We start from the raw sequence: 144,179 nt of genomic DNA on the forward strand, positions 1-144,179 counted from the left end.
GGAGACAATTGTGTCCAAGTTTTCAGAATGTGCATATGCGTCAACAAAGGCATCATTTCATTTTAAGTTAAATGAATTAAAAAGTGAGGGAGGAGAAATTGTGAGTGTTTTCTTAATAAGTTTACCATATGAAAATTGGAGTGATGCATATTTTGCGAGGAAATGTTATGGTGAGATGTATTCAAATGTTGCCGAGTCATTCAATTCATAGATACGAGAAGCTCGGCACTTGCCAATAACAAATTTGGTGGACATGATACGGTTGCAAATCATGAATATGAGGTCTGATAGGAGGCTGCTCTCTAGTAAATGGTATAAAGTTCTGTGTCCTCGTATGGATAGTGTATTGGAGAAGTCTTTTTTGGATGGGAGGACATGGAATGTGAGTTTATCATTTGATAATATCTTTGAAGTGCATTGTTTTCCTTTGGTTATGGTTGATCCTGGGTTGAGAACTTGTTCATGTCGAAAATGGGAAATAAATGGGTATCTATGTCAACATGCTATTGCTGCAATTTTTTGGAGTTGAAAGAATTTGAATTCATTTGTTGAACCATTTTTTCATGCTGATATGTATCGTCAAGCATACTCGTTTTCGATTGGCCCAGTTCAACTGTTGAAAAACCTCTGTGTAGCATTGAATATGCTATGATTTTACCTCCATTGAGCAAAAGACCAGTTGGGAGGCCGAAGAAGAACAAAATTGCTTCTACTGAAGAGTTTAAAAGAGTGATTAAGTGTAGTCGTTATGAGAGTATTGGTCACCATAATAAGAGGACATGCAAGGAACCTTTGTTAAATAGTTGAGGATTATACATTTTATTGATTGAATAATACATTTGATGATTACTTTGTGTATTTTGTTTTGTGAAATGTATTTTTTAGACAGTGTATATAATAATATCAATCAAATTCATCCAGCGAAATTTTCCAATATCAGTTAAAGTGTGCATTGTGTTTGTTGATATATACTATAGGCAGTGGGTTTGTAATACCTGTCAAATTCATCCAGAGAAATTTTCCCATGACAGAGAAAATTCTCTGTGTATTGTGTTTTGAAGCTTCAAATTCATCCACATAAATTTGACAATGGCAGAGAAAAGTACTGTGTGGATTGTGTTTTTTGAATTTGATAATTGTTTTGTACTAACATAGTGCATTAGAAATTGCATGATCAAATAGGCACCTTCTTTGGCACGATACGAGTTAAATTTCTTTGTGAATTTCTGGTAACTTCATATCAGTCATTTCAAGAAATATGCACACCAGACAGAGCATACACAAAATTATTGCACTGAGTACAACCAAGAAACAAAATTAAGCTCTTTTGAAATTTCTCTGAGTTGAGAATTTCTCTGGACTAGGGAAGAATTTATCTAGAATTACTTCAACTCAGAAATTTTTCTCAAAGCTAGAGAAATTTTCCTCACCAACCTAGAGAAATTCCTCCTCTCCAAATCACTTAACCCAGAGAAATTCACAACTCAGAAATTCCATTTTCTGTCACCATTCGAATCCGTCAATTTCATCAAGAGAAATTTTCTACTATCAGAGAAAACTATCTGGGCATTGTGTTTTGAAATTTCAAATTCATCCAGTGAAATTTTTCAGTAATAGATAAAATTACTGTGTGCTTTGTGTTTTGTTGAGTTTGATGATTGTTTTGTACCAACACAAAGCATTACAGATTACACGATCATATAGGCATCCCCTTGGGACGATACAAGTGAAATTTCTCTATGAATTTCTAGTAATATCATACCAGATAAATTTCTGCAGACAATTTTTTCTGTGTGGATTGTGTTGACAATCACAATAAAAATATATATATATATATATATATTTAACCATCGATAGGTATGAAATTTACATTAGTCGAAATAAATTAAAAAAAAATGAAATTTACATTAGTCAAGAAAGGATATATACATATATGTCAAGCATCATCATTCCTTCAATGTATCAACAAAAAACAGAATGGTTAATACTGTATGGATATATACATATATGTGAGACAATTTTCTCTGTGTGGATATGTACATTGTCTTCCTTTCACTAGTTTCACTATTATATTTTTTGTTATTCTTCTGGAAGTATTTCAATTGGTTCAGTCCATGACTGGCCAACTTTAGTCACAAATCTCTCTATGAGTTCTGCCCTCATCAACCTTATATCTAGTATGGACAATTTGGAGCTTATAGGTTCATGCTTGCTATATTGTTTCATTATATAGTAGACAAAGAGGCCACAATCCAGATTGCATACAAATTATAGGTATGGTTAGTTTTAAGAAACATGCAAATCAGATTATCTTATTTATAGATGTATGAAACTTACGAATTACTTTCTTGTTGTGGAGCATTGTTGACATACTCAAAGTCGTAACTTGTGTTTTGTGAGTTTATCAATTTGAAAGAGGGTTATGATTGAGCCTCTCTTTCAAGGCAAGCTTTCAAAAAATTCTCTACATAATCTTGCTGCAAAAAAAAAAAAATTAAATAACAGAGAAATTTACAGACAAATCAATGGGATTCTATGAAAATTATCATCACATAAAGATTATGATGGATTAGGGAAATTTGCACTCGTTACCAATTGTTTTGCATCTTTGACATATTTGTTTTCTGCATCATCCCTCCTTGGCCTCAGTGAGTTGTAGAACCTCCATAAATTGTCTTGTTTGTCCAGGACAAGCAAGGTCCAGTGATTTCCATGTGTGGACTTCTCATTACCTCCAGTATTTATTGGGAAATGGAGGAACTGCAGGTTCCTCCATGCTGTTTCAATATGCTTGTCAAATAAGGACACTCGAAAAGCTTGATTTTCTGTCATCTTGATGAAATTCTGTGGTCAGAGAAAATCAAAAAATGATTATGTTATCAGAAAGTTGAAATAGCAGGAATTTAAGAAATATACACAGAGAAATTTTAAATGCACGCAACTAGCCAGAGAAAATTAGACTAGTCACACAACTGGCTTCAAAAAGTATCTTAAGAAGAGAAAGTAATAAGTAAATTCCATAAAAAATCAAATAAAATAGTAGTAACATACTAACCTCGTGGGTATGGAAAAAAAATGAAGTTGATTGTTGTCTTTCTCTCATTTGGTCATCCAAAAGGATCTCTCCATAACCATCAACCTGAAAAATATGATTTATAATTGTAATATTGGTTTATAAAGGCTGATGGAACATTACAGAGAAATTTTGATGAAAGATTTACATTGTTAATAATTTCTTTTTGCTTTATTAGGTTTCCAATGTCTTCGAAGGTAATGAGATTCAACTCACTTGTCCAAATTAAAGCCCTACAAGATGACAAAAAAGGGATTTAATTGTTGTTAATGCAATAAAAGTTTGTAATTTGTTGTTTGTTATCTTCTATTTTGTTTGTTGTACTTACTCAAGTCCAGACACATTTGATATGTGCTGCAAGATGTCTTTTACACGATCTTTTATCAATCTTGAAATCGGAAGAGTTTGTGGAAAGACCTAAGATTTTCTGATGTTTATAGGTTGAGGCAATACGTACGCATCAGCATCAAGCATTTCTTTGTCCTTCGTGGTTTGCTCAGCTTGTTTTGAAGCTCTAGTCACTTTCGCAACTTTGGGATATTGAAATTTTGAATCGTGCTGCTTTTCCTTCCTTTTTTTTGCCTTTAAATTTTTTATCATTGACTTCGGATCTTTTTTGACTGTAGACAGTGAAAATATTAGTAAAAGTAAAATTTTTCTGAAGTAACAGATGATATTTCAATATGTAAATTTATTTGATTCAATATTTTACAGTTATCATAGACTCTTTTCTTTTGTTTCGGTTGTTCTTTGTGTGCTATTTGCTCTTGCTGGGTTGTTGGTTGTTGTTCCACTTGCATTCCAACTATACACAGTGAAAATCAAATAAGCCGAAAAAATCGAATAAGAAAATTGACAGAGAAAATGAAATGAGCAGTAGAAATCAATAGAAATAAGCGGCAGAAACTAATGTGTTCAGAGAAATATAACTCCAAAGAAAATTACTAATGATAGAGGAAATTATAATAAATAGAAATTTCTCTGAGTTATGTTGAAGAATAAGATGAAAACACAGAAAATTAATTTTTTCAAAATAAACATGCCAGAGAAAATTGAAAGAAGAAACATACATCAAGCAAAAATCAGAGAAATTCAAATGCCAGAGAAATTTACAGATAAAATTACACAAACATGTTCAAGATTAAGTTCAAAACACACAGAAATAACTTTTTTCAAGTTCAGGTAGCTTTTTATTACGAAATTGAAACCCTAATTTATGGAAGGTTAATATAAAATGCAATTAACTGTTTCCAGAGAAAATATGGCTGTATTGCATAAAAACTTACCAGAGTTGGGATGAAACTTGAATGACGAGCTGATATGGCCTGAGATGAAGATGAAACGTAATGAAGATGAACTGAGATGACGATGAACGATGAACAGTGAAAACGGGGTCAGAGAAATTTGTGAGAAAGGAATGGGAATGATTTTTGCAGAAGATAATGAAACTCTAATGTCGATGGTGAAGAAGAAATTGAAACCCTAGTTCTGAAGTTCTCTTGTTCGTGAAGATGGTCGATGCTTGGAATGGAACTCAGACGTCGGAATGAGTTTCGTTTCTGTGTTGATTTTGGAAAGGGTATTTTGGTCCACAAAATAATTAAAAACGCGCGCTAAGTTGTTCAGGGACCTGATGCATCACTATTTTTTTTTTGTCCTTTATCCTCTAAATTATTATTATTAGGGACCTTAAAAAAATTCCCCTAAAAATTAATTTAATGAAATAAACACACAAAAATCACATATATTTTTGAAATTCTCAAAAACAATCTTCATTCAAAAAAAATCATATGAAAATAATTTTTTTAAAAGGAAATAAAAAACACACAAATCCTATTTGTGCATAGGTGCAAATCAAATAGAGAGGAGTTTTAGAAAGATGGTTAAAACCTTTTTTTTTTTGACTTTTTTTAAAAAACGTGTAAAAAATGTGAGAAATGTATTTATACTTCAAATAGAGTTATAATTTTTAAATTTGATGTAGATTTCAAATTATATATTTCTTTTTTGACAATGGAATATACAGCTTGGATGTTTAATTATTAAGTTTCCATAAACCATGCAGTGGTGTCTTACTATTGGTCACTGGGGAAATATAGTTCCTTGCTCGTGGTATTTCCTTTGAAGTATAGCTTTCTTTACAAAAGTAATTCATACATAATTACTTTTCTTTTTTTTCTCCATTTTTTAGGTACCCCTGCTTGGTAGGGCATTTTGTGCATGCACGTGGAATTTCTTTTATAACTCTGAGGCTTTTGAGGTAGGAAGACTTGATTTTCATTTTTAAGACTTACGGTTACTGGATTATGTTGGAACATGTTTTACAATTATAATTGGGATAGATTGCTCAAAGATGGTAGGATGGGGGGAAGGATCATCATTGTCAAGTTAGTATTCGATGATTAGAAAAAGTGGCAAATTAAAGAGAGGAAATAAAAAGAATGGTAGGTGATTAGGAATAAAGTGATAAAATGGTGACTGGGATGATGAGGAGGGAGAGTGGAGAGATAGAAGTTTAGATCCTCTCTTGCCATTATCTCCAACTCTTTATCCTCTCTTGCCATTCTTTTCAGTCCTTCCTTCGGGGGACAGATTAGATTAGACCACATCATTTCACAAAAAAATCTGCAACTCAGGTTAGTTTAAAAAAAAAAAAAAACGAAATTCTTGTTGACATTCTCTGTCTGCCACGTCCTACCACTCTCTCTCTCTCCTAATAAAAATTTTTAAAAAATATTTCAATCTTTTTCATCTTATTTTCATAATATATATAATTTTAATATAAAATTTTAATTTTATAAAATTAATATTGTACGGGGAGCAAATATTCCGCAGAGCCTGTACTCCTTTCCACCAAGCTCCTTATCTGTCCGATCGACCTGCGAACACAACAACGGTGAGTTACCCGGCGGTGTGTGGCCGGAAAACCCCTCTGACGGTCAAGTTAGCACACACTCAGGGATCTAGAGAGAGAGAAGAGAGTTGAGTGTTTAGGTTGTTCTCACCAAATTATGTTCCATCCCAGCATGGGGGGCGCAGACTCGTTTATATACTTTCTGCGCCCAAATCTGCTCCCATTAGTCTATTGACACGTGGTGCTGCTCTCCCATCTGTCAGCACAAATCCTGCAATCACCACCTAACCAAACCGTCAGGCTATGCTAGAAGAGCCCGGCAGACCGGCGGAACCACTTCGGCCTTTCATGACCGCGCTGCGCAGTGTACCCGAGTGCTCCATTCGCCGAACTCCATACAGCCGAGCTCGGTAGCATTCCAGCATAGCCGAGCTAATCGTGCTCCCACAAAACCTGGGTATCAGAAGCTTGTCTCGGCAAAGGTGGACCTCAGGGATGGGCCTCGACCGAGCAAGTTCCAATCTGGGGAAGCTCGGTCCAAAACATAAGACCGTCCACAGGCCCTGACCACGACTGAGCGAGATCAGCCCCGGGTAAGCCCAAGTTAGCTAGGCCCAAACTTGCTCGGCCCCATCATATATGGCTTCTTCCACGACCCAAAGCCAGACTATAAATCTCCCTCTCAATTACCCCTTAATTCCGTCTGTAAAAGCGTGACTGGTATTACATGATCCGACCGGGGTAGATTTTTCCTCGGTCCTTAACTTGCAAAGATTCAACCGTGCTAAATCTTGATCTTGGTTTATTAGTTTGCTCCGGCTAATGCCTTGACTCACCTTCCTGTCTCTTTAATTTTGACGCCGCCGTCGATTGGGACACGCGTCAATCATTTACTAGCCCTCGAGCAGCCAACCCAACTGTCCCTTCATATTCAAATTTGGGCGGCCTTTTCACTCCTATAAACATGCCAACCCTGCCTTCACTTTGTTCTCACTGACTCTCCTTCATTCCAGACGCCTTTGAGCTACAGTGCTTAACCTCCATTCTTGTTCTTCTTTTTCGTTCGTGCTTGAAGAGGTAGCCTCTGCCTCCAAACTGGTAAGTTCTTCGAATCCTCTTTGTTGCTCTCTTTTTTATTTGGTATGTCACATTCTAGGGCATAAAGTCTTAGGATATCCCCCCCCCAAAGACCCTTTCCAGCCCCATGTTCTTTAATTCTAGTGATGAACACAAGAAGATCTGGAGTGAACCGGGCTCCAAGTCTTCTTTTGATCCCAAAAAAATCAAAACTACGCAAATTGCAAGTTCGCAAAAACCCCTGCAGAAACCGAGGTAGGCAAAGGACTTGACCGCTCGATCGGGCTAACATCTGGTCTGCTTGAGCGCCCAAGCTCCTATGTTTACCTTCGTGACCGAGGTGGTCTGGCACTCTACCTGACCGAGTCAAAGTCAAGCTCGTTTTGCGCGATCGCGCTCCCACTTACACTTACCCTCCTTTTCCTGCAGAGTTTAAGGAAACCACACACCAACACCGAGGCTCTCAAAGACCGAGCAGCCACCAAACCAGAGTTTGTGCCAAACCACCTCAGCCGCGCTAAAACTAGCCGGCCACACATGGGGCGCTACCGCTTCCTGGTCGACACGCCGGTCGCTTTAGCCGCGTTCCGGGAAGAATATGGTATCCCGGACGACATTCACCTAGAGCTCGGTGCCGAGGACACGACCCCATGGGGCAGATTAGACCAGTGCCCCTTCACCGTGCTTTCCATCATGGAGGGTGGCCTCTGCTTCCCAGTTAATCCGTTGATCTGCGAATTCTTGCGGCGCACCGGGCTAGCTCCAACCCAGGTCTCAACCACCACCTACCGCATAATTAATGGGATCCACGAGCTGAACAATCGACTAGGAACCAACTTAGGAATAGCCGAGATACTTCGCCAGTATACCCTTGGACATACAGGCGATGGTCTTGCCTATTACTTAAAGATAAGACCGGGCAAGGAGAAAGTAGTGACCGGTACCCCAAACAAGGACATACATGACGATGACTTTTTCTGGGTGTCCGGTAATTATGAAACAGCCGACGTGCCGGGCTGGTTTATCAGCAAGAATTTCAGTGAAACATGTAAGCCGTGCTAACTGCTCGGTTAGATTACTTTCCTTAACCATTTTGTACTATTGTGCTTTGTTCCTTTCCTCTTTGCAGCGATCGAAGCTTTGCAAGCCAACTACCATTATCCTAGCGAAGCAACCATTAGAACTGTGTTTCGCTATCGCAACCAGGATTGCCACGAACTCCTCAGTTACGAGCCAGCCTACAGGTACTCAGCCCCACGCCGGAGTAAGGTTACATACTTCCTCCGCGCACCATCTCCTCCTCCCGATCCCACATTGCCGGACGTGCCACTTATCCAGTTGACCGAGGCAGAAGAGATGGCCAAAAGAAGTCGTATCAAAAACCTCCTCACTGCTACCTCCACCGAGCTACCGATCATCCCACATCGCACAGTCGCTGCCGATCAATCGAGCGGGACCATAGTTGTACTGGCATCTCCTGCCGCCGGGCAGGCAAGTAAAGAAAGCCGTCAGGTCGGGAAAAGGCCACGTACTGACCCCTCTGTCGAGCTAGTTGTGGAGTTGAACACCGAGCAACCAGCAGTGACAACTGACCCAACACCGCCATGGAAGCCATAGTTCAAGCACCGGGGTAAAGAGATCCCGGCGACTGCCTCGATCAAAGGTGACAAAGAGCATCTACTCGCCTCTGATCTTACCAAAGCCTTGCTGTTACCGAGCAACGTGGTAGGCAGGGACCACGTATTGGACACCTAGCTGGTGAAGTCCTCGGTCAAGTCCATGACTCGGGTAAGGACTCTACGTACTTTGGTCAAATTTTTCCAAGTGTTTGCTCAGTTGTCTTCCTCTGATTAAGTTTTCTTCTTGTAGGCCATCCAGAAACAACACTTGGTGCTGGAGAGGATCCACCGACTCTGGCAGAAGGCAACCGACGCTGCCAGCCAGGTTGAACACCTTTAAGCCGAGCTTGGATGATCCAAGGCTTCGCTGGAGATAGCGAATTCTAACAACTCCAGGTTGCTCGACCAGCTTGGTGTCGCCGAGCAAAAAAGGGACGCCATCCAGACCGAGCTGGAGGCGTTAAAGCAATCAAGGAAGGAGGAGCTGGAGGACGCCAACAACGCCTATTTCAAGGAGGTCGAGGAGAACTACATAAAGCAAGTCCATGCCATCCAAGACATCTTCTTCAAGGCAGGCTGGAAGGCTGTTTGTGAACAACTCGATTGAGGATCTGGGACCAACGTGTTTGCCTCTCCCCTAACTGCCTTCCTGCCGATGTATCTCGTGCCATATGCCAACGACATCTTCAGCACGTTGTAGGCTGAGGCTGAGGAAGAAGATGCTGAAAACGCCGAGGAAAATGCCGAGGGTGACAACTGCCCAAAGCAGGCCGGCCAGAAACAGACCAGTGTCCAGGAGACCATAAACACGGTCGACCTGGAGGCGACCGCGATCGGGGATGAATTCACAGATATTTCCCCCTTAGTTTAGTTGTCTTTGTCTTCTTTCTTTTTTCGCTTGAAAATGTAACCGGGCTAGTACCCCACATTTTGTAATGCTATTCCTCATCAATGAAAAGTTCTATTTTCGTTAAGTGTTTGCACTGTGTTCAAGCTAAACAACTTCAGCCGGGCAAACGACCTCAACTAGACAAACCATCGACTCGCCCTTAACCAAATTACCAACTTATTCAACCGGAATAAAATATCTCGGTTGCAATCACAAAGTTGCAATCATAGTTGTAAAACATCAACTTTTTCAACCGGAGTAAAACATCTCGGTTGAAATCTCGAAGTTGAGTAGAACATCAACTTATTCAACCGGAGTAAAAACATCTCGGTTAGAATCTGAAAGTTGAGTATATCATCAACTCGACCAACCGGACTAGAACATCTCGGTTAGAATCTAAAAGTTGAGTAAATCATCAACTCAACCAATCGGAGTAAAACATCTCGGTTTCAATATCAAGTTGAGCAAGTCATCAACTCAATCCACCGGAATAAAACATCTCGGTTGGAATCTAAAAAAGTTGAGTATATCATCAACTCGACCAACCGGACTAGAACATCTTGGTAAGAATCTAAAAGTTGAGTAAATCATCAACTTAACCAACCAGAGTAAATCATCTCGGTTGGAATCTAAAAAAGTTGAGTATATCATCAACACGACTAACCGGAGTATAATATCTCGGTTAGAATCTAAAAGTTGAGTAAATCATCAACTCAACCAATCGAAGTAAATCATCTCGGTTAAAATCACGAAATAAGCATCGAAAACAACAGATTGCTTCAACAAAGGTAAGTCACTTTTATTATATTGACAAAAATAGTATTACATTCTGAAATGTAAAGCAAACAAGTCATTGCTCAAAAGAATAACATAAAAACTATGAAGACTAAAAATAGTACAGTTTGAGGTTGGCTGCATTACATAGTCGGGGTATGCCTTTGCCGTCCAAATCTTCCAAGTGGTATGCCCCCTTGCCTGCCAGACCGATTATCCTGTAGGGTCCTTCCCAGTTTGCCTCTAGCTTGCCTTCGCCTGGCACCAGGGTGTTGCCCATGACCTTTCTTAAAACCTAGTCGCCAACTCTAAACGATTTGGGGTGTACGATTTTGTTGTACTTTCTAGACAATTCTTGTTGGTATGCAGCCATGTGAATCAGAGCTTTTTTGCGGCGCTCTTCAGCAAGGTCCAATTCTAGGGCAACTGCTTCAGAATTCAGCTCGGGCTCAAAATTTTCACCGCGGATGGTGGGCATGCCAATTTCCAATGGGATGACCGCCTCCATGCTGTATGCCAGGGCAAAAGGAGTTTCTCTGGTAGATCGCCTCGGGGTCGTCCGGTATGCCCAGAGGACACTTGGTAATTCCTCGGCCCATTTTTCTTTGGCCTTCTCAAGTCATTTTTTCAATCTGTCAAGAATGGTCTTATTTGATGCTTCGGCATAGCCGTTGGACTGCGGGTAAGTTGGGGTGGAATTGTAGATTTCAATCTTCAATTCTTCACAAAATCCTCTGAATAAGCGGCCATTAAATTGGGTGCCATTATTAGAGATCAGAATCTTGTGGGTGCCAAACCGCGTTTCGCATTCTGCCAGACAAACCGTTTGACGTCCTTTTCCTTAATAGTTGCTAGGGGCTCAGCTTCAACCCACTTGGTGAAGTAGTCCGTAGCGGTAATGAAGAACTCCCGGTTGCCCGGTGCCGTTGGGAGTGGTCCCACAATGTCTAGTCCCCACATCGCAAAAAGCCAAGGGCTTCTGAGGGGAAGGAGTTCTCTGGCCGGTTAGTGAATTTGGTGGGCGAACTTCTGGCACTTCTCATATTTGCGAACATATTTTTGAGCGTCCGCTTGCATGCACAGCCACTAATATTCCTGTGAGATAGCGCGGTAGGCCAAAGATCTGCCCCCTATGTGACTGCCGCATATGCCTTCGTGAATTTCGTACAGGAAAGCTTCCACGCAGCTTGGGTGTACACACTTGAGATAAGGACCGATAAAAGACTTATTGTATAAAGCGCCAGATGAAGAGAGCCAAAACTGCTCTGACTTCACCTAGACTTTATGCGCTTCCTTTTTATCAGCCGGAAGTATCCGCTCTTTCAAGAAGAGGACAATAGGGTCCATCCAAAAAGGACCAAGCTCGGTGCAGAGTACTTTTGTCTACTTTGGTTCGTCTATACTAGGCCTTGGAAGAAACTCAATCAAGAGAGGACTGGGAGAGGTTCAGTCGACCATGGAAGCCAGACCGGCCAGCTCATCCGCGCGGTCGTTGTCTTCCCGTCCAATTTGTTGGACCCTAATCGCCTAGAATCGCTTGGTATGGTCCCTTACCAGGGCTTGGTACTTCGTCATTCTATCATCTTTAGCTTCGTAAAACCCAGATACTTGGTAGACAACCAGTTGGGAATCGCTATAGACCATCAGCTTGGACGCGCGCACTTAGAGCACGCTCTTAAGTCCGGCCAGTAGCGCCTCGTACTCGGCCTCGTTGTTTGATGCAGGGAATTCGAGGGTGATAGAATGCTCAATGGTCAGACCATCTGGCGAGACCAAGACTATGCTTAGCCCAACACCGTGACGATTCGAGGCCCCATCTACAAAAAGTTTCCACATTTCGCCAACAAAGAGCTTCCAACATTCTGAGGGATCCTGAGAGGCTTGAAGGTTGATGGGATCACGGTCGCTCGGCTGTTCGGCTTCAGGTTCAATGTTGATCGGTTCCACTTCCTCCCCCATCGGCAACGCGACACCGAACCTAACAGGTTGGTCTGTTATACCCAAGTCTGTCGTTGCATCGCCGGGCTGCGGTGACATGCTGGCTGGAGGTTCTATGGTGGGACGAGCAAGTTTCGCGTCGCCAACACCGCCCTGCTGTACAATTTCGGTGGATTCTTCGTTGGCCTCCTCGGCGACCGTGGTGAGATCCACCGGATATACTTGGTGAATCCCTGGCGAGAACTCGGCAACAAAATCTGCCAATACTTGAGCTTTTATGGCCGTTCAGGGTTGAAACTTAACGTCGAATTGTCCCAACTCGACTGCCCACTTTAGAATTCGATCGGAGAAGTCCGTCCGTTCGAACAAGGCTTTGAGGGGAAACTCGATCAAAACGATGATTGTGTGGGTGTGAAAATAGTGTGCCAATTTTCTGGGGGCCATCATCAATGCTAAGACAAGTTTTTCCAGCGGCAAGTATCTCGACTCTGTCAGTAGCAAGGTTTTGCTCACGTAGAAGATGGGTAAATGCTGGATACCTGCTGACCGGACAAGCACTGCGCTAAGTGCATGTTGGAATACGGCCAAATAAAGGTAGAGTTCTTCGCCGGGCTTGGGTGTTACCAATAGTGGTGCAGAAGACAAATACTCTTTGAGTTCGGCCAGAGCTCGGTCACACTCCTCGTCCCATGAAAACTTGGATTTCATGGCTCAAAAGAAAGCGCGGCAGCGATCTGATGATCGGCTTATGAATCGGTTAAGCGCGGCGGCCATCCCGGCCAGATGCTGCACGTCCTTAGCCGAGTTAGGCTGCTTCAATTCTTGCACGGCTCTGATCTGTGTGGGGTCTGCCTCGATGCCTCGGTTTGTGACTAGGAAACCCAAGAATTTTCCGAATCCCATGCCAAAGGCACATTTAGACGCATTCAGGCGTAGCTTGTGCTGTTTGAGGATGGCAAACATCTCGGCTAGGTCGGACGAGTGGTCTGTTTGATACCGGCTTTTAACCACCATGTCATCGATATAAGCGTCCATCGTTCGGCCTAGCAGATGAGTAAACATTTTGGTCACCATCATTTGAAAAGTTGCCTCGGCTTTCTTCAAACCAAAAGACATGACTCGGTAGCAGAAGAGTCTCCGTGGAGTAGTGAAAAGGGTGATCCACGGTCGGGGGCTATGCATGACAATCTGATGATAGCCGCGGTAGACATCCAAGAAACTGAGCCTGTTATGTCCGGCCGTTAGATCCACTAATTGGTCTATTCTGGGCAGGGAAAAGCTGTCTTTAGGGCATGCTCGGTTGACGGTCTTGTAGTCGACGCAAACTTGCCACTTCTCATTCTTCATGGGCACTACGATCGTGTTTGAAATCCACCGAGGGTAGTGCACTTCCTGAATAGCCCGAGTTTCAAGCAAGTTCTTTACCTCCTCTGCGATTACCTCGGCGTGGTGCAGCGCTGATCTCCTGGTTCTCTAAATGACCGGCCTTGCACCTGGGAAAACATTGAGATGATGACAAATAAAGCTCCGGTCGATACCGGGCATGTCGTAGGGCGACCATGCAAAGATTTCGATATTTGCCATCAAGAGAATTCTACCATCTTGGTCTTTTCTTGGGCGATAAGGCTTGAGCCGAGCAAGAAGAACTTGTTCGGGCTTTCGGTGTCAATCCGCACTTCTACCAACTCCTCAACAACTTTGTTCTCAGCCTTGGCGCCCACATCTTCAAGGACTCCGCGGTCTTCCGATCGTTCAATCATTTGGGCGAAACCTTTGGCAGCTCCGCTCTCGTTCACTGCCACGAAGCATTGTTTCGACATGACTTTATCACCCCAAACTTCCTCAATTTCCCCTATAGCCGAGGGGAATCTCATAACTTGGTGGTAGGTCAACGCCATAGCCTGCATAGCGTGAAGCCATCCCATATCGAGGATCAGATTGTATGTAGACGGGACCTGCAATACCCAGAACTCCACCTGCTTCACCACGGATCCGGCTTTGACCGGTAAAATTATCTTTCCCAAATGCCACTTCGGTTGCGAGTTGAAACCAACTTGTAGAGAAGTTGCCGGAGCCAAGTCTGTATCTCGGAGTTTGAGTTGTTTGAACGCGTCGTAGTACATGATCTCGACCGAGCTTCCTTGGTCGATCAGGATGCGCTTGACATCAAATTCTTTGACGTGGAGTGTGACCACTAAGACATCGCTGTGTGGCGTTTGAATGCGCTTTAGGTCCCTTGTGGAGAAGCTAATCACGTCTTTTTCCTCGGTCTTTTCCCTTTTGATCGCGGGTTGGACTGATAGAATTTCCCTCATGTGTTCCGTCTTTTTGATCATTCCTCGGAGCTCGCATACACGCGCCGGCTCCACTATGTTGTGGATCACATTAACCACTCCCTGAAGGGGTGCCTCCAAGTTATCCGGTCCATGCTGATCAGCCGGGGTGGGATGTGCGGCCTTAACACCCCCGTCAATGTAAAGATCCAAGTGTTCGGCGGCGACTAACTCCTCCAGGTGCTGCTTCAGAGGCAAACAGTCCTCTGTCCGGTGTCCTCGCTCCCGGTGATATGTGCAGCAGTACCGCCGATTGAAACCCTTTTGTGCGTCGCCTAACTTAGCAGGAAATCGGATGTAATCTTTGTTACGGATTTCACTAAGTATGCGATAGATTGGAATCTTAAAGGCCGTGGTGATGCCTATCCGAGCTTTCAACCTTCTGTTGGCATCAGCTACATCATCACGGGGGTAGTCATCTCAGTCATAACGACGACCCCTTCCCCGGTTTCGACGATTTGAGCCTCGGTCAGAGTCCTCCGCACGATCATTTGGACGGTTAGTCTCCTGTCCGACCGCGTGTACCTTGCCAGCCGACCTCTTGTCTGTTGCCAACGAAGTTGTCTTCGCGGTGGAAGCTGCTACATCATCCTCTACCCGGATGTGCTTGTTGATGCACTGCATTAGTTGGCCCATGGATGTCGGCTGACTCATAGTAAGCGAGTCCCGCAATCTATGTCCGACCGGAAGACTGCGCTTATATTGAGTGATTGCCAGGTTGATCGGGCAATCTAAAATCTCATTGAAGGTTTCCCAATATCTGGAGTTGTATGCCTTGAGTGTGTCATTCGACTCCATTTTGACACTGAGAAGGTGGTCCACTTCCTTCGGCGTTTTAGTGTTTGTCTTGAAACGAGTTACAAAGGCTTCCGCCAACTGCTGCCACCTTTCGATACTTCCTTCCGGCAGCTTCTCAAACCATTTCAAGCCCAGCTCGCCAAAACTCAACGGAAAGATTAGGCAGATAAGAGCATCATTCCGCCTATGTCCGGCCATGACCTGTTGGAAGTGGCTTACATACATGTATGGATCGGTCTTCCCGTCGTAGAGCGTAAACTTGGGCTGGTGAAAGCCCGCGGGGAGCGGCGTTGTTTCTATCTCCAGGGAAAAGGAAGTGGCACTCAGTCTCGCCAAATCTGTGTCTAGAAGGTGGGGCACAGCTGGGCGGGGTGGTGGCATTACGACTTCTTCACTGGCATGACCCCTGTAAGATAGTTGCTGGAGCGCCAGCACCCGCTGAGTCTCTCGCCGGCGAGCCCGCTCCTTTAAGATTGCCCGCAAGTCCTCTGAGCAAGCGGAATAGGAATATCTCGACATCGTCGTCGGACGTGAAGGCTGATAAGTACTGTCTTGTGCGCTAGACCTATTTTCAGTCACATTGGACTCTTCAACCCTGTAGCTTCTGGTGATAGAAAGGGAGGGAGTGTGCCGCTGGCTCTGACTGCTTGAATGGCGTGGTTGGGTGCGCTCACTGTGGTCTCCCACTCCAGCAACACCCTTCCCTTTGACGTGCCGTTTGAGATCTTCCATCTCCGTCGCCATTCTTCGGATGACGGCGTCTTGGTCCCTTAACTTGTGCTCCAGACGTCTGGCGTGTGATTCTCTTTGCCGCCGGTGTCCATCTGGGCTCCGAGAGTGACCAAAACTCCTTTAAAATGAGACTAATATTAAATATATTTAATAAAAAATAAAAATAAACAAAAAGTAATTATTATGTTTAGCTATGTTTTAAAATTATTATTTTTTAAATATAAAAATTAATTTAATAAAATAAATACACAAAAATATATATATTTAAAATTCTCAAAAACAATCTTCATTAAAAAAAAAATTATATGAAAATAAAAAATATAATCACAACAATCATATCCCATTTATATGATATATACGAGGAAAAATAACATAATTCAACGAAAGATAACTAATGGGCTAAGAAATAAACTACGAGTTTAATGGTTAAAATAACCTCTCTCCCCCGAATCAGGATCCTCTCCTTGCAGCCTCCATCCTTGCGCCCGTCCTTGCAGGCCTTCGGGTCTACTTTTAGACCCAATTTTGATAATCTGAACCGTTCATGTTTTATGATTTATTCAGTATATCATACTTGTAAAAAATCAAGTTGATCGGATATAAGAAAGTATGTGTTCGAAAAATTGAACTAAAAACTATTTTTTAAATAATTTAATAAACAGTTTTCCAAACACATACTTTCTGATATCCGATCAACTTGATTTTTTACAGGTATGATATACTGAATAAATCATAAAATATGAACGGTTCGGATTATTAAAATTGGGCCTAAAAGTAGACCCGAAGGCCTGCAAGGACGGGCGCAAGTACCAGGCTGCAAGGAGAGAACCTTGGCTCCTCTCCCCCTCCCTAAAAAAAAAACAGATAATTGAAGTTAAAAATAAATTTAAATCTTAAGTTTTAAATTAAAAAATAAAAAATATATTTATTTTGTTTTAAAGATCAAACCGTATATTTTGTTGTTGTTGTAAATTCCCTTAAATATTTTATTTTTAATTATATATAAACTAAAATTAACAAAATTTTAAAAGCAAAAAACTCAAAAAATCAAAAAGTTATTTTTAAAAACTCATAACCAAGCAGATTTATTTGGGAATGATTTAAATAGAAACACTTATTTTTTTATTTTTTTTGTCACAGGAAAATCCTCCCACTCTCCCGCAGGTCCAAGGCAGCGCCCCCTTGAGGAGATCACCAGGGTGTCCTGTTGTCCGTTCCGAATAAGAGACTATAACTTGAAAGCTTGTCCTGACCTTCCAAGGCAAGCTCCGCTTAAGTCAGGACTCACACAGCGGAAGAGAATTAAACCCACACCAAGTAGCTAATAAGGCATCATTGAGATCAACCTCCTAACCAACTGTACTACGCCAAATAGATTGGCCCAGAGGGGAGTTGAACCCAGGACCTAGGGGCTTAAACCCCAGGCCCTTACCAGGTTGCCACTCACCCCTGGGTTAAAACACTTATTTTAGTCATATTACATCTCTATTTTTTTTTTAAACATATTTTATCATAAATGTAAAAAAATACACAAAGTGCTATTTTGAGAAGATCGTTAAAAGTCATCTTGAAACATTTAGCCTCCGTTTGGGAAGTGGGTTAGCTTTTTAACTTTTTGATTTTTTAGCTATTTTAGCTGGGGGCTAAAAAGCCTGGTTTGGGAAGAGTTTTTTGACTTTTTGACTTTTTTTGTGAGAAAGGAGTGTAATGATTATGGGTTGGATTTGATGTTTTATTTTTTGTGGCTAAAATAGCCTATTTTATTTTTTGTAGCTATTTTAACAACTAATCCACCAAAACCAACTTCCCAAACTATGCCTTAACATATTTTGAATCATATTATCTTTTAACTTTTTTATATATATATTTTAAAAAATAAAAAAAAGTAAATTTTTAACTAATTTTTCAACAGCCCTGCTGGGGATCCCAATGGGGGTACCCCCAACACCCCCAACCCCACGTGAAGGCTGCGCAATACTTGAAAAAAATAACAACCGTGCTGGGGACCCCCAGTGGGGGGTGACCCCCAGCACCCCCCAGTCCACATGGGGCATTGTGATTGGCAGATAGGAAAAAAAAAAAAAAAAAAAATTTCCAGCCAATAAGAAAACACTGGGGGTCATGGGGGTTTGAAAAATTGGGGGTCCAAATCATTTTTGAAAAAATAAATATAAATAAATTTGACCAACCAGACCCTATTGGGAGTCACCCCCAATGGGGTTTGATGCATTTTCCATTTTCCAAAACAATCCTAAGTAAACAAACCTTAAACAGTCCTATTTGGGATGAAGGATAAGGGAAGGCTTGTTTTGGAAAATAGAAAATAAATTAACTTATTGACTTTAAAAAAAATAAAATAAAGAAATGATACAATTAAAATAAGGAGTTGTTTAGGATAAACTAAATAAGTACATTTTTAAAATTTTTATGAAATATGAGTTGAGTATGTGATGGATTTGAAGTGATGTTGTATAGATATGATGTGATTTAAATAAGATGATGTGACATAAATAAGGTAGTAACTTTTTAATTTTTTTTAATTAGAGTTTTGCTAGGTAGCTCGAATGTAGTTGCCCCGAATGGCTCGAGTAGGCAAAAACAACGTCGTTTTTGTTTTTGGTTTTTTTCTTCTTTTCTCTTCCTTCTCCCTTCGAGTTCAGATCCTCGGCCGCTCTTCCCAGCCGCGCTCCCAGTAGCGCTACAAAACGACGCCGTTTTGTAGCGAAAAAACGACGTCGTTTTGTTTAGTTGGTTTTTTTTTTTTTGTTCTGAAAAAATTCGAATTTCCCGCCTGATTGACTTCATCTTCGTCCCTACAGGCCTCTGTTTTGCCCTAACAAACAACAAACCACGCAGCTGGATAGACGCAGCTGGATAGAGAGAGAGAGAGAGAGAGAGAGAGAGAAGAGAGGCGCTGGTGCGAAGACGGAGAACGATGATGGTGGACGGAGGCGACGGTAATGGAGAGAGGTTGGCGGAGGGACGCGAGTCCGGCTGTGACGCGACGATGGCGGAGGGACGCGAGTCCGGCTGTGACGAGGTATATTTCAGTCTCTGTATTATGTATATATGTATATTTCAGTCTCTATATTTACATTTTGTTTGGATAATCAATGTATACATTACAAATATGTCAAAGATGAATGGAACAACTTTGTGGTTTAGGGTCATTTTTTATCATACTTTCTTTGCTGTTTTTGATTATTTGTGGTTTTGATTTAAGTTTTTATGGTTAATGGGTATCTTGGAGAATTGGGTTTTTTAAATTATCTTGTGTTAGATGGATGGAACAACTTTGCCCTCTCTCTCTCTGCTTGAAAACCAGGGCTTTTGGAGAACCTTGAATGTCAATGTAGGGTGAAAAAATTTTGGATGAATAATTAATTTACCAATGTACTACCTCTTGATCAAACATAATTAATTTTGGATGAAAATTTTGGATGAAAATTTTGGATGAATAATTAATTTTGCCCACTTTTTCATGCCTCTTGATCAAACATAGCTGTTTGGACTACCACTTTAGTGTTGAGAACTAATCAAAGTGTTGAGAGATTGAAAGACAGAGAAGATTCATAACCACAAGGAGTAATAAAGCCTATTATTTTAGCAATGTACTTCTCATTTTCATATTATTATAACCACAAGGAGTAATAATTAATTTTTGTCTATACATTTCTCTATGTTAATTTTTATATATAATTAAGGATTTATATATAATTAAGGATTTTGTGAATTCAGAAATTAGTAATTATAAAGAAGAGTGATTAGTAACTATGATTGATTTTTCAATATCATTTATAACTATGGTAGTTATATATGAAAGATATCATTTATAACTATGATCTGGTCCATCATTTCAAAGAGATTTACAAAATTATAAAATAAAACTACCTTAATAAACCACTCCCCATAACAAACAGAGAAGATTCATAACCACAAGGAGTAATAAAGCCTATTATTTTACCAATGTACTTCTCATTTTCATATTATTATAACCACAAGGAGTAATAATTAATTTTTGTCTGTACATTTCTCTATGTTAATTTTTATATATAATTAAGGATTTATATATAATTAAGGATTTTGTGAATTCAGAAATTAGTAATTATAAAGAAGAGTGATTAGTAACTATGATTGATTTTTCAATATCATTTATAACTATGGTAGTTATATATGAAAGATATCATTTATAACTATGATTTGGTCCATCATTTCAAAGAGATTTACAAAATTATAAAATAAAACTACCTTAATAAACCACTCCCCATAACAAAATAAGTTCAAATTTGATGTTGGCTAATTGATTCATTGAACCTATAAATTGATTCATTGAACCTATAAATCGAAGTAATATAAATTCATTCATTGATTCATTGAACCAATAGATTGAAGTAATATAAATTGATTCATTGAACCTATAAATCGAATTGCAGGTAATCGAAGAAAATAATGGTGTTAATGAGTTGGCTAATTGTGGTTGGAAGCCAAAATTGGGTATGTCATTTGATTCTGAACAAGCTGCATATGATTTTTATAATACCTATGGCGGAAAGGTGGGCTTTAGTATTAAGAAGCTATATGCACACAAGAACAAACATACTAAGGAAATAACTTCACGGACTTTTGTATGTTACAAAGAGGGAACTCGGGGTATTGACAAGCGAGATCCACTAGTAAAATTTCCGAGACAAGAGGTGAGGTGTGGTTGTCGTGCTCGATTTAGTATCAAGTTAGATAGAAATTTAGGAAAATATGTTGCCATTGATTTTGTTGAACATCATAATCATGATCTTGTGCCTCAAGAGTGCATTCATATGTTGCCATCCCAAAGAAAAATATCTACCACCCAAGCAATTGAAGTAGAATTGGCTGCAGAATCTGGAATTCCTCTTAGGTCTGCTTATGAGCTATTTGGTAGGGAATCTGGTGGAAGAGCATCACTTGGCTTCACCAAATTAGACCAAAAAAATTACTTGAGATCGAAGAGACAAAAAGATTTGGAATATGGAGAAGCGGGTAGTGTGTTGCAATACTTTCGTAAGAAAAGTTTAGAAAATCCATCCTTTTATTATGCAGTCCAATTAGATTGTGAAGAGCAAATAAGTAACATATTTTGGGCGGATGCACAAATGATAATGGACTATGCTCAATTTGGTGATGTAGTGACCTTTGACACTACTTACAAATTAAATAATGAACATAGACCTTTTGGAACCTTTGTTGGATTTAATCATCATCGAGAAACTGTTGTATTCGGTGCAGCGTTGATGTATGATGAGACTGCCGAATCATTCACATGGTTGTTTCAGATTTTTTTGGAGGCAATGTCAAACAAAGCTCCAAAAACAATTTTCACCGATCAAGATGCTGCGATGGCTAAGGCCATTCCAATTGTCATGCCTAGTACAAACCATCGACTTTGTACATGGCATTTGATGCAAAATGCCGTGAAGCATGTGAGTTCCCTCTTTCAAGATGTTGGGGTAAAGGGTGTCTTTTCAAAATTTATGCATCAAATTGATGATGAAGAAGAATTCAAAAGACAATGGGACCAAATGCTTCATAGGTATGATGCACACAGCAATCATTGGTTGGCGCAAACTTTTGGTGTGAAGGAGAAATGGGGATGGCCATATATTATGAATTCTTGGGCAGCTGGAATGAGTACTACTCAACTAAGTGAATCATTCAATGCATTTTTGAAGGATTATCTCAATTGTGATCATAACTTGATGGAATTTTTCAAGCATTTTGAGAGGGTGCTCTATGACAAAAGGTATAAAGAATTGGAAGCCGAGTATAATTTGTGTCAAAAATTGCCAAGGGTTGCCATTCCAACTGTGATGTTAAAGCAAATGGCAGATATTTACACCAAAACAATTTTTGAGGAATTCCAAAATGAGTACGTGCAGTCCATTGAAGCGTCCATTGTAGGCACTATGCATGATGGTGAGAGTACCATATTCACAATTCAGACGGATTTAGATGGAAAAAAAGATAGGAATGTGACAATGGATAGAGATGGTTTTTTGAGTTGTAGTTGCAAGAAGTTTGAAGTGAAGGGCATAGTGTGTCAACATTGTTTAAAGGTGCTTAGAGAGATAATCAATGCAAAGGACCTTCCTGCACAATACATACTCAAACGATGGACAAAAAAAGCAAGGGCTGAAACTGTGAAAGATAGGCGTGGGTATGATGTGAAGGCTGATGTCAAACTACATCAAAGCGACCGATATAGGTCATTGATGAATATGTTTAGAGCTATAGCAAGTAGAGCCGCCGAAAGTGAAGAAACTTATCATTTGTCACTTGCAAAAGGTGAAGAACTGAGTGTCATGGTTGAAGACAAATTAAGTGTGCACACTTTTGGTCAAGTGGAGATCACTGAATTCAGAAATTCCTCAGCTAACACATGCCCACAGAGTGATGAAGTAGATTGTCCAATCCAAGCCAAGGGACTGAAGAAAAGACAAGCAACTACTAAGGGAAGAAGGAGGATCAATGGCGGGATGGAAAAATGTATAGCGAAGAAGAAAAGAATGCAATCTAAGCAGGTAATTAATTGAAGTTATGTCTGATTGTTATGTGTTATCAATTTTGTGTTGTGTGTTACGACAATAATTTATTAAATAATTTGGTTGTTTGCAGGGTGATAGTTTTTGTACTCTTCAAGGTCAATATGAGCCTCCTATTGCCATGGGTAATATTTCTAGTCAGGTAATTTTTACTATTGTGTGCAACCTTGTATTAATTTGATGGATTGATTATTCTTGCAACTAGTAGCGTTATATTGATTATTTTTGGTCTTTTGTGATGCACGTAGGACGGTTCTTTTTCTACTTATCAAGGTCAATCTCAACCTTCTTCCGACATGGGTAATCATTCGATACAGGTAATATTTAATTTAGGGTGTTTACCTTTGACATGCATAGACGTTAGGAAATTGAACCTCATACGGAATTATGAACTTTGTCTTATTCTTTGCTTTATGTTGGTTTACGTTAGGGTGTTTACACTCCACAAGGTCAATCTCGACCTCCTATTGCCATGGGTAATATTTCTAGTCAGGTAATTTTTACTTTTGTGTGCAACCTTGTATTAATTTGATGGATTGATTATTCTTGCAACTAGTAGCGTTATATTGATTATTTTTGGTCTTGTGTGATGCACGTAGGACGGTTCTTTTTGTACTTATCAAGGTCAATCTCAACCTTCTTCCGACATGGGTAATCATTCGATACAGGTAATATTTAATTTAGGGTGTTTACCTTTGACATGCATAGACGTTAGGGAAATTGAACCTCATACGGAATTATGAACTTTGTCTTATTCTTTGCTTTATGTTGGTTTACTTTAGGGTGTTTACACTCCACAAAGTCAATCTCGACCTCCTTTTGCCATGGGTAGTAATTATGTTGGGGTAATATCACATCTTGTTTGTTTTTGAACATGAAAATGCATTATGAATTTTTTTTAAAATGCATTGTCTTATTCTTTGCTTTATGTTGGTTTACTTTAGGGTGTTTACACTCCACAAGGTCAATCTCGACCCCCTTCTGGCATGGGTCGTAGTAATTACGTTCAGGTAATATTTCATATTGTATGTTTTTTAAAATTAAAATACATTATTATTTTTTTTGATGGACATTCTTCTTTTATTTGTGTTGGTTTACTTTAGGGTCATGGTCGCGAATCTCAATCTCAACTTTCTTTTGCCATGTGTCATACTAATTATGCCGAGGTAATATTTCATATTGTATGTTTTCTAAAATGAAAATAATTTATTACTATTTTTCATTTCATACTTTATTTTTTAACGTTGGTTTACTTTAGGGTGATGGTCGTGCAACCTATATTTCTCAACCTCAATCCCAATCTCGACCTACATATGATGTGAGTTGTAATTGGTTACATACTTTACATTGAAAATGTAGTATAGATTCAAAAAAAAGTTTAATGCATGTATCACTATTGCAGGGAAATAACACGCCTCAGTCAATGCCGCCTGATTCAATGCCTTTACTGTATCCGACTCCGACATCGTTTCAGAAATTGCTTCGAGATACTACTGCAGTCCAACTGTCACAAGCCTCACATAGTCCTGCTGACAGTCGTGTGGATGGACATCCCTGGAAGGCTTGCACTGAACGATGATGTTATTATATTTGTGAATTTGGGTGTATTTTTTTTTTTGATCGGTGGGATTTGGATATTTTTTATGGACAATTTTTTGTATGTATTTGTAATGTTTTGTGGGATTTGTATAATTTTTATGGATATATTTTTTATGTATTTGTAATGTTTGGTGGGATTTGAATTTTTTTATGAACATTTTTTATTACACCCAAGAAGGGGTGAGAGTTTAGTATTAATGTATTCATGTTTGGTGGGGATTTGAATGTTTGCGTACATTTTTTGATTCATAGTTTACTTTGTTTTTCCATTCAATTTTTTGTATTGCTTGGACTGTCCACTTAATTGTGGTAATCTTCATGTTATGGTTTCCATTATAATTCTTCAATCGCCATTCTTCAATTCGAATTTTAAAATTTCCTGTTTTGATTACACCCTGTAATGTAATGGACAAGTTGAACTTATTTCCGGTTATTTACTATTTTGATTACACCCTGTAATGTAATGGACAGGTTTGATTTAATTTCCTGTTTTGATTACACCCTGTAATGGAGAAAATACACTTATTCCCTATTTTCATTACACCCTGTAACGGACAGGTTGAACATAATCATAACTATACAAAGTGCACAACATAACCATACAAACTGATTACACAGATTACACAGCTCTGCTGGACAAAATGAACAAAATAACCAAGTTCCATTACATAACCATATAACCATACAAAATTAACAAGTCCAGTTAACCATACAAAGATATAGTTTACCTAACCACATAACCATACAACCTGCCACTAGCTGCCATGGGTCGCAAAAATTACAAAAATATTACATTTTTATAACTAACACGATCCCAATTACAAGCAAGATACACAACCCATAAATACGACTCGAATTTTGATTTATGTCTATTTCCAACTTAAGCATCTTCGCCCTCATAAATTGCAGTTCTTCGCTTTGAAATCGAAGTTGTTCATTCATAAGTCGAAGTTGTTGTTCGGTGACAGTTGACATATTTTCCATTTGCACTACTCCTTCACGTCTACCTTGTGAATTTGTAGGCAAGCACCATCCCATAAAATCGCCGCAATTTTTACAACAATAAAATAATTTGTTTCTGTTTTGTTCCGTCTCCGAAATTTGAATAGTTGCTTTCTTATGACATTTAGGGCAATTTCTGTTGTTGAACGTCAACTGATCTGAGGTACCTCCGTTAACAGTTGAACTTGACATCTGCAAAATTATGCACACAATTCATAGTAAAATTATATACACATTCAACTTCAATCATATCATTCCTACACAATTCATAGGCTGCACTCTCGCGTTTCAGGAATTATTTAATTTAATACCTTTGATAAACACTTGAATGGTATAAATGGACTGATTGTTTTGTTTGGTGATCATACATAATATTGCCAAAGATGGCATATTTGAATTGAATTTTCCCTTTTGCAAAAAAATAAAATTAGTATCAATCTACTAGGGGCCATGTCTACTAGTATAGCCCAAAATTTGCTCGACTCGCATGAAGGGAATGCTTTAAATGAGTGAGGATTAGTTGGGATTATACCTAATTAAATATCCAATTATCAAAATAAATAAATAAATATATAATTTTTTGGCCCCATATCAAGTGTAAGTTCTTCACGTCCATAAAGTTTTTTTTTTTTATTTCATGATAGTTTGACTAATCTTTTGTTGTTGTTGTGTGAATAAAAATAAATAAAATAAAATTAGTGTTATTATAGTCTAAAAATTAGATTCATTATAAACTTAATGATGTTCTACTTATCTATTAGAATATTTAAAGCAACTCTTTCTCTCATACTACTTTATTTTCTAGTTATCTATTCTGTAATAGAAAGAAATGCGATGGGTGTGTATAATTTCTCTTGGTTGTGTTCTACTCTAAATATGACTAGAAGCATGCCCTTTGAACCAATTTTGAAACACAATTATATCCAAATTGTGTCCTATATTCCCTATTTTGCTTGAATTCCTGTAAAGATTGACCAATTTATCAGTCTCGATCATTTGCAGGCTATTTAGACTGTACTGATGTTTTTGTGCAGTTGTGTACCACCTCTTAAATAGTTTTGTTGAGATTTAAAAAAAGAGTAACTATATACTTATACACACACACACACGTTTGACTAGATTTTCTTAGCACTTCACAAAGTAATAAATATACGTGGGAGCCATTGTATTTAGATCTAATGATAACATTTTCCTTAAAATAGGTACAATGCCGGTTAATTTTCATTATTTATGGTCATTAATTCACAGACTGGGATTTGAAATTCAAAGATTAATTGGATGAGACATTAAACACATTAAGTTTTATTTTCCTTGCAACAAGGAAAAAAAAAATTTAAACAAAATACAAGAACCTTATAAAAGAAAAATAAATAAATGGAATCACACATGAAGAAACCTTATGAGACATTAAACACATTAAGTTTTATTTTCCTTGCAACAAGGAAAAAAAAAATTTAAACAAAATACAAGAACCTTATAAAAGAAAAATAAATAAATGGAATCACACATGAAGAAACCTTATGAGACATTAAACACATTAAGTTTTATTTTCCTTGCAACAAGGAAAAAAAAAAATTTAAACAAAATACAAGAACCTTATAAAAGAAAAATAAATAAATGGAATCACACATGAAGAAACCTTAACACAAAAATACAACTATAAAGATAGTTCATCTCACTAGAAACCCCCTTCAATCTCTTCCACAAAGATACAATGATAATTCTGCAAAATAATTTGTTGTCCTAAATCCTAATCGAGTCATTTGAAAGGAGGACACAAAATAAATAAATCGAGTCATATAAATAATTTGAGATGGTAAAGGGGACACATGCTATGCTTCTTGAATTTGTAGGTCATTTTATAATATGCATTCAGTGTTCAATCCAGCATCAGTCTTCAAGAACTTCAAGGAAATACAAGAACCTTATAAAAGAAATTTAAACAAAATACAACAAGGAAAAAAAAAAATTTAAACAAAATACAAGAACCTTATAAAAGAAAAATAAATAAATGGAATCACACATGAAGAAACCTTAACACAAAAATACAACTATAAAGATAGTTCATCTCACTAGAAACCCCCTTCAATCTCTTCCACAAAGATACAATGATAATTCTGCAAAATAATTTGTTGTCCTAAATCCTAATCGAGTCATTTGAGAGGAGGACACAAAATAAATAAATCGAGTCATATAAATAATTTGAGATGGTAAAGGGGACACATGCTATGCTTCTTGAATTTGTAGGTCATTTTATAATATGCATTCAGTGTTCAATCCAGCATCAGTCTTCAAGAACTTCAAGCTTTGTTAAATTGTTATCGAATATTGTTATCGAAAATCGAAATGGAAAAATCGAAAAGAATGGAAAGGGAGAGAAACGAACCTCGTTCTTCCAGATCTTCTCCTCTCCTTCGTGTCGTCCTGTATCGTCGCCTCACTCTTCCAGATCGTCCAGCTCTTCTCCTCTCCTTCGTGTCCTCTGTCTAGGGTTCAAAAATGGAAAGGGGAAAGGTGAATACGAAGAAAAGAAAGGAAAAAAAAAAAATATATATATATATATACATATACAAAACGGCCTCACCAGCTCTTCTTCTCCTCTCCTTCGTGTCTCCTTCGTCTCCTCTCCTCTGTCTAGGGTTCCAAGGAAAGGGGAAAGGTCAATAAGAAGAAAAGAAAGGAAAAAAAAAAAAAAAAAATTATATACAAAACGGCGTCGTTTTGTAGCGCTGTTGGGAGCGCGGCTGGGAAGAGCGGCCGAAGATCTGAACTCTCTTCCTTCCTTCTCTTTTCTGTCAAACATTTGAGAACCAATATCTAACCAACAGAAATGCTCCCAAAACCCGCATCTTCTTTCATATATACAAACAAACATTCAACAAATGGGTCTCATGAATCACAGAAATGAGATGAGTGGCATAAAAACCCATGTTTAAATCAAGCATACAAACAAATCTCTTAATCACAACAACATATCTCAAATCAAAACAAAATCAAAACCAAACCCACATAATCAAAACCAAGCTCTTCCCTCTCATGGCGTAACTCTCTCTCTCTCTCTCTCTCATGAACTCTTGTTTTGTAAATCTCAGGAGATTGGTGGAAGTTACATGATGGATTTTGGGGCTGTGGGTTTGGAGACCTTGGTGGGTCTAGACAATGGAGTCTCTTCTCAGGTTGTTTCTAAACTCTGATACCACAAAGTACCATAGTAATGGATTTGGGTTTCTCAAAATCTGATTTTTTCAAATTCTATCTTTCTTTTCTTTGATTTTTTATTTATTTATTTCTTTCTTCAATTTCTATCTTTGTTTTGGAGAGTTGTTGATTTATACATGGATTCTGTTCTGAAAAAATAGATCTGGAGGAAGAAGAGGAGGCCGAACGGTGGGTCTGCGAGAGAGATGGAGAGGAGATAGAAATTCGGGCAATTCGGGGCTCAAAAAATTCGAGCTACAAAGCTTTACTCTTTTAATTACACCAAACCAAGCCTAAATTAATAAGCGATCAAAGGAGGCCTAAATCGGTCCTGTTTGGGTTATTTGGGCTATTTTAGTTATATGAAATAAAATAAATTATTTTAGTTATATAAAACAAAATGTCATATCTAAATGATAATTATTTTATTTTTTCTTTAACAAAAGTCAAAAAAGTCAAAAAACTCAACACATATTCCAAACTAGAATAAATTATTTTAAAAACTTTTTGATTTTTTTTTAAAATATGTAAAAAAGTAAAAAAAATAATGTGACAACTTATAATCATATTTTAACTTTTTAATTAAAATATGTAATTGCCAAACGAAATTTAAAATAAAAAAAAATACTGGGTGGTTTGGAATGTTCTAAATAATTATATTTTTTGATTTTTTATTAAAAATATGTAAAAAAATAAAAAAGTAATTAAAAAAACAAGAAAGAGATATTAATAAATGTTAATTGATGTAATAAAAATAAGTGTATGTAAATAAAAAAATACACTTTTTTTTTTTTAATTTACCACAAACCCTACTAAAAAGTCAAAAAAAAAAAAAAAAAAAAAACCCAACTCAGAATATGAGGTCACGCCGTCTAACGAAGCGGGAAACGCAAAGAAAATTGGCGGGAAACTCCGAACACGTCTACTTGTAAATTTTCCACTCTCTCTCTCTCTCTTTCTTTCTCTCTAATTCTCGCACTTTCTCTCTCTAGGGTTAGCAGAAAGAAATGTTCGCGAGTCAGTTTGATGGCAACTCTGCCTTCAGTGGCGGTGGATTTACGTCTTCCCAGTCAACCCAGGCCACCGATATCGGCTCTTCTCCTGCCAAAGTAAACCCATAATTTCAATTATCTTCTTTCTAATTTTCCTACATTTTCTCAGCCGCCAAACGGTGGATTTCTGCGTTCCCCTTTTCCTAACATTTTCGTTTTTCGTTGTCTCGCAGAGTCGTAACGCTTACGGAGTAGTTCCGATTACAGTGAAGCAGATAAGCGAATCCGCTCACTCTGGCGACGAAAAATCCAATTACGTCGTTGATGGAGTCGACGTAGTCAATGTATAGAATCTAGCAAATATTCTTTCTAATTCTGAATCTGTTTTTTCCGGGATTTTTTTTCTCGAAAAACAATTCAGGTTTTTTTTGGATTTGTTGGTGTTTCAGGTTACACTGATTGGTATGGTGTCTAAAAAGACTGAAAGGGTTACTGATGTTGCTTTCACTCTCGACGATGGAACAGGGCGAATTGATTGTAACCGATGGTACCTATTTGGGTTTTGGTGTTTGAAATATATTTGTGTATTTTGCAATTTCTATAAGATCCAGAGTCCGATCCAAAAGGGTTGTAAAGAAAGCATACATTGATGAATGTTTATTTCTCATTAGGGTTAACGAAGCTTTTGATTCGAAGGAAATGGAAAACATACAGTAAGTTTCCAATCTTGTAGGTAATTGTGGAGATTATAATGAGTTGATGTCACACTGAGATTTGATCTTGACTGTTCTTGTCTATCTTTGGGCAGAGATGGAATATATGTTCGTGTCAATGGGCTCATAAAAAGTCTTCAAGGCAGAAGGCAATTAATTGCCTTTTCTGTTAGGTAAAATAATCCCATCTCTGATTGTCAAAGTATGGTTTTTATGCTTGTCATTTTTTCCTTTTTTTCCCTCCCCTTTTTTTATTGGATGCTGGATTAAGATAAATTAAGACATATGGACAGAAGAATATGGCTCAGGGGTTCCTCGTTTACAAGTTTTAACTTTATTTTTGATGTGTATACTTGTGATTATTACAAGTTATAACTTTATTTTTGATGTATTATTGATTTAATTTATATTTTCCATGCTTTAATGTGAGTATAAGTTTACAACTATAACCCACAAAAGTTTATTTATTCTGTGGTCGGTGTTGACAACTACTAGGTGTATAATTTCGTCATACTTTGTATAAAAGTTGATAGAAATGATTATCCTCAATGCCTGTGAGTCGGGCTTGTAAACTTGTTTTTTGCTTTAAGTACATATAGGCCATGTTTGATTCACAATACTAATAGTGAGGTATTAATAATCCTATCAAATTAGTGTAGTATTAACTATCCCACCCCTACCCCATTACTAATAATCCTACAAATTTGTTTGATTAATTATCCATTGGATTAATAGTCCTAAACAAAAATGTCAAAACAAATATAGTATGATTGGGCCCACGGATTAATAATCCTAATCCCATGCTTTAATCCTTCCAATCAAACATGTCCATAGATTATACAGGCATTGGCTAACCACTATTTGTTCAGTGTTAGATGTCCAGGGCAGCTGGCATAAATTGTCTGATCTTTCCATTTTCTGTGTATAATGACAAAAACTATAATTTTGAAATATTAGATATTTGACTGATTTATCCAATTGCCATTGAAGTCTGTAAAACTATAGCCTGTATAGTTCTGTGGATTTATTGATTGTTTCAGTGCTTTTCATTTTACATTGCAGATTTTATAGATGTTGACAACAAATATGACACTACTTGTGTTTGAACGTGTTATGTTTATCAAGTATATATTATTGGTTTATTTGTCATATTGCTGTATATTTATGTAGCGCATACCAGCAAGATATTATTGGCAGTGAACCTGAAATTTATTATTTTGACAATGCTAGTATTTTATGTGCAGACGAAGTTACCATAATAGATTGAATGGTTAATCATCTCATCTTTCTCTCACCCTCTCTCTTAATTTGTGCTTGGGTTGATGAAGTTTATGAATTTTTCTCCTTGTGGTAGAATTTGAATAACAATTGCCACATGAGAAAAAGAGTTGTATGCCTTGCAGTCAGTAATTACGTAAAATAGTGTTGGATTCTTATTATGTTGGCCTATGGTCTTACAGATTACAGTAGATTTTCACCATTAAGAGAGGGAGGTTCCAAGGTTATACTGCAAAAAACAAAAAGCTCGTACAACATATGAAATTATTCTGCTATGCTTATTTTCTCACTGGAAATGAATGCATTACATGTTTTCAGAACTACATTGATAGCAATTTCAGTGTCAATTAAGTGTAAACAGAATTATATTTCAAAATTATATATCATATTGTTAAGATAAATATGTTCAAGGGGTAAGATTACATGCTCAAATAACTAACTAGAAAAATGACAATATAAATTACAATAGGACAGCCAAAATTTTAATACATTTGGAATATTGAACATCCATTAATGCTCATACTTTTTATACCCAACAGATATTGAAAGTTGAAAGTATTATTTGAAAACAATGTAGATTGTATAGGAAGATTGTGATCAGCGTGAAGTAAACATTAATTATATATATATGCCCTTCATTTTTTCTGTTATTTTCCAAATTGAAAAAGTTTGAGATATTCTTATCTTTGGTTTGTTTGTTGGAGCCTCTTGGGGACAAGGTTAGGAGCACATATAACTTTCGTTTCTATGGTCTATGGTTTTCAAGTGCAGATTTGTTTCTGAATGTTCTTATGTATCTGACATACCACTTTGGCTGTCAACTATTTACCCAATTATCTTTTTGATTTCTTTTTTACTGAGCTTTCGTCTAGCAGTGTAGATGTAAAGCTGTTATTTATGATGGTTTTGATGGACAGGCAAATTGATAGAATAATATAGACAAGTATAATTCTGGAAAATGATATTCTAGAAATATATAGTTATTTCCATTTTTTTGTGTACTTTATCTTTTATTGTTACAAATCAGTAGTTTTAACAGCTATGCACTCATTTCAGGCCTGTGACAAATTTTGATGAGATTTCCTTCCACTTCATTGAGTGCATACATTTCCATTTGCAAAATTCCAAAACCAAGGTATCAATATTTGGTACTATTGTGTTCTTTGAGTTTTCTGAAAAAACCAAATGTGCACTATACTTGTGTTCAAATGCATCCTGCGGTCTTGTATAGCTGATTGGCTTTATTTTGCTTAAAGCTGCAAGGTAACACCACAACCCAGCCTCAGTCTGCAATCCCATCTGTGAAAACAGCTGCACAGGACGGATCAAATGGATATCAGACAACCCCAACAAATCTTGTATGGGATTCATATAGGAAAATTAATTTCATTTTATGACATTTTTGTTAATGTGCATACATGACACCAAAATATTCTGTTTATTTCCTCTCTAGTTCTCTGGGCAATGTAGTGTAGATGGACTCAAGGGCTTTGATCAGATGGTGCTTGATTACCTGCAGAAACCGTCAAACTTGTGAGTAGTTATTTTCTGTTAACTATCTGCATGTTTCATGATTACTGTGGCCAGTGTTACCAGTCTTAAACATCAATTTAAACATCTTTGTTTTTCTTGCATTCAACTATGACATTGATGGTGTTTGGGAAGTGAGTTTTTATGTAGATTTTATTAGATGTAGGTTTTTATGAGATAAAAAATTTTTGGTGTTTGGGAAGATAGTTGGGTTTTTATGTGGTTGGATGTGATGTTTGTGAGAGAAAAAGTGAAATGATTATGGGGTTAGATGTGATATTTTGTTTGGATGTGTTTTTTTTGGTTTTGCAAAACTTTTGTTTTTTAGTGGAAAAAATGTGAAAAAAATTTGGGAACTTGCTTCCCAAATAGAACCATGTTGTTACATTTTGGAATAATGTTTGGCTTTAATGTGACGATCTTAGTAGGAAATTCTCTGTAGATTCCTCTTCATATGCTTGATACATCCGTTCTTTATGCTGCCGGTTTTTCTAAGCCTTTGAAAACAATTCATGTTTGCAGTGGACTGGAAAAGGGAATACATAGGGATGAACTGTTCCAGAAGCTAAAAATTCCTATGGAGAAGATCATGTACCCCCCCCCCCCCCCCTCTCTCTCTCTCTCTCTTGTGCACATGGCCGATTGTGCACTCAATTAATGTTTTTTTATTGTTCTTTTGTCTTGCCAGGGAATCAATCAGAACTCTTGAAGAGGAAGGCTTGATATACTCCACTATTGATGAATTTCACTTCAAATCAACTACAAGTGGTTGATTATGTTAGAGAATTTTAACCCGGGAAAGTGCTGGTTTGAGGGTTCAGTATACAGCAAGCGTGTGCTGTATTTTCAACTTTTTGGTTACATATATTTTGAGCATTTTTAGTTGCTTATTTAGATGTAATATGTATATGTAAGGTCTTTGGTTGTGTGCTTTAGCTGTAGACTATCAGACTTCTACTGACTAAACTAAACCTTATTTTCAGATCTACCTATTTAAAGTTTGCATGTGGGCACTTAAAATTAAATATTGATGTTGAAAATGGTCCCAAGTGCAGGTTTTGTGGAAAATAGTAGACTTGTGAATGTGCCTTGTTTTGGCTGATTCCTGACTTGGCAACTTATTTATGCACCAAAATTTTCATTCAGTTTTTGGGGATGTGCAGTATTTTGTTGGAGGAAGATGCAAGTATTCTGTCCAACTACTTTATGCATGTCAGATTAACCGAACTTTTTCTCATTGATTATTGGTATAATTTAATTTTTGTAGTTATTTTAGTATTGTTAAGTTTTTGTAATTTGTAGATTTTTTATTTTTATTTTATAGAATTTCTAGCTTTGATTTTGGTTTATAGAAATGGTGAACTCTGGTAGGGTAAACTATTGAGTTTTTGACAAAAATCTTATGTGACAAAAATTGTATTTGTCAAATCTTTAGTTAAATTTAAAGGACAATTGTATAGAAATGGCAACAATAGAAAATAATTAAGTGATGAAAGTAAAAGGCTCTGTTTGGTAGAGTTTGGAAATTTTAGTTTCATTTTTTGGTTTGCACATGGTGTTTGTTTATAGTTTTTAAAAATTAATTTTACACTTAGGAAAATTTTGTCTAAGGTCGGAAAATTTGGGAGGACGTTTGGCTAGTTGATTAGAATAGTGCATTTTTTTAATATTTTTTTACAATTGTCACATGTTATTTTTTATGACATTTGGATAGAATTTTGAATTGTATGTTTAGTTAAAAATTGTAAGTTTTTGTATCAAATATCTTATGTTATATCAAAAATTTCTCATTCAATTCAAAATTCTTTTCAAAATTCATTTACCAAATAAATTTTTCACACTTAAATTATAATTTTAAAATTTATAAACTCAAAATAAAATTATATTTTTAAATTATATTTAGAAAATTTTACCAACCGTTATTAAGTGATGCAAGTAAAAGACTTTGGACTCTTTTGAGAAGTGGATTAAATGTCATTCTTCGACTTTTAATCTATTTTTGACTTACATCATTTCTTATAATTTTTATATATTTTTTCAAAAAAATTAAAAAAAAATCAAAAAGTTAACTTTAAACCATATTTCTAAAACAATCATTTTTTGCACAATTTAATGCATAAAATGTTTGTACATTTACCAATTTGTAATATATTTTTTATTATTAATGTCATTTTCTGCGATTGTCCCTTATAATCAATCTTTTTTTGTTTTGTATTTTTTTTTTAAATAGTTTTGTTGGTAAGAATTTTTTCATAGCATTTTCGTTTTACATGTAATTTTTTTGTAATATTAATTTAATTTTTTTTTATTTTTTCATGTTATCGTGTTGTGTTATTTTGATTTGTGTTGGTGGTGTTTGGTCTGGCTTAATTTGAACATATTATAGCTTCTGACTTCTAAAAAGCTACTATAGAGTGTTTGGTTAAATTTCAAGCTAACAACTTAAGCTTTTATAGATTTTTTCTTACATAAAAAAGTTGAAAATCAAAAGCAGCTTGGAGCAGCTTCCGCAACTGAATTATGAGGAGGGATGTCAAAATTACTTAAATGCCCTTCACTAATTTGAAGTATTACTAAATTGCCATTATATACACCACAAATCACCATTCATTTATGAGAGAGAGAGAGAGTGGCGATTTCCGACGAGGTAGGCGATTTTTCGGCATGTGAGAGAGGCGATTTTTGGCATTATGAACCAAATCTCTCTCTCTCTCTCTCTCTCTCCCTCTCTGACGTTGTTCTCTAGCTGTGCTATGAAACTCATCACGATCTGAAACCATCATGAGTAACGATGGATGGCGTGGCGATCGACGACGTGATGATGAAACCCTTATTCTCCTCCTCTCCGGCTTCGCGAATCTGAAACCCTTCTTCTCCTCTCCGGCGTCGTGATCGCCATCAACCGTAGCTGTCTCTCTCGTTATCTCCCCCCCTCTCTCTCTCTCTCTCTCTCTTTTCGCGATCAACCCTAACTTTCTCAGTGTTCACTCCAATTTTGCAGAAAGCTGCTGGAGTGTGGGATTAAGAGGAGGAGAAAAAGGGCGCGACCGGCGGTGGCTAGGGCTGCCGGCGGTAGGGTTTGGTATTTGTGTTGAATTATTAAATTAAAAAAAGTTAACAATTTTTGTATTATTAATTAATATTAATTGTAATGAATTAATAATAAATTAAAAAATTAACAATTTTTATATTATAATTTGTATTATAATAAAAAAAATAATCATAATGTTTAATTAATTGATATTGTGCATAATGAAAAATAAATCACAATTTTTATTTTAATTGGCATGTAATAAAAAAAATGAAGAAAATGAAATAGGTTAACAATTTTTATATCTAATAAGGGTAAAAAGGACATTACATAACAAAAAGCTATTTTACAGCTTATTAAACAAACACTACTCAGCAACTTAAATCTATAACCTAACAGTTATACCAAACAGGTTAACAGCTTTTGATTAAATCTATAATCTATAATCTATTAGGTATAATTCATTTTAACAGCTGCACCAAACGCCCCCATTAAAGTGTCAAATTAATTTTTTTTCCTTAGTTAAAAATTTTATAGATTTCTATGCACAAGTTAAATTGGGTGTAACTAGTTTATACGGCTGTAAATGAACCAAATTAAGGCCTCGTTTGGGAATAGGTTTTTTTAGTAATTTTTTAACTTTTTAGCTAAAATGTGATGTAAAAAAAACTAATATGTTTGGGATGACTTTTTATGAAAAGATGTGTAAAAAATAGAGAAAAAATGAACTATTTGACTTTTTAGTATGGGTTGTTGGTTTTTAAATTTTTTTTAGTAATTTTTTGACTTTTTAACTAAAACAGTCGCTTCTCAAACAAGGTCTAAGTTGAGAATTAGGTTCAACTAGAATTAAAAACTAAACGAGTTTTGAAAATATTTACGTTTAATTTGTTTACCTAACGAGTGAATTTCAAATCAATTTTTAATAAGTTGAATACTAGTTGATTTCGAATAACTTTTTGTTTTAACAGTTCTATTAATTATTAGATGAAATTATTTGTAAAAATATTTAATTTCAATTTAAATATATTTTTTGAATTAAAAAAATAAATATATTTTTTAATTTTTAAATTTATCTCTAAAAATAGCAGTAAATAAAAAAAATGATATTTATCACCAGCGTACAGAAATTGAAAACAGTGGAAATTAACCGTGATCTATTTGAAAAGTAAGTTAAAAATTAATTTTTTAATTTTTTTAATTTTAAAAAAATTAAAGGCAACAGGGAAATTTGAAATCCATTTGCATATACAGTGCGTGCGTCTCACGCACTATGTAAAAAAAAAAAAAATGGAAAAATCGGCACAAAACATCTCAAATCTGAAACAGAGGCTTCGAAGTCCATTTGCAGATCTCTCCTCCACCGTCAGGCGTCTTCTCCCTCCTCCACCGTCCGGCGTATTCTCTCTCCTCCGGCGACCGGCATCTTCGTTTCTCCCTCTCCGTCTTCCCTCTTTCGCTCTTCGTCGTTTGCAGATCTCTCCTCCGTCAGAAATCCCTCTTCTCAGGTAAACTCTCTCCCCCAACTCTGTAACATCTATCAGTTAGGATTTGCATTGTTGATGAAGAAACAGAGAAAAGGCAACTGTAGCACCAAAAATATCTTTTTTTTTTTAAAAAAAGTTTGATATAACCTAGATGAATATTTAGACTGTAATTGATTTAAACATTAACTGAGAACCTAGATTAATATTTCAAAGGTTCTAGCACAAAATGAGATCATAGGTGGCAATTTTACAATATTCATAGGTTGATGAATATTTAGACTGTAATATTGATGAATATTTTGATATTTAGAGCTAGCATAAAATGATATATAAATAAATTTATACTGTAATATGTCAATTGGTTAATATGATTTGCATAACTTAGACTGTAATTTTACTGTAATTGAATTAAAATCATTTGATTTCAGTTTCAATTTTGAATGAGCAGAAATGGAGATTGATTCAAAAAGTGGTGAGAATCCTTTATTAAATGAGAGTGAAGAAGTTGAGGAACCTAAGAGGGGTATGTGTTTTAGCTCAAAGCAAGAAGTGTACACATTTTATGCCAAATATGCTAAACATGTTGGATTTTCTATAGCTCATAAAACACAAGTTTTTGGCGATGATGGGGAATTAAGATACTTTGGGATTGAATGTTCTCGATCAGGAAAGAGAACTAAAAAATCAGAAGTAAACCCTCTAAAGCCATCTTTGTCTACAAAAATTGGTTGCAAAGCAAGGGTGCGAGCGAGTCTACAAAAGGATGGGAGATTTATGTTAACCACAGTTAACCTTGAGCATAATCATGACTTGATTCCCACCGACTCACGTTATTTTGCAATGAATAAGAAAATTCTTACTCCTGTGAAGAGAAAATTAGAAGTTAATGATCAAGTAGGGATTGGGGTGTCTAGGAATTATCACTCAATGGTTGTTGAAGCTGGGGGTTATGAGTCATTAACATTTGATGAGCGAGATGCAAGGAATTACATTGACAGAACTAGAAGATTGAGGCTTAAAGAAGGAGATTCCGATGCACTTCAAAAATATTTTATGAGGATGCAAGCACAAAATTCGAGTTTCTATTCTATGATTGACGTTGATACTGACTTTTGTATTAGAAACTTGTTTTGGGCAGATGCAATAAGTCGGGCAGCTTATAAAGAATTTGGAGATGTTGTTTCATTTGACACAACTTATCTCACTAACAAATATGATATGCCATTTGTTTTGTTTGTAGGAGTTAACCATCATGGACAGTCGATTTTGCTTGGTTGTGGGTTGTTATGTAGTGAAGACACTGATACATTTATTTGGCTATTCAAATCATTGTTAAATTGCATGTCAGATCATCCCCCAAAAGCTATAATAACTGATCAGTGCAAAGCTATGCAAAATGCTATAGAAATTGTTTTTCCAAATACTCGACATCGATGGTGTTTATGGCATATAATGAAGAAAATTCCAGAAAAATTGAAAGGATATTCCCAATATGAATCCATAAAGTTGGCTTTGCAAAATGCAGTGTATGACACTATCACAAAAGATGAATTTGAGACCAAATGGAAAGAGATGATTGCAGAATTCAATCTTTATGAGAATGAGTGGTTGGGGGTATTATATGATGAGCGACATCGATGGGTTCCTGTCTATGTGAAAGACATTTTTTGGGCTGGTATATCAACTACACAACGAAGTGAGAGCATGAATGCCTTTTTTGATGGATATGTCAACCCAAAGACTACATTAAAGCAATTTGTTGAACAATATGACAATGCCTTGAGAAGTAAAGTAGAGAAAGAGAAGAAAGCTGACTTTAAGTCTCGACACAAAGTGTTTGATTGCCTAACTGTGTATGGTTTTGAGAAGCAATTTCAGGATGCCTACACCAATGCAAAATTCAAAGAAGTTCAAGCAGAGATGAACAGATTAGTTTATTGTCAGCCGTTTCTTGTGAAAGACGAGGATTCAATTTGTATATATTTTGTCAAGGAAGCCATGGTAGTTTTTGGGAAGATGAAGCATGTGGACTTTGTTGTCTATTATAATTCGACTGAATTTGATGTTCAATGTATGTGTCGGTTGTTTCAATTTAGGGGCATTATGTGTGCTCACTCGCTCGTTGTGCTTATTGCAAGATGTATAAATGAGGTTCCAAATAAATACATTCTACCACGATGGAGAAAAGATTTAGATAGAGGGTACACATGCATCAAAACTACATACACTGGCTTTGGGGATGATTTTAATGCAAAGGTCTATGATAAGATGAACAGAAAATTTATTGGCATTGTACAAGTTGCTGGGAACTCTGAAGGCAAAATCAAAATTATCGACCGTGGGTTGGATGAAATCAAGGAAAGAGTGATGAAAGATGATGAAGGTGGTGGGAGTAATGTAGCACCTGCTACTAGTAATGTACCACCTATTACTAGTAATGCACCATCTTCCCCGATCGACAGCATTAATAAAAAAGCAATCAGTACTACCAAGATGAAGAGCCCATAAATACGACACCAACTTCAATTTATGTGTGTTTCCAATTTAAACAATTTCGCAATGTAAAATTGAAGTTGTTTGCTTTGAAATTGAAGTTGTTTGCTTATAAATCGAAATTGTTTGGTGATAGTTGGCATATTTTCATTTGCATTTCTCCTTCACCTCTACATTGTGAATTTGTAGGCAAACACTATCTAATAAAACCACCGCAATCATGACAACAATAAAATAATATGTTTTTGTTTTGCTCCGTCTTAGAAATTCGAATAATTGTTTTTTTATGACATTTAAGACAGTTTTTGTTGCAATATGTCAATTGATCTGAAAACTCGACAAGAAAACTCGATTCCTTTATTGGCATTGGTTAAATAAATCATGCCAAATAGAAAGCACTACCACCAATGATAATTTTAGCATCAACAAAAGGTTCGAGCAAGCATACCCAGTCACCCAATTAAGGTTATGAACAAGCCAACAAAGAAAAGTAAGCACCACAACATAACATGATCAAGCATTTGTATATCAGAAGAAGAAAAAATCCGTCAAGTAATTATCAACCTGTCAAGTGGGATTCAAACAAAACAGGGGCATACTAAAACCATACAAGTCTCATGAGTTACATAAATATAAAATTCCTGTAAAACCAGTTACAGAAGCAACAATCCAAGTTAATTTACTTACAACAATTGATTTTTTTTTTTAATATTAAAAAAATGATAGGGCTTCAAAACAGTAGAATACCAAACTTCATGTAACTAGCAGTATTGTTTTAATTTGTTCAAATTCAACCATAATTGTAAAAATAAAAAATGTGAACTGGGGTTGATTGAACAAAGTAGATTGTCCAGCATATTAATTAAGATTGATTGAAGCAAAAACATGGTTTAACCCAAATGAAATAGCAACAAATGATCCTTATCTTGTGCTCCAAACCAAAAGGAATAAATAACCCAGTTCAAATGCTCCTTATGTATATATAGACACTATATTAGAAGTCCTAAATCAATTTGTAAGTTATATATACACACACATACATATAAGCCCTAAATCAATTTGTAAATTATATATACACAGACTCTATATTACAATGCCTAAATCAATTTGTAAGTTATATTGTTATACATATGCAGATGCATACATACAAGCCCTAAATCAATTTGTAAGTTGTATACCTCTAGGTTGGAGTCACTGGTTCGGGTCGCTCGTCGGAACAAAGACTCGGTTGGCAAGAGAAGATAGAGAGTCGATCGGCTCGGTCAGAGAGAGTCTTTTCATCTAATAGAGAGTCGATCGTTGGGCCGGCGGGAATGAGGAGAAGCGAGAAGAGAGAGAGTCAATCGTCGGGAGTGAGGATGGAGGGAGACAGAGAGGCTTAGTCGGAGAAAGAGAGGGTCGGAGAGAGAGAGTCGATCATCAGGCCGGTGGGGTTGGAGAAGAGTTGCGATCGTCCGGGAGTGAGAGGTCGAAGAGAGAGAGAGAGAGAGAAGGTAAATAATTTTGAAATCAAATAGAATGAGAAAGAGAGAGAGGGGCGAGTAGAAAAAAGTTGTTGCCACGTCATTAGAGTCGTTGTAAAGCTCTTCCTCTAGAGCTCCGAAACATTTTCCTTTTTTTGTATTCTAAAACAGACACAGATAGGGATCTGAATCTGATCCCCCACCCACCCTCCATAATAATCACTTCACCTTTACAACTCTCTCTCTCTCTCTCTTCGCCGTTTGTACCCTTAAATCATTAGAAAATTAGAATTATTCGCCACCGTCACAGATGTAAGTACATTACTGTATACTTGAAGGGAAATTCTATATATATATATTTATATATCTACTGCTCAGTCCATGCTTTTGGTGGGTTCAAATATCTGATTTTGAATTGTTTTTATATTTTAAGTACTACAGATTTGTGTTTGTTTGACATTTACGATATTGCCACTAAAAGTCATTTTCCAAGCTTCCAATTATTCGAACCTTGCTGAACTTAACTATAATTTTATACATTTTAAACTGAAATTTGGTAGAGTGCACGAAACTTCACTTGATTATTGTCATTGATTCATAATTCCAATTTTTTGAAAGTTCTTTACCCAGAGTAATTTGATGGAAATCTCGACTTTCTTTGGAACAGGAACTAAAAGGGTTTGATTTGACAAAAAAGAAAAGAAAAGAAAAGAAGGGGGTGAGCTTGAAGAGATTCAGCAATCAGAAGTAATTCAGGAAAAACCCATTTCTTGGTTTTGTTGTTTGGTTGATTCTAGGCAGCTATATCAGGGAAGAATTAATTATAAACATAGAATATAGTACTTATCAGTAATTTAGGAAACAACCCATTTCTTGGTTTTGTTGCTTGGTTGATTCTTGGCAGCTATATCAGAGGGAAGATTCATCCATGTGTTTGGTGGAATCACTTTGAGAGAGATGGGGTCTTTCATAGGGCATATTCTACCAGGGACATTGTTTCTTCTAGTTGGGGTGTGGCACATATGGAGCTGTGTGGTCCGATACGTATCAAACCCCATGTCATTTAGGGTTAGGGTTTGGTGTCCTGTGCTGGGTTTTGGTGGTAGGCTTAAGTACTTGGAGTTATACCTTATAGTGATTGGCAGTTTTCTCGACTTGTGTGTAGAGCTTCTGATAGCAACCCGCCTCAAATTCTTTGTTCATGGTGTATTGAACTCCGTTTACATGAACAATTTTGAGCACTCTGGAATGCTTATCATGTTCTTCATCTTTGGTGTCATCAGTCTACTCTCAGAGAAAACCAGGTCAGTCTTTCTCTTCTTTGATATTCTAGCCTTTTCCTCGTGTAATTTTAAATGAAATCTTGTTAAATTTTCGTGGAATTGGAAAAGATTGTTTACTTGGTTATTTTCTTGAGGTTGCTAGAACTAAACTTTGACTTCTGATTTGCTAATGATACCATTACAGAACTATTTGTTTTGCATTCTTGCTATGTAGTGAAGTGGAAGACCAAGGAAAATTGAACAGGGAATGATAGGGTGTTGTGAATTGTCACTTTAATTGGATGAGAACTGGATATTTCCTTTCCCCTTTGTGAATTCTTTTTGGTTTGTTTGATGGGGGTTTTTTGGTAGTCTTCAATCCAGCTTACCATTGCAAAGAAACAGTGCATCTACTGGATTGCAGTGTAATACTTTATTATTCTAAAAATAATCGTAGTTGCCAAAAAGCACTAAAATCTGGAAATGGTGCTTTAAATTTCCTCTAGATGCTGCAATCCTATGGGGAGCAAATGGAACTTCATTTTAAATGATGATTTAATTTTGTTCCTATTGAGAATTGTATTATTTTGTAGTATCTCTGTCCTAGTATTAGTGGTAGTCATGACTAGAATCATGGTAATCTTACATATAAATTGTTGGATGAATTTGACGAAATGAAGTTCTGTAATATTTTAAGAAATCAATATTTTCCTTATAAACTATAGTTACAGAAGTCATAGACTAGGCTGTGACCCATAGGCAATCCAGATTTAAAAAGTTACACAACCGCACAGCATCAGGAACAATTTAATTGATCATAGGCCTTAGTACAAGTGATACCTACCGCCTGAGACCAAGAGGGATATGTAACTTTTTATCGGACTGACTAAAGATGCTTAAACACTCTATGATGGGCTATAGGTGTAACAGTTCCAACAGAGAACTTTTTCTAGGCAATTCTATGTGTTATTTTTCCTTAGCTTTCCTAGGGATTTAACATGTGGTCTTTAACACATTGGCATCTCCATGTTTGGTTTATAGGCAGAAACATTTATTTTCATGTCCAGTTTGAATGCAAAGCACTTCATAACAAGTCCTTGTATCAATGAATTTTTAAAAACCTGAGGGAATATTTATGTTTTCCCTCAATTTAAGATCATATAAAGCTCAGGAAAGTAACTTTCAAAACTAATAAATTTGAAATTTGAGTTTCTAAAAATTTGCTGTACCTTTTTCAGGTAGCAATGATTAGGCTTGAATCTTTCTTTTTGTGGTAGGGGCTTGAATCTTTCTACCATTCAGTAAATTGGGCTCTTTAAGTGCAAACCTATCTTTGACAACAATTTTTTCCCCCTCTTTTGAAGTTTAAGGACTAGAGGCATGGAAAGAACTTTCCATTCTTCAGTTTATTTTGGAACTGGAATATTGTATTATTTAGGAAAGAAAAGTGGAGAACAAATTATGGGCCATATGCTTGAGTCACTTTAGATATCTTTAAGATGACATCTATAGGACTTCTAACTTCTCCAAGTGTAAGTGCACACTGATGCAAGTGTTAAAGTAAGCACAAGCTATCTACTTCTCAATTTGGTGATTCCAATTTGGAAAATGCTAATGACCGCCCAATGTGTGGTCGTTAGTCTCGATGCACATGTAAAAAGTGTATAGAAAGAGAAGGTGTATGGGAACATGTGAAAAGTGCATTGGGATTCTAACAAATTTGGCATTATTTCTACCTTGACAGCCCAGTGGGCTGTTTTTTTCATTACCCTTTGGCATTTAGGCCTCAAAATATTAGAGTATCCAGAGTTAGGCTGTGCCTTGGGAGGTTTTTATGAGCCCTGAGGCATTGATTGTTAATATGAAGGTTTACTGTGCGTCGATGAAGTTACTTGTAGCAGAAAACTACATACAAATCATTATTACAAGGATAGTATATTCTGATACCATTAACCAACTACCAAATTTTGTTAAAAAGTTCAACCCGCTATGTTGAAAACCTATTATTGTCATGTGATTTAGCTTTTGACAGATGAAAACGTTATGTGATAATGTGTCTTTGTTTTCAAACGTGATGCTAACATAATACTATCTTTCTCTTGTCCAGCTTTCTTCCCTTGCCAGAAGGAGCTTTGTGCCTGATTGCTGCCACAGCTTTCTGTGCAGAGTATCTTCTATTCTACTTCCATTCAACTACCCACATGGGCCTTGAGGGATACTACCACCTCATCCTTGTCCTCCTAATATCACTATGCGTTTTATCAACTGTTGCTGGAGCGCTATTCCCAACCAGCTTCCCTGTTGATTTGTGTAGTGGAATTGCAATAACACTACAAGGCCTCTGGTTTTATCAGACTGCATTCACTCTCTATGGCCCAATGATGCCAACTGGTTGCCGACTCAAGGGGGATTTTATCTTATGTCATTTAATGAACCATCAAGTCCGAGGCGAGTTGCTTGCTAACTTCCAGCTATTTGCAAATGTGTTTGGCGTGCTCGTTGCAGTTGTTGCATCATATGGTTTTGCAGCTTCAAGATTTGGGCATCCTGATCTTAGAAGATTGCATGCAGCTGAGGATTGACTAGATCGGATTAAAGTAAGCATGTTTTTTTAATTTTCATTCCATTTATTTTAGAAGCTTTTATTCTCTTTCTTTCACTAGGGATTGTAGAGTCTTCCTCAGAATAACTGCAATTTCATTGGATCCAAACATTGATCATATGACAAAGCAACTCATTTCAAATGCCATGTACAATAGATGGTTGCAAGCTTGTTTTCTCAAAATTAATGCTCGGGGTCTTTTCTGAATAAGAATTAGATTATTGCTCAAGATCAAAATTTTTATGCACTCATTATATTGTGAAGTCATACCCAAATGAGTATGCAAAGTGGTTCCTTACTTTTGTAAGAAGAAAGACTAGGTCAAAGGCTGACATTGTACTTTTTGAAAAATAGCATCAGAACTTTTATGTATAATTTCTGAGGGATCACAATGATGAGCTTATGTTTTCTTTCCCCCCCTTTTCATTGACATTACCAGTTGATGTTTAGATTATGGAAGCATATATAATGGAATGTACAGTATTTTGCCTGTTTGGTTATGTTTTTGTTTTCTGTTTCATTTTCTAGAAAAAACATAGAAAATTTGTTTGGCAAACTGTTTCCGAAAACTATTTTTGATTTTTTGGATTTTCGACAAGACAACTATGTTCTCACAAAAATGATTACAATATGAAAGGATGAGTATTTTTAAACTTTTCATATGTCATTTTTTTTCCTTCTGAAAACATGAAAAACAAAAGCAAAAAACAAAAATGTAGAAAACAGAAAAACAACCAAATATGTTGAATTGTACTGAGCTTCGGTTTTCATCTTGGTCCACTTGCTGAGTTACAGGTTCTACTGCTTTATGGAATTAGAAATATTGTGCATGATGTTTTGTTTTACACATCGTTGTGACTAATTATATATATTTTTATTTGTTTTCCAGGTTTCATGCATGCGTAGGAAGATTGGTACTGAAATTGGCAGGAGGGGACTTGAAAAAGTCAGAGATAGTTATGGAAGTCCTCAGCTCAAGCGATAAGAAACATCTGGTGAAGGATGCATTCTCTTCTATGTAAATTTTGTGCAATGGATATTGAGTTTTCTGTTTGGTGCTACTCACTGGATCAATTGGTAGATAGCAAAAATGTTTAGATGAAAAACAGAGGATAACACAATTACCTCAATAATGTAAATTCTTTCCATGATGATGAGGGAGGTTTGAAGAAGGTCCTCCTTTTCTTTTTCCTCATTAATGTCCATTTTTCTTTTAATATGGCATTCCATTTACATTTACATGAGCTGATTGTGGCTTCTGTGTCTATGAGAACACTGCGGCTATAGGATTTATAACCTGCAAAATTAAATGTTCTTAATACACATGTGTATCTTCTTTTTCCTTGGCTAGAAGAAAAAAATACTATCATCATTTTTTGTTTGAAAATAATACATATATGCAGACTTAATATGTTCAGATTGTCTTCTTGTTCCTGAGAAAATAAGAATCTAAACATTGTTTGAAGTAATAGATTCTTGATTGGAAAATGATGCGTAGCTTCAAAGGCTTTGGCTCGAAACGGCTCGAAAGTATGAATTTCTCTCTCCTCTCTAATTTTTTCTTTTCCCTTTGCTTTGCTCTTCCCTCCTCCTCACCGCCTCTGTTCAATATATTCTCGAAACCAGAAAAAAGACTGCACTCTCACCTCTCAATCTCTCTCATCCCTTCTTTGTCTTTCACCCCCTTCTTTGTCTTTCAACAGGTTATTGTGTAAGATGTTAATTGAGCAGCTATGCCTTTTGTGAAACAGTGAAAAAACTTTTAATTTGCTTCATGACAATGACATCAGTTCACCATTTGATCTCCTCATAAACAAAATATAAGTTCTTAAACAAAATGAAACAATAAATAAATCCATTTTTTTTATAAAAAATAATAATAATAATAGTAGACCATGAATCTGAAAAAAATCCTCAACTAATATGGCAATGGAATGGAATAGCAGTCATGGCAATATTGAATCTGAAAAAAATCTTCAACTAAAATTAGACAATGAATCTAATTTTTTTGGGGTACCTCTTGTTTTCACAATCATTTTCCTTAACATTATGTTATTTTCACAATCATCTTAAGAATAATCTTATTATAGAGCAATGGAAGAGCAACCATGGCAGTCACAATCATCTTAACTAGCAGCCATGGCATCCACAATGACAGCAGATTACAGAGCAATGTTTGAAGGGGAAATACATTATCTACAACTCAAGCACAACTCCGATTGCTCTACGGCACACAAACTGCCGTCTCTTCCACTCCGATGAAACAGCAGTAGCGGCGGCACAAGCTAGGTTACGACCAGACCAGACGGTGCTCTGTTTCTTCCTTTTTTTTTTTTTTTTTGAAATGAAATGAAAGGTGGGTGTATCTACATAGCTACAGCACAACACCAAGTTGAGTAGAACTTACTTCCGAGCCGTTTCGAGCCAAAGACTTTCGAACTACGTAGCGGAATCGTTTTTGATTAGGATTATTACTCGATTCTCCAATGCTTAATTTTGAAAAATGATTTGTTAGGAAAATCTTTTTCAAATATTTTTGGAATTGTATTTTCAATATATAAATTTTTTCCTGATGCTTGCATTTGTAGTTGTGCATGATTTTTTTTTGTTTTAGAAGATTCTTTTTGTCTCACTAGGTCTTGGATTAACCATTGTCGAGGGACTTCTAAATCACTCCAATTCATTAGACGCAGTTGGATTACCGTGTCAAATGGTTTAGGTTCAAAGATTTCAACAATTTTATTATCGTTTGATCTTGTTTTTGTTTCAGGAAATTTGATTAATTCATGAATTATTTTCCAACGAATAGCCAGATCATGAGAATTTGATTTCTTTCATAATTCTTGTGTTTTAATTCTTATTCTAACTGTGTTTTCAAGATTAAGATCATTTGTGAAAATAAAAAAGTTTGGTCTAACATTAAACCAAACCACTCTATTAGTCAAATTAGATTGAATTTCTCCAATGATTGCTTTCATTTGGGTCGAAAAATCTTTTATCAAAAATTACTGTCAAAATAAGAGTATCTATCTCTTGACAGAATAAGACTGTTATAGTTACCTGTATTAATCCAATATGAATATACTGAATTTCAGGATATTTCTTTTTCCATCTTGCAACTTTTTTCTTTAAGTTATGTAAAAATTTTAAGGTGAACTCAGCTAGTTTTAGGGAAGAAATATGCAAAGATACAAGAAAAAGTTCTGATTGATTATTATTATTATTATTAAAAAACGCACGAGTGTAAGTGGATAGCAATGCATGTTGGAGCTAGAGAAGTATATTAATGTTTTGGATAGTTGAGAAATAACTAGGAATTACACCACACCGTTTGCAAGGGTGATTAGTGAATTTTGCCGCCTTCATTTAATGTCTCCTTAGTCCTTGCAATGTCTGCTATTTGCATCAATTGCTTCAAATTATGGTTTCTTTTTGCCTTGATCTTAAAATGTTGGGTGCCAATGTATCAAAAAAGAGAGAAAAAAAAGTCTTGATGTTTAGTGGTTTAGTAATTCACTGTAGCGGCAATAAGATTGTCTATGTTGAAATGATTGGTTGTTAGTGATGAGCACATTGACAATTCAATTGTTTAGAACTGAAATTCATGTGTATGTTTGCATCTCTGTATTGCCATTGGTTGGATTGAATCTTTACAATCATATAATTTTTCACTTTTTTCCCCTTCTCTCTCTCTCTCTCTCTCATGGTTGGTGATGTTTATGCTTTAACAACAATTTTTGTCCCTGGCATTTGAATTCTTCAAAATGTATATTTTGAGTAACTGCAGGAAAATGGATAGAATTTATGATTATGCAGTGTGGAGTTTACTAGAATGTGGTGAAATTATTGTCATTTTTGTAGTTTCCTTATGAAATAACTATTCTCTTATAATAGTTAGTGATAATTTTATTTGTAATGTATTATATATATATACACTTTGTGTATGAATCAAATGTGAGACGAGAAATATTCTGATAGAATTATAATTTCATTCCACGTTCATTCTAGTTAAACCAACATTACTTCAAAAAATGAAGGGTAAATCACACTAAGATCCTTTTCATTATTAGTGATCATTATATTTTAATTCCTTCAATCATAAAAATGCGTTATCTATAAATTAAAAATAAAAAAATTATAAAAAAGCATCAATTCTATCCTTTAGAAGATGGTATTTGTATGATTTTCTATAATTGATGCAGAGAATAAAATAATATTTATTACTAAAGAAGAAGATCTTGGTGTAAATAATCTCAAAATATATACAAATTAAAACTTTAATAATATCAATGGAGTGATGTTATGCGTAAATACATTTTTACTACATGTCAAAATTTATTATTTGAGAATTTCCAATTTTAATTTGAAGGTGTGAATTCCACCTTTTCAAATATTTTGTGAAATTCTTATGCACTAGTAACTTTCTTTTTGTTAAAAAAACATGCACCTATTTTAATGTTTGATAGATCTCCAAAAGCTAAGGTATTTATTTATTTTAGTACATACCAAAATTTAATATATTTTTTTTTAAATCTTAAATTTGAGAGGGAAAGAAAAATAATAATAAACAAGAAAAAAAAAAGAATGAGGTAGAATTTTTTATTTTATTTTATTTATCACCACCAAAGTAATATTTTTACCTAGGGAAAAGAGACTAGGGATTAAAATTTGAGGGGAACTATATGCAGATAGGAGTTGGGAAAAAAAATTATAAACATATAGGATGCAAATGTTTGTAGTGAAGTGTAAATGAAATGCTATGGTGTGCAAGTGTCACTACCCTCTATATGTTGGTAATTTTTTTCTCAATTCTCACTTGCATGTAGTATTCCTTTTAAAATTTTCTTTTACTACTTATTTCAAAACACTCCCGTAATACCCGAGTTATGTGAAAATTTCAGAGTTCAAAAATTTTGAGACATGATTTAGGCCTAGTTTGGGAAGACTAAATAAGTGCACTTTTTGACTTTTTTTGTATTATGTGTAGAAAAAGTAGAGACGAGATGTTGATTGATGTGACTCAAAAAAGATAAAAAGATGAAATAAGTGCACTTTTTTCTTTGTAGCCAAACTTGGCCTTAATATCTGTAAATAATTTGAAATGGAGTCACGTAGCAATGAAAAGATTTTGGCATTATTGATGTGTTTGAATCTTAAATATTTGACAAAAAAGAATAAATTATAAATTATAAATTATAAATTATTCACTTTTCACTTTTCGTTTTTTTTAATCATTAATTAATAATCTTGTTAAGGTTAAGCCTTATAGTTCGCCGCCAAAAATAAGGTAGCTCTTCAATCAAACCGTCCAGTAACATATATAGCCGTTACGAGATTTCTTCAATTCAAATCAAATATTTCACAAGCAAAAAAACCACTCTCTCTCATCGCTCTCAACTCTCTCTCTGAACGAACTCTCTCACTCGCAGAGCGCCATTAACACTCTCTTTGGCTCTTTGTTTACTTTTCTTTGAATTTGCTATTCATTCATAAATTTTTGTTCTTCATTTTAGGGTTTTCTTGTTTTTGTCTTCTTTTTTCAATTCTTTTTGGAGATCTGTGGTGTTTAATTTCTGATACTAATAATTATGGATGCAGGAATGCGATATAAGGGGCCGCGATTTCCACTCTCGGAACGGAATCGTAAGAGGAAAATTTCTTCTGAGAATGTATGTATAAACGTTAAACCCCTGTTTGGTTGCTGAGAAAATTTGTGGGAATGAAAAGAAAATTTGCTTTCTTGAAGTCTACTTTCAAAATTCTTTCTGGTTTCGTTGTAGTATTCTTGCCTTTTCTGGGTTTTGTGGTTTATGTATTTGTAAATTTTCTTGGATTTAGAATACCCTTTCATGAAGAGAAAGATTAACCTTCTTCATATTCTTCTTTGATTTTTATTTTTTTTGGTTTATGTTTATGCAAAGCTATAGTGTTCGTGTGAATTAGGGTTTCTTTTGCTTCAATATTTTTATTTATTTTATTTATTTGTTTATTTGATTATGAATTGTCATGTAATTTTGATTTTCTTTTCCCAAGTATCTGTTTGTTTGTTTTGATTTTCTGTTTTCTTGGATTGGATTTTTCTGTATATAGGGTTAGTTTTTTGTTTTGGTGATCAGCAAGAGAAGCACATTCCATTTCTTTTTCTACTATTATTTTATTTGGAATGAATAATAATTTGTTAGGGGATTGTAATTGTTTCTTTTTCTACCCTCTGTGGTTTCTTATAATTTCCATCCATTTCTTTTGTCTCTCCAACCTATAGCATGAGCTCTTTTTATTGATTTATTTTATTTTATTTTATTTTTTATTAATTTGACACTTGATTTGTGAGGTTCACATTTTCCCTTCAACTAGTACTCATTTTTCAAGTTTTCCTGAGAATTCATCTTGATGTTTTTTCTTTTTCAAAATGGCAGCTGGACAGGTTTATCCCTAACCGGTCTGCAATGGATTTTGATTTTGCGCATTTCATGCTCACTGGTGGGAAGGTAGGAAAGGAAAATCCATCTCCGTGCTCTCCATCCAAAGAAGCCTACAGGAAGCAGCTTGCAGAGATTTTCAACATGAACAGAACACGGATACTTGCTTTTAAGGACAAGCCGCCACCTTCAGCAGACACTGTTCAGGAGCCCATTTCATCTGTTCACCAATCCAAACCCACCAAGCATAGGAGATGCATTCCTCAAGTGGGTTTTTTTCTTTCTTTCCTTGTGACTTTTCCCCATTTTTGTTGCTAAGCTCTTTGTTGATGAATTTGAAGTTTTAAAAACAAATTGTATCTTTCGATTGATCACTTTCTTAATTCTGTCTGTTTGTCTGGTATGGCAGTCTTCAGAAAGGATTCTTGATGCTCCCGAGCTCATGGATGACTTCTATTTAAATTTGCTGGATTGGGGCAGTGACAACATTCTTGCAATAGCCCTTGGCAATTTGGTATATTTGTGGGATGCCACTGATGGGTCTATTACTGAACTTGTTGCCGTTGATGAGGAGATTGGGCCTGTGACGAGTATAAGATGGGCACCGGATGGAAGGCACCTTGCTGTTGGCTTGAATAATTCCCACATCCAACTGTGGGACTCTTTGGCCAGTCGTCTGGTATGTGCTTTCCCAAAAATTTGGTCATTTTCCCTCTATTTTGTAGATGTTTGATCTCATCTAGTTAATTTTGTGTAATTTGATTTCCTTTTTGAACAGTTGAGAACACTGATAGACGGGCACAGATCAAGGGTTGGTTCACTTGATTGGAACAATCACATCTTGACAACTGGTGGAATGGACAGTTTGATCATAAACAATGATGTAAGAATAAGATCAAACATAGTTGGAACATATAGGGGACACACTCAAGAGGTTTGTGGACTAAAATGGTCAGCAACAGGGCAACAACTAGCAAGTGGAGGGAACGACAATCTCATCTATCTATGGAATGTCTCAATGGCCTCTAATAGTTCTTCCAACCAATGGCTCCACCGCCTGACAGACCACACAGCTGCTGTGAAAGCTCTCTCGTGGTGTCCTTTCCAGAGTAATCTGCTTGCCTCTGGTGGCGGTGTAGGAGATCAGTGCATAAAGTTTTGGAACACCCACACTGGTGCGTGCTTGAACTCAGTTGATGCAGGTTCGCAAGTCTGTTGCTTGCTTTGGAGCAAGCATGAGCGGGAGCTTTTGAGCTCTCATGGATTCACTGATAACCAACTCATCCTTTGGAAGTACCCTTCTATGGTGAAGATTGCACAGCTTTATGGTCATACTTCAAGAGTTCTCTATATGGCTCAGGTATTAGAGAAACCTGTACATGTGCTGTTTGAATTACTGTTTTATTTTTTTTCTAAATTTGTTTAATTTCCTTTTTGATGTTGTTAGAGCCCAGATGGGTACACGGTGGCATCTGCAGCTGCAGATGAGACATTAAGACTCTGGAACGTGTTCGGGACTCCTGAATTGGTAAAGCCTGCTGCTCCTAAGTCGAACCCAGAGCCATTTGCTAATCTTGCTCGCATCAGATGAGAAAAGTTTGGCTGCTATAAGAGATTTGGGACAAAGCAGACAACAAGTTTTAGCTTTAATCTTGAGTTGCAATGAGTGTTTGGTTTCAGTTTTTTGAATTCAATTTTTTGAAAATTGAGTTTTTTATTCTTCATATTTTTTTATTTTTAGTAAATTTTTTAAAAATTTTAAGCATTTTTTTAACTTTTTTAGATGTATCTTATTTAGATGTATCTAAATAGTAAATTATTTGTGAACAAATATAATATTTTTGGTATTTAGTGAATTTTTTAAAGATTTTTTTCACGAATATTATAATTTCTAAGTGTATTTATGTTAGGTGGTGTGTCTGAAAATTAAAAAAAATGCTTAAAGTATTAAAAAAATTTAGTGAAAATAAAAAATATATAGAAAACAAAAAAATAGAATTTTCTAGAAAGTGAATTCTGAAAACTGAAAACAATCAGAGTGAGTGGCTTTTTTTTCTTGGAATCGACACTGAAGAAAAGAGATTTTGAAGAGATTACCACTAGACTCAAACAATTGTAGTTACATGTTGATCAGAAGAAGAGGTCTTTGTCCACTCCTTTTATATTTACTATTTGGCTGTATATAGTGGCAGAGCAAATTTTAAAATTTTAATGCTCTGTTTATTTCTTGCATTTGTAAAGCGTAAAGAAAAAATGAAATGAAAGAAGCTTACATTTTGTTTGCTTGGGAATGAATAGGCATTTGTATTTTTAAATTTTTTTTTGGGTGGTTGGTTATCCATAAGAAAATGAATGGGCACAAGTAGGGGTGTGCGCGGTGCGGGTCGGTGCGGTTTGAGAGAAAAATAGAAACCGTATGACGGGTGGCGGATTGATAAAAGTGTCACTAGAATTTGCCATTTTTCTTATCAAAAACCGCGGTTCGGTTGGCAAATAATGGCGGATTTGCCTTGGCGGTTCGGGCGGATTGGCGGTTTATAAAAAATATAATTCAAATTACAAAACTTAAATCAAAGAGTAAAAAAAAGACGAGAGATATCGTGATGTTAAGCATCTTGCGAAGCTTTCTTCTGATGCAGCAAGTATAGCAACAACATGATAATATCAACGACTATGCCATCAGTTCATTACAAACATCTGTGGAAGCTACAATGATCAAATACAATACATAAAATTCCCCTCGAGCAGTAATGTAATACTATATTCTAAGGTATAGAACAATAAGCAAACTTAAATAAAAAAGAATTTTTAGAATCCTATAAAACATGATTTAATAGCGGTGCGGGTCGGTGTGGTTTAGAAGAAAAATAGAAACCGGCGGATTGATAAAAGTGTTACTAGAATTTGCCATTTTTCTTACCAAAAATCGGCGGTTCGATTGACAAATAATAACGAATTTGCCTTGGCGGTGCGGTTCGGTGCGGTTTTGGCAGTTTCGGCGGTTTCGGCGGTATTATGCACACCCCTAGGCACAAGTAATTTATTTATTTATTTTTGTCTTAAATATCTGAGTTTCAAACATAATGTAAATGAAATTGCTACAGTTACCCTGTACATAGGGGTTCCTTTTTGTTTGTTTTGCAAGCTTTGTATCACTACCATTGTGATAACCTGTTCTGTGTTATATTAATTAATCTTAATTATGATTGTGATTATGTATTTGATATGATTTTGAGTGCCAATTATATGATTATATGTGTTTTTGAATTTCTATTTGTTCACTGTAAGAAAATTTGTTTGATTTTTTGTTATAAGATTAAATTTAAGGCCATGGAGGCGACATAAACTAAAATTGACTGTATTTTTGCTATTAGCATGATTTTTAGAGCCTACGGTGAGATTTAATTAAAAATTTATTCGAATCAAAATAATTAGATTAATTTAATGATTAATTGAGCCTAATTGATTAATACTAAGTTCGGAGTAGTAATATTGGTTAGTCTAGCTTATAAATGCATGGGAGATTAATATATGAGCTCATAATTGACCCCATTTCTTATACTTGGCTGAATTACACCCTAGAGAGAGAGAGATGGATGGTTCTAGAGAGAGAGAGAGAGAGAGGGCACAAGTTGTGAATTTTGGCTCAAAGCTTGGGAATTTGGAAGCTAGGCTCAACAGATTAGTTAAATTTGGAAGAATTGAAGCTTTAAGCGAGTAATTAAACTCTAATTTATGTGTTCAAGATCATGGTTATGTGAATTCACAAAACAAAACGAAGCTAAGAATGAGACTTGAGTTGAATATAATGAAATTGAAGTTTGTATATACATGCATGTATGCATTAACCATGATTATGTACATTTGAGCTTGAAACATGTTAAACATGTAGAATTGGTAGTTATTTTAGACATGCATCCATGAATTATAGGATTATGGAACTTGGTTGCATGACTTTTGAAGCTATAGAGCTCAAATCCATATTTTGATGATGATAGAAAAGAGTTTAAGTCTAGATCCATGCTTGCATGGAAGTTAGAACAATGATTTGCCAAATTCATGAAGTTTTGTGTATGAAAAATGTAATTCATCAAGTATTAGTGTTCAAATACATGTTTTTGAAGTTTTTGGATAAGTCATGTATGATTTTAGCCTTGGATGTGTGTTTTGAAGCTCACACAGTGAGCTAAAATTTTTAGAATTCGACACCTTCACTCGAGCGTGGAACGTAAAATGAAGGTAACCAGAAGTTTTGCAGACATTGATGTTAGCTCGAGCGAGAAGAGTTACACTCGAGTGACCACTCACATCTTTGAGTCCTGCCTCGAGTGAGAAAAGCTACGCTCGAACGTGAAAATGAAGCAACCAGTACTTTTGCAGAGCTTTACAGTCTGCTCGAGCGACCAAAGCTGTGCTCGAGCGGAGTGCCCTGTTTTTAAAATTTTGAGAAGTTATTTCATGTTTCTTTTTCCGTTCTCTTTCATTTCTAAGCACTCTTAGGCATGCATTGGGCATTTGTAAATGAATTTAAAGAATAAAAAAAAGGCCTAAGAAAAATAAACAAGTTAAGAACGGATTGAATTGCTTGTGACCCAATGTGTTATGAAATGTGTAGGGTCAAGCACGGGGGCAAATCCATCAATAGAACACTGTGAGTAATATCTTAGTAAAGATATCTTCAAGTATGTTATTTTTCAAATGCTATTTTTGTACAAGTTTCGTGGATTTGTTGATTTGAATTGTGAATAAGTATTCGATATGCCTAATGTTGGTATGAGGCTTTGCGAAGAACATAATTTGGGTCCAAGGCCGTTTGATATGAACTGGCCTTGAGGCCATTTGATATGTTTGATATGAATTGGGCCTGAGGCCGTTTGACACGTTTAATATGTGAGAATTGGGCCTGAAGCTGTTTGATACGTTAAAATGTTTTGATGGGCCAAAAGCCGTTTGAATATGAATGTAATAGGCCAAAGGCCGTTTGAACAAAAAGGTGATCATGATTATGAATATGAAATGCGTATAAATATGAATATGAGAAATAATGGGCTCAAGGTCATTTGATATGAATTGGGCTCAAGGCCATTTGATAAATTTGACAAAATTATGCAATGTCCCTGAGGCCGTTTGATATGTTTGATAAGGATCTAAAATGGGTCCGTGGCCATTTGACACGTACAACAAAATCATAAAATGGGCTTGAGACCATTTGTATATGAAATTCACGGGGTCGCTGTACTTAATATGACTTAATGTGAATCTCATTTATCTAATCCCTTTACTTTGGTATTATTCACTAGGCATTCGCTCACTCTTATTTATATGTATGTCGGTGAGCACAGAGATGTCTAACCCCAGTCTCAGTGAAGGTTGTAAGAGAAGTCCGAGTTTTGTGGAGTCAGCACAGACGTCTCACGCACGAGACATCGTTTTTGTTCTTTTGTTTTACTCTTTCGCTATCTTGGTAGATCTGTTGGATCAATTATGTATATAAACTTTCTGTTTAGCTGGCCATATGTTTGTATGATCTTGGATGTTCAAAATGTTTATTTTGGTTCATGGTGTGAGTTATTATGACACATATGGAAATGTTTTTGACATGGCATGTAAGTACAGCTCATTGGACAAAATTTTTAAGTCTACTTCCGTTTTGACTCCTTTATTTCTTTTAAGATATCTTTAATTTCGTTTGAAGTCGTAAGTAATCTCATGATTACTGGTCGGTTATGACCTTAATCTATAGGGACAAATACGGATCATGACAACCATAATTTTATTTATTTATTTTTAACAGACCATGATTTTTATTCTGGAACATATTTTTGGTGGAGCTTGCTAGCCACTGGTTCAATAGGCGTGTTCTAATAACGTATAAAATAAAACGACCATGCTACGTAGCTCGAAATCGCGGCTCGAAACCAAAACGACGTCGTTTTGGTGTTGAATTTTTTTTTTTTTTCTTTCTTTCTTTCTTGTTACAGAACGAAGAAGAAGAAGAAGAAGAAGAAGAAGAAGAAGAAGAAGAAGGGAGGAGGAGGAGGAGGAGGAGGAGGAGGGAGGGGAGGAGGAGGAGGAGGGAGGGGAGGGGGCCATAAAAACCGGTTGGAGGAGGAGGGGAGGCTGGGCAGATGACGGTGGTGCTGCAACGTCGGCGAGGCTGGGCAGACGACCGGGGCTGGGCGAGGCGACGGACTGCTGCGACGATCGGCGACGACCCACGGCGACGAGCCCTCTCCTCTCTTTCTCCCTCTCTCCTCCTCTTCCCTCTCTTTCTCCCCTCTTCTTCCATTTTCGAGCCGTTTCGAGCTCGACCCTTTCGGGCTACGAGACATTTTCGAAAATAAAATTAGAATTCCAACACACATTTTTATGTATTTCTTACATATTGCAATATAGTTTTATTTTATACATATTCCAACCTAAATCAAGACCTATTTTACGGGTACTGAACATTGATTAGCATTTTCTTCTTCTTCTCATTTTTTTTTTTTTTTTTTTGAAAGGATCTAGCTTGCCTCCAGTTCGAGATCGGATCAGGCAGTGCTATTTAGCTAGTGGGAGTCCATTATGAGTCCTGTTTTGATAATCTAAATCGTTGAATATGTAAAACTCGTCGAGTACTATATATTTATAAAAAATCACGTTGATCGGATATCGATAGTTATGTGATCAAATTAGTTTTGTATAAAAAAAATGGACAGTGAATAAATTAATGATTAACAAAAAAACTGATTCAATGAGATAGCTATTGATATTCGATCAACGTGATTTTTTTCAGGCAAATAGCACTTGACGATTTCTACACATTGAGTAGTTCAAATTATCAAAACGGGACCTGTGGTGGACTCCCACGGGCTGAATAATACCGTCCAGTTCGATTTCGGATTGGTGCCAAGTTGCTCCATTTTTAAAAAAAGTTCAAATAACGTTAAAAAAAAATTAATATTTTTATATATATTTTTACATATTTGAATATAAAACTTTAATCAAGAGCATATTGAAGAGTGATTAGCATTTTTTTTTTATTTTTTTTGGCATGCTTACCCATGTCAAAAAAGGTTAATTGTTGAAAAGGTAATGTTAGGGATACCAAATTTTTTACTAAACAAATAAACAAATATGTTACATGGGTGTGGGGTCCGCAATTTTGTAAACCCCACATCCATGTGAGACATTTGGTTAATTATTTGATAGAAAATTTGGAATTTATAACATTTTTCATGTTAAAAAGTCCACATTCACGGGGCATTATACTATTTGGTCCAATATTTGATCTTTTTAACAATAAAGACATGTTTTGTTTTGTTTTGTTTGAATTTTCAGGATTTATGTTTTAAAAAATTGAAATTTTTTATTTTTTGTGTTTTTTTTGCTTTTAATGATTTTTTAATATTCTAAACAATTTTTTTAATTTTTAGATACACCCAACATAAATACATTTAAAAATTAAAATATATCTAAAAAAAATCTTTAGAAAATATACTAAATACCAAAAACACAAAATAAATAAAAAAATGAGAATTCAGTACATTTTTTGTACTCATGTGTATTTATTGATTTTTAAAAATATTTTACTTTTTAGATACACTTTAGTAAGGTGTATCTAAAAAAGTAAAAAAATTGCTTAAATTTTTTAAAATATTCACTAAAAACAAAAAATTACAAAAAAAAAGAAGAAGTCAATTTTCAGAAAATTGAAACAACTTATTTTTTAAAATTTTCTTTTCCAATTGTACTCTTATTGTCGCGGGTCATTGAAAAGGAAAATGATTGGTGGCCCTAAAAAATTTGCCCCTAATGCCCCTAATTTCTAATTTTGGAAACTATTTTCTTTTTTTCTTTCTTTTTTCCTTTTTTTTTTTTTTACCTGAAGTGGAAATACGGGGCATTCGAACCCCTGTTTTCGGGCCCTGAAGCACGGCCGCATTGAAAAAGTCAACAGTGTTAGAAAAATTGCTGATTGTGGCCAACTGTGGCAGTGATGGTAGTTGTGATTAATGCATAGATAATTTGTTTAAGTGGACAAATAGATGGCATATATGCAAATAATGAGATGATACGTAGATAAATAAATAAGAATAAAATAATATTTAAATTATAATTGTCATTTTAGTTTCAAAATAATACATCTTGGACCTATTGGCGTAAAATATTTAGAATTGAACCTTTGGGTTTTTGTTTGTTTGTTTTTTTGATTGAACAGTGAACCTTTGCCTTGAGAACTCCAAAAATAAAAGGGAAAATTACCACATGGTGATATTTTTAAAAAATTACTAGGAAACAAATTATGACTTTAATAATTAATATTTATAAAATTAAAATTGAATCGAAAATTTTCCAAGATTAATTAATAGAATAAATATACAAGATTTTTTTTTTGAATAATACTATATGCACGAATTAATGTACTAACTAGTGTACCAATTAATGGTGTGACATAATTTAAGAAGTTTTTAGTATTTGTAATTTGTATAATGAGTAGGGTTAATAATAATGTTATAATTAGTGTTGTGACATAATTTAAGAGGTTTTTAATATTTATAATTTGTATAATGAGTAAGATATTAATGTCATAACTAGTATTAGTATATTAGTTAATATACTAATTGGTATATTTACCACTCCCATTTTTTTTAGATAGTGAGAAATTTTTTTTTTTAAGTAATAAATTTGGTGTACCTACCGCCACGAGGGGAACTGTATAACCGCAACTTTTGAATTTCCCGCGAATTTGGTTTCAACATTGAGGCTAGAGAGAGAGAGAGAGAGAGAGGGAGAGAGTGTGTCATCTTCTTTGGAACCAATGGCATGTCTATATAGCCAGCGCCTCCGCGATTCCCCGAAGTTCTCTCTCTCTCGATCCACCGTTCAAATCTCATATATAGCCACTGAAACTTCTTCCAACCCCCACTACCCATTAGAGTTCTGGGTCCTCATTCATTCCTAATAAAACTCACTCTTCTCGGATAATGCAGCCCCAATCCATGGGTTCACACAGTAGTTTTGCTTCAACAACCCTCCAAAGTGTGAGCAAAGAATTCCCCATGACTTTTCTTAACATTGAATTGTTGTTTGCATAGTTTGTTTTATTGGGTTCTGTTCTGTGCGTATACAAGGTGTTTGATGTAATGCATATGTGACTGTCTCGCTTGGCGTTGTACTGTCAATTGGATATGTAATTGAAAGAGCTGCCATTAAATTCCCAAGTGCTCTCTTTGATGAACTTGTTTGTACCTGCAATCATGTTGATCTGGAGATGGCTTCCATTGTTCTGTGTTCGATCATTGGTGGTATGTCAACTTTGGAAAAACTTCATTATATGGTGCATTTTGGTGTTTAATTATCTTGGAGTGGGTAATGAAACTTCTTGTGTAATTTTCAATTGTCTTTGCAAATTTGTCTCTATATCTCACTTGTCATTATGTGATCATCTTATTCTAGTTCTTCAAGTTAATATGTACTACCCTCAAAAGTATTGAAGCTATATCTTCTAGACGTTTAACACAGTGCCGAAATGATCTTGTAGTATCCTATTCATGTGTAGGGGTGGAATTATAGTTTGAAAATCTATCCAAACACAGCCTAATTTTTTACCCCCTCCTTCTAGTAAGGATTAAATATTCATAGCCTTGATAGCATGTAGATTGAGGTTACCGACAAATGATATTAAGGGCAGTGAAGTGAAAAAGTAGCCTTTTCAATATTGAATAAGACACAATCAGAGACAAAGATATTGACCTACATAAGTATGCCCTTTCTATTGAAACAAGCTTCTCCATAATCCGAATCCTAGTACACTATATTAAGAGCATAACTGGTACAAGCAAGATTTGAAATACTTTGAGTGAACAATTAATAGTAGAAAACATAGAAATAGAGGAATTTATAGACAATGATGAATCATTGTGGATGCTTCAATATGTAGGATTTAGTTCCTTTTTAACTCCAAGCCTAGGTTATGAACAAAAAATGCAAATTCTAGAAACTAGATATTCAAATAATATGGCGATGATGTCATCATCATTATAATATCATTGCAGGACTAAAAATATTGAAAGTGATAAAATACCGATGGAGCAGACAATTTATAGAAAATTTTTCGACTTATATTCTGTTTTACGTTTGTTTTTTATTTCAATTCCACCCAACAGTGCACCACCTTGTTGTCCATTCTAATGCTAAAAATTCCCAATGGATCATTTCAAATTTCCATTGGTGGTGGAAACTCACTCCATTTTATTATATCTGATCTGTGGTGATGAAATAAGTTTAAGGGCATGTTGTGATGGATATCTTTTAAAATTATTCTTTCTCCCCGCTTTTTCTCATTTGATTGAATCATGGCTTTCATTATGTTTGAGTTCACACTCAAATCTTTTATTAATTGCCAGATGCTCGTTGAGTTTTATTAAAATAGTTTAGTTTTTACAAGTAATATTGTAGGACATCTTGCAAAGAAAGTATCATGCCATTTTTGGAATGTGTGAGAAAGGGACACACGAGACTTTTTCCCATATGAATAATTAGTGAGTGGTATGCCCTGTGCGGTAGAGTTACACAAATTTGGAAAGAATTAGTTAGAAAACCATTTTTTTGCTATGTTGTGGTCATTGTGGAGAGTTAGGGATGATTTAATTTTCCTAAGTATTGAACTTGGGAAATTGGAATTGGTTGATTTGATTATAAGTAAGGGTTTATTTTTGTTTGAAAGCCTATGCTTCAATTAGATATTATTTAGTGATTTTATGATGAAACTAAATTGAGAAAATATAAAACAAAACAATCACACAGGCACACAATGATTTACGTGGTTCGGCTATAAGCCTACGTCCACGGGCGAAAAAGGGCAGAGGAGTTTCACTATGAATGTAGAGAATACAATGAGCCCTCCCTCTCACTACAACCTCTTTATACATAGGATTATCCGGGTCGAGTTTGAGACATACTCAGAACAGATGACTTGAAGCAACAACAATCGCGCTCCATTAACCTCAATTGAAAATCTCAATGGCAATGTTGGAGTTTGGTATCTCTGAAATTCTCTTGATACCCCATTCCGCTCCAAAGGCATCCAGTCAAAAACTTCTTGTAGACAGCCCTTCTTTGGCATCTTCCTCTAATCTTTTCTGCACTTTACAAGCGTGAAGTCTTCAGAAACAATATCATCGGAATGTCTTGTGGCCATGCAACTATAAGGTACATATCCATTTGATGCTGAATGTGACGTGAGCAAATAAGGTTTGGGAAGATTGAATGTACTCAAGAATGATGAATGAAGAATACCTTATGCTGTTTTTGGATGAACAACTCTGTTTCTTTCCTCTCTGATACTCCCGGTGAAAACACCATCTGCAGCCGAAACAAAGGGATGGCCTAGGAGCATATCGGCAGTCCACCGTGACTTCGGATCCCTAACCAAGCACTTCTTCAGAAAATCTTCGGCCTCTTCTGAGAACCCACTCGGAATTTCAGGTATTTCTTGTGTACTTGCTATTTTAAACAAGATAGTTACTCTTTCTGTATTCCGGTCGCACTTCCAAGGTTCTTTTCCAGTCAATAGCTCTAAAATCGTGCACCCTAATGCCCATATGTCTGCTTCTGGTTCATAATCTTCATGGCGAATGGACTCCGGGGCCATATACAGTGCAGTGCCTCTGATTCCAAGCTTTCTTCCTTTTTCTGTCAACCTCTCTCCAGCCTTCTTTACAAGCCCTAGGTCAGCAATCTTTGCAGTTCTTTCTTGGACCCTATTCATCTTTCCATTCAAATCGATTGACAAGTCATCCTTTTCATCCACAAGCAGTATATTATGAGGCTTGATATCACAGTGAACATAACCCTGGTTGTGAATGTAACTCAGACCCAGAAGTACAGAGTTTGTGTATTGTCTGACCTCTGTCTCGGGTAGTCCTCTGCCGTAACTCTGAATGCGATCAGCCAAACTTCCACCAGCGGCATACTCCAACAAGATGTTGTACCATTGCTCTCCGTCTTCGATCGTAACGTCGTCCCCAAAACAGCGAAGAATGTGAGGACATCCTTCAAACTGACTGAACAACTCTCTTTCGATGGAAAGCAATTGGGAGTTGTTGACAGGGGCAGATTTGGCAGCCATGAGAGAAGGTAGTAGTTCATTACTTCTTGGTGGTGAAACAACTGCAGCCAGACACACGATTGCAGAACCTCCCTTTCCCAGTATTTTCCCTCTCCTCCACATCATTACACTCCAAGAAAACTCTCTCTCTCCCTGCAAAACTCTCTCTTTCACTCTCAAAGAAAGAGACTTCACTCTCTAGAATTTGCTGATGAGTGATAATGTTTACTGTAATCTATATATATAAGGATTCTAAAGAGTTGAATCCTTAGAGGATACTATTAGCTCTAGACTTAATTTAGTTTGGATTGGAATTCTATGTTAATACATTAGGGTTAACTTCCGACTTTCCTAAACTACGATTTGATTTATTTGTAATTATTTTTTATAACAAAAATATGAACATATTTATGCATATTTATTAAATTTTTTGAATGTGTAAAAAATTATATATTTATGTCAACGCTATGAAATGAATAGTTATATATATTTACTAGCATTTAACCAGTGTGTTATGCACGGTTAAATATATATGAAAATGATATATATTAATATTTTTATAAATTTTAGATAATAAAACTATTTTTATTTTTAAATTTTAAGATATATGATAAGGATGTTTATTAACATTGTATGAATTTTTAGATCATAAACCTGTTGAGGTGCAATGTGTGGGCCCAATTTAAGTAATTTAAGTTTGTAAAATTTTATGAAAATGATGTGGATATATATATTAATATTTTTATAAATTTATAGATTATAAAATTACTTTTATTTTAAATTTTAAGATATATAACAAGCATATTTATTAACATTTAAGTAATTGAAATTCGTAAAATTTTATAGTCTTAAGTAATTTAAGTTTGTAAAATTTTATGGCCTTTGGACTATTTTAAATTTGGTCGGGACAAAGGATTGTTTTGAAAATTAAATTTTTTAGTAACTTTTTTTTGGAATACTTTTTAGTTCTTTGACTAAAAAACCAACATTTCAAAATAGGCCTAAAGGAAAAATTTACCAACTCAAATTAAATCAATCAGAGTTTGAGTAAAAATCACAATTCAAATATTCTGATTTGTATTGTATATAATATATAACTCTCGCATTGAATCATACACCAAAACGTGAAAAAAGAAAAAATTGTTTTAAACATATATTTTAGATTGATTGTATTAAAGGTTTTATTTTTATTTTTTATATCTACTCTTTTATAGAAAAAAATTATGTGATTAAGAATTTTGTGATAATAACAGGGCATGTGTGCAAATGTAAAACGCATGTCAATTTAATTGTAGTGAAGTTGATCAAGTTGAGCTTTTTTCCCATATCAATTAATGACTTATCAATTTTCTTAATTATTATTATTTTTCTTCTAAAATTAAAAAAATGTATTTTTTTTATAAAATTTATTTTACCATTGAAGATGATTGCCACATTGACAAAATTTTATTTGTTTTAAAAAATATTTCAATATGACAATTTGAGTGAAAACTTATTTTTTATTTTTTGTTGAGGATTGCCATTTTTTACTATATTTTTTACTTTTTATGAAAAGAAGTGTAAGAAAGTAGATTGAAGAGTTGATTTTTTTGCAATAATTTTTTGGCTAAAATATCAACTTCCAAAAATAGGCTTTAGTTTTTGTTTGGCATCCAGCTTAAAAAATCTCTTTTTTTTTTTGAACTTGTTTGTTTTTAATAATTTTAATTTTTTTTGGGGGGTTCGTCTAATCTAAAAAGGTACCAAAAAATTTACCAAAAAAAAGTTTAAAAAGCCAAATATACAAATAAATAAATAAATAAATGAGAATTCAGTACATTTTTTGTACTCATATGTATTTATTAATTTTTAAAAATATTTGACTTTTTAGATATACGTAAGTAAGGTGTATTTAAAAAAGTAAAAAAAATTATTTAAAATTTTAAAAATATTCACTAAAAACAAAAAATTACGAAAATAAAAAGTCAATTTCTAGAAAATTGAAATGAAAAATTAGGGAAATTCTATTTCCACACACTACTTCCTCTCTTTCCACACACTTAATGATTTTTTTTAATTACATTTTTATTCTAAAATTAAATTATCAAAATATCCTTTTCTCAAAATCCTAACTCTAACTCTCTTAAACCATCAATTTCCACCATCACCATTGATGATTTTTCTCGGTTATAAATTGCTGCGAATCGATTCTGATTGCAGCCAATATCACAAAGCGAACATTGCATCCATATTAGACTACTGCCTGTATCAGAAACTGCAAATATTTGCTATGGTGGGGTGCCAATGCTAAATCCCATTACGAATTCGTTGCTCATCATGGGTGCTCTCACCATTATGTTTGTTTCTCCCTTGGTGATGGTGGTGAGTTGACTATAGTACACACTGTCTTGATCTGAGTAATTTTTCAAAATTTATTTCCTTGAAATGGAATCTTGAATGGTTATGTAGATTTTAATTTCTTTCAATTGTAAGAGGCATTGCCAATTTACATAGATGTAACAAAAAAAAAATATTTGTCATCCATAGATGATAAAAGTCAATACTAGTTACCTTGAAAAAATAAAAGCGGTGGTGGCTTATTAATGTTAGGGTTTGGAGGATGAAGATGATAAGGATATTTTTGGTATGGTAGGATGCGTATTGAGTGAAAGTTAATAATTTCAATTTATTTAATGCGTGTATTGAGAAAAGATGTGGAAACAGAGGAAGTAATATGTGGAAATAGAATTTCTCGAAACATTATTTTTTTTGAATTTTCTTTTCCAATTGTACCCTTCTTGTCAGACTGTCGAGGGTCATTGAAAAAGTCACCAGTATTGGAAAAATTGACGATTGTGGCCAATCATGGCAGTGATGGTAGTGGTGATGATTTGCACAGATAATTTGTTTAGGTGGACAAATAGATGACATATAGGCAAATAGTGAGATGGCACGTCAATAAATAGACAAATAAATAAGAATAAAATGAGATTTAAATAATAATTGTCATTTTGGTTTCAAAATAATACAACTTGGACCTATTGGCCCAAAATATTTAGAATTGAACCTTGGCTTTTTGTTTGTTTGTTTGTTTGTTTGAACAGTGAACCTTTGGCTTGTGAACTCCAAAAATAAAAGGGGAAATTACCACGTGGTGATATTTTTAAAAAATTACTACGATACAAATTATGACTTTAATAATTAATATTTATAAAATTTAAATTGAATTGAAAATTTTCCAAGATTAATTAATAAAATAAATATACAAGATTTTTTTTTGAATAATGCTATATGCACGGATTAGGGTATTAACTAGTGTACTAATTGATGATGTGACATAATTTAAGAGCTTTTTGATATTTGTAATTTGTATAATGAGTGAGGTCATTAATAATGTCATAGCTAGAGTTGTAACATAATTTATAAAGTTTTTTATATTTGTAATTTGTATAATAAGTGAGGTAATTATAATGTCATAATTAGTATAGTACATTTTTTTTAATTTTTTTTAAGATAGTGAGAATTTTATTTTTTTAAGTAATAAATTTTGGTGTACCTACCGCCACGAGGGGAACTAATATAACCGCAACTTTTGAATTTCCCCCGAATTTGGTCTCAACGTTGAGGCCAGAGAGAGAGAGAGAGAGAGAGAGTGTGATCTTCTTTGGAACCAATGGCATGTCTATATAGCCATCGCCTCCGCGATTCCCCGAAGTTCTCTCTCTCTCGATCCACCATTCAAATCTCATATATAGCCACTGAAACTTCTTCCAACCCCCACTACCCGTTAAGAGTTCTGGGTCCTCATTCATTCCTAATAAAACTCACTCTTCTCGGATAATGCAGCCCAAATCCATGGGTTCACGCAGTGGTTTTGCATCCACAACCCTCCAAAGTGCGAGCAGAGACTTCCCCTTGACTTTTCTTAACAATGAATTGTTGTTTGAATAGTTTGTTTTATTGGGTTCTGTTCTGTGTGTATACAAGGTGTTTAATCTAATGCATATGTGACTGTCTCGCTTGGCGTTGTACTGTCAATTGGATATGTAATTGAAAGAGCTGCCATTAAATTTCCAAGTGCTCTCTTTGATGTACTTGTTTGTGCCTGCAATCCTGTTGATCTGGAGATGGCTTCCATTGTTCTGTGTTCGATCATTGGTGGTATGTCAACTTTGGAAAAACTTCATTATATGGTGCATTTTGGTGTTTAATTATCTTGGAGTGGGTAATGAAACTTCTTGTGTAATTTTCAATTGCCTTTGCAAATTTGTCTCTATGTCTCACTTGTCATTATGTAATCATCTTATTCTAGTTCTTCAAGTTAATATGTACTGCCCTCAAAAGTTTTGAAGCTATATCTTCTAGACGTTTAACACAGTGCCGAAATGATCTTGTAGTATCCTATTCATGTGTTAAAGCTTAGTTGAATTTGACACTAATTTAAAGAATTACAATTAAAAAGTAGAATGATTGGGAACAATAACATTGTCAGCAGAGGAACCTGAGGCTCTACCATTTTGTTCCATTGTTTATGCTCTCATTGGTATACGTGGTTCTCTTATTCTCTCAGTTCCAGCACTCAGATAAAGCTTGTTTGTAGTATTTGGTTAAGTCTTAAGAAGCACATACACGAACATGGGTATGGACACGGGACATGGCAATTTTCAAAAAAGTAGGATACAAACACATTATGGATACGACCAAAAAAAAAAATTTATTTGGGACTTTTAGGGTTAAAATGAATATAAATAGGATCAAGTGGTTAAGTCCTATATATGGTACCTACCACTAAAAATTCCTACATTTATTTCTTTGATTAGAGTTCCAATCTCTCAACAAAATTAGGTTGGGAAAATATTGAGAAAAGAAATACTCCAGCTCCTTCTAGCTTTATGATGTACATAAGTTAAACTAGAAAATTTGTTGTGCTTGGCACTCATTCAATTTCATATTCCTTTTTTCTTACATATGTTGTGCTATATGGCATAGGTCAAAGTATCTAAACTCGCATGTGCATCTGTAAATGGATGCTATTGGAGTGAAGTAGAACAATAGAAGGTTATGTGAAGTCTAATTTTTCTCTTCCCCCCCCCCACCCACCCAGTAAGGATTAAATATTCATAGTTTGATAACATGTAGATTGAGCTTACCAACAAATCATTTAAGGGCAGTGCAATGAAAAAATAGTCTTTTCAATTTTGAATTAGACACTATCAGAGACAAAGATATTGACCTAGCAAAAGTTTGTCCCTTTCATTAAAACAAGCTTCTCTATAACTCTAATCCAAGTACACTAAATTATGAGAATAACTGGTCTAGGAGAGATTTGATAAATAGCTTGAGTGAACAAGTAATAGTAGAAATCATAGAAATAGAGGAATTTATATACAACGATGAAATACTGTGGATGCTTCAATATACAGGCTTTAGTTCCTTTAACTCCTAGGTTATGAAATAAAAATAGCAAATTTTGTAAACTAGATACTCAAATAATATGGCGATGATGTCATCATCATTATAACAAACATTGCAGGTCTAAAAACATTGAAAGTGATGAAATACTGATGAAGCTGACATTTTATAGAAAATGTATCAACTTATTCTGTTTTATGTTTATATTTTATTTTTAAATTTCACCCCACCTCATGCTACCTAGTTGTCCATTCTAATGTTAATAATTTCCAATGGATCATTTTAAATTTCCATTGGTGGTGGAAACTCACTCCATTTTATTATATCTCATCTATGGTGACAAGACAAGTTTAAGGGCATGTTTTGATGGATATCTTTTAAAATTATTTTTTCTCCACACTTTTCCTCATTTGATGGAATCATGGCTTTTATTATGTTTGATTTTACACTCAAAATCTTTTATTAATTGCCATTTCCTCGTTGGGTTTTATTAAAATCATTTAGTTATTACAAATAGTATTGTAAGACATCTTGCAAAGAAAGCGTCGTGCCATTTTTGGAATGTGTGAGAAAGGGACGTACTAGACTTCTTCCAGTATGGATAATTAGTGAGTGTGCTGTACAGAGTTACACAGATTTTGAAACAATTAATTAGAATACCATTTTTTGGTTGTGTTGTGGTCATTGCAGAGAGTTAGGGATGATTTAATTTTCCAAAGTAAACCTGTGGAATTGGAATTGGTTGATTTGATTAAGGGTTTCTTTTTGTTTGAAAGCCCATGCTTCAATTAGATATTACTTGGTGATTTTATGATGAAACCAATAATTGAGGAAATATAAAAATAGAACAAACACACAAGCACACAATGATTTACGTGGTTCGGCTATAAGCCTACATCCACGGACGAAAAACAGCAGAGGAATTTCACTATGAATGTGGAGAATACAATGAACCCTCCCTCTCACTACAACCTCTCTGTACATAGGATTATCTGGGTCGAGTTTGAGACATTCTCACAACCAGATGACTTGAAGCAACAACAATCATGCTCCATTAAAACCTTAATTGAAAATCTCAATGACAATGTTGGAGTTTGCTATCTCTGAAATCCTCTCGATACCCCATTACTGCCGCAAGGCATCCAGTCAAAAACTTCTTTAGACAGCCCTTCTTTGGCATCTTCCACTAATCTTTTCTGCACTTTACAAGCGCAAAATTCACCGAAGTCTTCAAAAACAATATCATCTGAATGTCTTGTGGCCATGCAACTATTAGGTACTTATCCATTTGATGCTGAATGTGGCGTGAGCAAATAAGGTTTGGGAAGATTGAATGTACTCAAGAATGATGAATGAAGAATACCTTATGCTGTTTTTGGATGAACAACTCTGTTTCTTTCCTCTCTGATACTCCCGGTGAAAACACCATCTGCAGCAGAAACAAAGGGATGGCCTAGGAGCATGTCGGCAGTCCACCGTGACTTTGGATCCCTAACCAAGCACTTCTTCAGAAAATCTTCAGCCTCTTCTGAGAACCCACTCGGAATTTCCGGTATTTCTTGTGTACTTGCTATTTTAAACAAGATAGTTACTCTTTCTGTATTCCGGTCGCACTTCCAAGGTTCTTTTCCAGTCAATAGCTCTAAAATCGTGCACCCTAATGCCCATATGTCTGCTTCTGGTTCATAATCTTCATGGCGAATGGACTCCGGGGCCATATACAGTGCAGTGCCTCTGATTCCAAGCTTTCTTCCTTTTTCTGTCAACCTCTCTCCAGCCTTCTTTACAAGCCCTAGGTCAGCAATCTTTGCAGTTCTTTCTTGGACCCTATTCATCTTTCCATTCAAATCGATTGACAAGTCATCCTTTTCATCCACAAGCAGTATATTATGAGGCTTGATATCACAGTGAACATAACCCTTGTTGTGAATGTAACTCAGACCCAGAAGTACAGAATTTGTGTATTGTCTGACCTCTGTCTCGGGTAGTCCTCTGCCATAACTCTGAATGCGATCTGCCAAACTTCCACCAGCGGCATACTCTAACAAGATGTTGTACCATTGCTCTCCGTCTTCGATCGTAACGTCGTCCCCAAAACAGCGAAGAATGTGAGGACATCCTTCAAACTGACTGAACAACTCTCTTTCGATGGAAAGCAATTGGGAGTTGTTGACAGGGGCAGATTTGGCAGCCATGAGAGAAGGTAGTAGTTCATTACTTCTTGGTGGTGAAACAACTGCAGCCAGATACACCATTGCAGAACCTCCCTTTCCCAGTATTTTCCCTCTCCTCCACATCATTACACTCCAAGAAAACTCTCTCTCTCTCTCCCTGCAAAACTCTCTTTCACTCTCAAAGAAACAAACTTTACTCTCTAGAATTTGCTGATGAGTGATAATGTTTACTGTAATCTATATATACAAGGATTCTAAAGAGTTGAATCCTTAGAGGATTCTATTAGCTCTAGCCTTTTAATTTAGTTTGGATTGGATTTCTATGTTAATACATTAGGGTTAACTTCCGAATTTCCTAAACTAAGATTTGATTTATTTGTAATTATTTTTTATAATAAAAATATGAACATATTTTACGCATATTTATTAAAAATTTTGAATTTATGTAAAAAATTATATATTTATGTCAACGCTATGAAATGAATAGTTATATATATTTACTAGCATTCAACCAGTGTGTTATGCACGGTTAAATATATATGAAGATGATATATATTAATATTTTTATAAATTTTAGATAATAAAACTATTTTTATTTTTAAATTTTAAGATATATAATAAGGATATTTATTAACATTGTATGAATTTTTAGATCATAAACCTGTCGAGGTGCAATGTGTGGATCCAATTTAAGTAATTTAAGTTTGTAAAATTTTATGAAAATGATGTGGATATATATATTAATATTTTTATAAATTTATAGATTATAAAATTACTTTTATTTTAAATTTTAAGATATATAATAAGCATATTTATTAACATTTAAGTAATTGAAATTCGTAAAATTTTATAGTCTTAAGTAATTTAAGTTTGTAAAATTTTATGGCCTTTGGACTATTTTAAATTTGGTCGGGACAAAGGATTGTTTTGAAAATTAAATTTTTTAGTAACTTTTTTTTGGAATACTTTTTAGTTCTTTGACTAAAAACCAACTTGACTAAAAAACCAACTTTTCAAACAGTGATGATACAGACCCTCTCAGATTCCCACCCCCACCACCCCCCCCACACACACACGTAGGGGTTGGTGAGTGGGGGAGAAGAAAAAAAAATAATAATAATAATTTTTTTGACCAATGAAGGGCAAAGGGGGTCGTGGGGGTTGCTTGCAAAAGGGGGTCTAAGTCTTTTTGGCTTTTCAAAATAGGTCTAAAGGAAAAAATTACCAACTCAAATTAAATCAATCAGAGTTTGAGTAAGAATCACAATTCAAATATTCTGATTTGTATTGTATATAATATATAACTCTCGCATTGAATCATACACCAAAACGTGAAAAAAGAAAAAATTGTTTTAAACATATATTTTTGATTGATAGTATTAAAGTATTTTTATTTTTATTTTATATCTACTCTTTTACAGAAAAAAATTATGTGATTAAGAATTTTGTGATAATAACAGGGCATGTGTGCAAATGTAAAACACATCTCAATTTAATTGTAGTGAAGTTGGTGATCAAGTTGAGCTTTTTTCCCATATCAATTAATGACTTATCAATTTTCTTAATTATTATTTTTTTCTTCTAAAATTAAAAAAATGTATTTTTTTTATAAAATTTATTTTACCATTGAAGATGATTGCCACATTGACAAAATTTTATTTGTTTTAAAAAATATTTCAATATGACAATTTGAGTGAAAACTTATTTTTTATTTTTTTTGTTGAGGATTGCCCTTTTTTACTATATTTTTTACTTTTTATGAAAATAAGTGTAAGAAAGTAGATCGAAGAGTTGATTTTTTTGCAATAATTTTTTGGCTAAAATATCAACTTCCAAAAATAGGCTTTAGTATTTGTTTGGCATCTAGCTTAAAAAATCTCTTTTTTTTTTTTGAACTTGTTTGTTTTTAATAATTTTAAATTTTTTTGGGGGGTTCGTCTAATCTAAAAAGGTACCAAAAAAAAGTTTAAAAAGCCAAATATACAAATAAATAAATAAATAAATGAGAATTCAGTACATTTTTTATACTTATATATATTTATTAATTTTTAAAAATATTTTACTTTTTAGATACACTTAAGTAAGGTGCATTTAAAAAAGTAAAAAAAAAATTATTTAAAATTTTAAAAATATTTACTAAAAGCAAAAAATTACGAAAAAAAGTCAGTTTTTAGAAAATTGAATCTAGAAAATTGAAATGAAAAATTAGGGAAATTCTACTTCCACACACTACTTCCTCTCTTTCCACACACTTAATGATTTTTTTTTTAATTACATTTTTATCCTAAAATTAAATTATCAAAATATCATTTTCTCAATACCCTAACTCTAACTCTCTTAAACCATCAATTTCCATCATCACCATTGATGATTTTTCTCGGTTATAAATTGCTGCGAATCGATTCCAATTGCAGCACATATCACAAAGCGAACATTGCATCCATATTAGACTACTGCCTGTATCAGAAACTGCAAATATTTGCTATGATGGGGTGCCAATGCTAAATCCCATTACGAATTCGTTGTTCATCATGGGTGCTCTCACCATTATGTTTGTTTCTCCCTTGGTGATGGTGGTGAGTTGACTAAAGTACACACTACCTTGATCTGAGTAATTTTTCAAAATTTATTTTCTTGAAATGGAATCTTAAATGGTTATGTAGATTTTAATTTCTTTCAATTGTAAGAGGCATTATCAATTTACATAGATGTAACAAAAAAAAATATTTATGTCATCCGTAGATGATAAATGTCAATACTAGTTACCTTGAAAAAATAAAAGCGGTGGTGGCGTATTAATGTTAGGGTTTGGAGGATGAAGATGATAAGGATATTTTTGGTATGGTAGGATGTGTATGGAGTGAAAGTTAATAATTTCAATTTATTTAATGTGTGTATTGAGAAAAGATGTGGAAAGAGAGGAAGTAATGTGTGGAAATAGAATTTCCCGAAACATTATTTTTTTTGAATTTTCTTTTCCAATTGTACCCTTCTTGTCAGATCGTCGCGGGTCATTGAAAAAGTCACTAGTATTGGAAAAATTGACGATTGTGGCCAATCGTGGCAGTGATGGTAGTGGTGATGATTTGCACAGATAATTTGTTTAGGTGGACAGATAGATGATATATAGGCAAATAGTGAGATGACACGTAGATAAATAGACAAATAAATAAGAATAAAATGAGATTTAAATTATAATTGTCATTTTAGTTTCAAAATAATACATCTTGGACTTATTGGCCCAAAATATTTAGAATTGAACCGTGGCTTTTTGTTTGTTTGTTTGGTTGAACAGTGAACCTTTGGCTTGTGAACTCCAAAAATAAAAGGGGAAATTACCACGTGGTGATATTTTAAAAAAATTACTACGATACAAATTATGACTTTAATAATTAATATTTATAAAATTTAAATTGAATTGAAAATTTTCCAAGATTAATTAATAAAATAAATATACAAGATTTTTTTTTGAATAATGTTATATGCACGGATTAGGGTATTAACTAGTGTACTAATTGATGATGTGACATAATTTAAGAGGTTTTTGATATTTGTAATTTGTATAATGAGTGAGGTCATTAATAATGTCATAGCTAGAGTTGTAACATAATTTATAAAGTTTTTTATATTTGTAATTTGTATAATAAGTGAGGTAATTATAATGTCATAATTAGTATAGTATATTTTTTTTTATTTTTTTTAAGATAGTGAGAATTTTATTTTTTTAAGTAATAAATTTTGGTGTACCTACCGCCACGGGGGGAACTAATATAACCGCAACTTTTGAATTTCCCGCGAATTTGGTCTCAACGTTGAGGCCAGAGAGAGAGAGAGAGAGAGAGTGTGTGATCTTCTTTGGAACCAATGGCATGTCTATATAGCCAGCGCCTCCGCGATTCCCCGAAGTTCTCTCTCTCTCGATCCACCGTTCAAATCTCATATATAGCCACTGAAACTTCTTCCAACCCCCACTACCCATTAGAGTTCTGGGTCCTCATTCATTCCTAATAAAACTCACTCTTCTCGGATAATGCAGCCCAAATCCATGGGTTCACACAGTGGTTTTGCATCCACAACCCTCCAAAGTGCGAGCAAAGACTTCCCCATGATTTTTCTTAACAATGAATTGTTGTTTGAATAGTTTGTTTTATTGGGTTCTGTTCTGTGTGTATACAAGGTGTTTGATCTAATGCATATGTGACTGTCTCGCTTGGCGTTGTACTGCCAATTGGATATGTAATTGAAAGAGCTGCCATTAAATTTCCAAGTGCTCTCTTTGATGTACTTGTTTGTGCCTGCAATCATGTTGATCTGGAGATGGCTTCCATTGTTCTGTGTTCGATCATTGGTGGTATGTCAACTTTGGAAAAACTTCATTATATGGGGCATTTTGGTGTTTAATTATCTTGGAGTGGGTAATGAAACTCTCTAGAATTTGCTGATGAGTGATAATGTTTACTGTAATCTATATATATAAGGATTCTAAAGAGTTGAATCCTTAGAGGATACTATTAGCTCCAGACTTTTAATTTAGTTTGGATTGGAATTCTATGTTAATACATTAGGGTTAACTTCCGACTTTCCTAAACTACGATTTGATTTATTTGTAATTATTTTTTATAACAAAAATATGAACATATTTATGCATATTTATTAAATTTTTTGAATTTGTGTAAAAAATTATATATTTATGTCAACGCTATGAAATGAATAGTTATATATATTTACTAGCATTTAACCAGTGTGTTATGCACGGTTAAATATATATGAAAATGATATATATATATATATATTAATATTTTGATAAGTTTTTAGGTTATAAAATTAATTTTATTTTTAAATTTAAGATATATTATAAGGATATTTATTAACATTGTATGAATTTTTAGATCATAAATTTGTCGAGATGCAATGCATGGGCCCAACTTAAGTAATTTAAATTCGTAAAATTTTATTAAAATTATATATATATATATTAATATTTTTATAAATATTTAGATTATAAAATTATTTTTATTTTAAATTTTAAGATATATGATAAGGATAATTATTAAGATTGTATGAATTTTAGATCATAAAATTCAAAGCACCATTAATTTTATTCTATAACCTGTCAAGGTGCAATGGGTGGGCTCAACTTAAGTAATTGAAGTTTGCAAAATTTTATCGTCTTAAGTAATTTAAGCTGGTCAAATTTTATGGCCGTAGGACTATTGTAAATTTGGTCGGGACAAATGATTGTTTTGAAAATTAACCTTTCTAGCGACTTTTTGTGGAATACTTTTTAATTTTTTTTTTGACTAAAAAACCAATTTTTCAAAATAGGTCTAAGGGAAAAATTTACCAACTCAAATTAAATTTGAATAATGCTATATGTATCAATTAATGTACACATTAGTATACTAACAGATGATATGGTTTTGAATATTTGTAATTTGTATAATAAACATGGCTAATAATAATATCATAATATTAGTTGGTACACTAGTGTATACACTAATTGATGCATGTAACACCACCAATTAAATTCAATCAAAGTTTGAGTAAGAATCACAATCCAAATATTCTGATTTTTATTGTTAATAATACATAACTTTCGTATTGAATTTGTGCATACACCAAAACGTGAAAAAAAATAAAATAAAAATTTGTTTCAGAACATATATTTTAGATTGATTGTATTGGTGATCAAGTTGAGTTTTTTCCCCATATCAATTAATGACTTATCAATATTCTTAATTATTATTTTTTTCTTCTAAAATTCTAAAAATGTAATTTTTTATAAAATTTATTTTACCATTGAAGATGATTGCCACATTGACACAATTTTATTTGTTTTAAAAAATATTTCAATGTGACAATTTGAATGAAAACTTATTTTATTTTATTTTAATTTTTGGGCAAATTACATATACACCCCTCCAGATTTGACAAAATTACAGATACCCCCTGAGGTTTGATAAATTACGAATTCCCCCCTGAATGCTATATTTGCATAAGAAATTAGGGGGTAATTTGTTATGAAATATAAACCTCAGGGGGTAAATTGTTATGAAAATACAAACCTCAGGGGGCGGGATGTAATTTCCGAAACCTCAGGGGGGTATCTGTAATTTAACCAAACCTGGAGGGGTGTATATGTAATTTGCCCTTTATTTTTTTTGAGAATTGGCCTTTTTAGTACATTTTTTTTACTTTTTATGAAAGATTGAAGAGTTGATTTTTTTGCGATAATTTTTTGGCTAAAGTATCAACTTCTTAAAATAGGCTTTAGTATTTGTGTGGCATCTAGCTAAAAAATTACTTTTTTTTTTTATAATAATTTTTGTTTGGTTCGTCTAATCTAAAAGGTTAAAAAAAAAAAATTAAAAAATAAAAAAAAATTCAGCAAAAAAAAAAGTTTAAAAGCCAATTGTTTGACATTTTTTTTTGTCTGCAATAGATTTTTTTTTTTTTTTGCTTTATCTAGTTGAGTAAATGTCTATAACTTGTAAAATCTTAAAAAAAAAAAAAAGTTCACAAAAAAAAAAAAAATTCAATAAAAACACAATTAATAAGATTTTCAATATCAAAATTATGAAAAAAATTATTTACAATTTTAACATTAAACACCCAACAAACTTTTATTTTCTAAAATAGTCTTTGTCATTTCCATAATTATTAATTCTAATATGGTAGTAAGTGATCGTAATTCCATAACTATTGTTATATTAATGGAATTCATTAGGAGAATTTAAATATTATTTTAATTTAACTAAATTAGATTTTAGACCAATTGTAAGATGACATATGTATTTTGAAAATTATAAAATTCAGAAAAATTAAAAGAAATTGATTGGCACTTCAAGCCTCAAACAGGCCACAACGTTTTTGCTTATACTATATAATGTATAAAAAGATTATTTAAGATAGAACCATATTAAATTATAGGTCATATTCCAATTCTAATCTTACACTTAATCTAAAAAGTTTATAATTTTGATTAATTAATAAATTAAATTAAATTTTTAACTAATTTCAGAAGAAAGCCTAAATTATGCTTTAAAGAGCTTATTAATATTACTCAGCTCATAGCTCATAATTTGCAACTCTATTTATGGCATTAAAAAAAATAATTATATCTATATATTAAGGACAATTGCAATTCAGTGTATTTTTTTAAAAAAAATAATTATACATCATTAAAAATTTATAACTTTAATTATTAACATTGATAAAATTTATCACCAACGTGTAATTATATGGGCAAATTACACTTACCACCTTCAACGATCACCGTTTTTTCACCTTATCCTCTCAAACTAAAAATTGGTACATGCCCTGTTCATTTTTTTAAAATTTTCAATCTAACTCTTATATCTCTATTCTATTAACAAAATTGACGAAAAAAAGTGTATGCGATGTGAACATGTCATATTTATAACGAAAAATATTTTCTTAAAATATATCATAAATATGACATATTCATATTACATGTACTTTTTTTTTGTCAATTTTGTTAACATAATAGAGATAAAAGGTTATATTGAAAACATTTAGAAGATAAAAGGGGTATATTGTACTAATTTTTGATTTAATATTTGAGGAATACCTAATTATATCTTTAAAAATATACTGATTTGTAATTTATCCTATTTTTGAACCACCAGTTAACAAAGCAACGACCACCCTTTGTATATTTTTGGTGGGCCCTGATGGCCACGGGGCCAACTAACATAACCGTAACTTTTGAACTTCCCGCGAATTTTGTCTGACCGTTTAGGAGAAGAGAGAGACTCATTTCTCTCTCTCTCTCTCTCTCTCAATGAACTTTGAAATCTCATATATAAGCAATGTATATAACCACCGAAACTTCCTTGAACCCCCACTATCCATTAGAGTTCTGGGTACTCATTCATTCCTCACAAAACTCACTCTACCCAAATCCATGGGTTCACACAGTGGTCTTGCTTCCGCAACCCTTCAAAGTGTAAGCAAAGACTTCCCCATGACTTTTCTTAACAATGAATTGTTGTTTGAATAGTTTGTTTTATTGGGTTGTGTTCTGTGTGTATACAAGGTGTTTGATGTAATGCATATGTGACTGCCTCGCTTGGCATTGTACTGTCAATTGGATGTGTAATTGAAAGAGCTGCCATTAAATTCCCAAGTGCTCTGTTTGATGAATTTGTTTGTGCCTGTGTAAAAATTTATGTAATTTATGTATTATTGATTTATTGATTGATTGTTTGTTGTGTGTATTACAGATGGTGAGGTACTAATTATATAGGATTGGGGAGTAGGTGAGTGTGTGTGGTAGGTGAGTTGAGTGGAGGTGGTAGGTGAAGTGGGTGCTAGTGGAGATGGTAGGTTGGTAAATTCTAACAGCCCCCCGCAAACTCAAGGAGGATAGAAACTAACCAACTTGAGTTTGGAGAGAGTAACAAAACAAGAAAATACATAAAAATAAGAAAATACATAAAAATAAAAATAAAAAAGATAGGAGACACTGTATGGTCGTGTCAGACCGTCGGTGAAGACGCTGAAATGTGGTGCCATAACGGGGTAGAGGACACTGGATGGTGGTGTCATAACGGTGTAGAGGACACTGTAGGGTGGTGTCATAACGGTGTAGAGGACACTGTATGGTTGTGTCATAACGTTGTAGAGGACACTGTATGCTAACCGGAATCAAAGTCGGGACAGTTTATAGGGTCATGTCGGACCGTTGGTAAAAGGGGCACCCTCAAAAGGCGTGCCATCAAAAGGCGTGTCATGAAAAGGCGTGCCATGAAAAGGCGTGCCATGAAAAGGCGTGCCAGGTTGTCGGCGTCAAAAGGCGCGCGATGCGCGTGGCTGCCTCTGTGTCATGGTCTTTATAAACCGAAGCGGAGGAGGCAGAAACTGAGACAGAAAAACTGAGAGAAATCTCTGAAAAATTCTTCGTTCTGCTTAGAAAGAGAGGTTTTGCTGAGAAGAAACTCTGTAACACTCTCTATAACACTCTGGTGCCCAGAAAAAATGGCTTCGTCTTCCCGCGGGCTGCTCACCCTCTTTCCCGACCTCAACGAGTCCACAGGAGAGAGAACTGGTGCGGTGGCCAGTGAACCTCAACCAAACACCGCTGGGTATACTCCGTTGAACTTTCCGATGCGGGCTGTGGAGCAAAGAATGGCAGGGCTGTCGGATGTGGAGGCCAATCAGTATACTTTGAAGGCATGTGTGGAAAGCATGACGGCGGTCACAAATTTGTCGAACCGGCTGCAGAGTAGAACAAATGAGGTGCAACATTTAAACTCCCAGCTGGCTCTGCTCCAACGCATGTATAAGGATGCGCGAGCAGAGATAAGCGTGCTAAGGGCAGAAAACAAGGAGCTGAAGCGGAAGGCCACCGTGATGTTCCGATTTGGAGGTCCTCCATATGCTGCAGTGGAGGAGTATGGGGGAGTGAACGTGCTCAGTGGACAAGGAAACACGGAGACCGGACTGGCACGGGACACCCAAGATAAAAGGAAGAAGAAGAGACCTGCAGTAGAATAGAGAAGGGAAAAGAAAAATCCCACTTTGGGTGTGGTGGTTTTGTTTGTATTTTTTTTTTTTTTTTTTTGTTTTTTTTTTTTTGTGTAAAATGATGATCGGGGTGAGGCCCGATATGAATAAAATTTTGCAGTTCGTCTTCTTCCTCCGTGTTTGTTTGTTTGTTTGTTTTTTTTTTTTTTTTTTTTTTTTTGTTTAATAAAATAAATAAATAAATAAAAAAATAAAAGAAAAGAGAAAAAGTGGAGCAACGTGGATGATAATGTTTTGGGAGTGGAGAATAAAGAAAAGAAAATAAAAAGAAAGGAAAGGAAAGTGGGGAGGTGGATGCAATGATGGTGGGGAGACAAAAAGAGAGAGGTTTGGTTGTAAAGATACTGAAACGTGGGTACCATTCTCAAAGAACAGCGTGTTAGTAACTTGCTTCAAGCCACAATGGTGGCAGGATGTGTTGCTGCCATGCCTTTCCTCAAGATGATTCCAACCTCAGTGCTCTGGGGATACTTTGCCTTTATGGCAATTGAAAGTTTACCTGGTAACCAGTTTTGGGAAAGAATATTATTACTATTCACTGCTCCAAGCAGAAGATTCAAAGTTCTCGAGGAGTACCACACCACCTTTGTGGAAACTGTGCCATTCAAGACAAGCGTGACATTTACAATATTCCAAACAACGTACTTGCTTATTTGTTTTGGGATCACATGGGTTCCAATCGCAGGGCTTTTATTCCCTCTGATGATCATGCTTTTGGTTCCTGTAAGACAATATTTTCTTCCCAAGTTTTTCAAAGGAGCACAACTTCAAGATTTAGATGCGGCGGAGTATGAAGAGGCACCGGCTTTACCATTCACTCTTGCTACAGAGACAGAGCTAGGTGCAAGAGCTTCATTTGCAGAGGATAGAGAGATTTTAGATGAGATCATTACCAGAAGCCGTGGTGAGATAAAGCATGTTTACAGCCCAAAGGTTACGAGCTCCACTGCAACACCACAGGCGAAGAAGGAATATGAAATGGAGAAGTATTGCCATAGCAGCTGGTGTTGATTTTCTGGGGGGGAGGACGGTCTGAAGCACCCAGAGTCCCTGAAGGCAGAGGGAAACCCCAAGGGCGAGGTCGGCGACGAAGAGCCTGGGGTGGCAGGATGAGGATGTGTTGCTCATCGGAGATGTACTAGTGCTAGTGGATAAACGCAACCAGTAGAGGTCCGGCGGGCGGCCAAGGCGAGGCTGCCGCCCGCCGGTGAAGCAGAATTATTAGCTTCTCAACCTTGCTCTGATACCATGTAAAAATTTATGTAATTTATGTATTATTGATTTATTGATTGATTGTTTGTTGTGTGTATTACAGATGGTGAGGTACTAATTATATAGGATTGGGGAGTAGGTGAGTGTGTGTGGTAGGTGAGTTGAGTGGAGGTGGTAGGTGAAGTGGGTGCTAGTGGAGATGGTAGGTTGGTAAATTCTAACAGCCTGCAATCATTGATCTGGAGATGGCTTCCATTGATCTGTGTTCGATCATTGGTGGTATGTCAACTTTGGAAAAACTTCATTATATATGGCGCATTTTGGTGTTTAATTATCTTCGAGTGGGTAATGAAACTTCTGGTGTTATTTTCAATTGTCTTTGCAAATTTGTCTCTATATCTCACTTGTCAGTATGTGATCATCTTATTTTAGTTCTTCAAGTTAATATGTACTACCCTCAAAAGTTGTGAAGCTATATCTTCTAGACGTTTAACACAGGGCCAAAATGATCTTGTAGTATCCTATTCATGTGTTAAAGCTTAGTTGAATTTGACACTAATTTAAAGAATTACTATTAAAAAGTAGAATGATTAGGAACAACAACATTGTCAGCAGAGGAACCTGAGGCTCTCCCATTTTGTGCCATTGTTTATGCTCTCATGGCTATACCTGGTTCTCTTATTCGTTCAGTTCTAGTACTCAGATAAAGCTTGCTTGTAGTATTTGGTTAAACTCCTAAGAAGCACATACACGGACATGGGCATGGACACGAGACATGGCGATTTTAAAAAATTTGGATACAAACACATCATGGATATGACCAAAAAAAAATGGTACTTGGTAGGGACATGGAACTTTTAGGGTTAAAACGGATATAAATAAAAATTCCTATATTATTTCTTTGATTAGAGTTCCAATCTCTCAGCAAAATTAGGTTTGAAAAATATTAAGAAAAGAAATAGCTCCCTTCTAGCTTTATGATGTAAATAAGTTGAACTAGAAAATTTGTTGTGCATTGCACCCATACATTTCATATAACTTTTTCCTTATATATATATTGTGCTACATGCCAGAGGTCAGAGTATCTAAACTCGCATGTGCATCTGTAAATGGATGCTATGGAAGTGAAGTAGAGCTATAGAAGGTTATGTGGAGTCTAATATTTTGAGTTTGTGTGTTTTGGAATTATGATTTGAGTGTAAAAAATTTGTTTGGTTATGAGTTTGAAAAGAGTTTTGAATTGAGTGGGGAATTTTTAATGTGACATATGATATCTGCTACAAAAACTTACAACTCATAACCAAACATACAACTCAAAAATCTATTAAAAGCTCATAAATTTTTTTTAAAAATTCCAAAAATATTGTTTTATAAAAAAAATATATATATATATATAAAAAAAACAAGTGCCAATTGCCAAAAATAAAAAATAAAAAAATTGCCTTGTTTCGGTTGACCGGTTAAGCCAAATTTCAAAAAAAAAAAAAAATCTTGCCTAACACAGAATTTTTTACTGAGTTTTTTTTTTTTTGTTGTGAAAATATAATTTGAAAGATGTATCCAAACATGGCATTGGAGTGTAGGGGTGGAATTATAGTTTGAAAATTTATCTAAACACAGCCTAATTCCCCCCCCCTCCTCTAGTAAGGATTAAATATTCATAGCCTTGATAGCATGTAGATTGAGGTTACCGACAAATCATATTAAGGGCAGTGAAGTGAAAAAGTAGCCTTTTCAATATTGAATCAGACACAAGCAGAGACAAAGATATTGACCTTACATAAGTTTGCCCTTTTTATTGAAACAAGCTTCTCCATAACCCTAATCCCAGTACACTATAACAATTAGTAGTAGAAAACATAGAAATAGAGGAATTTATACACAACGATGAATCACTGTGGATGCTTCAATAGGTAGGATTTAGTTCCTCTTAACTCCTAGCCTAGGTTATGAACAAAAAATGCAAATTCTGGAAACTAGATATTCAAATAATATGGCGATGATGTCATCATCATTATAATTATCATTGCAGGACTAAAAATATTGAAAGTGATAAAATACAAATGGAGCAGACAATTTATAGAAAATTTATCAACTTATATTCTGTTTTTCGTTTGTTTTTTATTTAAATTCCACCCAGCAGTGCACTACCTAGTTGTCCATTCTAATGCTAAAAGTTCCGATTGGATCATTTCAAATTTCCATTGATGGTGGAAACTCACTCCATTTTATTGTATCTGATCTGTGGTGATGAGACAAGTTTAAGGGCATGTTGTGATGGATATCTTTTAAAATTGTTCTTTCTCCCCGCTTTTCCTCATTGGATTGAATCATGGCTTTCATTATGTTTGAGTTCACACTCAAATCTTTTATTAATTGCCAGATTCTCGTTGAGTCTTATTAAAATCGTTTAGTTTTTACAAGTAATATTGTAGGACATCTTGCAAAGAAAGTATCATGCCTTTTTTGGAATGTGTGAGAAAGGGACACACTAGACTTCTTCCCATACGGATAATTAGTGAGTGGTATGCCCTGTGCGGTAGAGAGTTACACAAATTTGGAAAGAATTAATTAGAAAACCATTTTTTTGCTGTTTTGTGGTCATTGTGGAGAGTTAGGGATGATTTAATTTTCCTAAGTATTGAACCTGGGAAATTGGAATTGGTTGATCTGATTATAAGTAAGGGTTTCTTTTTGTTTGAAAACCTATGCTTCAATTAGATATTAATTAGTGATTTTATGATGAAACTTAAATTGAGAAAATATAAAACAAAACAATCACACAAGCACACAATGATTTACGTGGTTCGGCTATAAGCCTACGTCCACGGGCGAAAAAGGGCAGAGGAGTTTCACTATGAATGTAGAGAATACAATGAGCCCTCCCTCTCACTACAACCTCTCTATACATAGGATTTTCTTGATTGAGTTTGAGACATACTCAGAACAGATGACTTGAAGCAACAACAATCATGCTCTATTAAAACCTCAATTGAAAATCTCAATGGCAATGTTGGAGTTTGGTATCTCTGAAATCCTCTTGATACCCCACTGCCACTACAATGGCATCCAGTCGAAAACTTGTTGTAGACAGCCCTTCTTTGGCATCTTCCTCTAATCTTTTCTGCACTTTACAAGCGTGAAGTCTTCAGAAACAATATCATCCGAATGTCTTGTGGCCATGCAACTATTAGGTACTACTTATCCATTTGATGCTGAATGTGACGTGAGCAAATAAGGGTTGGGAAGATTGAATGTACTCAAGAATGATGAATGAAAAATACCTTATGCTGCTTTTTGATGAACAACTTTGTTTCTTTCCTCTCTGATACTCCCGGTGAAAACACCATCTGCAGCTGAAACAAAGGGATGGCCTAGGAGCATATCAGCAGTCCACCGTGACTTTGGATTCCTAACCAAGCACTTCTTCAGAAAATCTTCCGCCTCTTCTGAGAACCCACTCGGAATTTCCGGTATTTCTTGTGTACTTGCTATTTTAAACAAGATAGTTACTCTTTCTGTATTCCGGTCGCACTTCCAAGGTTCTTTTCCAGTCAATAACTCCAAAATTGTGCACCCTAATGCCCATATGTCTGCTTCTGGTTCATAATCTTCATGGCGAATGGACTCCGGGGCCATATACAGTGCAGTGCCCCTGATTCCAAGCTTTCTTCCTTTTTCTGTCAACCTCTCTCCAGCCTTCTTTACAAGCCCTAGGTCAGCAATCTTTGCAGTTCTTTCTTGGACTCTATTCATCTTTTCATTCAAATCCATTGACAAGTCATCCACAAGCAATATGTTCTGAGGCTTGATATCACAGTGAACATAACCCTTGTTGTGAATGTAACTCAGACCCAGAAGTACAGAATTTGTGTATCGTCTCACCTCTGTCTCGGGTAGTCCTCTGCCATAACTCTGAATGCGATCAGCCAAACTTCCACCAGCGGCATACTCCAACAAGATGTTGTACCATTGCTCTCCGTCTTCGATCGTGACGTCGTCCCCAAAACAGCGAAGAATGTGAGGGCAGCCTTCAAACTGACTGAACAACTCTCTTTCGATGGAAAGCAATTGGGAGTTGTTGACAGGGGCAGATTTGGCAGCCATGAGAGAAGGTAGTAGTTCATTACTTCTTGGTGGTGAAACAACAGCAGCCAGATACACGATTGCAGAACCTCCCTTTCCCAGTATTTTCCCTCTCCTCCACATCATTACACTCCAAGAAAACTCTCTCTCTCTCTCTCTCTCTCCCTGCAAAACTCTGTTTTTCAAACTCAAAGAAACAAACTTCACACTCTAGAATTTGCTGATAAGTGATAATGTTTACTGTAATCTATATATATATATATATATATATAAAAGGTTTTGAGTGGCTTGGTATGGAAGCATTATTAGGAGATTGGTTGTTTACTCGTTCTTTCTCTGAAGAGTTGAATCCTTAGAGGATTCTATTAGCTCTGGACTTTTTATTTAGTTTGGATTGGATTTCTATTAGGGTTAACTTATACGATTTGATTTGTTTGTAAGTATTTTTTATGATAAAAATATGAACATATTTTATGCATATTTATTAAAATTTTTGAATTTATGTAAAAAATTATATATTTTTGTCAACGCTATGAAATGAATAGTTATATATATTTACTAGCATTCAACCTGTGTGCTATGCACGGTTAAATATATATGAAAATGATATGTATTAATATTTTTATAAATTTTTAGATAATAAAATTATTTTTATTTTTAAATTTTAAGATATTTGATAAAGATATTTATTAAAATTGTATGAATTTTTAGATCATAAGCCTGTCAAGGTGCAACATGTGTGCCCAACTTAAGTAATTTAAGCTTGTAAAATTTTATGAAAATGATGTATATATGTATATATATTAATATTTTTTTTATAACTTTTTAGATTATAAAATTACTTTTATTTTAAATTTTAAGATATATGATAAGCATATTTATTAACATTTAAGTAATTGAAATTCGTAAAATTTTATAGTCTTAAGTAATTTAATTTTGTAAAATTTTATGGCCTTAGGACTATTTTAAATTTGATCGGGTCAAAGGAATGTTTTGAAAATTAACTTTTTTAGTGACTTTTTTTGGAAAATTTTTTAGTTTTTTTTGACTAAAAAACTAACTTTTCAAAATAGGCGTAAAGGAAAAATTTACCAACTCAAATTAAATTCAATCAAAGTTTGAGTAAGAATCACAATTCAAATATTTTGATTTTTATTATTTATAATATATAACTCTCGCATTGAATTTGTGCATACACCAAAACGTGAAAAGAAAAAATTTGTTTCACAACATATATTTTAGATTGATTGTATTAAAGTATTTTTTTTTTATTTTATATCTACTCTTTTACAAAAAAAAATTATGTGATTAAGAATTTTGTGATAATAACAGGGCATATGTGCAAATGTAAGACGCATCCCAATTTAATTCTAGTGAAGTTGGCGATCAAGTTGAGCTTTTTCCAATATCAATTAATGACTTATCAATATTCTTAATTATTGTTTTTTTTCATCTAAAATTAAAAAAATGTAATTTTTTATAAAATTTATTTTACCATTGAAGATGATTGCCACATTGACACAATTTTATTTGTTTTAAAAAATATTTCAATGTGAGAATTTGAATGAAAACTTTATTTTATTTTATTTATTTATTTATTTATTTTTTTGAGAATTGGCTTTTTTTACTATATTTTTTACTTTTTATGAAAAGAAGTGTAAAAAAGTAGATTGAAGAGTTGATTTTTTTGCAATAATTTTTTGGCTAAAATATCAACTTCCAAAAATAGGCTTTAGTATTTGGTTGGCATCCAGCTTAAAAAATCATTTTTTTTTGAACTTGTTTGTTGTTGTTTTTAATATTTTTTTTTTGGGTTCGTCTAATCTAAAAGGTAACAAAAAATTCACCAAAAAAAAGTTTAAAAAGCCAATTGTTTTTGACAATTTTTTTTTGGTCGGAAATAGAAATTTTTTCTTTTTTTTTTTTTTGGCTTTATCTAGTTGAGTAAACGTCTATAACTTGTAAAATCTAAAAAACAAAAGTTCACAAAAAACGAAAAAAAAGTCGATAAAAAAGCTCATCCCATAATTAATAAGATTTTCAATAACAAAATTATGAAAAAAAATTGAAAATTGTATCATTAAACACCCAACAAAGTTTTATTTTCTAAAATAGTCTTTGTTGTTTCCATAATTATTAATTCTATTATGGTAGTAACTGATTGTAATTCCATAACTATTGTTATATTAATGAAATTCATTAGGAGAATTTAAATATTATTTTAATTTAACTAAATTAGATTTTAGACCAATTGTAAGATGACATATGTATTTTGAAAATTATAGAATTTAGAAAATTGAAAGAAATTGATTGCCTTAAAGCCTCAAACACGCCACAACGTTTTTACTTATATTATATAATGTATAAAAATGTTATCTAAGATAGAACCATCTTAAATTATAGGTCATATTCTAGTCCTAATCTTACACTTAATCTAATTTTTTTTTTTAATTTTGATTAATTAATAAATTAAAATTTTAACTAATTTCAAAAGAAAGCCTAAATTATGCTTTAAAGAGCTTATGACTCAGCTTATAGCTCATAATTTGCAACTATTATGGCAAAAAAAAAAAAAAAAAAATTATATCTATATATTAAGGACAATTGCAATTCAGTGTATTTTAAAAAAAAATAATTTTACATTCATAAAAAATTTATAACTTTAATTATTAAAATTTATCACCAATGTATAATTATATGGGCAAATTACACTTTGCCCCCTCAACTATCATTGTTTTTCACTTTATCCCCTCAAACTAAAAATTGGTACATGTCCCCCCTTTCATTTTTTGAAAATTTTCAATCTAACCCTTATATCTCTATTCTGTTAACAAAATTTACAAAAAAAGTGCATGTGATGCAAACATGTCATATTTATGAAGAAATTTTTTTTAGAAAAATATATCATAAATACGACATATTCACATTACATATAGATTTTTTTGACAGTTTTGTTAACGTAATAGGGATAAAGGGTTATATTGAAAACTTTTAAAAGATAAAAAGGGTATATTGTACTAATTTTTAATTTGAGAGAGTAAGTGAAAAACGGTGATAGTTGAGGGATACCTAATTATATTTTTAAAATATACTGATTTGTAATTTATCCAATTTTTGAACCACCTGTTAACAAAGCAAAGACCATCGCTTGTATATTTTTGGTAGGCCCTGTTGGCCACGGGGCCAACTAACATAACCGTAACTTTTGAACTTCCCGCGAATTTTGTCCGACCGTTTAGGAGAAGAGAGAGACTCATCTCTCTCTCAATCGAACTTTGAAATCTCATACATAAGCAATGTATATAACCACCGAAACTTCCTTGAACCCCCACTACCCATTAGAGTTCTGGGTACTCATTCATCCCTAATAAAACTCACTCATCTCGGATAATGCAGCCCAAATCCATGGCTTCACACAATGGTTTTGCTTCCACAACCCTTCAAATTGTGAGCAAAGACTTCCCCATGACTTTTCTTAACAACGAATTGTTGTTTGAATAGTTTGTTTCTGTAAGTGTGGTAGGTAGAGTTGAGTGTGTTAGGTGAGAGTTGAGTGTGGTAGGTAGATGTAAGTGTGTTAGGTGAGAGTTGAGTGTGGTAGGTGAGTATGTTTTTCTCTTCTATATATAGGAGAGTCATTGTATACATTCAATATAACATTAATCAATAATACAATCAATTTTATTGATATCAATTTTAACATAATTTTTTTTTTTTTTTTTGTATTAAGATTTATGTATTGAATGTTGTATTGAATGTACATTATATAGGAGATGTAAAGTGGAGATGGAGTGGTGGAGTAGGTGAAGTGGAGGTGGTAGTGGTGTAGGCTCTGATACCATGTAATTCTCTCTGATATCAATTTATCTTACATGGTATCTCTCTCAGCAAACGAAGAGTTTTTCATAGGTTTTTTAGCAGGTTTTTTGTCTCCGCCTCTGCCTCAGCCTCAGCCTCCGTCTTGGTTAAATAGCCAAGGCAGCCACGCGTATCGTGCGCCGCTCGGCGCTAGACGACAACATGGGCACGCATGCCAATCACGCGCATCCCCATAATGTCCGGCACACCTTTTTATGAATTGGGCACGCCTTTTGAAAGATTGGGCACACCTTTTGAGGGTGCGACTTTTTAGGGGTCCAACAAGACTCTGTAAACTGTCCCGACATTGATTCCGGTTAGCTTTTACAACGGTCCGACATGACCCCGTAAACTGTCTTCTACACCGGTCTGACATGACCTCATAAACTGTCTTCTACATCGGTCTGACACGACCACACAGTGTCTGCTACAACGGTCTGACATGACCCCGTAAACTGTCTTCTACAACGGTCCGACATGACCCCATAAACTGTCTGCTACATCGGTCTGACACGACACCACAGTGTCTGCTACAACGGTCCGACATGACCCCGTAAACTGTCTTCTACACCGGTCCGACATGACCCCATAAACTGTCTTCTACATCGGTCCGACACGAGCCAGTGTCTTCTACATCGGTCTACCATAACCATACAGTCTTCTACAACGGTCTGACACGACCATACCGTGTCTCCTATCCTGTTTTATTTTATTTATCAGTTTACTTTCCTGTTTTGTTACTCTCTCCAAACTCAAGTTGGTTAGTATCTATCCTCCTTGAGTTTGAGGGGGGCTGTAAGTGTGGTAGGTAGAGTTGAGTGTGTTAGGTGAGAGTTGAGTGTGGTAGGTAGATGTAAGTGTGTTAGGTGAGAGTTGAGTGTGGTAGGTGAGTATGTTTTTCTCTTCTATATATAGGAGAGTCATTGTATACATTAAATATAACATTAATCAATAATACAATCAATTTTATACATTGAATTTTAACATGGTATCAGAGCTATAGTGTCACGCCCCAAAATTTGGACAATTAAATATTAAATTAGGACTAAACCCCAATCAATATTCCATCATCCAAATCCTAGGGGTGAAACAAAAATCTAAACATTCTAATCTCAATAAGGTAATTAACAAAACACCAATCATACCATGCACCATAATTTCATAAACTATCTAATATACCCAACGTTACAGTAACATTAAATACTTCAAAACAACTTAAATAATGTAAGGTTACAACCTAAGCCAAATTATCCAAAATACTAAGGTCATTAAAAAAAATAATAATTACATAAATTAGTATCAACCCTAAGCTCAAGAAAAATAAAAGAACTCCAAACGACATGTCCTACGATCACGGTTATTTCTCGTCACCACCAAAGCCTCTACTAATCCTGCAAAGGAAGCTCAGCTGCGTTCCAACAGAACGCACCCGAGTTGCCAAGAGACAAAACGGGTCAGTATACAAGTATACTGGTATGAGTACAAGAATTGACACCCACGTGTCCACCAGACACAAACAAAAAGTACATGATTTCTTATCACGGGACAAGACAAGTAGTTCCAACCGCACCGAGACGAATGGGTAGTTTCTCGAGACACGGTGGCATTTAGTTTCTTGTCCGTACACAACGAAATATAAATTTATTATAAAATAAACAAAATAGAAATAGAAATATGGTGGGTCAGCCCTGCATAAAAAGTTAGTAAGACCCACCATCCTGCAAAACAAATAAAATTAGTATAATTTAATCATAAGTAACTTGTTGAAACAAATATAAAATTACATCGTTTCATACTTAAATAATTCGAATTGATCAAACTCAAAGAACGAAAGTTGTACCGAATCAAATTTCCTAAAAGACAACGTGAACGAATTTAACAGAAACTGAACAGATTAAGAGAAAGACTTGATCTAAAAAAAAATCTAGACGGAATTCAATCGAAAAATATGAAGCTGAAAACGAACAAAAACTGCCATAAGATGATTTTTTTTTCCGAAAAAGTTCAAAACATGAAAAGTGTGCAGAATAATGTTTTACTTCAGTTTACCCGAAACCAATAAAAATGAACTCGTTTCATGGGTTAAAACAGCCTATAAAATCTGCATTACCAAAGTGAATCAAACCGACAATAACCAAGGTCATCCGATTATAAGTTCTAATCGATCTTTTTAATAAAAAGGTACAACACAAGAGTTGTCCAAAATCACCTATACATGCCTCTCCTCAAATTTCATAATTCATCAAAATCGTTTACTATTTTTTTATCATGTACATAACAGTACCATACACACTATACTAATAAATTCATAATTAAATTCTTTGTTCCTTAACTCCACCACTTCGGCTCTCCCCTTCCGGCCTGCACATATATCCCATGTGCCTCCCGTATACCTAACACCGCTCCGAAGCCAAACTTGCACGGGGATATCGTCCCGAGTTTGACTCACACTCCCCGGATGGTTAGCATATACGTACGCGCGCAAATCAAAGCACTCGTCTACTCATGAGAACGAGGCAACAATATAAATAACATCTCATCAACATCATGAGACAAATATAACAATGCCAGGCATAAGGCATTAAACAACTCTCATAATCCTCACTTTTTTTATACACTCTTTCTCCCCATCACTCAAATAAAACAACAATCCATGGAGTCATGGTGGAGTATAAGGAATTTATCTATATGTTCTTAATTAATATCAATTTCATATGACCATGAGTGTAATTACAACCATAAAATAAATCCATATAAAATCCTAAACATGGCATCCACAACTAATCAAAATAATTAAAATCAATCCATCATCTACAGGCAAATATAAAATCAATCCAACATCAAATATAAATAAATAAATAAAAACAATGAATCAATCCATCCTCTAACCAATATCTATGGATTCTAAGTTTATTTTAATTTTATATAATCATGAGTATGATTACAATCATAAAATCAATCCATATAAAAATCCTAAATCTTGCATATACAATTAATCAAAATAATTAAAATCAATCAATCATTTAAAAACCCTAAACCTTATAGAAACAACTAATCAAAATAATTAAAATCAATCAATCATCTATAAACCCTAAACCTTGCATACATAACTAAACAAAATAATTAAAATTAATCAATCATCTAAAAAAAACCTAAACTTTACCTACACAACTAATCAAAATAATTAAAATCAATCTATCATCTTTATGTAAATATAAAATCAAACTAATATTAAATAAATAAATAAAAACAAAAAATTAAATATAAATCAAGGGAAGTGGATTTTGTACTCACAATTATTTTTGAAGATCAAAGAATCACCCAAAGAATTAATAAAGTCACCCAAAATAAAACCCTAAACCTTGCATACCCAACAAATGCAAATAATTAAAATCAATCAATCATCCAAAAACTCTAAACCTTACATACACGTCTAATCAAAATAATTAAAAATTAGTCAATCATTTAAAAATTCTAAACCTTACATATCCAACTAATTAAAATAATTACAATCAATTAATTATCTAAAATCTTAGACCTTACATATACATCTAATCAACATAATTAAAATTAATCAATCATCTAAAAATCCTAAACCTTACATACTCAATTAATTAAAATTATTACAATCAATTAATCATCTAAAACCTTAAACCTTACATATACATCTAATCAACATAATTAAAATTAATCAATCATGTAAAAATCCTAAACCTTACATACTCAATTAATTAAAATTATTACAATCAATTAATCATCTAAAACCTTAAACCTTACATATACATCTAATCAACATAATTAAAATTAATCAGTCACCTAAAAAAAAAAATCCCAAACCTTACATACCCAACTAATTAAAACTATTACAATCAATTAATCATCTAAAAATCCTAAACCTTACATATACGTCTAATCAACATAATTAAAATTAATCCATCATCTAAAACAATCCCAAACCTTACATACCCAACTAATTAAAATTATTACAATCTATTAATCATCTAAAAATCCTAAACCTTACATATACGTCTAATCAACATAATTAAAATTAATCAATCGACTAAAACAATCCCAAACCTTTCATACCCAACTAATTAAAATTATTACAATCTATTAATCATCTAAAAATCCTAAATCTTATATATACGTCTAATCAACATAATTAAAATTAATCCATCATCTAAAACAATCCCAAACCTTACATACCCAACTAATTAAAATTATTACAATCTATTAATCATCTAAAAATCCTAAACCTTACATATACGTCTAATCAACATAATTAACATTAATCAATCATCTAAAAATCCTAAACTTTACATATACATCTAATCAAAGTAATTAAAATTAATCAATCATCTAAAAACCCTAAAGTTTACCTACACAACTAATCAAAGTAATTAAAATCAATCACTTATCTAAGAACCCTAAACTTTACATATACTACTAGTCAAAATACTTAAAATCAATCTATCATCTATAAACCTTAAATCTTATATCCACAACTAATTAAAATAATTAAAATTAATCTATCATCTTTATATAAAACAAAATCAAACTAACATCAAACAAATAAAAATAAATAATTAAATAAAACAGCGAATTAAACATAAATCAAGGAAAGTGGGTTTTGTACTCACAATATTATTTTGAAGGTCAATAAAATATTTGGAGAACTAAAGGAGCCACCAAAATAAAACCCTAATCTTTCTATTTTTTCCCTCTTCCTTTTTCCCGGTGTTCCTCTTTATCTCGGCTTTCTTGTTTTTTTTTTCTTTTCTTGATCTTGGTTTTCTTTTCTTGATATCTCTCTCTCTCTCTCTCTCTCTCTCTCGCCACACACATAGCACTCTCTTTTTCTTTCTTTTTGCTTCTAACCTAATTGACTACATATTATATATATATATAACCTAAATCTCATCCATAACAACCTAATAAACTATTATATAATATTATACAACAATTTATAATATATATAAATATAAATATACGATATTATATATATGTATGTAAATAACAAATATAAATACACCTTTCCTTTTTTTTTTATATATAAAACAAATATAAATGCTTAGATTAATTATATATAATTAAATAACACATTAAATTAATAATTACCACATTAAATTCACTAATTATCATATTAAATTCTCATGTAACCTACACAATTAATAAAGTCAAAAATAAAATAAGATATAATAATCATAATAATAAATAAATGACTTAAGAAAATTAGGGTCGCTACATATAGGTTAAAAGATCTTGGTGTTCTTCGCCTTCCGGCGGGCGGCAACCTTGCCTTGACCGCTCGCCGGATCTCAACCAATTCACACCATCTGCGCGGATTCCTCAACCCTTTGTCGGAGGAGAGAAAGAAAATGAAGCTGTCGGCGCTCCAGCAGAGCTACACCAACCGCCGGAGCAACAACTTCAGAGGATCATCGCCGTTGGAGCCTTCAATCGACGGCGGATCCAAATCTCCGGCAGCGGTATTCTAGCTGGTCCTCCACGGCCTCTGCTGTCTCAAGTATGATTACAAGCTTTACATTTTCCAGAACAGAGGAGCCTTCAATCTCTGCAACTTTACTCAAGCTTTACTTCTTACCAAACCCAATTCCAACTCCTTCACTTGGCATCCATCAAGAACTGGCACAACACCCCACTGTTGCTCAGAAGGTAGCTGGCCAGCTTCTTCTTAGATCAAGCCCAACTCAAGATCTTCAGGCATATGGGAGTGGTTTCCAACGACCTTCTATGTACCAGAGACAATTCCAATATGGGAATTACACAAATGCTGCTTTGAAGTTTCCCATGTTGCAGCCATGTCGAGCAAAAAGGACTTTCTCCATGCAAACAAATGTTGAGTCCAACAGTTTGCACATTGTTCATCGCCGCAGCTACAGGCCCCGCCGTTGTCAATACTTCACCTCGGCCCAACGACGCATCCACTCTTGAGACATCACCACTGCTGCCGACCTATCTTGGCTACCCTCTGCTGTCCTTCTTGGTCGGCATTAGCCTTAGCTTGCCGATTTCCGTTTGTGCTGGTTCAATCCCTTTTAAGCTAGCTTCATATATTTTTGCTTATTCAAATCTGTGAATAATTATATGCTGCCAGCTGGTGATCGATTTGTGTTCGTTTGATCTGATCCAATCCTTCACCCATCCTCTAAGCCGATCTACTTTTTCTTTTATTTATTTATTTTTTTACTTTTTCTGGTCTTTATCCCATATCCTCCTGTTCCTCACCCTTTATTTTTTTATTCTCTTTGTTCCCACCATGTCTCACCCACCACTCTGACCAAACACCACTGGTTTCCCACACTTCATTTTATTTATTATTATTATTATTATTTTCACAAAAAAAAAACTACATTCATTCCAGTTGATTTTTCTGCATTCCAACAACTTTGTTTTATTTATATTAGGGATCAACCCTGATCACAGTTCTCCACACCATACAAAAAAAAAAAAAAAAAAAACTACATTCATTCCAGTTGATTTTTCTGCGTTCCACACCTACCATTCGAGTTTGCAACACACACTTGCTTTATTCATATCAGGGATTCACCCCGCTCACCATTCTACACCACAAAAAAAAAAAAAAAAAAAAACAAACAAACCAACCACACCCATAGTGGGATTTTTCTTCTCTACTCTGCTGCAGGTCTCTTCTTCTTGCCTCTGTCCTGGACGGCCCTTGACGGTGTTGCCTCCGTGTTTCCCACTCCATCGTGCACGTTCCCTCCCCCTTGCTCCTCCACTGCAGCATATGGCGGATCTCCAAATCGGAACATAACAGTGGCCTTCCGCTTCAGCTCCTTATTTTCCGCCTTTAGCACACTTATCTCTGCTCGCGCATCCTTATACATGCGTTGGAGCAGAGCCAGTTGGGCGTTTAACTGCTGCACCTCATTTGTCCTACTCTGAAGCCGGTGCGACAAGTTTGTGACTGCCGTCATCGTCTCCACACATGACTTCAATGTATACTGATTGGCTTCAATATCTGATTGTGCTGCCATTCTTTGCTCCACAGACTGCATCGGAAAGGTCAACGGCGCAAACTCAGGGGCGCTTGGTTGAGATTCCAGGGCACCCGCACCGGTTATCTCTCTTGTGGACTCGTTGAGATCTGGAAAGAGCGTGAGCAGACCACGGGAAGAAGAGGCCATTTTCTGGGCAATAGAGTGGGCAACAGAGTGTTACAGAGTATCTCTCTCAGCAAACGAAGAGTTTTTCAGAGGTTTTTTAGCAGGTTTTTTGTCTCCGCCTCAGCCTCAGCCTCAGCCTCCGTCTTGGTTAAATAGCCAAGGCAGCCACGCGTATCGTGCGCCGCTCGGCGCTAGACGACAACATGGGCACGCATGCCAATCACGCGCATCCCCATAATGTCCGGCACACCTTTTTATGAATTGGGCACGCCTTTTGAAAGATTGGGCACACCTTTTGAGGGTGCGACTTTTTAGGGGTCCAACAAGACTCTGTAAACTGTCCCGACATTGATTCCGGTTAGCTTTTACAACGGTCCGACATGACCCCGTAAACTGTCTTCTACACCGGTCTGACATGACCTCATAAACTGTCTTCTACATCGGTCTGACACGACCACACAGTGTCTGCTACAACGGTCCGACATGACCCCGTAAACTGTCTTCTACAACGGTCCGACATGACCCCATAAACTGTCTGCTACATCGGTCTGACACGACACCACAGTGTCTGCTACAACGGTCCGACATGACCCCGTAAATTGTCTTCTACACCGGTCCGACATGACCCCATAAACTGTCTTCTACATCGGTCCGACACGAGCCAGTGTCTTCTACATCGGTCTACCATAACCATACAGTCTTCTACAACGGTCTGACACGACCATACCGTGTCTCCTATCCTGTTTTATTTTATTTATCAGTTTACTTTCCTGTTTTGTTACTCTCTCCAAACTCAAGTTGGTTAGTATCTATCCTCCTTGAGTTTGAGGGGGGCTGTAAGTGTGGTAGGTAGAGTTGAGTGTGTTAGGTGAGAGTTGAGTGTGGTAGGTAGATGTAAGTGTCTTAGGTGAGAGTTGAGTGTGGTAGGTGAGTATGTTTTTCTCTTCTATATATAGGAGAGTCATTGTATACATTCAATATAACATTAATCAATAATACAATCAATTTATACATTGAATTTTAACAGTTTCATTGGGTTCTGTTCTGTGTGTATACAAGGTGTTTGATTTAACGCATATGTGACTGCCTCGCTTGGCGTTGTACTGTCAATTGGATGTGTAATTGAAAGAGCTGCCATTAAATTCCCAAGTGCTCTGTTTGATGAACTTGTTTGTGCCTGCAATCATATTGATCTGGAGATGGCTTCCATTGTTCTGTGTTCGATCATTGGTGGTATGTGAACTTCGGTAGAACTTCATGATATGGTGCATTTTGGTGTTTATTTATTATCTTGGAGTGGGTAATGAAACTTCTTGTGTTATTTTCAATTGTCTTTGCAAATTTGTCTCTATATCTCACTTGTCAGTATGTGATCATCATATTCTAGTTCTTCAAGTGAATATATGCTACCCTCAAAAGTTGTGAAGCTATATCTTCTAGACGTTTAACACAGGGTCGAAATGATCTTGTAGTATCCTATTCATGTGTTAAAGCTTAGTTGAATTTGACACTAATTTAAAGAATTACAATTAAAAAGTAGAATGATTGGGAACAATAACATTCTCAGCAGAGGAACCTGAGGCTCTCCCATTTTGTGCCATTGTTTATGTTCTCACTGGTATACTTAGTTGTCTTATTCGCTCAGTTCCAGCACTCAGATTGTAACGCCCTCAAAATAAGACAATCATTTACATATAAACTAACCACATTCCTTTATTTCATTGAGTTTCATTACATAAGTATTACATGTTAACATCAAAACAAAATGCCCTACGGGCTTACAGCTTTCCAAGTTAACACTTGGTTTCAACAAAAGAGTACTAACTCGTTTACACATTAAGCCCTTGGCTTGAAGTTACATGTAATACATCAAAAGTAAAACAACTACACTATGTCCGCCTCTAGCCTTCCAAGCAATGTCCTTGGAGGTGGCATGCTTCCAGTACCTGAAAATGATATTCCCATATAGGGTGAGCCACAGCCCAGTAGAAATACACTAAACCAACCATGGATAATGACTAAAACATTAGCAATTGATAGTTGGTCAACACTGATACAATCACATAAATAACTTATTTATGTCAACGACTTACAAGTCCCAATTACTTTTCATTTTCCCTTTTTCAACAGATAAGCATGCTAGCTCTATCACCATTTCCACAGATATGTATAAAAACTATATCTCACATTCAGATAAGCATAAAAGCTATATCCACATTCTCAACAGATATGTATATCAACAATATCCACAGATAAGCATACAAGCTGTATCCACACTTCACAAAGATAAGCATATGAGCTCTATCTTCACTTCTCTAGACAAGCATATGAGCTCTGTCTACGGAGTTCATCCCCTATCTCCTCCCAATACCTATCCGGTTTAGAGGTACATCCCCTATCTTCCCCTAAACCGCGGAGTACATCCCCTATCTCCTCCTCTACACATAACGTATATAAACACATTGGTTCTATATACAATCACACAATACACACAATTAATGTATTCTATCAACCGTCAAGTTCCATGACACATTCCATTGATTAGTTTCAGTTTACCTAATTATCATGCATTGTCTACAACAATCACGACTATCCTCCACCGATAGCCCAAAGCAGTTATTTCTAAACAGAAAATAAATGCACAAATGGATATTCAATCAACATTTCTTTTCCTCATTTCTCACCAATTAATTATCTCAATTAATTAAACAATGTAATTAGGCCATTTTCCATAATTACTATTTCAACCCTTAGGTTCCATTTTCATCAATGATTCAACAATCATTCTATTTTTCTATGCTAAACATGCTTCTAGGTTTATTATGAATAAAATCCCAACTTTTGTAAAATTACACAAAAGCCCCAAACTTTCACAAATTTACCAAACCAAGCCCAACATCTCAAAATACCAAAATTTAAAGACAAAACCCATAGAGAGGAGTAGGTTATCCCTACATCAAACCCGGAGCCCCAAAGGAGATGAAGACCAAAACCAAAATGCTCCAAACCTCGAAATTTTCAGATCAAAAGGAAGCTCTCGACGATCAACACAACTTTTGTGAAGACAAAAGGTGAGTAAACGATCCTTACTAGATCAAATCTAAGAGAGAAGGGCCGATTTAGAGTGAGAAGCTCTGAAAATGGCTTTTTGGAAAAGTAAGAGAGAGAAGAGAAAGCAAAAAGTGATTTGAAAAGTCACAATTTCGGAACTTTAACCCAGTCTCCCGCTCGAGCGTAAAACACCCCGCTCGAGCGGCCACTCACAGACTTACGCTCGAGCGGCCAACCTCCCGCTCGAGCGCAGAATGCACTCGCTCAGTACTTTTGCAGAACCAGGCCTCCGCTCGAGCTCCCAACCCTACGCTCGAGCGTACAACACTGCACAACAAATACTGGATGGGTGTATTTCCCGCTCGAGCGCCAACACCTCCGCTCGAGCGGACAGGCCAAAAATCTGGGCAACTAGTTTTGGTTTCTAAACTCAACCAACCTGAAACAAACCCACCCAACACATCCCATAACTCAAATATGAAGAAAAAGGAATGTAAACACGATGATAACCAACTACCAACACCCACGGACACATGTCCGGATCACTGTACAACAAGGGTAAACCCGGGATCGCTATAACCTCCCCCCCTTAAAGAATTTCGTCCCCGAAATTAAGCATAAGTTTCTCAAAAACAAGTTTTTTTTTTTTTTTTTTTTTTTTTTAAACAATGTTATATTTTAACATTTAACAATTCGACCCATTACCGGTCACCCCCTCCCTTTAACAAGAGGCTTTTCACAATATGTAAACAACATATGTACTTTCAACATGCATCAACATTATGCACTATCTTTCCAATTTCAACAATATATTCAACATATACCATGTTACAATCAACTTCCATATAAGGCAAGTTCCCAAAACATACTTCCAATAACCCAAACATTTTCAATGTTTCACAACTTAAGACATATATAAAAGCTCTTAAGTTCAACAAAATGCAAAATTTAACTACGAGATCACATATTAACAAACAAGTCCGGATATTTTTCTCGGACTCCCAACTCACGTTCCCAAGTGGCTTCCTCCACTCCGTGATGTTTCCACAAGACTTTCACCAAAGGAATGGTCTTGCCACGCAGGACCTGATCCCGCCTATCCAAGACCCGAACCGGTCTCTCCTCATACGAGGCATCCTCATCTACCTCTAAATCAGTCCAATCCAACACATGTGATGGATCTGGCTCATACTTCCGAAGCATACTCACATGAAACACGTCATGCACTCCGGACAACTGCGGCGGTAAGGCTAACCGATAAGCAACCTCACCTATCTTCTCAAGGATCTCAAAAGGACCAATAAACCGAGGGGATAATTTCCCACTCTTCCCAAACCTCATCAGGCCTCGCTTAGGTGATATTTTCAGAAAGACATGATCACCTATCTCAAACGCCAAAGGCCTCCTCCTACGGTCAGCATAAGATTTCTGCCGACTCTGGGCTGTAACAAGCCTCCTACGGATAAGCTCAACTTTCTCCGTCGTCTCCCTAACTAACTCCGGACCCAACAAAGGTGCATCACCCACCTCGGCCCAACAAACTGGAGACCTACACGGTCGGCCATACAAGGCCTCAAACGGTGCCATACCGATGCTAGACTGAAAACTGTTGTTGTAGGCAAACTCTACCAAGGGTAAGTGCCTCTCCCACGTCCCACTGAAGTCCAGGACACAACCCCGAAGCATATCCTCGAGGATCTGAATAGTACGCTCGGACTGCCCATCAGTCTGAGGATGATAAGCCGTACTAAAGGTCAACTTAGTGCCCAAGGCACTCTGCAAACTCTGCCACAACCTAGCAGTAAAACGAGGATCTCTATCTGAGACGATCGTCACTGGGACCCCGTGCAATCTCACTACGTCCCGAATATATAAATCGGCAAGATGGTCTACCGAATCTCTCACGCGCATAGGAATAAAGTGCGCCGACTTAGTCAACCGGTCTACAACCACCCAAATAGCATCACTACCCCGCTGAGTCCTCGGAAGACCTACAACGAAGTCCATAGTGACATGCTCCCACTTCCACTCGGCAATAGGCAAGGGTTGCAACAAACCCGCTGGCCTCTGATGCTCGGCCTTCACTTGCTGGCAAGTAAGGCACTTCGATACGAAAACAGCCACATCTCTCTTCATACCTCGCCACCAAAACTGGCGACCCAAATCCTGATACATCTTAGTACCTCCCGGATGCACCGCAAGGCGCGAATGATGAAACTCTCGGAGTACTTCCTCACGGCAAGATTCCGGTACAAACAAACGTTCTCGGTATCTCACACTCTGGTCGGGATACACCGTCAAACCCTTCTCCACTTTCCCACCGGAGATCTTCTCTCGGAGGGATTCTACCTCAAGGTCACCTCTCTGTGCCTCTAACACTCTAATCACAAGTGTAGGCTGCGCAACAACAGAAAACAAGGCCGCAGCCTCGACAGATTCGCCCAGTAGCAAATCAAACTCGCCAAGTGCTCCCAACATCTCCCATTCCCGGATGGCTATACTAGCTACATCACTAATGGATTTCCTACTAAGGGCATCGGCCACAACATTGGCCTTTCCCGGATGATAATGCAACTCAAAATCATAATCCTCGATGAACTCCATCCATCTCCTCTGCCTCAAATTCAAGTCTCTCTGTGTAAACAGATACTTCAAACTCTTATGATCCGAGAATACTTCGAACTTCTCACCATAAAGGTAATGCCTCCAGATTTTCAAGGCAAAGATCACAGCCGCTAACTCTAGATCGTGAGTAGGGTAATTCTTCTCGTGTATTTTCAACTGACGTGAGCCATAAGCTACCACTTTTTCCCCTTGCATCAACACACAACCCAAACCCTCTCGTGAGGCATCACAATATACAGCATAACCCAACCCTCTCTCCGGAATAATCAACACCGGAGCGGTGGTCAATCTAATTTTCAACTCTTGGAACGACTTTTCACAAGTCTCACTCCACACAAACTTGACTCCCTTCTGGGTCAGTCTAGTCAACGGTGACGCTAGCCTGGAGAACTCTTTCACAAACCGACGGTAATACCCAGCTAATCCCAGAAAACTGCGAATCTCAAACACACTCTTAGGCTGTGCCCAATCTTGCACTGCCTCAACCTTGGATGTATCAACAGACACCCCTTCCCCGGATACCACGTGGCCTAAGAATTTGACTTCCCCCAGCCAGAACTCACACTTCCCAAACTTGGCATACAGCCTATGGGCTCTAAGTAACTCAAGCACCACTCTCAAGTGTGCCTCGTGCTCCTCCTCAGAAGACGAATAGATAAGGATATCGTCCACGAAAACAACCACAAATCGGTCTAAGAACTCCCGGAAAATCCGGTTCATCAAGTCCATAAAGACTGCCGGTGCATTGGTAAGCCCGAATGGCATCACCAAAAACTCGTAATGGCCATACCGCGTACGGAATGCCGTCTTAGGAATATCTTCCTCCCTGACCCTCAACTGATGGTAACCCGATCTCAAGTCTATCTTAGAGAAACAACGGGAACCCTTCAACTGGTCAAACAAATCATCTATACGGGGCATAGGGTACTTATTCTTAACCGTAGCCCGATTCAACTTCCGATAGTCAATACACAGTCTCAGGGCACCATCTTTCTTTTTAACAAAGAGTGCCGGTGCTCCCCACGGTGAAACACTAGGGCGAACAAAGCCCTTATCGAGCAATTCCTGGAGTTGAACTTTCAACTCAACCAACTCTGCTGGAGCAAAACGGTAAGGTGCCATAGAAATCGGCGCCGTGCCGGGCACTAAATCAATAGAGAACTCTATCTCTCGGTGAGGTGGCAAACTAACAAGATCTTCGGGAAAGACGTCCGAATACTCACAAACCACCCTCGGCAACACAATCTGTGTCTCAACACACTTACCACTCTCAAAGCTGGCAAGTAGACTACTAAGCTCACTTCGCCCTCGCGAATCATACCCCGGTGGTAAAACACTACCAACCCGGTCTCCCAAGAAATGGAACCACTCCCCGCTCAAGGTACACAATGTAACCCTCTGGCGGTAGCAATCAATAACAGCCCGGTATGACGATAACCAGTCCATACCCAAAATAACATCAAAACCCTTCATGGGCATGACAACAAACGGAAAAGGAAGCCTATAGTCGGCGACCTCTATATCACATCCTCTAACACCCTGTTTCAGAATCAACTCACCACCCAAAGGCGATACCACACAAATAGGAGATGCTAACTGTGCTAACTCCAATTCCAAAACAGATGCAAATGCAGCAGATACAAAAGAATGAGATGCACCCGTGTCTATCAACACATTAGCAACTGAGTTGCAAAACAGAAAAGTACCTCGCACTACTGATGGAGCCGGTACTAAGTCCTGCGCGGTAACAGCATACACGCGCCCCGTAGGCCCCTGGTCTACCTGCTCACCTCTCGGAGCAAAAGACTGCTGCACAGACTGGGATGACGAAGCTCCCGGATTGGCCCTCGAGGCCTGCACAGACTGAGCTGGCTGAAAACCCTGCGTCTGCCTAGAACCAGACGCTCCCGAAGTGGCACTCAACTGTGGGCAAAACCTCTTCATGTGCCCAGGTTGTCCACACTGATAACAAGTCAAGAGCTGCCCCCTGCCCAAACTCTGACTCGGCGGTCTAGCTGAAGAAGAAGCAGCTTTCTGACTCCCACCCTTCTGCGGGCAAACCGAAACCTTGTGACCCAGCTGGCCACACTTGTAACAAGTGAATTCCCCCTGACTGCCTCTCCCCGAGCCTACACTCGGCACTGGAAAGGTCGATCTAGAGACTGCACCCTGAGACTGCTGAGGGTTATAACCCTTCTGTCTCCTGCCATCACCCTGACTATCCTGGCTCCTCTTGGAGCCTCTCTGACCCTCATCCTCCTCCTGCATCATAAGCTCCATATGAGTTGCAGCATCCACTAGGTGTCTATACTCTCGAATATAAGACCCACCAATTCTCAACTTGAGGCCCCGCCTCAACTTCCGCTCAAACTCATAGCAACGGCGTTCCTCAGACGCCACCAGTTCAGGTGCAAACCTAGACAGACTGGTAAAAGTAGCCTCAAACTCGGCCACTGACAAGCCCTGCTGATTAAGCCGGCTAAACTGATCCCTCAGCTTCTCCCTAGCTGCTGCTGATAAAAACCTCTCCTGAAAAGCATTTACAAACGCCTCCCAAGTACCACCAACACGAGCTTTCTCGTACTTCCACCATTGACCCGCATCTCCCTTCAGTTGGAAGGATGCCAAGGTCACTTTCAGTGCTCCGTCCTCGATGCCAAGCATCTCAAACGTCTTCGTTGTCTGTTCGAGCCATTCATCTGCCTTAAGCGGCTCTTTAGGATCCCCGATAAACTCGTCCGGATTACACCGAAAGAACTCCCTCTTCAAGAAGGAAGGCCCTGTCTCAGCTGCCTGATTCCCAGCTCTAAGAATACCCAAAGCTCCTGCTATCTCTCTGGCCAAGGCACCCACAGCCTGCTGACCTACTGGCTCGGCCACATTGGCCTGCCCAACTCCCTCCTGCACGGCCGGAATCTCACCCTGTAACGGTACTTCCTGCCTCGCAGGTCTACCACGCCTAGCACCTCTTCCTCGTCCTGACATCCTAATAAAGGCAACACAGAACGTTAGCACATTCCTAAGTGTGCCGAAACTAAACACTCACGTCCTAATGCATGGACAACTGTAATTCACTCCACATAAGCACATAAACACATAAGCACTTACGAACTTCATTTCCGGATAATGATAGTCCCGAGGCGTTACTAGAGTTCCGGTTAGAAGCAGCGTTGATCAAGTGCTTTTCCAACAAGACTCCCAGAAACCCAAGGATCCAATCAACATCCTAGAAATTAAATCCCATACCCACATAGTCACATAAGCATGTTATCAAATAAACACATAGCATATGGTACTACATCTACGTCTCTATCAAGCGAGACAAACCCATTGTGATCCTAATCACTTCCCACGTACCCAAAGTATTCGAACCCGGTACGCTCTGATACCAAGTTGTAACGCCCTCAAAATAAGACAATCATTTACATATAAACTAACCACATTCCTTTATTTCATTGAGTTTCATTACATAAGTATTACATGTTAACATCAAAACAAAATGCCCTACGGGCTTACAGCTTTCCAAGTTAACACTTGGTTTCAACAAAAGAGTACTAACTCGTTTACACATTAAGCCCTTGGCTTGAAGTTACATGTAATACATCAAAAGTAAAACAACTACACTATGTCCGCCTCTAGCCTTCCAAGCAATGTCCTTGGAGGTGGCATGCTTCCAGTACCTGAAAATGATATTCCCATATAGGGTGAGCCACAGCCCAGTAGAAATACACTAAACCAACCATGGATAATGACTAAAACATTAGCAATTGATAGTTGGTCAACACTGATACAATCACATAAATAACTTATTTATGTCAACGACTTACAAGTCCCAATTACTTTTCATTTTCCCTTTTTCAACAGATAAGCATGCTAGCTCTATCACCATTTCCACAGATATGTATAAAAACTATATCTCACATTCAGATAAGCATAAAAGCTATATCCACATTCTCAACAGATATGTATATCAACAATATCCACAGATAAGCATACAAGCTGTATCCACACTTCACAAAGATAAGCATATGAGCTCTATCTTCACTTCTCTAGACAAGCATATGAGCTCTGTCTACGGAGTTCATCCCCTATCTCCTCCCAATACCTATCCGGTTTAGAGGTACATCCCCTATCTTCCCCTAAACCGCGGAGTACATCCCCTATCTCCTCCTCTACACATAACGTATATAAACACATTGGTTCTATATACAATCACACAATACACACAATTAATGTATTCTATCAACCGTCAAGTTCCATGACACATTCCATTGATTAGTTTCAGTTTACCTAATCATCATGCATTGTCTACAACAATCACGACTATCCTCCACCGATAGCCCAAAGTAGTTATTTCTAAACAGAAAATAAATGCACAAATGGATATTCAATCAACATTTCTTTTCCTCATTTCTCACCAATTAATTATCTCAATTAATTAAACAATGTAATTAGGCCATTTTCCATAATTACTATTTCAACCCTTAGGTTCCATTTTCATCAATGATTCAACAATCATTCTATTTTTCTATGCTAAACATGCTTCTAGGTTTATTATGAATAAAATCCCAACTTTTGTAAAATTACACAAAAGCCCAAACTTTCACAAATTTACCAAACCAAGCCCAACATCTCAAAATACCAAAATTTAAAGACAAAACCCATAGAGAGGAGTAGGTTATCCCTACATCAAACCCGGAGCCCCAAAGGAGATGAAGACCAAAACCAAAATGCTCCAAACCTCGAAATTTTCAGATCAAAAGGAAGCTCTCGACGATCAACACAACTTTTGTGAAGACAAAAGGTGAGTAAACGATCCTTACTAGATCAAATCTAAGAGAGAAGGGCCGATTTAGAGTGAGAAGCTCTGAAAATGGCTTTTTGGAAAAGTAAGAGAGAGAAGAGAAAGCAAAAAGTGATTTGAAAAGTCACAATTTCGGAACTTTAACCCAGTCTCCCGCTCGAGCGTAAAACACCCCGCTCGAGCGGCCACTCACAGACTTACGCTCGAGCGGCCAACCTCCCGCTCGAGCGCAGAATGCACTCGCTCAGCACTTTTGCAGAACCAGGCCTCCGCTCGAGCTCCCAACCCTACGCTCGAGCGTACAACACTGCACAACAAATACTGGATGGGTGTATTCCCCGCTCGAGCGCCAACACCTCCGCTCGAGCGGACAGGCCAAAAATCTGGGCAACTAGTTTTGGTTTCTAAACTCAACCAACCTGAAACAAACCCACCCAACACATCCCATAACTCAAATATGAAGAAAAAGGAATGTAAACACGATGATAACCAACTACCAACATCCACGGACACATGTCCGGATCACTGTACAACAAGGGTAAACCCGGGATCGCTATACAGATAAAGCTTGCTTGTAGTAATAGGTTAAGTCCTAAGAAGCACATACATGGTCATGGGCATTGACACGTTACACGGCGATTTAAAAAAAATTAGGATACAAACACATCATGGATATGACACAAAAAAAAAAAAAAAAAAATTGGGACTTTTAGGGTTAAAACGAATATAAATAGGATCAAGTGGTTAAGTCCTATATATGGTACCTACCATTAAAAATTCCTATATTTATTTCTTTGATTAGAGTTCCAATCTCTCAACAAAATTAGGTTTGAAAAATATTGAGAAAAGAAATAGCTCCTTCTAGCTTTATGATGTACATAAGTTGAACTAGAAAATTTGTTGTGCTTCGCACTCATTCATTTCATATTACTTTTTTCTTACATATGTTGTGCTATATGGCAGAGGTCAAAGTATCTAAACTCGCATGTGCATCTGTAAATGGATGCAATGGGAGTGAAGTAGGACTTTAGAAGGTTATGTGAAGTCTAATTTCTCTCTCCCCCCATAGCCTGATAACATGTAGATTGAGCTTACCAACAAATCATTTAAGGGCAGTCTAATGAAAAAATAGCCTTTTCAATATTGAATTAGACACAATCAGAGACAAAGATATTGACCTCGCAAAAGTTTGTCCCTTCTATTAAAACAAGCTTCTCTATTACTCTAATCCTAGTACATTATATTATGAGAATAACTGGTATAGAGAGATTTGATAAATAGCTTGAGTGAACAATTAATAGTAGAAATCATAGAAATAGAGGAATTTATATACAACGATGAAATACTGTGAATGCTTCAATATACAGGCTTTAGTTCCTTTAACTCCTAGGTTATGAAATAAAAATAGCAAATTTTGTAAACTAGATATTCAAATAATATGGCGATGATGTCATCATCATTACAACAAACGTTGCAGGTCTAAAAACATTGAAAGTGATGAAATACTGATGAAGAAGCCATTTAATAGAAAATGTATCAACTGATTATGTTTTATTTTTGTGTGGAAGTGGAGAGAGAACACTCTTGCGGTCCAAACAAGCCTTCAATCTTCCAATCGTCTCCTGAAATAGAAATAAAACTCTGGACAGTGGTGCCGGGATAAGCACTCTGACGGACAAGTTAGTTCCAGTATAAAGGTCAGCGTTTTAGGTTTCTTCTCATTCAAGTTTTTAGAACATACCTCTTTGTACATTTTTTCTGCTCCTTTTATAGAGTCCCTCCACCTCATCCCTCGTTCCATCATTACTTTATTTGGACTCACTCCCTACCATACTACCTTGAAAGGAGTGCTGGTCCCAGTTAATGGATCAGTCGCCGATTTACCCGATGTACTCGGCTCTATTTGGCGAACAGCTAAACGACGATCCTCCACTGTCGGCAATGGTTTGGTCTAATGGGCCTTGACCTTACTCGGCCCATACATAGATGGGCCTGGAAACTCCTATTTGGGTTTATAAAATTTATTCGGCACCCACAATGTTAATTTTTTATTTTTAAATTTCAACCCGCCTCGTGCTACCTAGTTGTCCATTCTAATGCTAATAATTCCCAATGGATCATTTTAAATTTCCATTGGTAGTGGAAACTCACTCCATTTTATTATATCTGATTTGTGGTGAGGAGACAAGTTTAAGGGCATGTTTTGATGGATATCTTTTAAAATTATTCTTTCTCCCACTTTTCCATATTTGATTGAATCATGGCTTTCATTATATTTGATTTCACACTCAAATCTTTTATTAATTGCCATGTCCTCGTTGGGTTTTATTAAAATCATTTAGTTATTACAAATAATAGTGTAGGACATCTTGCAAAGAAAGCATCGTGCCATTTTTGGAATGTGTGAGAAAGGGACATCCTAGACTTCTTTCTGTATGGATAATTAGTAAGTGGTATGCCCTGTGCTGTAGAGAGTAACACAAATTTGGAAAGAATTAATTAGAAAACCATTTTTTTGTTGTGTTGTGGTCATTGCGGAGAGTTAGGGTTGATTTAATTTTCCAAAGTAAACTTGGGAAATTGGAATTGGTTGATTTGATAAAGGGTTCTTTTTGTTTGAAAGCCCATGCTTCAATTAGATAGTACTTAGTGATTTTATGATGAAACCAAAAATTGAGAAAATATAAAACAGAACAAACACACAAGCACACAATGATTTACGTGGTTCGGCTATAAGCCTACATCCACGGGCGAAAAACAGCAGAGGAATTTCACTGTGAATGTAGAGAATACAATGAGCCCTCCCTCTCACTACAACCTCTTTATACATAGGATATCTCTGAAATCCTCTTGATACCCCCATACCGCTCCAAAGGCATCCAGTTGAAAACTTCTTGTAGACAGCCCTTCTTTGGCATCTTCCTCTAATCTTTTCTGCACTTTACAAACGTGAAATTCACCGAAGTCTTCAGAAACAATATCATCCCAATGTCTTGTGGCCATGCAACTATTAGGTACTTATCCATTTGATGCTGAATGTGACGTGAGCAAATAAGGTTTGGGAAGATTGAATGTACTCAAGAATGATGAATGAAGAATACCTTATGCTGTTTTTGGATGAACAACTCTGTTTCTTTCCTCTCTGATACTCCCGGTGAAAACATCATCTGCAGCCGAAACAAAGGGATGGCCTAGGAGCATATCGGCAGTCCACCGTGACTTCGGATCCCTAACCAAGCACTTCTTCAGAAAATCTTCCGCCTCTTCTGAGAACCCACTCGGAATTTCAGGTATTTCTTGTGTACTTGCTATTTTAAACAAGATAGTTACTCTTTCTGTATTCCGGTCGCACTTCCAAGGTTCTTTTCCAGTCAATAACTCCAAAATTGTGCACCCTAATGCCCATATGTCTGCTTCTGGTTCATAATCTTCTTGGCGAATGGACTCCGGGGCCATATACAGTGCAGTGCCTCTGATTCCAAGCTTTCTTCCTTTTTCTGTCAACCTCTCTCCAGCCTTCTTTACAAGCCCTAGGTCAGCAATCTTTGCAGTTCTTTCTTGCACCCTATTCATCTTTCCATTCAAATCGATTGACAAGTCATCCTTTTCATCCACAAGCAGTATATTATGAGGCTTGATATCACAGTGAACATAACCCTTGTTGTGAATGTAACTCAGACCCAGAAGTACAGAATTTGTGTATTGTCTGACCTCTGTCTCGGGTAGTCCTCTGCCGTAACTCTGAATGCGATCAGCCAAACTTCCACCAGCGGCATACTCCAACAAGATGTTGTACCATTGCTCTCTGTCTTCGATCGTAACGTCGTCCCCAAAACAGCGAAGAATGTGAGGACATCCTTCAAACTGTCTGAAGGACTCTCTTTCGATGGAAAGCAATTGGGAGTTGTTGACAGGGGCAGATTTGGCAGCCATGAGAAAAGGTAGTAGTTCATTACTTCTTGGTGGTGAAACAACTGCAGCTAGATACACCATTGCAGAACCTCCCTTTCCCAGTATTTTCCCTCTCCTCCACATCATTACATTCCAAGAAAACTCTCTCTCTCTCTCCCTGCAAAACTCTCTTTCACTCTCAAAGAAACAAACTTCACTCTCTAGAATTTGCTGATGAGTGATAATGTTTACTGTAATCTATATATATAAGGATTCTAAAGAGTTGAATCCTTAGAGGATACTATTAGCTCCAGACTTTTAATTTAGTTTGGATTGGAATTCTATGTTAATACATAAGGGTTAACTTCCGACTTTCCTAAACTACGATTTGATTTATTTGTAATTATTTTTTATAACAAAAATATGAACATATTTATGCATATTTATTAAATTTTTTTAATTTGTGTAAAAAATTATATATTTATGTCAACGCTATGAAATGAATAGTTATATATATTTACTAGCATTCAACCAGTGTGTTATGCACGGTTAAATATATATGAAAATGATATATATTAATATTTTTATAAATTTTAGATAATAAAACTATTTTTATTTTTAAATTTTAAGATATATGATAAGGATATTTATTAACATTGTATGAATTTTTAGATCATAAACCTGTCGAGGTGCAATGTGTGGGCCCAATTTAAGTAATTTAAGTTTGTAAAATTTTATGAAAATGATGTGGATATATATATTAATATTTTTATAAATTTATAGATTATAAAATTACTTTTATTTTAAATTTTAAGATATATAATAAGCATATTTATTAACATTTAAGTAATTGAAATTCGTAAAATTTTATAGTCTTAAGTAATTTAGGTTTGTAAAATTTTATGGCCTTTGGACTATTTTAAATTTGGACGGGACAAAGGATTGTTTTGAAAATTAAATTTTTTAGTAACTTTTTTTTGGAATACTCTTTAGTTCTTTGGTTGAAAAACTAACTTTTCAAAATAGGCTTAAAGGAAAAATTTACCAACTCAAATTAAATCAATCAGAGTTTACAATTCAAATATTCTGATTTGTATTGTATATAATATATAACTCTCGCATTGAATTTGTGCATACACCAAAACGTGAAAAATGAAAAAGTTGTTTTAGAACGTATATTTTAGATTGATTGTATTAAAGTTTTTATTTTTATTTTTTATATCTACTCTTTTATAGAAAAAAATTATGTGACTAAGAATTTTGTGATAATAACAGGGCATGTGTGCAAATGTAAAGCGCATCCCAATTTAATTGTAGTGAAGTTGGTGATCAAGTTGAGCTTTTTTCCCACATGAATTAATGACTTATCAATTTTCGTAATTATTATTATTTCTCTTCTAAAATTAAAAAAATGTATTTTTTTTATAAAATTTATTTTACCATTGAAGATGATTGCCACATTGACCAAATTTTATTTGTTTTAAAAAATATTTCAATATGACAATTTGAGTGAAAACTTATTTTTTATTTTTTGTTGAGGATTGGCCTTTTTTACTATATTTTTTACTTTTTATGAAAAGAAGTGTAAGAAAGTAGATTGAAGAGTTGATTTTTTGCAATAATTTTTTGGCTAAAATATCAACTTCCAAAAATAGGCTTTAGTATTTGTTTAGCATCCAGCTTAAAAAATCTCTTTTTTTTTTTTTTTGAACTTGTTTGTTTTTAATAATTTTTAATTTTTTTTGGGGGTTCGTCTAATTTAAAAGGTAACAAAAAATTTACCAAAAAAAAGTTTAAAAAGCCAAAAATACAAATAAATAAATGAGAATTCAGTACATTTTTTGTACTCATATGTATTTATTGATTTTTTAAAAATATTTTACTTTTTAGATACACCTAAGTAAGGTGCATTTAAAAAAGCAAAAAAAATTATTTAAAATTTTAAAAATATTCACTAAAAACAAAAAATTACGAAAATAAAAAGTCAATTTCTAGAAAATTGAATCTAGAATTTTTTTGTTTTTTTTTGTTTTTGAACTCATGATATATTAAAACCAGACGAAGCCTCAGATACATCCATAAAACAGAAAACAGCTTAAGCATGAGGAGGAGTATCAACCCTGCTTTTTGAACTCGAGAAACTCTCAAACAACAAGAGAATCCGCCAAAAGGAAGTTCCTTAAAGACAGAGGAGGATTCCTAATCCAATCTAATGGGAGAGCATCCTGCAACTTTGAGGAGGCAAGCCAATGGGCCACAGTATTAGCTGCTCTTGGCACCCAGGAGAAGGACAAAGAGGAAGCTTGGCCCATGGACCGAATATCATATAAAAATGCAAGGCACTCCCAAGAAGGAACCAGTTAAGAGACACAGAGTTCAATGACTGATTTGCAATCACTTTTCACTTGGACATTTGAAAGTCCAAGAGCCTGGAGAAACATACACGCTAGCCGAATAGCGCGGGCTTCGCCTTGAGCGACTGAAGAGATGTGTACTGTGGAGACAACACCATCAATAAGTTGACCTTTCCAATCCCGTAAAACCACTGCCAGGGAAGTCTTCTGGCCTTTGGAGGCAAAGCTAGCATCACAATTCACTTTTAACAAACCGTAAGGAGGAGGAATCCATCTGGTGCTAACCTGGTCCGCTAAATGAACATTTACAGGAAAAGAATCTACCACGACGGCCACCGAACAGCTTTCCCTGCAAAGAAGAGAAGCCTGTCAGATGACTTGCGCCGGGTCTACTTCAGATTGATTGAAGACCCACTCATTGCGAGCCTTCCACAGGCACCACCCAACTGTGGCAGCCTTGCCCAAACGCTCTTTGCTAACCCGCACATTAGAGCAACTCTCAAGAACTACCTGAGTCCACTGTTTTGCAGATAAGAAAGAAATGGACCTCGATAAGAAGCCAAGATCACACCCAAACCACACAGGCCTAGTCTAGTTACACTTAAAAAGAAGGTGTTTAATAGACTCCGGGCATAAACCACAAATAGGACAAGAAGGGGAAGGAGCACAATTACGGCGATGAAGATTCTCTTTAGTAGCTAAACTGTTAGTACACACTTTCCACCAGAAATTTCGGACTTTGGGAGGCACTAGAAGAGACCAGATCAGTTTCCAAAATTTTTCAGATGGCTGAACTGAAGTAGAAGCCCCAGAGGATACCCGTGATTGAAATTCCCGCTGAATAATCTGATACCCGCTCTGGACTTCGAAGGTTCCAGTTTTGGTGTGATGCCAAACAAGAGAGTCATCTTGATTAGCTGAGGATATGAGAATGGTCATAATAGATCTAGCATTCTCACCCCATTCTGGGAGATTCGGGATAAGAACCTCGCTGACCCTCTGGACATGGCAGTCCCGAGGCTGAGGAGTGAGAACGTGGAAATTATGGGACTGAGGAACCCATTTATCCTTCTAGAAAAGGATAGATTTGCCATTACCAACTTGCCAACGAAGTCCCTTTGATAAAAGCTCCCGGCCCTGAAGAATGCTAGCCCAGGACCACGATGGCCTTCTGTCCCTGAGACCTGAGAGAAAATCTGTGTGAGGATAATAAAGGCCCTTTAACACCTTAGCACAGAAAGAATGAGGGTTCTTGGTGAGTCGCCAAGCTTGCTTTGCTAAAAGGGAAAGATTGAAGGAGTGGAAGTCCCTAAACCCCATACCACCCTGAGATTTTGTCATAGCCAAAGTAGTCAAACTAGTCCAGTGAAAACCTCTATCCAGTGGATCACCTCCCCACCAGAAGTTGCTGATGTAGGAGTTGAGACTCTTACAGAATTTCTTCGGAAAAGCAAAGCAGGCCATAGCATAGGTCGGGATCGCTTGAATTACCGATTTAATTAAGATTTCCCGCCCTGCTTGCGATAACAAATTCTGCTTCCATCCCTGCATCTTGGTGACTACCTTTTCAATCAAATACCCAAAGGCTTCTGACTTAGATCTACCCCAAAACAATGAAAGGCCCAAGTATTTTGTCCCACGGATACTTGGAGACATCCCCAACAAATTAGTGATTTCGGACTTTACACCTTCAGGAGTATTTGCAGAAAATAAGATTCCGGATTTCTCAAAATTTATCGACTGACCAGAGGCAAAGCTATACGCATCCAGAATTGCCTTAAGAGCCTGACACTCCCGCCTATTTGCCTTAGCAAAAAGAAGGGCATCATCCGCAAAAAATAAATGAGTAATAGTGGGGCATTCTCTTCGCATTTTAATTCCCGAAAGCAACTTCTCACGAAGCCCATTGGATAGGGATAGAGACAAACCCTCGGCAATGAGAACAAAGAGGTATGGAGACAGTGCGTCTCTCTGCCTTAAACCCCGTGAAGGAACTACAGCCGCTCGATTTTGACCATTAACAAACACTAAGAAGGAAACCGTGGCCACTAACTCCATAACCCATTGGATCCAAACAGTAGCAAAACCCATCTTCCCCATTAAAGCTCACAAAAAGTCCCATTGAACACGATCATAGGCTTTATTAATATCAATTTTGACCGCCATTTCATGCATATCATCTCTCTTTCCACACACTTAATGATTTTTTTTAATTACATTTTTATCCTGAAATTAAATTATCAAAATATCCCTTTCTCAAAACCCTAACTCTAACTCTCTTAAACCAGCAATTTCCACCATCACCATTGATGATTTTTCTTGGTTATAAATTGCTGCGAATCGATTCTGATTGCAGCACATATCACAAAGCGAACATTGCATCGATATTAGACTACTGCCTGCATCAGAAACTGCAAATATTTGCTATGGTGGGGTGCCAATGCTGAATCCCATTACGAATTCGTTGCTCATCATGGGTGCTCTCACCATTATGTTTGTTTCTCCCTTGGTGATGGTGGTGAGTTGACTAAAGTACACACTGCCTTGATCTGATCAATTTTTCAGAATTTATTTCCTTGAAATGGAATCTTGAACGGTTATATAGATTTTAATTTCTTTTAATTGTAAGAGGCATTGTCAATTTACATAGATGTAACAAAAAAAAATATTTATGTCATCCGTAGATGATAAAACTCAATACTAGTTACCTTGAAAAAATAAAAGCGGTGGTGGCTTATTAAGGTTAGGGTTTGGAGGATGAAGATGATAAGGATATTTTTGGTATGGTAGGATGTGTATTGAGTGAAAGTTAATAATTTCAATTTATTTAATGTGTGTATTGAGAAAAGATGTGGAAAGAGAGGAAGTAATGTGTGGAAATAAAATTTCCCGAAACATTAGTTTTTTTGAATTTTCTTTTCCAATTGTACCCTTCTTGTCAGACTGTCGTGGGTCATTGAAAAAGTCACCAGTATTGGAAAAATTGACGATTGTGGCCAACCGTGGTAGTGATGGTAGTGGTGATGATTTGCACAGATAATTTGGTTAGGTGGGCAGATAGATGACATATAGGCGAATAGTGAGATGACACGCAGATAAATAGACAAATAAATAAGAATAAAATGAGATTTAAATTATAATTGTCATTTTAGTTTCAAAATAATAAATCTTGGACCTATTGGCCCAAAATATTTAGAATTGAACCTTGGCTTTTTTTTTGTTTGTTTGTTTGAACAGTGAACTTTTGGCTTGTGAACTCCAAAAATAAAAGGGGAAATTACCACGTGGTGATATTTTTAAAAAATTACTACGATACAAATTATGACTTTAATAATTAATATTTATAAAATTTAAATTGAATTGAAAATTTTTCAAGATTAATTAATAAAATAAATATATAAGATTTTTTTTTGAATAATGCTATATGCACGGATTAGGGTAATAATCAGTGTACTAATTGATGATGTGACATAATTTAAGAGGTTTTTGATATTTGTAATTTGTATAATGAGTGAGGTCAATAATAATGTCATAGCTAGAGTTGTAACATAATTTAAAAAGTTTTTTATATTTGTAATTTGTATAATGAGTGAGGTAATAATAATGTCATAATTAGTATTGATACACTAGTTAGTACAATTTTTTTTTTTTTAAGATAGTGAGAATTTTATTTTTTTTAAATAATAAATTTTGGTGTACCTACCGCCACGAGGGGAACTAATATAACCGCAACTTTTGAATTTCCCGCGAATTTGGTCTCAACGTTGAGGCCAGAGAGAGAGAGAGAGAGAGTGTGTCATCTTCTTTGGAACCAATGGCATGTCTATATAGCCAGCGCCTCCGCGATTCCCCGGAGTTCTCTCTCTCTCTCGATCCACCATTCAAATCTCATATATAGCCACTGAAACTTCTTCCAACCCCCACTACCCATTAGAGTTCTGGATCCTCATTCATTCCTAATAAAACTCACTCTTCTCGGATAATGCAGCCCAAATCCATGGGTTCACACAGTGGTTTTGCATCCACAAACCTCCAAAGTGCGAACAAAGACTTCCCCATGACTTTTCTTAACAATGAATTGTTGTTTGAATAGTTTGTTTTATCGGGTGCTATTCTGTGTGTATACAAGGTGTTTGATCTAATGCATATGTGACTGTCTCGCTTGGCGTTGTACTGTCAATTGGATATGTAATTGAAAGAGCTGCCATTAAATTTCCAAGTGCTCTCTTTGATGTACTTGTTTGTACCTGCAATCATGTTGATCTGGAGATGGCTTCCATTGTTCTGTGTTCGATCATTAGTGGTATGTCAACTTTGGAAAAACTTCATTATATGGTGCATTTTGGTGTTTAATTATCTTGGAGTGGGTAATGAAACTTCTTGTGTAATTTTCAATTGCCATTGCAAATTTGTCTCTATATCTCACTTGTCAGTATGTGATCATCTTATTCTAGTTCTTCAAGTTAATATGTACTTCCCTCAAAAGTTTTGAAGCCATATCTTCTAGACGTTTAACACAGTGCCGAAATGATCTTGTAGTATCCTATTCATGTGTTAAAGCTTAGTTGAATTTGACACTAATTTAAAGAATTACAATTAAAAAGTAGAATGATTGGGAATAATAACATTGTCAGTAGAGGAACTTGAGGCTCTACCATTTTGTTCCATTGTTTATGCTCTCATTGGTATACCTGTGTAGACGTCCCCGAACGCCCGGGAGGATGAGTCCCATTCTGTTCATATTGGATTCACTACAGTTCAGGACTCTCAAATTGTCACGGTTCTTAATCTGAACCAAAGAGTAAATCCGGTAAATCGTTTTGGAAAACAGATTTTTAAAAAAGAAGTGCCAAACATGGACTGCTTTGCCAGACACAGAGTCGCCACCTAAATATTTTATTTTGAGAAATTTAAGAAACCCTGACTCGGTGCCAAAGGCCACGTGTCCGTCATCACCAAAGTTGCCTCAGCTCTTGAACTTGGGTACGATTGGGGAAGGTCAGCTATGTGCACCCCCTCTCGCCCGATCAAAGATCGGCCTCTACTAACCGCGATATCTTGTTTTGAAAGCATTGTGTGTTCCTATTCCAGTTATTAGCCTAGAATTACTATGTTATGCGCACAGCAAACAAGTATAGACCAAATCGCCTAATTTGGAACAAAACATTGCATGCTTGCTACTCGTAAGTAGGTTAAAATGTAGGTTTTGCCACCCTCGGGTGGGCTTAGAAAACATGGTTTTGCCACCATCTAGTGGGCTTAAAACTCACAGTTTTAATACATTATTCCAATTTAGGTAGTTTAACCTCCATCTACAGGCATTCAAGCAGTTATATCACATAAGCAAATAGCCTCATGGTAAGCATGCTGTCATGGCAACACTCACACGCATGCAAAGATGCTAAAGCATAAGAACTTACCAAGTACTCCGAGCCAAAACGGAAACTAGTTAGTAATCACATGCATGATCCTAGTTCATGTTAAGATGGCTAATGCAACACATGCGAAATGCAACTAAGATAGGCTCGTCTAATCTACAATGACATGTGAAATGCTACAATTAGCACGTATTCAATTTGGATTTCAAATACAAATGCAGTTAGAATGATGGGCCGAGCCTGGTGTATGCAAAACGAATGAATGGATGCAAACATGCTATCATACTGTATGTTAATTGAAACATGCCCTAGACTAACCAACGAAAGCTAGTAAATAAAAGGGAAGAAAGATGTGGGGTTGGGAGACATACACACACTCACACACACTTATTACACAATTGCCCTCACTCGGAGGGTCTGAATAAATATTACACAACCAAATGAATACCGCTAAATTAATTATTACAGAATTCCTAACTAATTAACAAATTAAATGCAGAAGAAAGGTGGCCGCAGCCCTGCCTCGAAATGTGTGAATGATGCATGCTTGACTCGTCTCGCCCGGAAACTCGCTGCCGTAGCACTGCTGTCTCTGTTTTCACTGCCTTGCTCCTCTGAAAATTCTGAAAGTCTCTAGACCACTTTTGGATCATCCTCTAAGTGCTCTGGGATGTCACCGGCCAGAATTAAAGTTCACCGACCATGGTAATGGGATTATCGGCCAACTTTTGTACCACCGGCCAACCACTGATGGTCGGTCGGCACTGTAGGTGGCCGGCCAGCCATTGCTTCCTGCAGAATCTTGCAGTTGATAGCAGCAGAGGGCAAGCAGTGTATGGCATAGAATTTTCAAGCAAATGTGAGCATGGCCACACTCCCTATCATGCAATGGACTCAATGGAGCATGACCCTTGACCCTCGGGCCATCAACTACGCAATTCGAGGCATGATGGCCTAAGAAGCCAAGTTAGCTACTTAATGTAGATGCATGCAACAAACAAATGAGTGCTAACACCCTATCATGTTGAGATCAAGGGTGTTGGCGACCGAGGGTTGAGACGTGTTTCGTCACTTCGGGTACGAACACACCTCTCCCCTCATGCTTGGTTTGACACCCCAAACTAAGCGATGCAATGCATGTATGCCATATACAATGCAAATTGATGCAATTCATGCAAGGCTACACTAATGCAACATGAACATGTCAAGCATAAAACAAGACTATATAATGCAATTCACCTAAGTAACGTGCAAACATGCGAACATGATGCAATGTAAGCATGCAACCAATGCAATGCAACATGTCAAACATGCAAAGTGTGCAAGGATGGGCTCATACTAAAATGAGAAGGCCTCAGCCCACCCTAAAACAGTGGCCAAAAGAGTAAAAAAAAAGGCACAACTTATGCATGCAAGCATACACACACCAAGGCCTATCACCTAAGCATGAAAGGGGATAACTCTAAGCATACTTAAGGGCAATATGTTTGGACATTAAACACTCATGTTAAACTCTGAGAAGTATGCAAAAGATGACACCAAGATATGTTAGGGAATGGATGCAAAATAGAAGGTATTCAAGGCCACAAAAGAGAGCATTGCTTAACACCTACCCCAAGCAAACATGGTATGAGCTAAGCAACCCAAAATAAAGTTTTTATGCATCAAAATATGCCCCAGAACCCACTGATATGGCAGCCCAAATGACTTAAATAAAGAGGCATGCACACAAGCCTAAACATGGAGCATAAGACCACAACTCTTCAAGGCATTAAAAGGGTAACAAATGCAAGCATGTAGGCATAAAACATGAACTAAAATGGCATAACAAATGATTCCAAATCACTGAAATAGACCAAATGAGGCATGCTAACAACTCACACACCCGATGCCAACAAGTTAGAATACAAAGAGGCTATATAAAGCATGGCAAGCATGGCTCCAAAGACTCAAGATAGACCTTAAGCATGTTAGAACATGATCAAAAACTTCACAAAGCTAAGCCAAAGCATGCAAACATGATGGTCCAAAGTCAAGATGTATTTCTAGGCAAAATGGAGGAATACAAGGCAAGTGTATTATGCATGCAAGAGGTCAACAAACCGACATGAGACAGAGTTAAAACATGCTAAATGAACACCAAATAACTTCTGAAATGAAGCCAAACAAAGCTAGGCATACATGCTACCCTTATGAGCCAAAAATGCAAACAAAAGAGAGACAAAGGGAGAGGGGTGTCCCTTCCCTATGAAAGACCTCAAACCCTCTTCATCACCACTGAGATTTTCAGTGGTGAGAAGGCCAAAGCACAATAGTATTCAAAGCTTAACAAAGAGAGCACAAAAAGAGCCAAACAAGGCCTAAGAGGGGGAGGTCGACCCCAAACAACAAAACAACCTTAATGAAGTATCTTAAGCATACAAATACAAGACTTTTTTTAGTTATACACAAAGTCTAAATTAGTAAGCAAGATAGGTCAAAAGCTAATGCAAGATTGGGGAATCTAAAGCAAAAGTGTTACCCTTGAAGAACACCTCAAGAACAGCAAGTCCAGCCACCTTCTTCTAATCAAAATCGGCTCAAAACCTCAAGAATAAACCCTCAAGACCTCCCAAGTCGAAGTATGGTGTAATGGTGTGTGTCTTAGTGCAAAACTAAGAAGAAAACACACCTTTAGGCTCTCAAACCCACACAAATGAAGAGAGAGAGGGAGATGTAGAGAGAGAAAGTGTATATCAGATATATATATATATATGTATTTTTCTCTGGTTTTTGCTAAACCTCACAAAGGAGAGGGTTGGGGCTTTTATGTAGACAATGCAAAGACTAAGCTTCCAAGGGAAGCTATTCAAAAAGGGTCAAGTCTTCCTAAAGAAGCCAAGGCAAAGGGCCAAGGCTTCCTTAGGAAGCTGGGACAGGTGTCCAAGCTTCTTGAGGAAGCTAAGACAAAGGTCCAAGCTTCCTCAAGAAGCTAGACCAAAAAGGTACAAAAGGGGCAAAACAGCCACAGATGTGCACGGGGGCAGGGTTTGTGCATTCCAGCTGGCACAGCTGGTATGCACCATGCCTGAAAAAGGCAAAAAGGTGGTACCGGCCAGAAAAGGAGGCCATCGGCCAAACAGGTGGTCGGCCGGCCACACAAAGTATCGACCAGCCAATGGACTATTTGACCAATGGCCGGTAGCCTTAAAACACGGTCGGTGGCCTCAACCCATGGCCGGTGGGTATCAGGGGTAGCTAGCAAGCTACTCTCTACCCTCAGGTGCAAAAACAAATAAGTCCTTGGGGTAAAACCAAGCACAGAGCAAGCAAGTCGAGAGATCCTGAGGCAAGGCGCGTAGCCAAGACCTCTGGGAACTCAAAACAAACACGAACATGGATGATCACCGAGTGTTCAAGCGGTGACATCCAAGTCTTGAGGACGGTCAAAAATGGGGTGTCTACAACCTGGTTCTCTTATTCTCTCAGTTCCAGCACTCAGATAAAGCTTGTTTGTAGTATTTGGTTAAGTCCTAAGAAGCACATACACGAACATGGGTATGGACACAGGACACAGCGATTTTCAAAAAATTAGGATACAAACACGTTATGGTACGGCCAAAAAAAAAAAATTATTCGGGACTTTTAGGGTTAAAATGAATATAAATAGGATCAAGCGGTTAAGTCCTATATATGGTACCTACCACTAAAAATTCCTATATTTATTTCTTTGATTAGAGTTCCAATCTCTCAAAAAAATTAGGCTGGGAAAATATTGAGAAAAGAAATACTCCAGCTCCTTCTAGCTTTATGACGTACATAAGTTAAACTAGAAAATTTGTTGTGCTTTGCACTCATTCATTTCATATTACTTTTTTCTTACATATGTTGTGCTATATGGCAGAGGTCAAAGTATCTAAACTCGCATGTGCATCTGTAAATGGATGCTATTGGCGTGAAGTAGAACTATAGAAGGTTATGTGAAGTCTAATTTCTCCCCCCCCCCCCCCCCCCCCGCCGCGCGGTAAGGATTAAATATTCATAGCTTGATAACATGTAGATTGAGCTTACCAACAAATCATTTAAGGGGCAGTGAAATGAAAAAATAGCCTTTTCAATATTGAATTAGACACTATCAGAGACAAAGATATTGACCTAGCAAAAGTTTGTCCCTTTCATTAAAACAAGCTTCTCTATAACTCTAATCCTAGTACACTAATAAATTATGAGAATAACTGGTATAGGAGAGATTTGATAAATAGCTTGAGTGAACAAGTAATAGTAGAAATCATAGAAATAGAGGAATTTATGTACAACGATGAAATACTGTGGATGCTTCAATATATAGGCTTTAGTTCCTTTAACTCCTAGGTTATGAAATAAAAATAGCAAATTTTGTAAACTAGATATTCAAATAATATGGCAATGATGTCATCATCGTTATAACTATCGTTGCAGGTCTAAAAACATTGAAAGTGATGAAATACTGATGAAGCAGACATTTTATAGAAAATGTATCAACTTATTCTATTTTATGTTTATATTTTATTTTTAAATTTCACCCCACCTCATGCTACCTAGTCGTCCATTCTAATGCTAATAATTTCCAATGGATCATTTTAAATTTCCATTGGTGGTGGAAACTCACTCCATTTTATTATATCTGATTTGTGGTGACAAGACAAGTTTAAGGGCATGTTTTGATGGATATCTTTTAAAATTATTCTTTCTCCCCACTTTTCCTCATTTGATTGAATCATGGCTTTCATTATGTTTGATTTTACACTCAAATCTTTTATTAATTGCCATTTCCTCATTGGGTTTTATTAAAATCATTTAGTTATTACAAATAGTATTGTAGGACATCTTGCAAAGGAAGCATCGTGCCATTTTTGGAATATGTGAGAAAGGGACATACTAGACTTCTTCCTGTATGGATAATTAGTGAGTGTGCTGTACAGAGTTACACAAATTTTGAAACAATTAATTAGAATACCATTTTTTTGCTGTGTTGTGGTCATTGCAGAGAGTTAGGGATGATTTAATTTTCCAAAGTAAACTTGTGAAATTGGAATTGGTTGATTTGATTAAGGGTTTCTTTTTGTTTGAAAGCCCATGTTTCAATTATATATTACTTGGTGATTTTCTGATGAAACCAATAATTGAGAAAATATAAAAATAGAACAAACACACAAGCACACAATGATTTACGTGGTTCGGCTATAAGCCTACATCTACGGGCGAAAAACAACAGAGGAATTTCACTATGAATGTAACAATCCAGATTTTTAATTATTCTGTAGAATATATACTAATATTATTTAATCTTAGCTCGGAAAATATATAATTTATTATATATTATTATGCCTAATTTTGTAAAATAATATAATTATTTAAAAGTTTAGGGGTCAAAATATAAATAATAATAATATAGATAATATAAATAATAATAATAATGGGTGTGGTAGTAAAATAAATAATTAATTTTATGTTGGTATACGATAGAGTGTAATTTAATTAGAAATTAAATTATTTATATAATTATATTAAAATATTGGGTCAAAAAATAATTATCTTAAATATCTATTAAGGATAAGAATGAATCTATATAATTATGAATTAAATCTGAGTGAAAGGGACGCGTAGCCACGTGTTGGCTGATGAATGGCCTCACCTCCCTATGGGAGTAGGCGTTTCACCTGGGCGAAGAGAGAAGGAAAAAAAAAAAAAAAAAAAGAAGAAAGGAAAGAAAAGAAAGAAGGAAAGAAAGAGAGAAAGGAAAGAAAGAAAAGAGAGAAAGAAGAAAAAAAATAGTGGAAGTTGAGAAGGTCTTTAACAGTGGAAAGGAAGCGTAAGGTATTAAAGTTAAAGTGAGTTATATTATGCCTTGAGTTAGCAAAATGTATTTTACGTATGTTTTAACTTATCAAAATCTGTTTTATACAAGTTATGTTTTTAATAAAAGTTATGTTTTATAAGGTTTCAGTTACGTGGTTTATCTTCTGAACCCTATTTGTTTAAAAGGAAGCCCATGGATATATTTGTTTTACTTTTGAAGAATATTTGGCTATGACCTTATGTACAATTATATTTTGTAAGTACCACCACGAGAGTCTCACGCCTTGGGGGACTTAAATAACCATTGGCCTCTGTTTGACCATTTTGTGGTCCTCTGTTTGTCATGGATCCATTGACCTCTGTTTTGCGCGGACCAAAGTGCTGTGCGGAACTAAGTGCTATACTATTGTGGGAGCCACCTCTAGAATCCGTACGAGCCACCTCTTGAATCCGTACCTCTGTTCTGTGTGGACCAAAGTGCTGTGCAGAGCTAAGTGCTACACTATTATGGGAGCCGCCTCTAGAATCCGTACGAGCCACCTCTTGAATCCGTACCTCTGTTCTGACTGTCACACCTGTGACCTCTGTTCTATTCTGTTCTGTACCGTGGTTATGGTTATATATTTACATAAAATCTGTATTTCAGTTGCTGCCACTTAAATGAAAATAATCTCGGTTTTGCTACTTAAAGGATTGTTTGTTCCGACTAAGGTATCTTAAATGTTTTGGCCTAACTAACTATTCATGGTTATTTCGTGTCCCTTATACTCTTGGTATAATATTTTTCACTCTGCCATGTGCTTATAGTTGTTTACCAATTTTCAAGAAATAATGCAATTCAGAAATAGCTTTTGGAAAGTCTTAGATACGAGACTGCGGAATAGACACACACAGTATTTTTATTGATATTTTTCCATGTAAATATCGGTCTTTTTGGTCAATACATTTTGTAATAAAAATAGAAGCTCCAATGATTATTTTCGTACCCTTACTTAAATATTACTTCCGCTTGCGTTTATTGATTTGTTTAAGAATTGGCCGTAGGTAACTTCAGTTACTGGCCATCACGATGCTTAACCCTTGGGTACGGGGAGCGGGTCGTGACAAATGGTATCAGAACAATTGTCTTTTTAAGAAAAAAAATCATCATTGGAGTATAGGACACACGCACATTTAAGAAATGGGATAACGGGTAATTAATATCGAATTATTACATTTTGTTCGTCGATTTAATTATATTATAATTTTATATGATTACATATATAATAATTTTTTTTTAGTGTGCCTAATTTGTGAAGGATAATAGATATAATTTATATTTATTACAATAAAAGACGGACAAGAAAAGAAGGATGTCGGGCTCAAGAACCTACCAAAATTATAATATAATTAAATGTATATATAATTTTTAGTTCAGTATTCCAAAAAAATTTATTTTGATTTTTTTTAAAGTGTGTTCAAATTATAAAGATACTAATTTTGAAACTATTTTCCATCAATGAAAAGTTCATCTCAAAATTTTCAATTCTTGCATATAATTCTGTCATTGTGTTCACATTTTTATTTATTTTTATCATAAACGAACGAGTGAAAAGTTTTTAAATTCGCTCTTTATTTCTTATTTTGGCCCAAAATAATTTTTGACAACTAAATAGTGAGCTATTTTTGGTAAATTTTTTTTTGAGGTACTATTTTCTATCAGATTAATCATCTAATATATATATATATATATTAGAGTACGCAGCGGATAACTTACATATGACAAATTTCGAGGACGAAATTTTAAAAAGAAAGAAGCTTGTAACAACCCATATTTTTAATTATTTTGTAGAATATATACTAATATTATTTAATCTCAGCTCGGAAAACATATAATTTATTATATATTATTATGCCTAATTTTGTAAAATAATATAATTATTTAAAAGTTTAGGGGTCAAAATATAAATAATAATAATATAGAAAATATAAATAATAATAATAATGGGTGTGGTAGTAAAATAAATAATTAATTTTATGTTGGTATATGATAGAGTGTAATTTAATTAGAAATTAAATTATTTATATAATTATATTAAAATATTGGGTCAAAAAATAATTATCTTAAATATCTATTAAGGATAAGAAGGAATTTATATAATTATAAATTAAATCTAGGTGAAAGGGACACGTAGCCACGTGTTGGCTGATGAATGGCCTCACCTCCCTATTGAGGAGGCGTTTCACCTGGGCGAAGAGAAAAGAAAAGAAAAAAAAAAAGAAGGAAAAAAAAGAAAGAAGAAAAGAAAGAGAGAAAGGAAAGAAAGAGAAGAGAGAAAGAAGAAAAAAAATAGTGAAAGTTGAGAAGATTTTTAATAGTGGAAAGGAAGTATAAGGTATTAAAGTTAAGGTGAGTTATATTATGTCTTGAGTTACCAAAATGTATTTTATGTATTTTTTAACTTACCAAAATCTATTTTAAACAAGTTATGTTTTTAATAAAAGTTATGTTTTATAAAGGTTTCAGTTACGTGGTTTATCTTCTGAACCGTAAAGGAAACTCATGGATATATTTGTTTTACTTTTAAAGAATATTTGGCTATGACCTTATGTACAATTATGTTTTGTAAGTACCACCACGGGAGCCCCACATCTTGGGGGACTTAAATAACCATTGGCCTCTGTTTGACCACTTTGTGGTCCTCTGTTTGTCATGGATCCATTGACCTCTGTTTTGTGCGGACCAAAGTGCTGTGCGGAACTAAGTGCTACACTATTGTGGGAGCCACCTCTAGAATCCGTACGAGCCACCTCTTGAATCCGTACCTCTGTTCTGTGCGGACCAAAGTGCTGTACGGAGCTAAGTGCTACACTATTGTGGGAGCCGCCTCTAGAATCCGTACGAGCCACCTCTTGAATCCGTACCTCTGTTCTGACTGTCACACCTGTGACCTCTGTTCTATTCTATTCTGTACCGTGGTTATGGTTATATATTTACATAAAATCTGTATTTCAGTTGCTGCCACTTAAATGAAAATAATCTCGGTTTTGCTACTTAAAGGATTATTTGTTCCGACTAAGGTATCTTAAATGTTTTGGCCTAACTAACTATTCATGGTTATTTCGTGTCCCTTATACTCTTGGTATAATATTTTTCACTTTGCCATGTGCTTATAGTTGTTTACCAATTTTCAGGAAATAATGTAATTCAGAAATAGCTTTTGGAAAGTCTTAGATGCGAGACTGCGGAATAGACACACACAGTATTTTTATTGATATTTTCCATGTAAATATCGGCCTTTTTGGTCAATATATTTTGTAGTAAAAATAGAAGCTCCAATGATTATTTTCGTACCCTTACTTAAATATTACTTCCGCTTGCGTTTATTGATTTGTTTAAGAATTGGCCGTAGGTAACTTCAGTTACTGGCCATTACGATGCTTAACCCTTGGGTACGGGGAGCGGGTCGTGACAATGAATGTGCAGAATAAAATGAACCCTCATTCTCACTACAACCTCTCTGTACATAGGATTATCTGGGTCGAGTTTGAGACATTCTCACAACAGATGACTTGAAGCAACAACAATCATGCTCCATTAAAACCTTAATTGAAAATCTCAATGACAATGTTGGAGTTTGCTATCTCTGAAATCCTCTCGATACCCCATTACCGCCCCAAGGGATCCAGTCAAAAACTTCTTTAGACATCCCTTCTTTGGCATCTTCCACTAATCTTTTCTGCACTTTATAAGCATGAAATTCACCGAAGTCTTCAAAAACAATATCATTTGAATGTCTTGTGGCCATGCAACTATTAGGTACTTATCCATTTGATGCTGAATGTGACGTGAGCAAATAAGGTTTGGGAAGATTGAATGTACTCAAGAATGATGAATGAAGAATACCTTATGCTGCTTATGGATGAACAACTCTGTTTCTTTCCTCTTTGATACTCCCGATGAAAACACCATCTGCAGCCAAAACAAAGGGATGGCCTAGGAGCATATCGGCAGTCCACCGTGACTTCGGATCCCTAACCAAGCACTTCTTCAGAAAATCTTCCGCCTCTTCTGAGAACCCACATATAGCAAAGCATCTTGTGCAAGGCAAGGGGGGCAGGGCCCCTGTAGGTCTACATGTAGTTCCGTCCCTGACTCCTAGCCTAGGTTATGAACAAAAAATGCAAATTCTGGAAACTAGATATTCAAATAATATGGTGATGATGTCATCATCATTATAATTATCATTGCAGGACTAAAAATATTGAAAGTGATAAAATACTAATGGAGCAGACAATTTATAGAAAATTTATCAACTTATATTCTGTTTTACGTTTGTTTTTTATTTAAATTCCACCCAACAGTGCACCACTTAGTTGTCCATCCTAATGCTAAAAATTCCCAATGGATCGTTTCAAATTTCCATTGGTGGTGGAAACTCACTCCATTTTATTATATCTTATCTGTGGTGATGAGACAAGTTTAAGGGCATGTTGTGATGGATATCTTTTAAAATTATTCTTTCTCCCCGCTTTTCCTCATTTGATTGAATCATGGCTTTCATTATATTTGAGTTCACACTCAAATCTTTTATTAATTGCCAGATCCTTGTTGAGTTTTATTAAAATCGTTTAGTTTTTACAAGTAATATTGTAGGACATCTTGCAAAGAAAGTATCATGCCATTTTTGGAATGTGTGAGAAAGGGACATACTAGACTTCTTCCCATATGGATAATTAGTGAGTGGTATGCCCTGTGCGGTAGAGTTACACAAATTTGGAAAGAATTAGTTAGAAAACCATTTTTCTTGCTGTGTTGTGGTCATTGTGGAGAGTTAGGGATGATTTAATTTTCCTAAGTATTGAATCTGGGAAATTGGAATTGGTTGATTTGATTACACGGGTTTCTTTTTGTTTTAAAGCTTATGCTTCAATTAGATATTACTTAGTAATTTTATGATGAAACTTAAATTGAGAAAATATAAAACAAAACAATCACACAAACACACAATGATTTACGTGGTTCGGCTATAAACCTACGTCCACGGGTGAAAATGGGCAGAAGAGTTTCACTATGAATGTAAAGAATACAATGAGCCCTCCCTCTCACTACAACCTTTTTATACATAGGATTATCCGGGTCGAGTTCGAGACATACTCAGAACAGATGACTTGAAGCAACAACAATCACGCTCCATTAAAACCTCAATTGAAAATCTCAACGGCAATGTTGGAGTTTGGTATCTCTGAAATCCTCTTGATACCCCCATACCGCTCCAAAGGCATCCAGTCGAAAACTTCTTGTAGACAGCCCTTCTTTGGCATCTTCCTCTAATCTTTTCTGCACTTTACAAGCGTGAAATTCACTGAAGTCTTCAGAAACAATATCATCCGAATGTCTTGTGGCCATGCAACTATTAGGTACTTATCCATTTGATGCTGAATGTGACGTGAGCAAATAAGGTTTGGGAAGATTGAATGTACTCAAGAATGATGAATGAAGAATACCTTATGCTGTTTTTGGATGAACAACTCTGTTTCTTTCCTCTCTGATACTCCCGGTGAAAACACCATCTGCAGCCGAAACAAAGGGATGGCCTAGGAGCATATCGGCAGTCCACCGTGACTTCGGATCCCTGACCAAGCACTTCTTCAGAAAATCTTCAGCCTCTTCTGAGAACCCACTCGGAATTTCAGGTATTTCTTGAGTACTTGCTATTTTAAACAAGATAGTTACTCTTTCTGTATTCCGGTCGCACTTCCAAGGTTCTTTTCCAGTCAATAGCTCTAAAATCGTGCACCCTAATGCCCATATGTCTGCTTCTGGTTCATAATCTTCATGGCGAATGGACTCCGGGGCCATATACAGTGCAGTGCCTCTGATTCCAAGCTTTCTTCCTTTTTCTGTCAACCTCTCTCCAGCCTTCTTTACAAGCCCTAGGTCAGCAATCTTTGCAGTTCTTTCTTGGACCCTATTCATCTTTCCATTCAAATCGATTGACAAGTCATCCTTTTCATCCACAAGCAGTATATTATGAGGCTTGATATCACAGTGAACATAACCCTTGTTGTGAGTGTAACTCAGACCCAGAAGTACAGAGTTTGTGTATTGTCTGACCTCTGTCTCGGGTAGTCCTCTGCCGTAACTCTGAATGCGATCAGCCAAACTTCCACCAGCGGCATACTCCAACAAGATGTTGTACCATTGCTCTCCGTCTTCGATCGTAACGTCGTCCCCAAAACAGCGAAGAATGTGAGGACATCCTTCAAACTGACTGAACAACTCTCTTTCGATGGAAAGCAATTGGGAGTTGTTGACAGGGGCAGATTTGGCAGCCATGAGAGAAGGTAGTAGTTCATTACTTCTTGGTGGTGAAACAACTGCAGCCAGATACACCATTGCAGAACCTCCCTTTCCCAGTATTTTCCCTCTCCTCCACATCATTACACTCCAAGAAAACTCTCTCTCTCTCTCTCTCTCTCTCTCTCTCCCTGCAAAACTCTCTTTCACTCTCAAAGAAACAGACTTCACTCTCTAGAATTTGCTGATGAGTGATAATGTTTACTGTAATCTATATATATAAGGATTCTAAAGAGTTGAACCCTTAGAGGATACTATTAGCTCCAGACTTTTAATTTAGTTTGGATTGGAATTCTATGTTAATACATAAGGGTTAACTTCCGACTTTCCTAAACTACGATTTGATTTATTTGTAATTATTTTTTATAACAAAAATGTGAACATATTTATGCATATTTATTAAATTTTTTTAATTTGTGTAAAAAATTATATATTTATGTCAACGCTATGAAATGAATAGTTATATATATTTACTAGCATTCAACCAGTGTGTTATGCACGGTTAAATATATATGAAAATGATATATATTAATATTTTTATAAATTTTAGATAATAAAACTATTTTTATTTTTAAATTTTAAGATATATGATAAGGATATTTATTAACATTGTATGAATTTTTAGATCATAAACCTGTCGAGGTGCAATGTGTGGGCCCAATTTAAGTAATTTAAGTTTGTAAAATTTTATGAAAATGATGTGGATATATATATTAATATTTTTATAAATTTATAGATTATAAAATTACTTTTATTTTAAATTTTAATATATATAATAAGCATATTTATTAACATTTAAGTAATTGAAATTCGTAAAATTTTATAGTCTTAAGTAATTTAAGTTTGTAAAATTTTATGGCCTTTGGACTATTTTAAATTTGGTCGGGACAAAGGATTGTTTTGAAAATTAACTTTTTTAGTGACTTTTTTTTGGAATACTTTTTAGGTCTTTAACTAAAAAACCAACTTTTCAAAATAGGCCTAAAGGAAAAATTTACCAACTCAAATTAAACCAATCAGAGTTTGAGTAAGAATCACAATTCAAATATTCTGATTTGTATTGTATATAATATATAATTCTCGCATTGAATCTGTGCATACACCAAAACGTGAAAAAAGAAAAAATTGTTTTAGAACGTATATTTTAGATTGATTGTATTAAAGTTTTTATTTTTATTTTTTATATCTACTCTTTTATAGAAAAAAATTATGTGACTAAGAATCTTGTGATAATAACAGGGCATGTGTGCAGATGTAAAACGCATCCCAATTTAATTGTAGTGAAGTTGGTGATCAAGTTGAGCTTTTTTCCCATATGAATTAATGACTTATCAATTTTCTTAATTATTATTATTTTTCTTCTAAAATTAAAAAAATGTATTTTTTTAATAAAATTTATTTTACCATTGAAGATGATTGCCACATTGACCAAATTTTGTTTGTTTTAAAAATATTTCAATATGACAATTTGAGTGAAAACTTATTTTTTATTTTTTGTTGAGGATTGGCCTCTTTTACTATATTTTTTACTTTTTATGAAAAGAAGTGTAAGAAAGTAGATTGAAAAGTTGATTTTTTTGCAATAATTTTTTGGCTAAAATATCGACTTTCAAAAATAGGCTTAGTATTTGTTTGGCATCCAGCTTAAAAAATCTCCTTTTTGTTTTTGAATTTGTTTGTTTTTATTAATTTTTAATTTTTTTGGGGGATTCGTCTAATCTAAAAGGTAACAAAAAATTCACCCAAAAAAAGTTTAAAAAGCCAAAAATACAAATAAATAAATAAATGAGAATTCAGTACATTTTTTGTACTCATATGTATTTATTGATTTTTAAAAATATTTTAATTTTTAGATACACCTAAGTAAGGTGCATTTAAAAAAGTAAAAAAAAATACTTAAAATTTTAAAAGTATTCACTAAAAACAAAAAACTACGAAAATAAAAAGTCAATTTGCAGAAAATTGAATCTAGAAAATTGAAACAAAACATTATTTTTTTTGAATTTTCTTTTCCAATTGTACCCTTATTGTTAGACCGTCGTGGGTCATTGAAAAAGTCACCAGTATTGGAAAAATTGACGATTGTGGCCAACCGTGGCAGTGATGGCAGTGGTGATGATTTGCACAGATAATTTGTTTAGGTGGACAGATAGATGACATATAGGCAAATAGCGAGATGACACGTAGATAAATAGACAAATAAATAAGAATAAAATGAAATTTAAATTATAATTGTCATTTTAGTTTCAAAATAATACATCTTGGACCTTTTGGCCCAAAATATTTGGAATTGAACCTTCGGTTTTTTTGTTTGTTTGTTTGTTTGTTTGAACAGTGAACCTTTGGCTTGAGAACTCCAAAAATGAAAGGGGAAATTACCACGTGGTGATATTTTTAAAAAATTACTACGAAACAAATTATGACTTTAATAATTAATATTTATAAAATTTAAATTGAATTCAAAATTGGAAAAATTACCCATAAATCCTATATAGGGAAAAGTTAAACGATTTAGTCCTAATTTTTTTTTACACACCATTTAGTCCTATTTCTTTGGCAGTTTTTTTGGATTGTGATTTCATTCCATTCTTTTTACATGAATACCCTTTGCAAGATTGATTCCTTAAACTGTTGATTATGTTTTGAATTGGGATAGATAATGTTAATGTATTGGGGGAAATATTTGATTGGTTAACATTGTTTTCATTTTTTTAGGAGAGAGGAAACGGGGAGCACCATTTCATCTCATTTTTTCCGGTGACCACTATTGTTCTGCTGGTGGTTTTACGCAATCGCACTGTAACAGGTATGCGTTTTTGTTTGTTTTTTTTGGGTCTCCCATTTATGTGTTTATTGTTGGCTGCTGTTGATTTTCTGTTATTGTTTTTCACCTACGGGTGTTGCTACGATGATTGATTTGTTGTGCTAAATTGGAGTTTTTTTTTTTTGGCAGTGGGTTGGGTTCGATTAGTTACATCAATTCCATATTAATTTTTTTTTTGGTTTGTTTTGTATTTCCGGTGTATTGTTAACGCAGGTATGGATGAAGGGATTTTGTTGGTGTGTTCTTACGGGTTAATCAATGCTGTTATTCGGTTGCATCACGGTTCAACATTTGTACAGATTGTTGGTCATATTTGTGGGAAGTTCGATGGATTGGTACCAGGGGCGGTGTATTTGTTATTTGATGTTCCCGGGTATAAGAAGTTTAAGGTGGATAGTGACGACGTTATTCAAAACATGTTGTGCCTTGCTAAGTCGTTTGGGTTAAATCATATTGACGTCCTCGTTCAGAAACAGAGGGGGTGATTGTGGTGTGGTGGATACTGTAGAGGATGGGGGAAATTCCCGGGATGCTAGTTGGATTGATTGCGTGGACGACCAGATGGATTTGTTGCTGACATATTGTTCGAATAGATCGAAGATGTTTGTGTCGGCGTAATGGGCGTATGGCATTAGCCATGTGGGACAATGTTTCGATGGTGGAGCAACTGAATTCCGCAAAGTTCTATGTAAGTACGCCGTGGAACATGGATTTCAATTCAAATACCTTAAAATGATTCTGTTCGAATTACAGTAGTGTGTAAGTTTGCAGCGTCAACAGCTTGTACATTTTCAGTTCATGCGAGGATGATACCATCAAGTGGGGTGTTATGCATTAAGAGGTTCAATGGTGTGCACACTTGTGGGGCTGCTGTACGTACTTATAGGAACCCTCGTACGGGGTCTGATTTGGTGTCGACTATTGTTGCGGATCGGGTGCGTGAGCAGCTATTGACGCGCCTTACTGATGTGGTGTTTGATTTGAAAAACGAGTATGGGTTGGAGATTAGTTACCGGGTGGCATGGTTGGGTATTGAGAAAGCGAGAGGCGAAGTGTACGGGGATCATGCTATGTCGTTTGACCAACACAAGTGGTATAGTGATTCCGTAATGTAAAAAAATCCAAACAGTTACATTAACCTTGAATTTAACCAGAAAATCGGGAGGTTCGTTCGGTATTTCATATCATTCCGCGTTTGTATAGATGGGTTCAATCATTCTTGGCCTTTGCTATTCTTGGATGGAACATTTTTGAAAGGTAGGTTCAAAGGTAATTTGCTTGCCACAACTGCTAAAGATGCCAATCAAGGTAATATTGTGCCCTCTTATTTCCTATTTTGTTGATGTACTAGTAAACTGGTAGTTCCATTTTCATATGAATCTTCGTTAAATAAATTTTCCCACTTTGAAATAAGATGTCCTCCATTTGACACTGATTGGTAATGTCAAACATAGTGTTATGCTTATTCATTTTTTCTAAAAAATGTGTTGTACATGTTCTCTTTTGATGGTTTTAAAACTTTATGAAATGCTAACCTGTGTTATGTTGCATGTTTTTGGATGTTGGGTTGTTTCCTGTCGCCTTTGCTATTGTTGATTCCGAGAATTCAACCAATTGGGAATGGTTTCCTCACAATTTGAAAAAAGTTGTTGGGGATGTCCGGACATTAACTTTCATATCTGACCGCCACGTCGGATTATTACAGTCCATGCCAACAATTTTCCCCTCGGCGCATCATGCGTATTGTTTGTTGCATCTCCAAATGAATTTACGGGATCGAATGAAATATGTGAATGCATCGCACAAAATTGGGTTGATGTGTAAATTGCGGGAATGCGCCTATGCGCCCACTGTTAATTGCTTCAATGAGAAATTTGAGTTATTGAAGAAGTTCAACCCGGTTGTGATTGAAGATTTTATGAAAGACTTGCACCCAAAACATTGGTGTAACGCATATTTCAGGATTCGCCTAATAGGATATGGCATTTTTATATCCCCATCATTTTTCTTTTGTATCTTTTATTCTCTTCATCGTTGATGACTTTTTGCACGGTGGAATTGGTTATTTTTTGTAGGGGCCAACGATATGGTGAGATGTGTTCAAACGCTGCTGAATCGTTCAACAATTGGGTAGGTGAGGCCCGTCATCTGCCGATTACTGGATTGGTTGACATGATAAGGGGTCAAATAATGGAGCAGATGTGGGAACGTAGAGTTAAATGCACTAAATGGTCTGGTGTAATATGTCCGAAAATGGAGAAAAAGTTGGTCAAGGCGTGTAATGAAAGTAGGGCATGGTGTGTAAGCCAGGCAAATAATGATGTGTACGAGGTTCACTCTCACCCATCGGTGTTGGTTGATGTCGGCAAGCAGACATGTTCTTGTTTTCAGTGGCAGATAAATGGGTTTCCGTGTTCCCATGTCGTTGTCGCATTTTGTAATAGTGAGATAAACATTTACGATTCGATAGACCGTGCATTCTACATCGATACATTTCGTGCTATGTACAGCGGGACAATATATCCCATCCCAACAGTTGAGAAGCCGATGTTCAACCCAACTGAATATTTTATAGCACCGTCGAAGGTGAAGCGTCCGCATGGTAGGCCCAAATGGAAGAGAATTCCTTCTAAGGGCGAGGTAGTACAACGTATTCGTTGTGGACGTTGCAGAAAATTGGGCAATCACAATAGGAAGACATGCAAAGAGCCGTTATAGACGGTCTGCCATATGATTTAATTTTGTTTCCGACAAACTGGGGTTGTGTTGGACTACCGTATTATGATTTAATTTTGGTTGTTCGAATTGTTTTTTGAACTGTTTTCAATTGGTCATTCATTTTATGTTTTGGACTTAATAAATTTGGTACGACGTACTTATATCTATCCCAGCTATTATTTTGGTTCCCACTATTAAACAATCACACATGGAAGCTTTAATACCCCACCTTCGGGTTGATTACATTATGGCGTTGCAACACCAATGGTTGCGGTTTGTTTGCAACCTGTGTATATCATACACATACATGAACCCAAAACCCACTGTGGAATACTATTTCAACGCCAAATGGTCTCTCCATAATTATTTTTATAATGTCAATGGCAATTTAATCTGGTGTGGTCCCTTTTTTGTATTGGGGTGAGGAAATGGTCTTTTTGTCATTTGTAATGGTGTTCATTATCATGATCTTGTAAAGGGTACATACATGGTGGGTTTTGTTTTTTATACATTGGCAGCGGTAATGGTGTTTAATGGTTGTGTTTTTTTAACAAAAAAATTCCTTTACTTACTGTACGTGGAGGGTTTGAGCATATTTTCAAATTTACGTAACGGATTTTCGGTTGTAAATTGTCTTCCTGCCAACGGGTGTTTCGCTTGGGTGGATATGTACTGTATCTTCGTTACGTCATGACTGTCGTTACGTTTTGTAAGTTCAATTTCTATTTGTGGTGCTCATTATTAAAATTAACATATTGAAATGTTACTCATGGCTAGGTTAACATTCATTGGGTAAATTTAATCCCAATATGTATGCTTATTGGACGTGCTAATTTTGTACGATTGGTATTGGTTGAATGTAGTTCGGTATGGTTGGAATACACATAACTGTGCGTTTCAGTTTGGAGGTTCAGCTGTGTACACCATACATAACCATAAAACCAAACATGATTACAAATCAATTTTTAATACCGAATATCACACACCCATACGGTTACAAACAAATATCCAGCAGTTACGGGAATGTAATCTATTCCCTGCATTGTCTACAGATTAATATACATTCATCAACAACACGTAAAACATTGAATATCAAACCAACCCATGTTGTTTTTCCTAACATACAATACAATCAAACACAAATTCAACACAAACACATTGACATGATGCGCTTTGTCTTCGCATGTCAACTTCCATAGACATCAAGCCATGTTTAATCCCATGGTGGCCAAACATGTTTCTCTAACACACACTGATTGCATGTCAACTTTCACATAGCTCATACCATATTCACATACACAGTTGTGTATGGCATTGCGAACCAATGTTTCATAAATGCACATAAATAATATAACATTCTGTTTTCATTACTCGGCCATAATCATCACCATTCACCAATATAGTAACAGACTCCTACCACCGCGAATTAGCCAACAACCATTCATAAGGACGATGATGTTTTAGTCGGAATGTATAGAATAACTTTTTATGACATAATGTCCGAAGCTAATAATATGGAATAGAATTAACTGTTATGGCAAATAATGTCAACGTTAACCTCAAAAACACAAAACAATTATATACGTCGACAACGACTTCAAAAATAAAACACCCAACTTAGGTTGCTGCAGATTCTGGCCACTTATTTTCCATCCTAACGTTTTGATTTCGCACATTAACAAAACAAATATGTATGTTGACAAAACTTCAAAAATAAAACAACCTATTTAGGTTGTTGCAGCATCTAGTACGAGTCTGGTGAACACTTTTTACAATGTCCTTGCACGGAGTCCTCTTTCTGGGTCATTCAAGAACATGTCCACCATCGCAACGCATAGCCCAATGGGTGTGAGACCGTCCATGGTTGTATCAACTTCTGCCCCACGGATGTACTGCTTGATAATGAAACACACAAAAATCCCGTAATCCGACCTCCATTCACAGACATTACATCATCAACTCAATGAACTCAATACATCACTTACTCAATACATTATCAAATCAATGAACTCAATGTAATATTAACATTACTTACGACTCCGGAACTTGTTGCGGGCAATCCACAACAGATACAAAATTGCCATCATAAACATCTGCCCCAACACCCTCAGTTGTAACCCTTGGTTTCACAAATTTGTTGTGGTGTTCGGCCACCCATTGTTTCTGTTAATAGGTCACAGGTTAGTTTAGCTGCATACGGGCCAATATGAAAGCTTACAAAATTACAATTCGTTAACCATGCACTTACAAGCTTAGTTTCATAAAGTACCATTGCACCATCACTACACTTTGTCAAACAGTCATGTACAAACTACTATTGGTTTTTGCGGAACTTACAACTTTTAAAGCCTCATTGTAATGCTCATCACGCACCCCACGTCTTGGCCTCATAGAGTTGTAATGTTTCCAATCCCTGCTTTCTGAATCGTGTATCATGACTGTCCAATGGTTGACATTGTAGATAGGGAAAAGTCTGTACCTGCAACCTCGCACCGCCTTTGTGTGTATGTTCAAGTACTTCGTGTGCGACACAGCGCTGCTGTTCCGCATCATATCCTGTACAATTATTCACAACCAACCTAGTCCTATCAGATTTAATTCAACAAATACAAATTACAAATTCTGTGAAAACAATCAATAGTTGTGTTACATACCGAACACACACTACTATAAATGTATGTTGTGCCCACATATTCTGCTCTCCCCGGCACCATCTTATGCATTTCTGTCAACATGACAGCGTACGCATCGATTACCTACACCATATGTCACTCATTGGTATTCCACTGCATTAATAACAACAATTTCTAAAATTCTGTACACTATGTGTTACTAATTTTTGTAAACATCATGTCGAATTGCATGGATTTTACATATTCGTAACGGTGTGTTACAAAATACCCTTTGCATATATGTAATATGAGACATCTGTTATATACCACATATATGCATTCACTATATATGTGTGTCAATGAACTTGCAATCCACTTTGTCTTTGGAGTTTATGCTCACAAATTGCATTTTATAGCAGCCACATCAACCACGATACAATTGGAACAATGTTTACATGTGTGTGACTGGTTTAAAAATATTAACAACTCTTCTACGTTACATTATATGCGACTAGCTTACATTCCCATGGATGAAATTCTGCTGCTCCAAGTCTTTGATGTCTGTGAAATGTACTTGTATTTCATTGTGTCCTTCATCCCAAACTATTAACCTGCAGATCACAAATTAAATTTATTAATCACCATAATACAAAATTCAGAGGTTGTAAACGTAAATTAGTACAACATTCTATACGAACAAGCTACCCGTCACCCTCTGAACTATACAATCTCTCTAGCAGTTGCCTATCATCATCCTTCAACATGTTCTACACAGTGTGCCTCCTATTTATACCAAAACCATGCCAGGTTTTACGCTCCACCTCGACGTCCTCGACACTGTAAATCACTCCGTGCTCAGACGATTTACCAAGCCTCACATTGGCACTTACTTCTTGTCGCCCAAATATGCCTGGATATTCATAGTCAGACAACCTAAATTCCCGTCTTGGTTTGTTTTTCACCTGTTTAACCAGTGACATAATTTTTGGGCCAGTCCTTGTTGCAGCAGTTGTGTCTTCCCAACCAGTTTCTACACCAACGACAATTGCACTAACGTCTACATTTCCACTACTCACTGACCGCGTGTTACGTGGACTGCAGCTGACCCGCACACTTGCCACAGATGAACGTACATACCTGTCGGCAAAGTTAACCGTCAAATCTTCAACTCCAACTTCGTCTTCAACAATTTCTAATGCGGCCACGCCAACGTCCTTCGTTCTGTCTTCAGGACACATAGACTGCTGCACACTTTTGCCACTTGTCATGTTGCCAGAACCACTTACTTTCCCCGATCGACTGTCACTCGGTGTTCGCAGATTGGATCCATCATTTGCAACACATTGCGTTACGTCATGCACCTCACGAACATCAAGACTATCCTCAAAATTGGTTATTTTTGACTCCAATCGGCCAACCAGCGTTCTGAGTCGTGCAATTTCAACATCCTTCTCCACAATAACACTATTAAAGTCTATAAACAAATTACCAGCATGCCTTCCAAGTAGTCCCTCCAACGTTTCAACACGATGTTCCAATTCATGTACCCGTGTGTCTTTATTCTTCATTTCACGCTCCAACTCAATAATTCTCAGTTGAGTAGTTCTTAACTCATCATTCACCCTTGCAGGTTCTGTGCCAACGTCTTCGGCATCCGGAGTGCTGGATAGGTCTAAAAGATCCGGGAACAATACCGGCCACACATCTTTGCCTACACACGTCTTCCCACCCACTTTTTCCTTACTGGTTGGTGTACCACTATTGTTGTTCCCATAATCAACTACCCCTTCCATTTTGTTGGGACCACCATTAGGTGTATCAAGCTGCCAACAATTGAAGCTTGGCTTCACACTGCCCACATCATTTATATCAGCAGCAGCCCCACGCCCATCGCATGTGTTAGCTAGATCCACATCCATTGTTATTCGACCAGCTTATCTTGAATCAGTCGCAACAGCAGCCAACTTCAGAATATGACACTTATATATTGTCCCAACAAGTTTACCACAATGCACCTACGGAAAATCCAAATTAACACACCCATAAACATCATGGGATGCACACAAATAAAAAAAAAACCCAAAGCTTTCATTCCTTACCTTAATGCAACTTTCTGCCAACAAATTTATCCCTTTCAATTTCCCCGCAACTGCGCCAATGTTCCATCGACAAAATCTTGGTGTCACATTTGGCCTTTCCGGGGTGATGATGCTCGAATGTTCACAAATGAGAAACTGAAATCAACACATCAAAGAATACATTAAATAAGCCCACAATAAAGCAAGACTGTTTTGTTTCTCAAATGATGTATGTGTTCGTCACATTGACCATTGCACATACCAGCAACGCTACGACATATGTAACAACCCTCACCTTACTCTTGCCATACTTGCATACATTCTTGCATGGTCTTGCTTGTTATGTTAATTTGAAGGTTTTGTCTTGCCTTGATTTGCTTAAAGTTGCTTGCATGATTTTGTTCCTTGCTTAGTGTATGTGTGTGTGCGTAGCCGAGGTCATTTTGAGCTTAGTCCGCCTTTGACCCTTGTACTTAGAACTATCTTGAGATCTTGTTCAACCCCATCTTCACCTCGGGCATTCATTGCCGAGATGTTTTGCACTTGAACCTTGTCCGCAGGCAGGTATGGCCTAGGCCGAGATGTGGCACACCCCGGCCAAGGTGTGGCACAGCTTAGTCAAGTGTCGTCCTCCCTAGCCGATGTTTTTCTATCCTGTTGTTAGATCCTTGTTTTGAGCCGATGTCATCTCTTTGCCGATGTGTCTTACCCGGGCTTGCTGCATACGATTTGTCAGAGACTTGTCTTGTCTATCAATCACCTTTTTGGAGCTGAACCAACCCGATAATGCCACGTGTCCGAGCTGATTGTTAAGACAGCCGGCAGACCTTGAAACACATCATTTCCTTGTCTCAAATCTTTGTCTTAGAGAGAGAAGCTCTAGAGGAGTTCTTGAGTGAGAGTAAGTCTCCCAAGCTTGATCTTCGTGGTTTGAACCGTTGGATCCGAGTTTTGAGGTTAGAATCTTGATCTCCTTTGGTTGTTCTTGCTGATTACCTAGCTGCATTGCATGATCGAAATTGTGTTGCATGTCATGCATCGTTTTGAAGTTGGTTTGGAAAGAGAAAATGGTTTTTCATGTGTTCTTGAAGAAAGTCTCATTTTGATCGAAAAGTTTGGAACGAAAACCATGTTTTGTGTTTGTTCTTGCATGACTTTCTTGAATGGGTACCCAGGTCCATATATTTCGAACTCTTGGCATGAAAACTCAGATTTTTGTATCGAGTTGTGAGCTTGCATTCATCTTTCAAATGATCATGTTCTTTATACTCTTCAAAGGAAAACCCAGGTTTTTCCTGACTTTGTATAACGGGACCTCAGCTTAGTCCTGGGCGGTACCCAGTGTGCTTTCGAGAGACGGGAGCAGTGATTAAGCTCCCAGCTTGTTTTGCTTTGTCTTTGACTTGGATCTGGCAAGAATGCCGAGATCATTTGCATGTATGTAGAGCTTGCTTTGAGAATGTGACTTGCCATGTGATTGTAGGTCCTTGATATTTGCTTTGAGTCTACACCTGAAGAACTAGGTGAGTGGTATTTCTAATAAAGCTATGTTATACTTGCTTTTGATAAATCTTGTTTTGTTTGTTTTGACGTGGTATTTGCTAAGCATGAATAAATGGCCCTGTTTGATTGTTATCCTCGGAAAGTCCCTTGTGCTGGAGGACTCTAAACTTTCGCAGTACTATGTGTAAAAGGATACGGTCCTTGTTAAATCGGGCTACGGGCCTAAGTAACACAAGTCCCTTGTACTGGAGGACTCTAAACTTTCGCGGTACCAAGTGCACAAGTCCCTTGTATTGGAGGACTCTAAACTTTCGCAATACTTTTGACCAAACGATTACGGATCGTACAGCCTTATGATACTTGAATGATGAATACGGTTCATCCCTTGCTTCGCCGATGTTATGATACTTGAATGATGAATACGGTTCATCCCTTGCTTCGCCGATGTTATGATACTTGAATGATGAATACGGTTCATTCCTTGTTTTGCCTTTGTCAGTAAACATCTTTGGATACTTGTAATATTTGATTGATGAATACGGTTCATCCCTCGTCTTGTTACAGTTGATGAGTTTATTTTGAAAGACCTCTGCTATATTCATGCAAACCTTTATTATTAGTACCATTCACTGAGTTTTGTACTCACCCCTCTATATATATGTAGGTGATGAGCAGGACGGCGGCGACGCCTAGATCGTTTTGGATGCTTGTTTTGGATTCGTGCTTATGTCGGCTTTACTTTTGTATTTACGTCGGCGATGCCCTGCTTTGCATGTCGGCAAATCTTGAAAATCATGCTTCTTGACTTGTATTAGCTGTATTTTGTATATGTCGGCTCGAGAAGCCTTTTGATCAAGATGTAACATGTATTTTTACCTTGTTGTATTTAAGTTGTAAAGTTAATTGGAATGTTTGGCATTGCTTTGATCTACGCACAG

The 144,179-nt window shown here is 35.9% G+C and overlaps 7 protein-coding genes, 1 long non-coding RNA gene and 4 pseudogenes across 11 annotated transcripts; 5 read left to right on the plus strand and 7 right to left on the minus strand.

Annotated features, from left to right (window-relative positions):
• Window positions 1-10,581: 10,581 nt before the first annotated feature.
• Window positions 10,582-11,930, minus strand: LOC145802732 (uncharacterized). Its single transcript, XM_082895497.1, has 2 exons — window positions 11,841-11,930; window positions 10,582-10,896 (listed from the first exon to the last, which is right to left on the minus strand). The coding sequence occupies exons 1-2, from the start codon at window positions 11,928-11,930 to the stop codon at window positions 10,582-10,584; spliced, it is 405 nt and encodes a 134-aa protein (XP_082751623.1).
• An 18-nt stretch (window positions 11,931-11,948) lies between these two features.
• LOC145802733 (uncharacterized) lies at window positions 11,949-12,932 on the minus strand. The gene is made up of 2 exons (XM_082895498.1): window positions 12,764-12,932; window positions 11,949-12,481 (listed from the first exon to the last, which is right to left on the minus strand). The coding sequence occupies exons 1-2, from the start codon at window positions 12,930-12,932 to the stop codon at window positions 11,949-11,951; spliced, it is 702 nt and encodes a 233-aa protein (XP_082751624.1).
• Window positions 12,933-19,025: 6,093 nt separating this feature from the next.
• LOC145802734 (protein FAR1-RELATED SEQUENCE 5-like) lies at window positions 19,026-22,021 on the plus strand. The gene is made up of 3 exons (XM_082895499.1): window positions 19,026-19,127; window positions 20,521-21,863; window positions 22,000-22,021. Exons 1-3 carry the CDS (start codon window positions 19,026-19,028, stop codon window positions 22,019-22,021), a joined length of 1,467 nt encoding a protein of 488 aa, XP_082751625.1.
• A 73-nt stretch (window positions 22,022-22,094) lies between these two features.
• Window positions 22,095-24,494, plus strand: LOC114302696 (uncharacterized). The gene is made up of 10 exons (XM_082896573.1): window positions 22,095-22,641; window positions 22,736-22,804; window positions 22,911-22,979; window positions 23,093-23,155; window positions 23,262-23,330; window positions 23,445-23,507; window positions 23,607-23,672; window positions 23,766-23,828; window positions 23,921-23,980; window positions 24,065-24,494. The coding sequence occupies exons 1-10, from the start codon at window positions 22,099-22,101 to the stop codon at window positions 24,239-24,241; spliced, it is 1,242 nt and encodes a 413-aa protein (XP_082752699.1). The 5' UTR covers window positions 22,095-22,098; the 3' UTR covers window positions 24,242-24,494.
• A 409-nt stretch (window positions 24,495-24,903) lies between these two features.
• Window positions 24,904-27,816, minus strand: LOC114272947 (uncharacterized). The gene is made up of 2 exons (XR_014345391.1): window positions 27,650-27,816; window positions 24,904-25,455 (listed from the first exon to the last, which is right to left on the minus strand). It is a non-coding gene; the product is annotated as an uncharacterized LOC114272947 (long non-coding RNA).
• A 1,542-nt stretch (window positions 27,817-29,358) lies between these two features.
• On the plus strand, window positions 29,359-33,999 carry LOC114262243 (replication protein A 32 kDa subunit A). Its single transcript, XM_082895802.1, has 10 exons — window positions 29,359-29,570; window positions 29,687-29,797; window positions 29,903-30,000; window positions 30,125-30,166; window positions 30,262-30,339; window positions 32,501-32,579; window positions 32,701-32,802; window positions 32,898-32,977; window positions 33,497-33,565; window positions 33,663-33,999. The coding sequence occupies exons 1-10, from the start codon at window positions 29,469-29,471 to the stop codon at window positions 33,745-33,747; spliced, it is 846 nt and encodes a 281-aa protein (XP_082751928.1). The 5' UTR covers window positions 29,359-29,468; the 3' UTR covers window positions 33,748-33,999.
• A 3,310-nt stretch (window positions 34,000-37,309) lies between these two features.
• Window positions 37,310-46,529, plus strand: LOC114262227 (protein FAR-RED IMPAIRED RESPONSE 1). Of its 4 annotated transcripts, XM_082895812.1 has the most exons (5): window positions 37,375-37,513; window positions 42,116-42,195; window positions 42,353-42,752; window positions 44,818-45,307; window positions 46,202-46,529. In XM_082895812.1, exons 3-4 carry the CDS (start codon window positions 42,406-42,408, stop codon window positions 45,290-45,292), a joined length of 822 nt encoding a protein of 273 aa, XP_082751938.1. In that variant the 5' UTR covers window positions 37,375-37,513; window positions 42,116-42,195; window positions 42,353-42,405; the 3' UTR covers window positions 45,293-45,307; window positions 46,202-46,529. The 4 variants fall into 4 exon arrangements, with proteins under 4 accessions (XP_082751937.1, XP_082751936.1, XP_082751938.1 ...); XM_028202592.2 differs by lacking the exon at window positions 37,375-37,513 and adding an exon at window positions 39,792-40,023 and having other exon boundaries at window positions 42,116-42,752; XM_082895811.1 differs by lacking the exons at window positions 42,353-42,752; window positions 44,818-45,307; window positions 46,202-46,529 and adding an exon at window positions 37,921-40,023 and having other exon boundaries at window positions 37,310-37,513; window positions 42,116-42,162.
• A 4,130-nt stretch (window positions 46,530-50,659) lies between these two features.
• LOC114262200 (cell division cycle 20.2, cofactor of APC complex) lies at window positions 50,660-54,026 on the plus strand. Its single transcript, XM_082895813.1, has 5 exons — window positions 50,660-50,981; window positions 51,729-51,998; window positions 52,141-52,410; window positions 52,510-53,091; window positions 53,179-54,026. The coding sequence occupies exons 1-5, from the start codon at window positions 50,901-50,903 to the stop codon at window positions 53,320-53,322; spliced, it is 1,347 nt and encodes a 448-aa protein (XP_082751939.1). The 5' UTR covers window positions 50,660-50,900; the 3' UTR covers window positions 53,323-54,026.
• A 16,554-nt stretch (window positions 54,027-70,580) lies between these two features.
• Window positions 70,581-71,513, minus strand: LOC114295523 (mitogen-activated protein kinase kinase kinase 20 pseudogene; annotated as a pseudogene).
• Window positions 71,514-85,436: 13,923 nt separating this feature from the next.
• LOC114278526 (mitogen-activated protein kinase kinase kinase 20 pseudogene) lies at window positions 85,437-86,360 on the minus strand (annotated as a pseudogene).
• A 24,418-nt stretch (window positions 86,361-110,778) lies between these two features.
• Window positions 110,779-111,761, minus strand: LOC114262324 (mitogen-activated protein kinase kinase kinase 20 pseudogene; annotated as a pseudogene).
• An 18,893-nt stretch (window positions 111,762-130,654) lies between these two features.
• On the minus strand, window positions 130,655-131,587 carry LOC114262320 (mitogen-activated protein kinase kinase kinase 20 pseudogene; annotated as a pseudogene).
• Window positions 131,588-144,179: the final 12,592 nt, after the last annotated feature.

This window comes from Camellia sinensis, chromosome 11 (genome assembly GCF_055761805.1).
Source record: "Camellia sinensis isolate YWXY chromosome 11, ASM5576180v1, whole genome shotgun sequence".
NCBI lineage: Eukaryota > Viridiplantae > Streptophyta > Magnoliopsida > Ericales > Theaceae > Camellia > Camellia sinensis.

Excerpts from the sequence above, each read along its gene's own strand:
- LOC114262200 (XM_082895813.1), top strand. The coding sequence starts at position 50,901 with ATGGATGCAGGAATGCGATATAAGGGGCCGCGATTTCCACTCTCGGAA. Across the intron at positions 50,982-51,728 it reads GGAAAATTTCTTCTGAGAAT|CTGGACAGGTTTATCCCTAA; the intron begins GTATGTATAAAC and ends TCAAAATGGCAG. Across the intron at positions 52,411-52,509 it reads ACTCTTTGGCCAGTCGTCTG|TTGAGAACACTGATAGACGG; the intron begins GTATGTGCTTTC and ends CTTTTTGAACAG.
- LOC114302696 (XM_082896573.1), top strand. The coding sequence starts at position 22,099 with ATGGATAGAGATGGTTTTTTGAGTTGTAGTTGCAAGAAGTTTGAAGTG. Across the intron at positions 23,508-23,606 it reads TGGGTAGTAATTATGTTGGG|GGTGTTTACACTCCACAAGG; the intron begins GTAATATCACAT and ends GGTTTACTTTAG. Across the intron at positions 23,673-23,765 it reads GTCGTAGTAATTACGTTCAG|GGTCATGGTCGCGAATCTCA; the intron begins GTAATATTTCAT and ends GGTTTACTTTAG.
- LOC145802732 (XM_082895497.1), bottom strand. The coding sequence starts at position 11,930 with ATGGTCTATAGCGATTCCCAACTGGTTGTCTACCAAGTATCTGGGTTT. Across the intron at positions 10,897-11,840 it reads TGACGAAGTACCAAGCCCTG|GCCAAAGAAAAATGGGCCGA; the intron begins GTAAGGGACCAT and ends TGACTTGAGAAG.
- LOC114262227 (XM_082895811.1), top strand. The coding sequence starts at position 37,943 with ATGGAGATTGATTCAAAAAGTGGTGAGAATCCTTTATTAAATGAGAGT.
- LOC145802733 (XM_082895498.1), bottom strand. The coding sequence starts at position 12,932 with ATGAAATCCAAGTTTTCATGGGACGAGGAGTGTGACCGAGCTCTGGCC. Across the intron at positions 12,482-12,763 it reads AGTGCTTGTCCGGTCAGCAG|ATTTTGTTGCCGAGTTCTCG; the intron begins GTATCCAGCATT and ends AAGTATTGGCAG.
- LOC145802734 (XM_082895499.1), top strand. The coding sequence starts at position 19,026 with ATGGTGGACGGAGGCGACGGTAATGGAGAGAGGTTGGCGGAGGGACGC. Across the intron at positions 19,128-20,520 it reads GCGAGTCCGGCTGTGACGAG|GTAATCGAAGAAAATAATGG; the intron begins GTATATTTCAGT and ends ATCGAATTGCAG. Across the intron at positions 21,864-21,999 it reads AGGGTGCTCTATGACAAAAG|TCCATTGAAGCGTCCATTGT; the intron begins GTATAAAGAATT and ends GAGTACGTGCAG.
- LOC114262243 (XM_082895802.1), top strand. The coding sequence starts at position 29,469 with ATGTTCGCGAGTCAGTTTGATGGCAACTCTGCCTTCAGTGGCGGTGGA. Across the intron at positions 29,571-29,686 it reads TCGGCTCTTCTCCTGCCAAA|AGTCGTAACGCTTACGGAGT; the intron begins GTAAACCCATAA and ends GTTGTCTCGCAG. Across the intron at positions 30,167-30,261 it reads AAGGAAATGGAAAACATACA|AGATGGAATATATGTTCGTG; the intron begins GTAAGTTTCCAA and ends ATCTTTGGGCAG.